Source organism: Micrasema longulum, unplaced genomic scaffold (genome assembly GCF_059751315.1).
Source record: "Micrasema longulum isolate JH-2025_06_02 unplaced genomic scaffold, ASM5975131v1 h1tg000481l, whole genome shotgun sequence".
Classification (NCBI taxonomy): domain Eukaryota; kingdom Metazoa; phylum Arthropoda; class Insecta; order Trichoptera; family Brachycentridae; genus Micrasema; species Micrasema longulum.
Window position 1 is genome coordinate 1 of NW_028277678.1, and position 144,179 is coordinate 144,179.

Here is a 144,179-nt window from a genome sequence, read left to right on the forward strand (position 1 = left end):
TAAATTACAAATTGAATAATATTTTTCATGCTACTAATAATTAGATTTTTTTAAATTAATTTTATTAACCCTATTGGGTAATAATTTATGGTTTATAAAACAACTAATTGAAAAATGTTTGATTCTGTGTTGAGAAATTAAATAAATAACCTACCTATTCAACTTTTATCAGATAATGTTACAACCAAAAAATACATTAAAGTTTAACTTACTAGCGCCACGGGTTTTTTAAAGTCACAAAACATTTTATCAGCGCGCCATCTGTTGAGCACTGAAAGAAACGACGCTTCATAAACTAAAGCTAGGTGGCGCTCCAATCAATAGACATTTTTTTCGTCTTTGCTTTATAATGCACTACACGTAGGTAATTCTTATATGGTTTACAAAAACGAATACCAGTTAGTGATTTTGTAAATTGCCTTTCATTGTATCTATATTACATCGAAATTAGTTTGTATCAAATCAAGAACATAAACATAAAACAATTATTTTATTGCCCTTGTTTGTCTTTGCTACATATTTTTATATTCTTTTGGTTCAGTTTTTTATATTTGTGTTGCTTTACGTAGATGTTGTAATATTTGGCTTAGGCCGTATATATAATAAATAAATTGATAAATTAATGCCTCTTAAAATTATAAACGGTTTTAATAAAGTTATTTTCACGCCTCTCTCAGCCGGCTCGTTGGTCTAGGGGTATGATTTTCGCTTAGGGTGCGAGAGGTCCCGGGTTCAAATCCCGGACGAGCCCAGTGGTATATTTTGGATTTTTTTAAAACAAAAATATCGTTTCTTTATAAATATATTACCTAGTAAAATAAAATATTTAAAAATAAAAAGATTTAGGCGATTATTTCCGTTAATATTTTTTTAAGTCGATGTTCGGAAATTTTAAATGACAAAGAAATTTCACCAAAGGTTTTTAAATTGATGTTCTGCATATTAATTAGACAAAAATGTTCGTTGCTTAAACAAACAAATAATGATTTTTCTACGCTTGTACTGGGTGTAGCAAAAATTAATTTGAACTTGGTGTGGTTTACCCATCTACATATATTTTAACAAAAATTGACGGATAGAAGATTTAAAGAAATATTGATTGATGTTTACAAATAAACAGAACGGTGAATGAATGTGGCCACTTAAATCAGGTACTGACAAGTCATTATTATTATTATTATGGATAGCTTATATAGCGCCATTTTCGTAACAAAATACCTCAAGGGCGCTTTACATAGTGATTCTTTTAAATTTGTAATTTAATTAAAATAATTTATTTTGTTGTCACATGCTACCGATTTATTCAAATGATTTAGAAAACATGTGGGTTTTAAGTTTTTTCCTAAACATCACTTCACTTTCACAGCCTCGCACCTCTGCTGGGAGAGCATTCCATGCCATATGCTCAGTAAATGCCTAGACTTTTATATTCCCTTTCAAAAGCTTTGTCTCTGTTATAATATATGTTAATAAATAATGACATTCTGTTTCTTAGTCATCATAAAACTGTTTATGGTTAGGCACCTCTGCCCCGAATGATCAGACCATCAGGGCCTCGATTATGATGGGAAGATAAAGACGTCATACCTTCACCTTGATGGTATAGTTGAAGATAAACTCTCTCTAGCGATTACAAAGATACACCACCGACCCCCCACCTTCAAGTTTTAGGTAGGTACATCGATATGAAACAAGGGGAAGCATACGTCACGGTACACATATCTACACACTCAAATGACATTGCTTCAGTATGACGTCATAAAGATAAAATTGACCCAACTTGTATTACTAAGATACGCTACCGATCCCCCAACCATCACGTTTTGAAGTAAGTACATTAGTTTGTATCCACAGGTTTAGAACCCCTCGATACGTTTATCTACGCATTAAAAGTGTCAAAAATTTTGTTCCACCTATCAATTTTTCCTTTAATTCCGATTTACCTTAATTTTTTATCGTTTTGAAGTTATCACCTTTTTCTTAAAAACCTTTTAAAAATATGAGAGAGAAATAAGTCAATTTTGAAGTCGAATTAAATTCTGAAATAACTGTCCGTTTCCGAAACTAGTGGCTAGATGCAAAAAATAATGTCACTAGATTCTGCCCTCTTAACATATAGGTATCTAGGCGTAAGAAAGTTACCACTACAAAATAAATATCAGGTATTATATTTTTTCCGTCTGTTTTACTATCTTCCGGAGTGTTCGTATAGAGACATTAAAGTAGCCTGCTTTATAATCGCTCGGTAGATAAAGACAGACGATTGTTAAGCATACCGTCTCGGTAAATATCAAAAGTTATATAAAAATCCTGGCAAGCTAGTATTTTTTGCTTGAATTGGGACTCATTAGAGTTTATGATCGCTTTTTTTGAAGCCTATTTAAAATATAAATGAGAACTATTTTAAATGTCAATGACGTAAGGAACGCCGAATAAATTGTGGCGGTTAATCATTAGTTTGCTTCGATTATATGATGTCGATATGGCAAGTAGGTAGAACATCGATACAAATATTATACAGAAGAAGATAGCGTTCATAATTGAGGCCCAAATCTGAATGATTTTAGTTGTAAATTGAATAACTATACTAATCAATTAAAAAAATATAAATGCAATAAATTTCTTACATCCATAATTAACCAGGATCCCACATTGTTTATTTGTTATATGTATGTGTCTTCGCTTTTCATTTTATTGTTTCGTTTCTTGTTTATGTTACTGTAGATACCTTACCTAACCTAACCTAACCTAATCTACCCCAACAGCGTACATTTTTGCGTATATTCAATTGTTTAATTATAATAAATGTATGAACCTGTGTGTTTTGTGATTTGTACACCTATAATAATATCTTTTCGCAAACTTTTATTAAATTTCTTAACATTATTAAACGAGAAAATGTTCTCGAGTTTCTTGTGTGTAATATTTTACTAGACAACGGAAACCGCGCGGAAATTTTTCAAAGAGAAAAAAAAAACAAAAGAGACGCGTAGAAAAACAAAAGAACAATGCACGGGATATCTATGACGGGCGGCGGGGGCGGAGGGGTGACGGGCAAGGTGCAGTTCGAGGTTTGAATATTTAATTTTTCGCCTTAATGAAATATGGAAGCCATTTTCTAAGGAGTTGTGATGAATTGTATGAGGAGAACGCATAAATCAAAAGTTTTTTGTAAATTTTATCAAACCACACACAAAGCAAAATAGAAAGACTTGAAAAATAATATAAAGGTTTAAAAATATAACAAAACTGCATTTAAGAGAAATTGGAGGTTGGGGCATTTAAAAGGCTCGTGCCTAATTTTTGGCTGATTTAAGTATTTGCTTTACTAATTGTGTATAAATATCAACATTTATTAACTTATTCCACTTTTTGATTTGAAATACCAATTAATCTTGATAAACTTCTTAGGATTTTATGTCCAGTAGTTTACGAATATTTTTAAATACTTTCTTAAAATATAATTGAGAAATATTTTTTTTTGTAAATTTGATTTATTCATTATCTTTAGAATTACGTTACAAATGATTTATTATGAAGTTTTTTTTGCACCGTAACACAGAATACCCAGGCTTAAGAAAACCCGTATTAAGTTTATGAGGTTCTTTGTTGTATATTACTAGCACCCTAGCAAGTATTATTTATGACGAAAACGGCGCTATACAAGTTATCCATGATGATTTAATTGAATTGAGAAAATATGGCAGAAAAAAAATTCAAATGACCATTACCGTAAACACAAAAAAAAGTTGTTACTTTGAAGAAAAAAAAAAAAAATCTAGCAGTCTGTAAACAAAAAATAAACATAAATTAACTTTACTAAATAAAATTTAAAAAGTCTCGCAGTCGGTAGGATTCGAACCTACGCTCCCAGAGGGAATCTGATTTCTAGTCAGACGCCTTAACCGCTCGGCCACGACTGCCGGTGGCGGTGACGGTTCAAATACAGTATCTAAACACGTACGCCGTATACACCAACCATGCACTGGCTTGTGAATTGTAACTTGTGATGTAATTTTGACATAATTTTTAAATTTTGACTGAGGAAAGAAGTGGTTCTGATTTCAACTTAAAATATCGAATTACCTCCAATTAAATTTTAATTTTAAATATCAAATTACATTACGCTTTATAGATAAGGATAACATATTACATAAAAGAGGTAGGTACTTATTAAATATATTCATTTTTTTTACAGCGTTAGGCAACGTAGGTATTATCTCTTGTGTGGTTGTGATTTGTTATGTCACACTAGTCGACATACGATGCAAGAGTTGACATATCTCTCTTATTTTAAAAAAATATATAAAGTTTAATTTTTTGTAATCTTCAAATGGGCATTTTTTCACTGGATTTTGAAAGTAAAATTTGTGTAACTACGCTGGATTTTAATGCAAAAAATATTTCTCATTACTACGCGAAGAATGAATGTTACAGTGTGTAAAGTGGCCACTTAAACCACCCAATGACAGGTCACAAGCCTTGTGGATGCCTAGACTTCTATATTCCTTTCTGTAAAATGTTCTTCATGTCTGTAGTAATATTAACAACTCCCTAGGGGGTTGAATTCAGTCCTTGTCTACAAAAATTTGGACAAACTCAAAAAAATTAAGTTTAAAGTTGATGTATTCAGAAAATTATGTTGAACTTTTTCGAAATTCGTTATGATACAGTTATTTTAATTATGTAATTTAATTAGTAAAGAGTAAATAAACAATTACAATATGAAGCCATGTTTTTATTGTATTGAACTTGTACAAAATAATATTATTGGTTGCTTATTTATTAAATTACTGGTTGTACAAACTGGCTCACTTGAACGTTTAAACTTTTGTTTGATTCGGAATTAATTTTTTTTTTTTCTAATCAGTTAGTGATTTATTTTTTATTTAACGTGAGATTCAAAATGGCACGTACACAACTCATTTTTATAAACCATGACGTATAAACTATGAGATATCACATATATATGTACATATAATTCAATTCAATTTGCCGATACCTTATATAAAATATTACTTATATGCGTTGATAATACGCCTGTTTAATTTTATGAGTGTGTCACTAAAATTATATATTTATCTTTATGTTTTGCATAACTACTACCATCACGCCTTTTCCCCGTGGGGGTAGGCAGAGAAAATGGACCGCCACACACGTCTATCCTAGCATACATTCCTAGCTTTTTCCACATTCATACATCTTGTCATATATGCCCTTCGGTTCTGTCTGCTTTTGACAAGACCAGACATAAGATTTTGGTTTATCTGATCATGCCACGTCTTCCTTGGTCGTCCTCGTCACACGCTACCGTTCATTTTCGCCATATACTCGTGTACTTGTTTTACCATTATTTCGTCGTCCATTCGTTCTACGTGACCTAACCACTTCAGAGACCCTTTCTTAATCTTATCAATTATACGTAACTCAGATTTACACTCTCGCTTGATTTCATCATTCGTAACCCTGTCATACATTGATTTCCCACACATTCGTCTAAGAAATCGCATTTCAACCGCGTTTACTCGTCTTTCATCCTTCCTCTGCCAGTTATTATGTTTTGTACCTTCTTCAATATTAATACATAAGTTTTTTTTTTTTTTTTATTTTTATTTTCTGATTTTTAAACATATTTTTATATTTATTAAATATGTATTTTATTTTTATTTGTTATTTTTTGAAAATTTACTTACTTTATTATTATTATTTATTATATTGACATATTTTATTTGCAGTTTCAGAATAACTAACATTTCATATCTTTAAATTGATTTTATTATATTACTGGATTATTTTACTGTGTACATTGATTAATAACTTACATAGCTGTGGAAAATGTGTGCGACTGTTTTTACAATTAAGGTTCCAATGTATTTTTTTACAAATAATACGTTAAATTACATTCCCAGGAGTTACAACAACTAAATTCGGGACATAAATAATATTAATATTTTTTAAAAAAAACATATTGAGAACAACAAAGCAGGTTTAGCACCTTTATAACTAAATATAGCACAATAATATATACGCCAAAAACCTTTTCTTACACAAGCAAAATAAATATATAAAAAAATGCTTTTCAGAATAAAAAGTAGTGAATCTACTAAGGGAGATAAGGTCATTAACATCATATGCCATGCAGATGATGCAGCCATAGTGATGATGAGAACATATCCATTTCAGTTAGTAAACATCTGGGTGCTTAAGAAATGTCGTATAGTACAATGAACACATGATTATTGGACACATAATTCGGATATACAAAACGTATGTCAGACCGAGCATGGTGTGTACAATAAAGTCGAGGATAGATAGAGAGAAAATACAAAATACGAAAAACCAAGTAGAAAAACTAAATAGAAACACTAAATAGAAAAACCAAATAATTGCCCAGAACGTCAGAGATGAAAGTGCTAAAGGCAACAATATGTATACGCCGATGATACTGCTTTAGTTGTGTCTCACAAGGATCTCAAAACTGAAGAGAAATTATTGTAAGAAGACTTTTTAAACCTGCAATAATGGTTTCATGACGCAGGTTTAATAATTAACCCAAAGAAAACCAAACTTATGCACATAAGATCACCGAACTATAAAATTCACACAACACCGTCAATTTGATCACATAACTATGCAAGTGTCCATAGTGATATTATGCAACCGTGCATGTGTGAAAATATTGAAAATATTGAGCAGTAATTTTAAATGGGATGTACATATTAGAAAGTTGTGTAAGCGATTAAGAGCAATAAGTAATAGAATGTATATATTAAAATATTATGTCCCTGTTAATACTTTACGAATTATTTATTTATCTCTCTCTGAATCAATTATACGATACGCTATAACATCCTGGGAGTTATAAAGTAAAACTAATATTGATTTAATTGAAAATTTGCTAAATTCTATGATCAAATTGCTACTATATAAAGATGTATACCGCCAGAGACAAATATTTCAATATTATTGATGTATAAATCTGTAAATAAACTATCTGTTAGGGCTCTACTTTGGTACAAATTAATTTGTCAGCATGCGTCGCGCTCCGAGTATAAACACAAGTTGGTACATGATTACAATACCAGATTTACTAGTATGGAGGGCTAGATGTTACAGTATACCTCAAATATTTAACATGTTACCGAACAATATTAAAAACACTGAGTTAAATACAGGAGTGAGACGTTTGCTCAAATTATGGTTAATAGAAAAAAGTTTTTTGTATTAGTGATAGTTTTTAATTTTTGATGATGTATTATGTAATGTTTTTCAAATAAAATTATTGTTAATGTGGGTTAAGTGTAAATAATCTATGTAATTTATAAGAACCTACTGACGAGATGTATGTATGCAACTCAGCAGGACTTTAATTTAAGACTATATTGTAAATATTTTTGAAAAAAAAATCGCAGGAAACCCCAAAGAGGCAGAAGTTAGACGGAATTGCGATTCCCGGTGCATAGTAAATATATTATGGAGAGATTACGTCAATAATTCCATTAATGGACAGCTCCAAAATCCCCTACACCCTTATCTTCTATTTGAATTATACGTAAAAACTATTGTTCGTTTTCAAATTTTGTTTTGGTCTATTTATGTCACCTAATCTCGTTACGAGCAATTATTAAAATATCATTTACGACAGGTTGGCGTCTTCAAGACTGGTAAATTGTTATAGTCTTATTAAGAATGTACGCTGTGTCGCAGTCGCTATTTGCCTTCATCGAGTGTCAATAGAAATTTTCTTGGAATATTTCGTTAAGGGTAACGACACCTTCCGGGGTGCTATCGGTACACAAAGCGCCCCTTCCGGTTGAGTGTATGGCCGGATATGGCATTAATCAGCCCCTTTCCTTCTGTTCCACCCCCCCTCCCCTGGCCCCGGGAAGGAGGAAGGGATAACTGGAGAGAGCTCTGATTGAGAGCTTCCAAATACGTGCGACCATGATTCCGAATTTTGTGGGAAGTCAGAATTAAAATACATATACAGAAATTGAAAAACATCTTTAGCCTTTTTTGGTAGGTGAATTTGAAGGAAACAATTCTTGTATTTTAGATTCTTAGATATTTTTCATCAATTATATAAAGGTATTAACACAACATGTACAACTAAGTTTAAAAAAAAATTAAATTATATTTTTAAAAAGACAAGCTTCATTAAATTCTCATTGTTTGGTCAGCCTTCGGGCATTGTACACTAGAGTGGGCAGGTATTTTTTTTCCGAATTTTGAAACGAAAGGGGTCTAAAAAGTTGCCTTTTGTATTACTTGGGGTGCAAAAAGTATAAAATAAATATTTAATACTACTTTTGGCCCTCAACCAGAGCTTGAAGTTTTTGATAAAGTCAATTTTTTGCGCTAAACCGGCTGTCGTTTCGTATTTAAGTAAGAAAATCAGTCCAATTAAATTTTACAATGTGCATTGAACTTTATTAAATACGCATCTAAGGGCGAAAATTGCACTTTGTTTTGTAATCAATAGGTAGCATTGTTATGAGCCATTATTTTCGTACATATTAGCCAGGCGCTCAACGGAATCAGTTCCGCGGAGTGCAAACTTTTTGCATTTTGGTAGTTTTAAAAACGGTTTGAATTTATAATGTGATACAGTTGTATCTTTACTAACAAAAAAAATGTTATATCAATATAGATATTTGTACAACAATGTAGTGTTATAGATGTTTGTCACAAGAGGCAAAATTAGCAGTTCACAACGGAGTCTTGGTCCCGACTCTGATGGATGAAAGCGAAGTATGGACTTTGAAAAACAAGGATAAAAATAGGCTGAATGTTGTCGAAATGAGATCTCTCAGGCGAATGTGTGGCAAGACTATGTACGATAAAAGCACAAATGTCGAGATCCGTCCATTATGTAAGGCTAAGATAGGCATTATCGACAAAATCAAAAAGAAGCTCTGCGCTGGTTTGCACATGTAGAGCGAAAGGACAGCGAAAAAACGACTAAAAATATTTACAATGCGAATGTTGATGGATGCAGAAATAGAGGAAGACCGAAAAATACGTGGCATTACCAAATCCAATAAATACTTGAAGATGGACATGTTAAAAGTCGGGATAATCGGCGCGCGTTCATGAGAAGATGTTTTAATGTAAAGGAAGCGAGATCTTATGCAAAGATAGAGTGATGTGGCGTTCTATCCTCTCTGCCGACCATTACGGGGATTATTGCCCCACTTTATAATAAACTGACAAAAGCAGGAATTATTTTGGACTGCATAAAATAATAGAGGCGCCACGATTCGCATCCATGGAGGAGAAAAGGAATCTTTTCTACCACGTGTTTATTTATTTATTTGACGGACTTATACAGTCCATTCTAATGATGTTAAATAGAATTTCTTATAATAAATACAGCACTAATAAAATAAAATACAACTAAAGAAAATTAAAGCTTGGACAAAAAAATAAATACTACCTCAAGACAAGATCCGGTCTATCTTAGTGATTTTTAAATCTATAAAGACTAAAAAAGTTCAGATCTTGTCTCGAGTTTACAATACGACACAATCGGGACATCGGTGCATGCAAGCCATAGTTTGTGCTGTGTTGATCGAGGAACAGCACATTATTATTTCGCAACCGGCGGATTAGAACATTGAATGCCACTTGTTCCAGTAACGATGGTACATCAATTAACCCTTTGACTCCTAAGCAGTTTTTCGAGAATCTAATCTAATCAGAAATGCTTTTATTTATATTAATTTTCAAAATTGTTAAGAATAAGTTGTCTATCAAACACATTATTGTTTTAAAATTTATAACTTACTTTCAAAAAAAAACTTTCGTTTCATTTATCGCTAGTTCACGTACAATAGAGTAAGAAAGATAGACACAACCTGCCGAAATGTCGATCACCCATCACAATGCCATGCAGTGGTTGAAAACCCTTTTCTACTTGTAAATGAAAACAAAAATTTTCAAAAAAATGTTACTAGCACTGCGAGGCGTATTATTTTGAACGTAATTTTTTAGTCCACTTTAATATCTTCGTGTTTTGTTAATTATTGATTCAAACACTGAATGTTAGTAAAAATCCTAGAACCTTAATTACAAATTCAACTTTACGATAACGAAAGTTTCTTGACTATTAGCATTCTATTTTTCTCTTTTTGTAGTTTGTTTTTGTTACCAACGTAAGTTTTTGAATAAAAATTGATTTGAATAACTTTTTTTTGCAAGTAGAATGATATGGAGTTACCCTTACTAGTGCTTTTTTGACATTGTATTCCAAATTATGAAAAAAAAAAACTATATTTGGCCTTATCGTTATTTAGGTTTATTTGTAAATCTGTTTTTTTTAATAATGGCTGTTGTTTTGGAAGAATGCACGGGATACATTGCTTTTTGAAGTGGATTAAAATTAACATATCCACTTCTTTAAAAAACTAGCGAAATCAAATCAATTGTGTAATGATTTATTTTTATTTTTTGTAAATGTTTTATATCACTGATAGGAAAGTGTAACTGCAAGTTCCTAAATTTATTTACCTTTAACGAGATTATGACGTCAGCAACAATGTGGTTAGACTTTTATTGCCTGGATTAACAACAACGATAAATCGTTGTTCAGCAGTCTAAGGGTTGAGCCATTCAGTAAATTAAACATAAATATGGATTTAATGTTATTTCTACGGTTTTGTAGACTTAGATTTTGAACATTGACTCCATTTCTTTATAAGTGTAGTTTCTCCTTTCGAGGCCAATCATCCATACTACTTTTCTAATTTTTGTCACTCAATTTATTCTAGAATTTTCTAGGCCGTGTGTGCACCCTATTAAATCAAGTAAGGGATGTAGTAGCTACCTTTAGTTAAGGGAGTTACTTCTTGATTTGCATGTTCATTTGCCTGACGGTGTCATTACTCACCTGAAGTTGCACAATTGCCTCTCGCTGGGATTCCTGATGCCAATGATGGAGGCGATTTACATAAATACGGAGACTTGACACACTTCTGTTCCGCGATGATTGAAACTCTGTTGGATAAGAAAGAAAAACGCAAATGAGGACATTAGACTATCAATCGTTCCGATGTGTCAATAAACGTTAATGGTTTGATATCAATAAGTTCGACAAACAATGTATCTACAAGAATAAGATAATACAAGACATTCATCATCGTAATTGACCTATCAGCATCTAATAAAACACTTGACACTTTTTGACATTTTTTATGTTTATTTTATTTAATTTGTTTACGGAAAACGGCAACAAAGTTTATGAAATGAATACAAAATATAAAATTAATAGAAACATCAAAAGTCGGCCCGTGTTGTAATGTTCAGCTCGTTTGCCTACGTGCAAGAGATCTCGGGTTTGATTCCCGACATGGTTGATTAAAAAATACTTATTTAAAAGGGTGTTTTTACACTAGAATATTTCATTGTCCCTGGACTGGAACCTGATGCGTAAGACTGACTATCTTACCTTCACGTAACAAAAATTGATCAAGTTTACCGTTTATTGACTTAAATCTGTATTCTAAATAAGCATTTTTCTCACTTCTTCTAATTTTAAGATTATTTTAATATAGCCTATACGAAAAAATGTACTCCAGTTCTCTACTGCAACATATGTATGTATTATTATGTATCCTTATATATTTTCTACTTATATGTAATGATGATTATTATTTTTCTTACTCTTCTTAATTCATTTTTATTTTTTGCTCTTTATTTGTGTAAAATGCATTTCTGTCTTCATATTTAAAGATGCACTTCTGTTTTTCCCACTTTTATACTAATATGTAAAGATGATATTTTTGATGTTTTTCTTTTTCTTCTAAAAATTATTTATATATTTTTTTGCTACTTCTGTGTAAAATACATGTCTGTCTTTATTTGTATATATTTATGTAAAACATGTAAAAGCCTAAAAGGCGTTTAAATAAATAAATAAGATACGCTGCAATTGCTGAACCAACGCAGTGCCCTATGCACTATTGGGTGCGGAAAGGGAATGATGATGATGATGAAACCATCATTATACGTGAAGCGTGTATTATGGTTATGTTTGAGAGGAATTTTGAAATTATTATTATTAAAAAAATTGAAAAAAAAAAGTGCTTACAAGAGTCCGCAAGCGATCACAAAATGTCAATATTAGACAATCCGGTTTAAAATTATGATACTTGTACTCCTCTACAAATGCTATAAGTTCGAAATTACACGGGTTAGAGATACCATCATGTAAGCAATTAGTGCAATGAGCAATAATATTAGGCCAAACATATTTCTTTGCATGTGGAGATTTTATGTACTGGCATTTAGTTTTTTTTTGGCATTTGTAATGAGACCATAGTCATGAGCCCACTTTTACAATTTATCAAAATCATTTTGCAGAATATCTTGAGATTCTAAAGGGTTTTTATTTCAAATGACTAGTGCGGTGTCATCTGAAAATTTGAATTTTCTTACTTCATTGAAAACATCACAAATCATTGAAAACATCACAAATCATTGACACATAAATTATATACTGTTTAGGATGCAGAATGAATCATTTAATATATATGATATTATTATTTATGTTTGTCTTCGCTGCATAGTTTTATGTTCTTTTGTTCAGTTGCTTGTACATATGTTTTTAATATTGTTGATTTCTCTTGGTGCCGCTGTGGATATCCCAATCAGTCTTCTGAACACATCCTGTGATTTTGTTTCTTTCTCCTTTCTATGATTGCCGAATCGAGCTTTTAGCTACTATACGTGGCTGTGTTATAGGTCCTGTTGGATATGCAGATCTGGTGGCTATTAAAAATAATTTCAAGGCTTATAAAACATTTTGTAATCATTTCGGCGAATTGACCATGTCCAATCAGTTTAATCAAAGTCAGTGAAGAATTTACTTCCCTTTTTTTTCAATCCAATGAAGTGCATATTATGTACTTCTGGATTACCTTCTTGAGCCCAAACTACCATGGAGACTTAGGTCCTCAGATGCGGTATGTGGTGGGAAAGCTATATTGTTTCTTCATGGAACTGTTGTTATTAGCTTAAGTCGTGTACATATATAGCAAAGTTTTGCTTTTGACCTAATAAAGCTGAGCCAAAATCAAGTGAGGGTTATCACTAGAGCCCGCCCAGGGCACTGCAGATTGAACAAACACCCCGCTAGAATAAATGAACCTTTCCGAAACTTCTAGATGTAGGTTCTGCAGTGCAGATGAGGAAACACCTATACACATTATATGTGAATGTGATGCTTTACATCATAAAAGGAGCCTCATCCTCGGGGGTCCACTGGTTAAACCTGAGGATTTCAAAGAGCTCGCGTCCCACCTAATAGCCTGATACTTTACGGTTCTGAGCTTGGGGGGGAGAAAAAAGATTTAGCAAAATATAAACTCTCGCCTTTTACACAGTAGCCAGGCTCTTTATAGAGCTGGGCTTAGACCTTGAATATTGAAACAGTAATGGACACAAAAGGAGAAAAATTTTTTTTTTGCTTTAGTCACTCGTGTCTTTTAGTTTGCTGTTTGAGGAGTTAAGCCTATTTACTTAGCTAGTCGAAAAGTAAATGAAAAGAGTCAGCTATTCTAATTTATCGACATCGCTTTACATTTCAGTTTAATTAACTTTACTCCCAAGAAGAAATATTTCACACCAATCGCAATCCATCGCCGACTACTCGTATTTAGGGTTTGAGGTTAGTCGAGAAGTTTCTGTGCCTGTTCAACTTTTACATTTATTGTTCCAGTTCTATCCCGTCTACATCGACTGATTTACGAAGAGTTGCCGAAGTTGGCAGACGGCTTAATTGTATTCATTACTTCAACACACTTTTGCCGGAAAATCGGCTCTCGATAACTTTCCGAGTGGAACGGAACTTCGTTATTCGAGTACCAGCATGTTATATGTATGGTTCGGGAAACTTCCTAATATAGAATTCAAATATTTGATAACAATGAGCGCCCCAGAAATACGTAATTAATTCTCCCATATTACACAGAATTATGAATTTCATATCTTACGCCTGAGTTGCCTCCACCTACGAAAATAAGACGTTTTCTAATTAAATTTCCTGTAGCTTTAAAATAACCGATTTAAAAAATAAATAAATTAACACTTGAAGCATTAACTTTGTAATTTTCCATAATATAAGAACGTTTCGATGATTTAAAACGTTTAGGGGAGACTGCTCATAAATGATATATTTTTTATTTAATCTCACTAATTTTTCTTCTAAAACGAAATAACAAAAATAAAACGAAAAAAAATTAGGTGGTTTTTCATTATCTTTATATTTATAATTCTTCTATACGTGTGACGTTAGTGAACTCTTCCTAAAAGGCTTAACCAATTTACGTGCGGTTTTCAACGAAATGTAGATCTTTGCGTTGCGCACATTCGTAAATATTAAATCTTCATATTAATTATTAATTAACTAGTATTAAATCTTCAATCAGATATGTAAAAAAACAGTAAGGAGTAAATATGTGTTATTCATAGATCTACCAGGGTTGCATTCGAAGAGAATGCATATACAAAAAAAAATGGAAAGATCTTGTTTTTTTGTGTGTAAAAAAGTTTGGTTTTCAATGATAACAAACAGCATTCGCTTTTAATTGATACTAAACAGATTCTTCATTACACTTTTTAACAATTTATTTATTTTTAATATATTTTCAGCAATCATTAAATAATATTAACTGACATTTAATACATTTAAAAAAATCGCATTCCTACCTAAAGTACACCCCTTATGGTAAAAAAGAAGATTTCGACATTTGCAGAAGGAATTCTATGTTTAAAAAGGGAATTGTTTAATGTTTTGGAATTCATCCATAAACAAGCACCAAGGTACCTACTTAAATTCCTACTTGAATATCAATATTTTTTAGTTTTGGAATTAAATCATAAACAAGTACCTAAGTACCCACTTATCAATAAAAATGCTTTTTCCTTTTATCCGAACTGTTTTTGCTCGCTTTCACGACGCAATCAGTTATTTTCTTTTCATATATTTTGGTTTCGAATTAAATGTCAAACTAACTCAAAACCCGGCTGGCGGTTAAAGAATGACTAAATTCGCCAATGCTCAACAGCATGAGTTAAGTGTCATAATTTCTCAGGGCTCAGGGTAAAACGCGGTATGACATCACTTCATTACCGTATTCCCGTATTTTTTCCTTTAATTATAACACGAAAGCAGTCATTTTTGCACGATTTTGATTTAAACACGACGATGACTCTTAGCCAATAAAAGAGGAGATAAAACAAAAAACTCACCCCTATTACGGATACATAAATAGCTCAAAAAAGTCCAAAATAAATAACGTGTATCCTTATATAGGAAACAACACGTTTGTTCAACCAGCTAATAGCAGGCAAGCCTATGTTCGGGCAGGACAACGTCTGTCAGGTCCGCTAGTTCTATAAATATTTTAAAAATCTGTTTACCATCCTGTGTCCCAAATCCAAGATTTTAATATGTTTTTAAAATTTTAAGATCAGATTTTTTATTTCGAATTATATCTACCGACAAACAAAGATACTTCCTTTCAAGGTAATGCCACTGCATGACATAACCAATACTATTCTAAATATCATAAACTTTTCTGCTCACTCAAATTTAATCATGATATTTACAATTACAAAACGCGTTATTCAGGGAATCTTCATGTGTCTAAGTTTCGCTCGACAAGTTCGGCAGTACGTCCTTGAAAAATATTGGCCATTCCGAATAATAAACTGCCCGATGAGCTAAAGCTAGAGTTTCCTAGGACAGCGGTGCCCGTATCTTAACGGCCGTAGTGAACGGTGATGCGGTGGGAAGCCGTCGTAACGTCGTCTAGAGAGTGGTTTCCTAGGGAAACGGTGTTAAATGGTGTTGATAACACCGTTTTCCTAGGAAACCACACTCTAGTCATCGTTTCGACGGCTGTCCACCGCATCACCGTTCACTACGGCCGTTAAAATACGGGCACCGCTGTCCTAGGAAACCCTAGCTTAAGACACGAAAAATTGAATAAAAAATCCAGAAGTGTCGCAATTAAAAAATATTTCTTAAATCTTTTTGATTGTGAAAATTATTAATGTAATTTACATAGATGGTGTTATATGTTTTTTTTTCTATTTCGGATGTATTAATATGTATGATATTATGTATTGTCAAAAAATGTTATTTTTTATGTACGGTCCCAAATGAGTTTCTTTAATAACTCCTGGGAGTATTATATGTACTTTTTGTTTTATATGTTTTATTAATAATAATAAAAAATAAAATAAACAGTAAATCTTGTTATCATTATAATTTTATTTACTAAAGACTTTATTTAATTAGATTGATAGAAAAAAGTCCTTCTATTTCGCTAGCTTGGCCTTCCTTGCTGTTTGGTTCGCTTCCACAGTTAATTTTCGGATGAACCCAGAAGGTGTAGATTGTTTTAATAAAATTAGGAAGAAATTCAATAACCTGTTCGAGTGACCGGAGGCATAGGATAATTGAACGCACACAGTTACGCAGAAAACACCCAGCCATGGAAAAATGAAACTGAGATAATAGCACTTTTCGCAAAAGAGTGAAATATCGAATTCACACAACAGTCACACAAATAATGCAAACGTTCGTTTTTTTTACAATCCAAAAAACAATTGTGCGGAAAAACGGAGTGAATAATATAGGGACGAGGTCGTCAATCTTTTAAAAGTTCGAGCGAAAATTGACTAATCTGCTTTTTTCCATACTTTAATTTGCTTTATATATATCATGAAATTATTATGTTTTTTCACTATGTATTTTTATATTATTTTATTAAGTACTTACTGTTATTTTGCATATTATTTATTAATCTCATTTCTTGCTGTAGTGTAGATTAAAATTACAGAAACCTCATCTCAAATATAATATCAATTGTGTTTTTTTTTCTATTGATTTTAATGATATCAGTATTTTGTATCTTTTTCTGTATTGTTATTCTATTACATCACATGTTATTATAATTAAATCTAATGAATTTTTCTGTTTATTTTTTATGTTTAATTATTGTGGCTTGACACGGGCACAGCCTAAAAATTCTTAATACGTTCATTAATATTTAAACGAGTGTAATTTTGAATGAATAAATAAATCAAATTCACACAACAGCTGGAATGTTTTTTACTTTGGCGAATGATTAATAATGCATGCAATAATATTTTTTATAATCCAACAACTAATTAAATAATTATGTATTTGACCAGTTTTTATGATTTACGAGGTATGGCTGACCACACAACCTAAGATTTACATTTTGCAGAAAGCAGCCAGCCCTAGGAAAACGCTAATGTATGTTGTTTTATTATGTATTGAACAAATAATTGTATATTTAGATTCATCATCATCATTCCCTTCCGTACCTAATGGTGCATAGGGCTCTGCATTGGTACACCAACCGCAGAATATCATGATAATTTCTGTTAAATGAAGGTAAGACGATCAGTCTTAGGCTTCAAGTGCCATTCTAGGGACTAACTATGAAATATTTTAGTGCAAAAACACCTTTTCAAATAAATATTTAATGTCAATCACGTCAAAAATTGAATTCGAGACCTCTTACATGGTAGACACACGCACTAACCACTACACCACGAGGCCGACAGATATTTATATAAAGCTACTTCATTGTAAAGAATCACTAAATTTTGACGTCATTGAACCCGATGACGTCAATATTTCATTCTTTCAAAATTGTAGACTGGCCTCTTTCTGCAAAATCACGTTGATTTATGTTACCCTCCCTCTCCTCTAATCCCTCCTCGTCTACACGCCTACCCCATCCCTGGCCTGCAGCAGCGTTTATCTTGTTACAGCTAGTCTGGCATTACAACCCTATTACCCCGTGACGTCATCAGCCCCGAGGTGCAATTAGTTACTTTACAGACGGATGGATCATGAGCAACGTTACTGATATTGAGTTCCACCAATTTTTTATTTGAACCATCAGGCCAATTAAAATTTTAATACCCCCTGATTTGTGTGTGCGTAGATTCATTATTCAATAAAATACACATATTGTTAGAATATTAATATATTTTTAAAAGAAAAACATTAAGTATTAACCATTTTATGTAGATCCATCAGAGATTTAGGAGTTGTTTTGGACTTTAAACTCACATACAATGAGCATATAGATAATGCAGAAAATAAATCACTGAAATTACTCGGCTTCATTAACAGAATATCCTCTGATTTTACTAATGTCCGCACAATACAAACTCTATATTGCTCAACTGTTCGCCCTCTTCTAGAATATGCCTCCGTGGTCTGGTCTCCATTCTATGTCCATCGCATAAATCACATTAAATCAGTCCAAGTTGCTTCGAAAAGTAGCGTGGATGCTTGGACTAAAGAGAGGTTATTATTCTTATTCTCATATAGTCAATGTTAAATATTTCTAGTCTACAAAAACGTAGAACTAATATTGATTTCATATATATGCATGTTCGGCATACTAATTGGTATAATTGATGTTCCATCATTACTGGGACATGTAAAATTCAATATTCCGACTCGTAGGTTGAGAAACGTTGAAGTACTGCTCATCGATCAGCATAGAAAAAACTGTGGCCTTAATTCTCCAATGACCCGTCTTTGTCGTATTGTTAACTCAAGTCAAGATCTGGACTGTTTTGGTTTAAGTTTACAAGGATTTAAACGAGCACTAAATAAATAGTCCACATCTTGTCTCGATGTCCCTTATGTTTGTCAATGCTCCTTTTCTTTTTTTTTTATGTTTTAAACTGTTCTTTTATTGTTATATTTAAAACCAATAAATTCTATACATGGACAATGTCCGTTAATAAATAAACAATGAGTTTTCATGCGAATCATTCTAGTGTGTCTAATAACACAAATGAAAATTGTATGTTTTTTTGGTTTGTCAACAGGCACTTACATATTAATATGGGGTTATTAAACGATTAAATGAAGAACTGGAAGTATTTTTTTATAACTATTAACATATGTAACTAAGAATGTAGGTGAAATAATTCAATTAGATGAATCTCACCCGCATAAATAAAGGTTTCAGCTCTTTAACTTCACAAACATCAACAGATGAAAGAATTGAAGGAATAAAGATTTTCAAATATAGGCAGAATGGTGAATGTTACACAGTGTGTAAAGTGGCCACTTAAACCAGCCATTGACAGGTCATAAGCCCTGTAGATGCCTAGACTTCTAAATTACCTTCTCTCAAATGTTCTTCATCTCTGTTGTAATATGTTAATATAAACAGCTCCCCAGGAAGTTGAATCCAGTCCTTGTCTACAAAAATTTGGACAAACTTAAAATATTGTTTAAAGAAATAACATATAATGAAGTTTTTTTCTGGGAGTATAATAAATTACAATGAACTTCCATCAAGAATTTTCACTTACAAACTTAAATGTTTTAAATTAATGAACTTGAAATATTTAAAAAATATATTTTACATAAAACGGATATTTTTATATCATGTTAAATAATATTTGATGTTTTAAAGATAATGTCGGTCAAATGTCTACGATAGAGTTGTTTAATCCGAGATCCAATTTTCATTACTTCTCTCGTTAGATGAGCAATGTAGAGTAAAAAAAATACGACCCTGGCAACACTAACGAAATGTTCAGTTTGTTTCTTCGACAATCTGACCTAGATCCTAGCAGTATTTTAACACTTTAAAAGGACACAACACGGCACAGTTGAATTCAAATCAAGAGTTGCGTACTGAGCGACGTCTACAAAGAAACTAATGAGTCAAAACGTAAACCTACTCATTTATTAGTAGTTTAGCCGCCTTTTGTTTGATGTGCGTATGCGGTTTCTGGACTATTCTTTATTCTATGCGGAAAAGGCATATTGAAATCCTATTTCGAAAAATCTGTGATCGCCCGCCCAGAAAAATCTAATTGCTCAAGAATGGAAGCGTCAATGAAGACGTGAGGACAATTAATTCAAATATATTACACCTAGTTATCGCTTCAAGATGGTTAGAAGTCAAAAATTAATTTTGTATTTTTACAAAACAAGCTTCCTACTCCTTTTTGTTTATTTTTATTGTAAATTTTAAATGGGATTAAAACCATCTTTACAATTAATTGTTGATTACATCTGTTCAAATCTTGATAATCTATATTGACTTGATACTTATTATTATTTATTTGGGAAAAAAAACAACAGTTTTTACACATATAGTAAAAAAAAAAAAGAATACATATGAACGAAAATTGTGAAAACAGTCAATAAAAAATTTCACAGTGGTGTAAGATATCGATTAAGTACATTACATAAGTACATATTGTATAAAAAAAATAAGAATACATATGAACGAAAATTGTGAAAACAGTCAATAAAAATTTTCCACAGTGGTGTAAGATATCGATCACAGTGGTGTAAGAAGTACATTATCGGTATCAAAATGAAAGCAGTTAACAATTGTTAGGCACTTAGAAACTTGCAAATTAAATAAAAATGCATATAATTATTTACAGTTATAAAAATAAAGTTGATAGAAAAAAGATAAATTTAAATTTAAAGAATAAGAAAAGAAAAAAGTTATTTATAAATAATATAAAGGGTACAAAAATGTAATAATGTAATGAACAACTTAATGTGGTGTTAAAAATCCACGATTTATTTGTTAAGACGTGTATTTTGTGCGCTGTTTTAACAGAAAATGGCCGAAATACGAAAATAAAAATTCACTTGAGGTGCTATTCCAAACCGCGGCACGTGAAAACGGTTTTTCTCGTGTATTTTGTATGTACATTCGCGAGATAATACGGCCACGAGAGCGTTTGAAATACCAGCCCTCGACTTGGACGACACAATGTCGCTGTAGTTATTCTGAAGTCTGACGAAAAAATCCTAGGAGCGAAATTGAGTTTAATATTGTCGAATTAATACAAAAAAAAAACTATAAAATCTGGATCCGATGTTTGGTCAAACAGGACTTTATGATAGGATCTCGTAATTATTAATGCGTCAAAGGTTATTGATTGATTTGGTGTTTATTTTGTAGAACTCCATATTTAAACTTATAATTAGAAATCAAACACTGATTTGAGTCTACTGAACCCTTTATTTTATTTTTACAAATATAAACATATAAAAATAAAATTAAAAACTTCGTGACAATTGTTTCGCCTTATTAGGGCATTTTCAAACGAATGTGAAGATTATTTGGATTGAATGTCCTTATATAGTTATATAATTCAAGGTACTTACGTAGAAAATAAAAATAATCTTATGAACTTTAGCATGTACATTAATCATAATTGAGGGAAAAACCAATGGTTAAGGGTGAGGCTAAGTGTTTAATAGGTAATGGGGAATTTAGGTATTAATATTTGAATTTCGGGGAAAATATAACAAAGGAAGTATTTATTGACATACAAGTATGTATTGTGAGATAATTAATGAAGCTTTATAGTTTTGTAAATTTGGGTAATTGTTGTCGAAAAAATATCAATACTATTATAACAGGTTGCTGTTCATTTTAAAATGAATTCATTTTCTACTTAAGTACCTTGAATTATATAACTTTATAAGGACATTAAATCCAAATAATCTTCACATTTGTTTGAAAATGCCCTAATAAGGCGAAACAATTGTCACGAAGTTTTTAATTTTATTTTTATATGTTTATATTTGTAAAAATATAATAAAGTGTTCAGTAGACTCAAATCAGTGTTTGATTTCTAATTATAAGCGTCAAAGGTTTATTAAAAGTCAAAGGTTTGGCGGCCTCCGTGGTGTAGTGGTCAAGACGCTTGACTCACGCACGAAAGGTTCCGGGTTCGATTCCCGGTGAGAACACAAAAATTAAAATGTGATTTTTCTCAAGCCTGGGTGCTCTGTGATGTAATTCACCACTGTAATTAGGCCTCCTGGCCTGTTGTGGTGCAAAAAAAAAATGTAAAAAAAAAAAATTAAAAATATCAATAATTTGTAAAGGACTATTGTTAAATTTTATTTTGTTAATTAGTTTGTGTCAATTGTAATATTTTAATATAGTTTTTATAATTCTAAGTAAAAATAAAGCTAGGTAGATTTATAAAACGTTATCTCAATTATCTGGAAATATTTATTGAAATTCACAGATATGACTTGTTTGTAATAAAATTTGTATTCTGAAACGCTGTTTTTGACATTTCTCATATCTTAATCAGTGATGCACAGTAAATAAAAATGCCGCGAGTTCATTCAAATATTAAAAATATTTTTTTTCAATGACTTATCAAATCATCAGCTCAATATATAAAAATTAACTAGAACACAGCTATCTAACAAGATTTACATCTGATGCTTTGTTGTACCAAAATTTAAAAATATATTTGGACAACGTCCGTTGGATTATATTGATCCAAAAATATTTAATATGTTGCCACTTGACATGAAAACATGTCAATGTAAAAATAAAATTATGTTTTTATTACGGAAGTGGTTAGTAGACAGAACGTTCATATATTGATTTTTTATTTATGTAAAACATTTTTTTTTATCTCTCATTGAATACAATTTTGTTATTTTCTTAGGTTCACATTTTCTTTTATTTCTTTCTTATTTCATTTACATTTTTAAGATCTTAATTTTCAAAGGTACTTTTAATTTTCTTATTATTTTAATTTTTTCTGTAGATATGAATTGAAATATTCGATTGACTTTTTATTTTTTATCTTGTTTTGATTACATTTATGAGCACACACTATTTTTATGCGTGATAATTTTTTTCTTATATTTAAAATATATTCAAGTAAATGGCTATTCTTTAATTTTAAGTGTATTATTTTACTCTATCTTCTTAATTTAAAAAAAAAATCTTCAAACTAGTTTTCATGTTTATTATTTTATACGTATACAGTATTATGTCTGTACTCTTTTTATTTGATTATTAATTAAAACTAATGTCTGAGCACCCGATGACAAACTATTATTGAATAGTTTATCGGGACAAAATATATTTCAATACTTTGTATATGTAGATATAATGTATTAATATTGTAATAATATGTATAATAATGTGTATACAATAAAATTATTGAATAAATACTCAAAAAAAATGTGTGTTTGAATAAATAAAATTAATATTGTCTTCATTTTAGGGAAATTCTTATGCTTGGCTGCTCTGCGAAACTGGTGGTAATGCATATTTTACGACTGTTTTTTTAAAAATATTTTTTTGTTTATCTTTGTTTTTTGCATTATATAAATACAATGCAAGGAGCAAAGATATTTGTATTTTTCTGCGTAAAGTCACCATTTAGTTTTTTTTTCTATGGAGTGATGTCCATCTTTTGTAAATATATGAGCTTTGCAATTTGTTGACACATTCTGTGCAAACTTTGATTTTTTTTACTGGAAGTTGGTCAATTTTCTCACTCCTCACAAAAGTACGTTAGAATGTATGCCCTTCAGCTTTGTCAACAAATCCATCGTTTGTAAAGGTTGTCCGAGTCAAATAAGAGCGAAAGTTTTCACGGTCACTGTAATCAATATGTTTTATTTTTGGGTGATACCGCGTGTGTTGGATTTGTTCCGACGTCTCGGAAAACACACTCCTGCAATGATAGCCGAAACGTCGGAACAAATACAACACACACGGTATCACCCAAAAATAAAACATGTAGTCTGGGTCTTTTGTTTAATTTTGTCTAGTAGTTTATTGTATAATTTCAGTCGCTGGTTTATTTTTCTCGCCCATCCTTGTCCCGTTTTAAAATGTTAAATGTGACTTTGTTTTGATATTCTCGTATTGTGTCTATGTTTACTACTTTTTTTTTTCATGTTTTATTTCTTCTTCTACAATTACATCTGTGGCTAATTTATTAATGAATTTTAAGAATTAAAGTTATAAGAGTTTAGTTACATTTGATTGTTTATTTTGTTAAAATAGTTCTTTAGTTGCTGTTGGATAAAGGAAACAATATTAAAAAAAAAAAAATCTTGAGTCCTTATTATTTACTCAAATATTTAAATTTTCAGACCATTTCCCAAAAGTCGTAAATAACTTATGCTGGAATAATGTAAATCCAATTGTGGTAGAGTGGGATTTAAACCTGAGACCTTTGGTCAGTGTTCAATATACCAACTGTAATATTTTATTTGGCTGTCTTTGTAGTTTGTTTTTGTCATTTTGGTTTCTTGCTCCTCATAGCAGATGCGGTTATCGTTTTCGCTGTGCAAAATTTTGAATTAAAAATGGAGAACTAAAAGGAAAAACAATATCTCTACTGATCGTATAAATTATTTCTAAATATGATGACATGTATGACAGGCGGAAAGACATCGAAACAAGATGGCAGCCGCTCTGTTCTGCTGAGATAAAACGGAGCTTTGACTTCCGGCATCCGTTGCCTGAATTACGTGCGCTTCCGGTCACCTATGTTGCGCTGTTTCCACGTCCGCTTCGCGTTTGTCTTCCAAAATAATAAAAACTTTCACGCAAAAGAACCGCAGTTTATTACTGCAGCATTGCACTAAGCTTGCGTGTTTAATGCACTCTTGTCAACTAAAAATTCGAACTGTAAATTTACAATTTATAATGAAGCCTGCGGTATTATTTATTTAAATTTTCGGCGTTCGAGCTAAAGCAGAATACAGTGCTGTGTGTGAAATAAAGTCAGAATTTTGGACAGCCATTTTTGGCTCGATGAGTACTTTCAATTAAGAATCCCTAAAGGAAAATTCGGGTAGAGACCAGCCCGCCTTGCAGTGTAGTGGTTGTCACGTATAAGGTCCCGGGTTTGATTCCTAGGAAAATCGACATTAAACATTGATCAGTTAATATTTCTAAATATCAGTTTAAATAGGCGCGGGCAAAAAGTCTAGCACAAGGAACTGCTACTCAAAACTGGAAAAAGAAGATGTGAAAAATGGAAAATTAAAAAATGGATAGTTAGGAAATTGTTTTCAGGCGTTGCCAAGGTAAAGTACTTCAGCCGGATAAATCTCACCCCCACGATAAAGGTTTCAGCTCTTTTACTTCTTAAAAGTCAACAGATGGAAAAGTTGAGGAAATGTGGGTGTTTAAACATAGGCAGAATGGTGAATGATCATTCCTACTCTAAAAATGCCAGTCCAGGAACGGTGAAATATTGCTGTTCAAACAAACTTTAAAATTAATATTTTACTCCACCCTGCCAGGATTTTTATTTTTTTATTTTTTTTATTTGTTTTTTTCCATACGTATATTATTTATAAAGAAATATAATAGAAAAATACATCTTAAAATTAAGCTATTACATAAATTAGAAAAAATGCATAAATAAACTTCTGCGTCTGAGCGTGGGCCATTCCTTTTTGAATTATTAAAAAGTTTATAGCATATAAATATGGTCTGACATGACCATGAAAAGAAAAGAAAATAAAATAAAAGAAAAGCCAAATAAACAAACTCGTATACTGATATTACGAAAACATGTTTTTTTTTTTTAAAGAATGTGTCTATCTGTTCCTTCCATGCTAATCCGATTTAACCTAGGCCCTAAATAATGATGGTGAAGATGCCTACCACTTCACTACGAGATGGACTTATCTCTACGTGATGTTTTTTTCTCAGGATTTTTATCTTAGGGCGGCCATCTAGTTCTATTTCACACACACAGCTGTATTCTTCATCCACCTGGAAACAACGTAAATTACCACGTTGTCTCTGAGATGGTTTGGTCATGCAGAACAAATGGGTGACGAAAGAATGGTTAAACAAGCTATCCTATATGGCGAAAATTAACGATAATCTGAGACGAGGACAACCAAATAAAACGTGGCATGATCAGATAAACCAACATTTTGAGTCTGGTCATGTCAATAGCAGGCAGAACCGAAGGGCATGTATGACAAAATATATGAATGTGAAAGAAGTTAGAAATGGATGCCAGGATAGTCGTGTGTGGCGGTTTATTCTCTCTGCCCAACACTCCTCTAGTGGAACGGCAGGCCTGTTGACTGCTGCCAACAGGCCGGCTTCTCCTAAAGAGTTTTAAGTGGTTTCCTCTCCACATGAGCAAATGCTGAGAAGTTTCTGATTGGTCCACATAAGTATACCCCTCCTGATCCCAACAGGTTAGTTAAATTAAAATAAATTTAATTGCAGAAAAATCCACTTTTTAAAATATAAACCTTGTATAATATAAGCAAGGTAAATAATAAAGCAACTCCCATATAAAAAAATTAATAAAACAAATTTCTCACTGCTACCCCTACGGGGAGATGGCGTGATGGTAGCAGTAGTAGTGGGCGAGGGGTTGCCAATGAGGAACTTCAGCTCTACGGGAAATTGGATACAACTAATGTTTTCTTGCGCGCAGTAAACATTGAATCATTAAATTGTACGGTAAAGTTTTCTGAAAATGTACGAAAAGAAATATTAAAAACATCTTAATAAAAACGAACTACTTTGAAAGACGTCACTGGTTCATATGAATCAACCTATGATATGAGAGGTTTGCTTGCCGTGGATGGACCAATGGGAAGGACTGATCGAGAACAACCGGAATAGAATCTCCGACGTCACACGAGTTATTTCCAAATACATATTATTAAAAAACCTTTTTGGCTTAGTTTAATAGTCTATAAATAAAAAAGTTTAAACATCCGCTGAACTTCCTTACTGTACTTAATTCAGTATTAATTAATAATTAATATCTCGGCAACTATTATGAATTTTACTACTATTTTTTTGTAATATTCAAGTAAATTTTAATACATATAAAAATTGCGTCAATGATTTTTGTAGATTAGATCATTTTAAATCAAATGTTTTATCTATCAAGACCTCCAAAAATGACAAAATATCGAGTACCCTGAGACAAACATACAAATTTGAGAGAAAGATATATAATCTCATTAAATCACTAAGCAAGACACAAATACAATTTTAATAAGCTGAAAAGGGACAGTGATAATCGGGGGATCATTTCCTAACCTCGGAAGGATTTTTTTTTACACAGTTTGTTAAAGATTATGCCATCTATTCTGCTCTCTTACAGACATTCTGGATATTAGCACTCTCAGAAGTGTGTATTTGTCTCTGTTTCAATCCACTGCAACCTATGGAATAGCTGGCTGGGGGGGTTGTGCGGCATCCATTTTAAAGCCTCTCATAATTTTACAGAAATTATTATTGAGAATAATATTCCGGCGCCCTCCAACATACCTGTCAGAACAGTTGTTCCAATACATGAAGGTGCTGGATATGAGACAACTGAACCTTAAAGAAGCACTTACACACTTCTGGTCGAACAATAAGAAAGGTCTCAGAAAAATGTCCATACGAGGTTTTCTCAGTGCACGAATTATGTCATACCCAAAACCCGTACGACTTTTGCTCAGAAAAATCTCTCATTTATCGCACCGAGAGTGTTCAATATTTGGAAGAGCGTATTAAGCTCTCAAGGACGAAAACTATATTGAGAAAGTAGTTAAGGACTGGATTTTCCTAAGTGGGAGGGATTTGAATAGGAAAACCACTATGATTTTCCGAATGTTTCAGTTTACTGTTTACCATATTGACATGCCATATATATAATATATGTATTTAAAAAAAAAAATATTTTTTATGTTTCTGATCCTAAACTTGTGGTGATATACTCATTTGTCTGTGTCAACTAATTGCTAGTCCCATCTCAACACGGGACTTTTAGTCCCATGGAGTTGCGACTTATGTCTCAAATAATGCACAATAAACTTACCATCATCACGCTGTTTCTCCGTGAAGGTAGGCAGAGAGGATAGAACGCCACATCACTCTATCTTTGCATACAGATCTCGCTTCTTCTACATTCATACATCTTCTCATGCACGCGCGCCGATTATTCCGACTTTTGACATGTCCATCTTCAAGTATTTGTTGGATTTGGTCATGCCATGTCTTTCTCGGTCTACCTCTATTTCTGCATTCATCAACATTCGCATTGTAAATATTCTTCTTTCGCTTTCCATTCGTTATACATGTCCAAACCAGCGCAGAGCTCCTTTCTTGATTTTGTCGATAGTGTTTAATCAATAAACTTATGTATGTAAATAAATGAATAAATAAATCAACAAACAAAACATTAAAAAAAAAAAATTCCATCGTTACATAGCGTTGAATTCTATAACCATCTTAGTAGAGCTAAATAATCGTAATTTTTTAAAACATACATATTAAATTTAAACACAAAAACGCCGTAAACATCAAATTGTTCGCGAATTTTCTCAACCTAAAAATAAATTCCCAAAGTTTTTACAAAATTAATTTCCCGAGCCAACGTAAAATTAAGAGCTTGTTTTCTTAAATGTAATGTCTCGAAAAGGGAGGTTTTACTACTCGTAGCTCAGCCATAAAGTCTTAGCTGGGTAGTCAAAAATATATCCCATAAAAGTGTATAATCATATTATACATGATACAGCCTAACTTAGAATTTCTCAGTCTACATTATGTTGTTGATGCTTCTAAATAAGGATATTTAAAAGAATGTTTATTTTTTTCACCTTTCAGTTATGATAGGAAATAAGAAAATTAACTGCGGCTTTTTACGACTGGCGTTTAGATATGTCTTGGGAGAGGGAGGGGGGGCTAATGAAGCTTTATGATTGGCTGAAACAGAGAACTGATAAAGAAGAAAACTTAGTGTGTTTTAATACTAAAATACGACAGATTAATGTTCGTGGCCGGGGAGCGGTTTTCCGTTTGCCGCCTTTATTGTTCTTGATACTTTGTACATAAAAAGGTTTTTAACGTTTATTGTTTCATTATTATAAATCACCTGCGTCAGGCATATAATCATTAAATACAAGAAGGCGCGTAGAATCAATATTGCATACATTACACTAAGTCTAAAAATTGCTAAATGCTCCCCTCTGCACGACATCCCACCTGCGCGCATGCGTGAAGTAACCGCGTAATGTCGCTAAACCGCGAACAGTATATTATCAGAATGAAAGAGTGGCTACTCGATCAAAAGTTTATATATAAATCGTAGCTTATGTGTCAAAAATTTAATTTTTCATATATATTTTCTTGTACTCGAAAAAAAATTTAAAAAGTTGTACATAATGTAAATTACTGATCTTTCCAGCCGTTAATTATATGTATAAATAAATTGTTTATATCAATTTAGATAATTATATATAAGTAAGTATAAATATAAGTCTCCACCAACAAGCTTCAGAAAGTAGTTTGGTGGGATTTTAGTTCTATTAAAAATACGAAAATTGAAATTTTAAAAACTGTAAATACGTTTAATTATTTAAATAAAATAATAAAAAAGATAATTTTATGTTATGTCATGTAATGTTTTACCACAAAAAATATTTGACTCACTGGACTAAAAAATAAAACAACTAACATTAAAAAAAACATTGAATAATTATTGTTAATATGTAAATTAATACCGTTTAATATTATACTCGCACTACGGCTTATTAATAAAAAGCCGGGTAAAAAATTCGACTACTCTGGCAATACTTACAAAACTTCCGCCTTGTTTTATTTAACAATCTAACAGACGGTAAACTTATCGAAATCTGAAATAATATTATTTGTGAATTTGCTAATTACACATAAAATGTGATCTCGAATCTAATTTCTTTTTAATCCCAGAAGTATTTTTTTAAATTTTGTTTTATTTATTTATTTAATAAGGAAATCATACAGTCTTTTTAACAAAATCAAGGTACAAGAAAACAATTGAAAAGGTAAGACTTATACCGATTTCACATTCATTTATTATGAATACAGAAGGAGAGGGAAATACACATTTTAAACTAAAAAAAAAGGAATATTACAAAAATTAAATAAAAAGTTTATAAAAGGCAGAAGACACATTTCGACATTTAAAAAACGACACAACACAGCGTAACTGAATTTCAATCGGCAGTTTCGTACAAAGCGACGCACGTCTAGAGAGTAACTAATGGTCAAAACATAAAACCACTAATTTATGAGTAGTTTTATCGGGTGCAGTATGATGTGCGTACGCGGTTTCTGAACTATTGTAATTCTATTGGGTCGGGTATCTTTGAAATTCGTAACGGCTACGAATAAGAGCCAACTGCAAAATCCATACTAATTTCATAAATGCAAAAAGTTGTTGTTGCTTTTTGGGTTTTGGCTCAGCACTCCAAAGATTGTCGACTCATTTCCACGTCATATTTATATACCTACGTCTCTTAACCCAATGATGCACTAAACAGCGGTATCGTCCATAGACAGCATCCTTCAGCAACAGATTTGCATTTATTTTTTTGAAGAAAATTCAAAGAAATTCGCAGAACACGCCAAAGATAGACTTTTTTACCCTGCTGCTATTGATAGCACTACTCGCCAGATAGCTGGTAGGTGCTCAAATTTGCGAATTTCACTGGTTCGTGGATTTTATAGTTGCAAATACGTTATTTTTTTATATTTTTGCCGCTGAATCACAATAATAATGAATGCATTTACCTACCTTGTACTGGGATTCTTCCAAACTTATTGAATGAAATTCTCCTGTCCTGTAGTGTACTGGGCACTTGTAGGTTTCTTGATTCATGACACACGTCATAACATGACATGGCGGATTAAATACCTTATAGATAGCTAAAATAACTTTAGGTAATTCAAATCGGGTTGTGGTCCCGTGGCTTCTAATACTGAATTGTTTTATAACTCGTTGAAAATGGCCCTCAAAAGAAAAATATTTGAGCAAAGCATAAAACACAAATATTTATTTTTTCCTTTGGGAAAAATTTAAAAACTCATTAGCCATTACGTTGTGAACAATGATCACATCCACATTTGTTGACGGTTATTGTATTATTGAGCCGGAGAAAAAAAAACATTGTTACCCACAGTAGCGTAATTGCAACATTCACACTAGGGCCCAGTAGGTAGTTAGTAAATTTAACGTATCAAACCTAGTAAATGTGGAATACTCAATAAACATAGTAAACGTATTTGTACGACAGTCCTACCAACCATTAGAAGAAGAAAAAGCAATATCTTAAGCGCGGTTCTTTTAAATTGTAAATTCCGGGTCATATTTGAATATATGAATATGTTTATATAAATGAATAAATGAAAAATAAAGTCATTTCCATACTTACTAACTTAACGTGTCCGGTAGAATCATATCCTGCTATTTCAATATGCGGCGACGGATATCACTTTGTCGTTGTCCTCAATAAGTTCCTAGGAGTGAAGCCATATCTCATGAGCAGGCATGTCAGTAGGTGTCTGTCGTCCTAGATTGCACCACAATCACACAATATATCATCACCAGAGAGGTACCCCCAAAGGGTTGGTCTTAACCTCCTTGGATACCCTCACGTAGATCCATCCTGTTGCCACAGTTACTCTCTCTGTTGTTGTGAGGATTCAATAGAAGAGGTGGATTAGATAAAACCGTATAAAGATCTCAGACGCGAGGCCGTCGGTTGGTGGTGGTGTAGGGGATATCTAGGATCGTGGGGTTTTTTGTACCTCTCTGCTTCTGCGGCTGCCCTTCTTTAAATGTGTGGTGGAGCGATTCCGATGATTGGGTATATTTTATCAGTCGGTGATGGCTTGAGGCATCCTGCTACTATTCGTGCCAATTCATTGACTCACTTGTAATTTTCATAAAACAATAATACGTACATTCAAACCAGTCAACTATGAACCCAACAATATTAATGCCACTAAACGACGCATAAGCATGTTTCTGTATGTTAGTTGTACAATGTTTTATACATGGTATTGCATTTTGCATACCGAGATTTCTATGCACCATAATCCTCCGCACTAGACACGAGTGGTGTAATAACTTCAAGTACATTTCTCCTACAAAATAATGGTGCAAATGGTAATCCGTGCAGTAAGATCTTCTTAATAGTTTGTATTTTGCATTAATGTTTTGCGCAAATACTTCTCGTAACTTGAACAATAATTCGAAGGTACACAGAAAATTTCGTAGCCATAAAATATACACAGGGACTCAATATTATGCATAAAAAACAACAAGAAAACGAGTAATACAAAAAAAAATATTAAAGGAGTTACCGACTGCTTTTCTTAGGGCCTTACTTGGCTAAAATTACGCCCAACCATCCTTATTTTATAGGTATAATATGAAGGTATTTTCACCTACATTTTACTTAGGCGTAACTTTATACCAAGTTTATAAATAAGACCCATTATGAAATTGGTCGCGGAGAGTCTAAATGTCGATAATGACTTTCAGATGGCCAACACATGTTTTTTTTTTTTAAAGAAATATTAGCGTTCTTATAATCTACCCAAATATTTCAATTTTGTTGGTCATTTTCAACGAGTTGTAAATAACTCACTATTAGAAAATAGAAATCAAGTTGGGGTAGAGTAGGGTTCGAACCTCGGACCTCTGATCCGTGAGTCCGCAACACTAGCCACGGGAACACAACCCGATTAAAATGAATTCTTTAAATGTTCTTTTGGTTCTTATTTAAATTATTTTTTTTAAATTTATTGATTGAGTTTTGGGGATTTTTATTATTATTACTATGTAATTACAGTATGTACTATCTCTTCGTTCTGGCAAAGAGAAAACCCTTTTTTAATTTTTGCAGTCATCACTTTTAAAAAAATCCAAAGAGTTAGAACATAGTTTTTAAATTTGAAAAATAATGCTTCAATTGTAAAATTATGAATAATTAAATTTAAAAAATCTTTTTTTTTTCATTTATTTATTTATTTAGTTCATTAATGCCCAAGGGACATTTACAAAAAATAAAATAAAATACATGCGAACATTCTTATAAATAAAAAACAAAATATATAGAAAAAATATATGACTTTACGGAAGTTAGAAAAATTAGAAATGATATAGTAAAAAAGTCATACAAAGTTAAAAATTATAATATTCAAAAATAAATTAAACAAGAAAAAAAGTAAGCGTAAAAACAAAAAAATGCAAAGGTAAAATTTTATGAAAATAAATTATTGTAGTTATTGCATTAAATAAGCAATATTTTCGTTTAACCATTCGACAAAAATGTCCGATATGACATCTAATAAATGTGACAAACAAGCCACCCATAATTCGACATCAGATCAACCATTATCATTATGTCAAATATTATTTTGGTGTCTATTAAATATTCCATAGAATATTAATCCTTTGTTTGTTGACAGTAATACAACGTCTATAGCCACAGTGTAAAAACATGTCATGGAATTCTAAAAACTTTTATTTTTTCCGTGTTTTTTTTTTCAAATATAAGGTGTTTTTTATTCCTCCATATAAAAGGCTGCACAAAATTCACGTTTCAGAAATTTTTCAAGATTCGATGAGTAAGTTAATACTGATTTATGAATTAAACGGAGTGTACATTTACTGAAGGGTTAAAAGTATTGAAACAAATCTGCTTCAAATTTAATTTAGTTGTCATTTAATTATGTTGTAATTTAGTTATAATGTTTTTTTTATAAAATTTACGTTTTCTTTTTTAGAATGAAAGAAAAATTTTCATTTTCTAAAAACAAAAGGTATGCGATGAAAAATAAATTGAGACGTTCGGAGGAGAAAATAATTCTCAAATGGGGAAATCAAATACCCAATCAGGAGATATTAACAAGGTTGTTATTTAAAGCTAATACTTTTATCATCACTTAAAACCACTTTTGATCCAATTACTGCTTATTTAATCCTAATTTCCTTCATCCGCTGGTTCAGTTAACGTTCCTTAATAGTCATGTTTTGTCAATTTAAATTAGAGATAAACAGTTAAGGTACAAAAATTCTTCCTTGAAGAACTCCAGTAATGACGAAAAAAATACAGTAAATTTCGCTTTCAGCTTTTTAAGGAAAAACTAGACCACTTCTTTACAATGCAATATTAATTCTATTGTTCGACTTTTTCAGATCGAACCTTCACATTGATATTGGATTAGCGGAATCTGATATGTATGCGAAGAAAAGGGGTAAGTATCGAAAATAGCCTTTGAGAATTCATCTAAGAGCATTTCGAAACATGTCATTTTTAAGAATCGTTCAAAAAATTTCAGATATCTTTACTGTCAATAGAAATCTGGCTTTAGATTCAATCGTTTCTAAAAGGCTACCAGAATATACATTCCACAGTGCTATCGGTCCGGCCTTGTTTGTTGGACAGTGTCTTGGAATATTTCCAATCTCAGGAGTTCTTAGCCCGGATCCAAATAATATCAGGTATTAAAGAAAATATATCATTTTTAAAATATCAAACCATCAACCTCTCTAATAGTAGATCCAATGATAAAACTAATCAGTCAAATAAATATGCCAAAGCATACTTATACAATTCTATCAAAAAGTGGTTTAAAATAATGATTGATTATGCATTTTACACAATTATTTTCAAGATTCTCGAGGAAAAGTTGGATTTTCGTTTACTCATTGATACTGTGGATATTTGCATTTTTATTCGCATTTCTCTGGTTACTTCGAATAATAAGAACAGAAGTAAATTTTGTTATTATTGGTATGTACAAAAAACAGTTGTCCATTGGCGAATTACTGATATAGTCATTCATGTATTATAATGTTCATTTTCTTTATAGGGACCTTCATTTTCTATGTCCAAATCCTGTGTTGTAAAAGTTTATTTCTACAAATTGCCAAAGAATGGTCGAGTATCATAAGAACGATTTCGTCGGGAGAATCCGCTTCCTTTATAACACCGATTTCCGAGAAGCCCAAGTCGCTACGAAGGAGGTTTAGCATCATCGTTGCTATTTTTTTGTGTGTTGCTATCGGTAATCATTTAAAATTCCTAATTTCAGTAATACTAAGAGATATAAATTATTTACATTTACTCCTGTTTGATATTTATTGATATTTGTTTATTTTGTTTTAGTGGAACACGGTCTAAGTATTTTGGCGACCTGTGGGACCGCGTACTCTTGTTTATCAGAGAACTCTTTAGAAAAAGCATACTTTATTTTAACGTTTTCACAATTTTATGAACAAAATTTGGAGTTTTCACGGGGTTTAAGTTATATATTACAAGCAAGTATATTGATATCTTAAATCAACTTTTTTTTATTATTTATTTATTCATTCAAAATTAAACTAGTTTAAATATTAACTAACTTGTAAGGGCTTAAAAGCCCTTACAAGTTAGTTATATTTAAACTAGTTTAATTTGAATGAATCACAATAAATAATAAAAAAAAGTTGAATTAAGATATCAATATACTTAAATCACAATCTAGTAATATATAAATTAAACAATAAAAATTCCAAAAATACAATCCGAAAAAGATAAGCAAATAATTTTTAAAATAAAATTATGCAATATTTCTAAAGAGTTCTCTGATAAACAAGAGTACGCGGTCCCACAGGTCGCAAAATATTAGACCGTGTTAAAAAAAAACAAAATAAGAGTATCATTGAAATCAACAGAAAAATAATATATCTCAATAAAAACTTAACTCAAATGATAATTGAGATATGTTTTCTAGAAACTCACTAAATACTATAGTAAGAAATATAAGAAAAAGGAGCAATAAATCATATGCCAAATAATAGTACGTACTAAATTAATAGTATGTCTGGTGTTTGTTGTTTGTTGTTGTATTTAGTGAACATGATAAAAATAAAAAAGGAATCAATTCATTAGTTACGTAAACCTTGACAAAGAAGCTTGTTTGCTTTGAAACCGGTAGTTGGAAAAAATAAAAATAAAAATTAGTGGTTAAAAACAAAGTTGTTTTTATTTGTTTTAAGTAACTTTTTTTTAATTCGCGTTTTTTGTAAACAATTTATCTTCACTTAAAAACTTAAATAATTAATGAATTAATGAATATATAGCTCTGCTGAATCCTATTTAGGTACCGGCAAGAATCCATCAATGTAGAAACGCAATGATCTTTATCTGCTCCAATGATGGATGATTATGAAAATAAGTTCGATCAAGTATGCATGTATTTCTCCATTTATCTCATCAAAAGTAAAAATTATTTATAACAGCTACTATCCTTTTTGAGCCAGAACAATGTGAAAAACTTTTGAACTTTTTCAAAGATGGTGAATGATAATTGTATTTATTTATTCATGCATTTAATAATATATACAGTTTTTTGTTCACGTTGCCCAGCTGTATGAAACAGACCTTATGATTTTCTTGTTATATTACTTTAAAATATTTTATTACTTAATTTTATTTTTTACATTTATTCTTGAATTGTTTAAACTTTCTACTGAATTAAGGTTTTTTTTTAAATACAAATCTTGTATAATTTTTAGGTTTGATTTTTTTTTATAAATCTTGGGTAAAAAGTCATTTTAATTAAAAAAAAATAAAAATACTAAGCCAAATATGTTAGTATTATAATTTTTTGTAAATGGCAGATTTGCCGTTTATGTTAGTAAAATAAAACCGTCCAACGGAGAGCGCTGTCAAAACCTTATAAATGGAAAATATGACAGAGACTGTTTTTTTCCACGCCGACAGCCTTCGGACTAATGAGTGACGTTTAGTTATTAAAACCCTTAGTTACCATTGCAAACTAATAAAAAATAAATTATGTAAGTTATCTTAAAAAAAATGTAAAATATGACAGAGACTGTTTTTTTCCACGCCGACAGCCTTCGGACTAATGAGTGACGTTTAGTTATTAAAACCCTTAGTTACCATTGCAAACTAATAAAAAATAAATTATGTAAGTTATCTTAATCGCGTGTAATTTAATAAAGATAACCCACATAATGCCACAGTAACTCTAATCCAACAACGCATTTTATTCCAACACTTTGAACATAATATATTATTATGTCGCCACTGGAGTCAAACAAGGCTATGGATGGGGATCTCTTTCTATTTTTTGTCATGACTTAAGTATCATACTCGTATATGTCTTTCAACACATAGTTATAAAATTATATTTTTCAGATTTTCAATATTCAGTTAGCTATTTTATGGAATTTCGAAGATGCTTTCATTATTCTGATGAGCATTGGGATGACCGAACGCTTTGAGAAATTAAATTATTACTTAGAATCATCAGTAAATAAGGTAATAAAATGAATATTATTTTTAACCAATTTTCAAATATTTTATTGTAGATTTTAATATTACCGGTGTTTCAGTATTCATCTGAAAAATTTTGGAAGTCCGTTAGAATGGAGTACGTCACACTTTCTCGAGTTGTCAAGAAGGTGGATTCAGCTATCAACAAAATAATAGCTCTTACTTTTTTTGCAAACCTTTACCTCATATGCCAGCAAATGTTCTTTAGTCTCAGGTATATATGTTAAATATGTTGAATATTTATTTTATTTTATTGAAATAAACGGCACTTAGTACCTTTTACACATTAGTTACAAATACAATTTAATATACATACATAAGTAATACATAATTTTAAGTAATACAGAGCATATAAAACAATATAATAATAAAAAAATTAAAAAAGATAAACTTCATAAAAAAAAATATTAACAGTTATAGAATTATGGATAAAAAATGATAATTTGGTATTAGAAATACTTTGAACCAGTTAAAAAAAAAACTAAGAAAACAATTTTAAATTACACCTAACGATAAAAATAAGAAAAAAATATATTTACTATTATTTAAAAGGAATACTATATATTTATGTATAAAAATAATGAAAATATGTTTACTGTTTCTCATTGAGGAAAACGATAAAGAAATAAAAACATGAAAGGAAAGAATTCAGTGCGTTCGAATGTTTTGAAACGCGTCTGTTGGTAAACCTAGTAACATTCAAATGTCGTTATGTTAGTAGGCACACCAGAATATTTTATTTGAAAACCTTTTGTTACTAACACATTGAAATAATTAAACATTTGTTAGTACGTAAGTCAAAAAGCCTACGCCTAGACATACGCCTCTTCTTAACTCTTACAACTTTTTATATCTTGAGCTCTCTTCTGCAACCTACAACCCAAAAGCCAGACAATGTAATTAGTCAACTTTTTTGTGGTCTTCCTACGCCTCTTTCGTTGTTCCAAGGCCTTCACTTCACGACTCTAAGCAACCATCTGACACTGTGCTGTCTTGCCACGTACCTCATCTACTACCACTTTAACTTTGCTGTTATTTCTACGATGGTAATTACTGTTGGTGTCTGTTGTATTGACTGTTGACGTGGGAGGAGGCAAGAGTGCTGGCTAGCCATAGGGCCTCCGAGATGCGTCGTTGACAATATGAAAAATCTTGACCTACAAAAAAGCTTGCCAACAATGTAAAAAAAGTCAACGTTTTAATCATTCGATATATCTGATATTTTAGGCGTGTCAATGATGATCCTAATGATTTTGATTCCTGCAAAGCTTCAAAACATAAGTAAGTTAAATATTACGAAATCATGAAATTATTTGTTTATAAGTGTTTTTGTAAAATTGTTTTTCTTTTCCTTTGAACAGACTGATTTGGCCAAGAGTGGTTGACTCGGTTTACATTGTCTTTTCTTTTGGTTGGCTTGTGATTCGATTCCTATCGGTATCTTTATCAGCAGCACGTCTCCATTCTACCTCCAAACTGCCAAAGAATCTTCTTCACACTGTTTCCTCGAAATATTACTGTACTGAGGTAAGTTTTTCGAGTTTTTCAGCTAATGGTCACATATATGTGAAGATGACATTACAATATGAATGAGAGTTTTTTCTTCCAAAACTTTAGAGCTCTCGAAATTCAAAAACGTGTACCACATTTAAACGGAATGAATTAAAAATGTTATCAAACGATATACGAGTATTTATTAGGTTTGATTTTGATTCACTTGTGCCTTAATTGAACATAGAAAAAGCTATTTGTTTAAATAATAATAATTAAGGTCATTTCAAAATAAAACTAAATAAGAAATTTATAAGGAAAAATATTAAGGTATTTACAATATTGATTATTATTATTCATATTCCCAACTTAAAATATAAATGTTTACAGTCTTTCAGACACTTGTGATGTTTTTCTGAGTTTTGTTATTTGTATTTATTATTTTTTGCCAATGTTTCGGACAGCGTTACAATTCCAATCATCTTCACTGAAATGAACAACCCGGAAATACATCAACCACTGAATCATTCAAACGATTCTCATAACATTTTGTTTATAATTCCAGATGCAAAGATTCTTAGACCAAGTGACCACAGATAAAATAGCATTTACGGGACTTAACCTTTTCACCATTACAAAAGGGCTGATATTAAAGGTATACTTGAAGAGGTATTGTTTGAAGGGTCGATTGTTATATTTTATTGATTTGTCATTCATTCCCGTTTCTCAATCATTTGGTGCATAAGTCACTGCATTAGTAAGTTAAGTGCACCTTAGTTTAATCGTCTGTTACATAAAGGTAAGTTGAACAATGAGGAACTTCAGCCCTACGGGAAATTGGATACAAAAAATGTTTTCTTACGCAGGGTAAAAATTAGAGCATTAAATTGTACTGCAAAGTTTCTTGAAAATGTACAGAAAAAATGATAAAAAATATTTTGATAAAAACGCACTACTTTAAATGACGTCACTGGTTCATGTGAATCAACCTATGATCTGAGAGCTATGGAAGATTTCCGGTCTGCTTGTCGCTTCTGGACCAATAGGAAGAACTGAATGAGAATAAGCGGAAATGAACCTCTGACGTTACACGCGGAGTTATTTCAGAAATACAAAACTTTGAAGAATCGTAGCGCCGATAATACGATATATAAAAATTAAAAAAAAAAAAAAAATTGTTTTGTTTAACAGTCTATTAACAAATATTTTTTTTTTAAAAACCACTGAACTTCCTCATTGCACACTTTAAGTCTCAGTCCAGGAAAAATGAAATATTGCAGATTAAAAGCCTTTGAAATCAATATTTCTCATTCACCCTGCCAGAAACCGAACCCAGGACTTTAAGAACAGTAGGCGAATGCATCAACCACTATACAAAGAGGCGGGCTTATCTATAATCTATTTCCATATTTGTGATTTTTATCTGAGAGCAGCCATCAAATCAAAAACACTCGTTCAGGATTATGATTATCATCATCATCATTCCATGTCCGCTCCCTAGTTGGAACATATGGTATCCACAAAGATCCTCCAAGCATCTTTTTCGGCTGCCAGCTCCGGTAAACCCTCCCAAGTCAGGTTTGCGTCCCGCAGTTCTGACACGAACTGCCGATGGACAGTCAGCAGTGGACATCCAAGACGTCGAGAACCCGATGCCTTGTAAAGGAGGCAAGCGTAGTTAAGGCTCTCAGGAGGCATCCACAGCACATGGCCAAATTAACCGTATCACCTCCGCTTGATGATAGTTGTCACCGGAGTTTGCTGCGTCCCTTCTCTTATTACTTCATTCCTTACAAAGTCAAACCATTCACCAGCCAAACCAAGGTTTTTGGTGAAGTGTATTTTAATGTTTTTTTTTATTTATTTGTAGATTACTGGTACTGTAGTGACTTACGAACTAGTGTTATTGCAATTCAATGCCCATTATATTGAATACAACAAAACGAATTCAAATATGATAAAATTACCCAAATGACCAAAAGATTCATAAAATTGTTCTCAAATCTAGAATCCAATGTCATCACAGGAATTCCACGGGGATTCAATTTATTTCAACTTTTAAAACCAACTTTTATGTGTAATTGACTGTAATGTATAATATGACGTTTTATCTAATAAACGTATTTGCGTTATAAACGATTTTTACAATTACAAATATACAACAAACAAGAAAGTTTTACGATTCATTACTTATCGGATTAAAAACTGGATTTAATATACCTCCATTATATTATATTGAAATTTTTTGGAACAGAAAGGAAAAACTTTTTTCATAAATAAAAATGGAAATCTAAGCATTTACAGGGTTCATGACCTGTTGTGAGCTAGTTTAAGTGGCAACCTTACCCACTTTGTAACATTCACCATTCTGCCTATGTTTAAATATTCACATTTTCTTAACTCTTCCATATGTTGACTTCTGTGAATCAAAAGAGTGTTCCCTCTTACTTGCAATAAATTTCAATCTTTAGAACTCCCAAGGAAGTAAAATCCAGCTTTGTCTGCAAACATTTGGACATACTCAAAAAATATTTCTTTGAAATTCAATAATTGGTAAAAAGATATCATCAGTATTAAAGGTCAGGGACAAGTTGCTGACAGTGGATCATCCGGTTTTTGGAAGGCTGTACTTTTGTAATGGTTTGAAATTGAAAGCTGAAATTTGGTATCACGGTAGTTTAAATGTGTTATTTTTGGTCTGCATTGTTTTTTTTAGATTGACTTGCGATAGAAAAATCTACATCGGTTTTATTACAAAATGGGAAGTGATCCACTATGTACTCTTGGTCGGGTACAGTAGATCACAAATAAATCGATAGTGGATCATGCTAGTACGCTGTGAATCATCCAGAATAATCGCATAGAGTGTTTTTTTTTAAATGACGATTGGAGAATCCGTGTAAATAGAATTCTCCTTTTGCGATTAAAAACATATTTTATGATAGCGGAAAATCAAATTATTTTCTCAAAAACTGCCAATGTGAGCTAGTGGATTATGCAGCCAACAATCTATTAAGATGTACTCGAACCAGAAAAAATCGATATGTAATAACACTGACTAACCTGGAGTTGAGTCTTCTTCCTTGTCGGCGATCTGCTCACGCGCTAACGGGGAAACTGATGGTCAGGAAAACTTCATGCACACAATTGTCTGGAATCTGGGGGCGGCGCGGCGGATGATGATCAATGGCGATGGATGATAAAATGTTGTTTTGCGTTGTGCGAGTAAAAACGTTAAGTTACATTAACTTTCACGGCAAAATAGCGAAAAATACTTTTTAACAATCAGAAAAGCGTGCGAACAAAACTCGTTGAAAAAGCGAAGAGTGGGGCGGAAGACGAGCAGTGTTGTCAACCAACAAAATGTCCCGTCAGGCGTGGTAACCTTACAAATCAAAATTAGCCAGTATCTACTTACATGCGATTCTTCTGGCTGACATTGAAACAAATTATTGGCTCAACCAACGATATTAGCAGAAACATGGAACAAATAACATATGCCAGCAGCACGGAATAAGTTAACGGTCACCTGACAATGCATTAAGTCAGTTTTTTGGACTGCCTTGATACTACAGTGCCTCCGAAATATTTATTGCTGAATGGGTAAATTTCTTCGTTGCTCTACTTTGCCAAAGAGTCTGAAGCCAACGGTTTCTTCCATCTCTGACAAGTCAAATCCACACGGAGAAATATACATATAGACATATTTCCAGTATGTTTATTCAGTGAGACATTTTTTACTAAATGTTATTAAATATTTAGACTTTTCTTTGTCTACCGGTTTCGAGACGTACCCATCTCTTCATCAGGACACCAATTAAACCAACATGCAAAACCCACTGAACCCCACTTAGAGGGATGGAGGGAGGGGTGAGCTTTTGATTTTTTTTTAGATTTTTTTTTTAAATATAATTTTGCACCACAACAGGCCAGGAGGCCCAATTACAGTGGTGAATTACATCACAGAACACCCAGGATTGAGAAAAATCACATTTTAATTTTTTGTGTTCTCACCGGGAATCGAACCCGGAACCTTCCGTGCGTGAGTGAAGCGTCTTGATCACTACACTACAGAAGCTGCCGTGATATTTTAATAGGGTGACCATTACAGTGACGAGGAGACGGGTACGTCTCAAAACCGGTAGACATAGAAAAGTCGGTAAGTGGTTATTTACAAATATTTTATAACATTTAGTCAAATGTTTGACCCCAAAGTTAATGCTTTAAATATTAATTAGACATTTTTTGTTTATATTTTTTTCTGATTCACATATTAGTATCTATACATGTACCTATCTTAATTTTGGGTAATGAATCTGATTTTGCACATTGATATTATATAAGTTTGAGAGACTACGTTGGAACCAAAACCCAATTTAAAACTATTCCAAAAATCAAGCTCCTAAAGAACCCTTGGTTGAATACCTTTTTTGGTTCATTATTTAATCAAGTAACCATAAACACTTGCCAAAATATTCATAAAATGATACATTTATGAGTTGTATTGATGTAGGTAAATAAGCAATAAGTGGTCTATTACATTTTATCGACAATAAACTAAACCAAATTGGATTTTCTCATATTGGGGGATTGTGGTTGAACATAATTTATTTTCAAAATGACATATAAAGCTAGTGTTGCATTTGTCTTCACACAGATAAGTAAGAAATTTAAATAAAAATATGTATCTTCTAAACTCTGAAAATTATTCAGTCGATATTCAAGCTATTTTTAAAAATATTTCTTGTTGAAAAAAATATTGTCAAATGTCTGAAGAAAGCCGTAAAAAAACTACAAATCTACTTGGAAAACTAAATGATATATTTGTATTTAAAAAAAGGAAATTTCACATTTTTATGACTGTTGGGCTAAAATTTTGTTTGGTAATATTTGGATACTTAAAAGTAGAGAAAATATAATCGACTAGAAACATTAACTTTAAAACTTGCACGGTATAATAACAAGATACGTAGAATTTTCGCATTTTAAAAATATCTTGATATATTTACAATATTTCTGAATTTCACCCACGAGGGAGTTATCAATATTAAAAATATTAAAAAAGAGACATTTTAAATAAAGACATATACCACGGACAAGACATATTACACTAGGCACTTACACGGCTTACCTATCATTGGCTGGTTTAAGTGACAACTTTATACACTGCGCAACATTTACCATTCTGCCTATGTTTCAACATTCACATTTCCTCATCTTTTCCGTCAGTCAAAACCGTATTGATGTGGGTGAGATTCATCCAACATTTTTTTTACAACAATTTTTCTACAAGCATTTGAAAAGACTCAAAACATTGTTGATTTACCTACAGCAAACTTTACGACAAAACTTTCAAATTTACCTGCTTACTATGAAACGTTGTTCGCCTCGTGATGTTATGGCCAGCACGTTATCCTACCATGCAAGCGGTCTCGGGTTCGATTCCTGACATGGTTAGCATGAAATATTTATGAACTTACTTAATAATGAATAAATATACATCAATTTTTATATGAATAACTCCCTAGGGAGGAAATCCAGCCAGTCTGCAAGCATTTGGACATACTCAAACATTATTGAATTAACTACCTAGTAAAAAAAGAAGTATCGAAATTGAAAAATTGTTTTTAGGCGTTGCCTAGTAGGTGATTTGGTTCAACCGGATGTATCTCACCCGCATGATAAAGGTTTCAGCTCCTTTACTTCACAAAAGTCAACAGATGGAAGAGTTGAGGAAATTTGGATGTTTAAACATAGGCAGAATTGTGAATGTTACATAGTGTGTAATGTGGCCACTTAAACCAGCCAATGACAGGTCGTAAGGTATGTAAATGCCTAGACTTCCATATTCCCTTATTTAAGGTATTCTCCATCCCTGTTGTAATTTGTTAATCTCAATGACTCCCGAGGGGGTGGAATCCAGTCTTCTGTCTACAAACATTAGGACAAACTCAAATATTGTAACTTATTAAGGCTTTTTAGGCTGTGGCATAATAATTAACAATAAAAAATACATAGTATAATTAATTCAATTAAATTAGTATGACATGTAATGCAATATAATAAAAATCTATAAAAACAGAGTAGACTTCCATATTCCCTTCTCAATAATGTTTTTTCTCTCTGTTGCATTAAATTCAAATAAATGAACATGGTGTAATAATAAAAAAACGTAATTTAAAAAATACAAAAATGCCGTTTTTGTTAGTTGACAATAATTGTTGTAAAATGGAAAATATTTTCTTTTCAAATATCACGGATAATGGAACCCCTTACCGAATTATTTTCGCTCTCAAAAGTTTTTAAATGTAAATATTTATATTTCTCCCAGGAGTGGGGAGGCGGCTCTCCAAATAAAAGTGAAGAAATAATTCCTCAAGATGAAAAAACACTTATCACAGAAGGAAGGCAGAAGATCGGACACAAAGAGGAAATTAAAGAGGCCAGAAGAAAGATTAATTCTTCAATGGGGGCGCCAAATACCACAACACCAAGTCCTGAGGAGGTTTTAATACTATCCGTAAATAATAAAATCTAATAAGAAACTCACGGAAAAAGTGGCGAAGTTTTTTTTTCACACCATAACAGGACCGGAGAGTCAGTGAGAAAATTCAGTGATATAAAAAATCAGATATTAAAAATGTTTCCTAGCACGCGGTAAAAATTAGAGCACTTAATTGTCAGGTGAAATTTCTCGAACATGTACGAAAAAAAAAAGAAACGTTTTTGATGAAAATGAACTGCTTTACAACGTCACAGATTTAAGCGCTTTTGAGATAATTTTCACAAAAATGGCGCTATGTAAATTACTCACAACAATAATAACAAGTTAACGCGTTGTTGTGATAACTGGCAACGGATTTTCGGTTGCTGGGATAGCCATTTTTTCCGACGTTTAGCGTATTTTAGAGGTTTACGAGAGAGCAAAAAATTGCTGTCAGATACTGTAGAATTGCCAAACATCTGTCTTTTTTATTTCAATAGATACATAATAAGCAATTCTACAGTATCTGATAGTGACTTAAAAAATATCAAGACTTGTTTTTGCTCTCCTGTAAAAAATGCAGAATCGATAGTATACGTGGTGACCGCGTTTTAAAAGTCATAGCGATGATAATACGAAACATAAAAATAAAATTGGCTTAGTTCGATAGTTAGTTAATAAATCAATATTATTATGAACCACTGAAATTCCTCACTATGGGGATAAATCACATTGTATCCCTCCCCATCACCAGGGCTGAAACTACTATGAGGTTCATAGTCCATAATGGATGAAACATACGTTCGAAAACATTTCACCTAAAACTGTGCTACGACCAAATAAGCAATGTCATCATTTTCTAAAGAATCCAATACAACATATAATGAAATTCTAAGAATATTGCACATAAAATCAGGAGCATCGTTCCGCAGTACATTCACACCGTCCCTACCATGGAGAAATGAACTACAAAGGAACGTGGCGTATAAAGAGACCACAGGGCGTTCAGCCAGTCAGTCAATTCAGTTCAGTCCAGCTCGACGCAGTCACTCAGTTCCAGCATGTACTTCAAGTGCAGTATCGCCTTAATAATCGTGCGACACGATTCATGATTTTTTCGCCATCTAATAAATACGCATTCAACTGCAACCTCGTCTTCTTTGTCCATCGCCAACTGGGACAGGATCACCACACCCAACCACCAAAACCTACATTGGTGACTCCGACGTGCCCGCCGTGATACCATTATGGTATCCAGCGGGACGCTTAACTCAACGGAGCAGAAGCCTTCTCCAAACTTATATCTTACATTATAACTGCTAATACATCATAGAATAGAGTAGAAAATTTGAATTTTTTTCAAAATGCTTATTTCAACCTTTTTATTACCTTACCATGCGTTTAATAAAATAATTTGAGTTATGCTACTTTGTTACTGAATCCTTTGGATTATGATAAAAGGGGTTGCGTGAAAAGAAGACTTAAGAATGAAGTTATGAATGTTTCTATTTAGATTAATGGCGCTTTTTGTTGAAGAAAAAAATAAACGAAACCAAAAGAAAATAATGTTTATCACAAAAGCCCTTATTTCTTGTTTCAAAGATTGTGATAAGCATTCTGATATAAAGAAATGAAATGCTTTCAAGATCCGATTTAAAGTAATGAAATCCTTTCAAGTTTAGATTTGAAGTAGGACAATGATTTCTTTTTTTTTGTAATTTCATGGGCGATACTTTAAGTTCAAATAAAAAAAAAAGCTTTTTAATTAGAGTCGAAGAAATGCAATGCTTACATGTTCAGATTTAAAGTAATGTAACCCTTTCAAGTTCTGCAATTCTTTCAAGATCAGATTTGAAAAATAAAATGCCTTTAAGTTCAGGCCTAATGTCAGTAATTTATTTATTTTATAGAAAACATACAGTCAACAATGATTTACTTACATTATGAAGATAAATTTGAAAGACAAACCAGCGAAGTTTCTAAATAATAATCTTACTTATTAAACTATGATACAATGTAATGTTATATAATTATAATAATGTAATGTTTTCTTGTTCAGACTTAAAGTGTTGTCATACTTTTAACTTTAGATTTGAAGAAATGCAATGCTCATAAGTTTAAAACATTTAAGTTTGTAAGTGAAAATTCTTGATGGAAGTTCATTGTAGTTTATTATAGAAATAAAAGACGAGTGATACAAAATTTTGTAGATTAAAGTATCATAAACGTATAAGTTTAAACCTAAAGTTAGCAATTTGATGCTTTCAAGTTTATATTTGAAGAAATGGAATGCATATAACATCCGATAAAAATTAATACAAAGCTTTCAAGTTCAGATTTAAAATTATTGCTATACTTTCAAGTTCAGGTTTGAACAATATTATATATTTTATAGATTAATGATTTGTCACAGTACAATTTCAAGGGAAAAATTATTATGTATTCCGACGATATTGGACTATTCTATAAAAATCAAACAGACGTATTAACAAACAATGACATAAACGAAGACCTTACTATGTTGACTAAATGGACAAACAAAAATTTACTTACACTTAATGAAAAAAAATGCTATATTTTCCATTTTGAATCTAGAAAAAAATGACATAAAGTAGATGCTTACATAAACAATGAACGACTTACTGAAATTGAACATGTTAAATACTTACGACCAACAATCGACCGATAATTGACATGGGAAATTCATAACAATAATTTAATTAGCAATGTGGCGACATTATCGAGTCTTTTTTTAAAATCAAAAACATTGTTCCAAAAACGGAAAAAATTCTAATGTATGAAGCTTATGTAAAAACTAAAATATGTTATACGCAACTACTATGGGGAACAGGATATCAAAATGACATAAACAGACTACAAAGACAACAAAATAAAATATTAACGTTAGTATATGACTTTCCCTATCTACTTTTTTAAACAAAGTAAGCAATTAAATATAGCTGAACTCTTTCAAATAGAATCATTAAAACTTATCCATAAACTAGCCACTAATGTAATTGTAGACGAAGAACTAAAACTTGTAAAAAAATGCAGTCGACATGGACATCATACGAAAATATCAGAAAAATATCGTACGCAACTTTATAAAACAAGACAAGGACAATCAAGACTAATGAACCAGAGACTGAAATTATACAATAAACTACCAGACAAAACTAAACAAAATACTCAGACAAACTTTTCAAAAGATGTAAAAAATATTATTTTGAACAGCAGAGCATGGATAAAAATATTTTTTTTTTTTTTGTAAAATGCATGCAAAAAATAATCCGTAAGGGTTTATAAATAAATCTTCAAATAAAAAAAAACTATGGCGAGTATTTAATAAAAAGACGGAAATGCTTTGATGTCCAGATTGTTTTAAAACGCAATGCTTTTAATTTCAGATTTAAATTTTAATTTATATATAAAATATTATTTTTAGCCTGTGACTAGTTTATGATTTTAGCTCTGTGATTGAATTTGACATCGGATTGGCTGAATCGCAGAAAAACAACCAACAATGTACGTAAACCCGTCAAGTATTTGACTTATTTTATCAAACAGAATTTTGACGAAAATATTGGAAAGATTTTTTAGCGTTTTGCAGCGAAGCGTTTTTGTTAATTTTAACCATTCAAGCTAAATTTAAACGATTTTTATTTTCAGATAACTTTAAGGCTGTAGTCTAGTTAAACGAACGCAGGATTACCGAAAACGATTAGGGCTGATCTAAAGGTCATAAAAAAGTCAATGAGATTTTGTTTTAAATTGAACATTACAACCAGAATTATCTTATTTTTTCAAAAAAAGAGAATTTAATTCTATAAAAAAAAAATTTAACCAAAGTATTTCGATACTTTTTTTTTAAAGTATTACTGAAGACATAATTTTAAGAAGAAATAAAGGTCAATGTGACAAAAATATATGTGATTTGAAATGCTTGTATTTCTTTTTAAAAACAAAAAATTAAAATTTGGGCGGGGCTACTTTCATTTTCAATTTATTATCTTCATATTATTAGAAAAAAATTTTGTTCAATACCTAGTCTTTATTGAGATCCTAAACCTAAGTTTAGTCTAAATTTGAAATGGCGTAATCTGCCAGTCTAAAAGTAATTATATTTTAGTTACATAAAACTTTTAAGCATATGTTTTAACAGAAATACCTTAATAAAATATTGTTTTCTGTAGTTTAAGTTTTTTTTATTTTTTTATTGTTGCGCCATTAAAAAAAACATTTGTTTTAAAATGGCAAAATTGTATGATTTCCTAATTTTGCGTTCGTTTTACCAGACTACAGCCTTATTTATACATGTTTGGTCTTGGCATTTGAAGGGTTATCATTAGCTTGTTAAAATGGTAGCTTTACACATTTTGTAACATAAGCAATTCTGATCGCTTTAATTCTGCCATCCGTTAATTTTTGTCAAGTAAAGAAGCTGAAATCATTATTGACGTGGATGAGAATCATTTGAATTATTTCAACTACTGTGAAACACCTCAATAATTTTTAAATATTTCTTCTTGACAATCAATATGGTTTTGTTTTAAGGTTTGTTCCCTTCTGATAGAAGTTTGGCAATGGAAACTATAGTGTCTGAAAGATTGCTAGAAGATTCTTTCCACTATGCCATCGGTCCAACACTTGCTTTTGGAAGATGTATTGGAATTATGCCCATCACGGGAGTTCTCAATCCGGATCCATCAAACCTTAAGTATAATGAATAGCTTCTTCTCAATTATTATAATTACATATCCATGTTATGTATCACATACACACACCCTTACGCATGAAGAGAAATGACAATATCCCATGCAAGCCTTTCATTCAAAACGCAAAACTCATAGTAAATAGGACAGTGAAAGTAGTAGATGTAATTGAGTTGAAATTGCTGATAATAAAATAAATATTATAATTGATTTATTTATTCATTATACATACGGCCTAAGCCAATTACAAGAGTTACATGAAAAAACATAAATGCAAGAAACTGAACAAAAAGAACATAAAACTATTAAGCAAAGACAAACAAGGGCTAAACAATAATTGTATACAATATATTCATAAAAACGAAAGACCTAAGACTTCGAGCTAAACCATGCTAATCCAACTTCATCCCACACTGTTTAGTCGCGTAGAGATCTACGAAAAGCCGGAAGATGTATCCCAAAGAATTCCAAATCGTGTGATGAATTGACTAATCTACACATTCTAGACATTGGGGCATAAAAACCAAATTTGCTCTTAGAATATTTTATAAATAGCAGATTTTGACGGTTGGGAACATGAAATTTTTTTATTGCAACAGAGATGGGACATCACTTAAAGCATTAAGTATTTTGAAAATGCATATAAGGTCCATCTCAGTTCTACGTCTCTCCAATGAAGACAGATTAAGAGATTACTCTATTTCAAAATAGAAATAATTACCCCTTTGTAATCCGAGCAACCATGCCACTTTTCTTAGAAAACGGTGTTGAACAGACTCGATATGGTCAATATGAGTCCTGTAGAATGGAGACCAAATAGGAGAAGCGTATTCTAGATGGGGTCGAACTAGTAAGCAATAAAGAGTTTTGATGGTACTAATATTTTTGAAGTCCGCCGTCACTCTATTGATAAAACTGAGAAGTTTGAGAGATTTGTTTACAATATTATCAATGTGTTCACGATAGGAGAGTTTACTATCTAAAGTAATGCCAAGATCCTTTATTGACAAAACCATTGAAAGGAAAGTATATTTCAGATTGTAGTTGAATTGTATATAAGTTTTTTCGTCGCGAGAAAGATATTATTTTACATTTGTCAATGTTAAGTTGAAGAGAATTGAAGTCGCACCATTCATTAAAACAATTAATATCATATTGAAAAAGTAGACAATCATTGGGAGGATTCAATAAGTTTAAGTACCTTGTTGTCATCAGCAAAAATAGATTAAGAAAATTATGAAGAGAATGGAGAAATATGATTTTTTAAAGTAATAAAGGTCTATGAAATACTCTCCAGAAAAAAATATTTTTTGTTACTTGTTAGTAGCATAAAAAATATTTTGAAATTCTTAGTTTTGGATTCCCGCAAAAACGGTCATTCCATTGGCCACGCCCCTAATACGTCACGATTCATGTTTATTTGTTCCCAATTTATATACCTATATCCCTATTAGACAAAATACATTCTCTGTTAGATACAATACGTCGTGGGTTATTTAATAATATATTTGTTTAACGAACAAATTACACATAATTTGAAATGATATATTCGCGTTATTTTTGTTGAAAAAAACTTATTTAGGGTCAAGAGATCGAAATTGAAATATCGACAACCCCTACGTAAACTCATACTACCGAATTTACATTTTGCGAGGTTTACGGGAGAGCAAAAACAAAGCTTGATATTTTTTAAGACAATATCAGATATTTTTGAATTGCCAAACATGTGTCTATTGTATTTCAATTCTATGTAATATTCACGGAGAGTTTGTTGAAAAAAATCTAATTTAGGGACAAGCATAACATTATAGAATTTGTTTGGAGACGTAAATATTTGTATTTTTTTTTATGGTACAATTTTTATTTTAAAGTTCAAAACATAATAAGGTCAAATTAGTGAAACATAAAAAAAATCTTAATTACACCTCGAACATACAGTATTTAGCTCATATTTAAAAAGGCGTAAAAAAACATTACGTAACTTTTTTTCTAATCAACTGAAATAAATTGTTTTTTTTAAAATTTTTATAAGAAATATCAACAGTAATACATGTAAAATAAATTATGACAAATAAAATATACAGAAAATAAATTCAATGACAGATACCCACAGAAATACATTAAATACTAGTACAATACAATCTTTGTTTCAATATGGTATTGTAGGATGGGGTAGTGCATGTGCCAATATATTAATACCTCTTAAAATAGTACAAATATTAATTATTAAAGTAAATTTGATGAAACCCTCAACATTCAATACAAAAAGTCTATGTACAATATTTAAGGTTCATACATTAGACACTCTTTATAAAATAAATTCCATATCACAAATTTATAAAGAAGAAAAAATAAAAGTATTCTATTCGAGATGTATAAGTCACTCAGATACCAAAATAATATTAAAATTCCTTAAATCCACACAAGTCATGGTCAAAATAGCTTTGTCTTCAAAGGTGTAAAAAATTATAATAATCTCCCCAGTGAACTAAAGACAATTAAAAATAATATATCAATAAACAAATTTAAAGAAAATCTAAAGAAATTTTCTAAACGTGTGTAAAAACTGCATTAAATGTTAATTAGCATGAATGTATTATTATCTTATGTTTTTTTCTTGAAATATTTTGTGTTCTAATTTTTTTTTCTCATATACTCGAATATTCAAAATTATATAAACTCTTATAAATAAACAACTACAACAGTGTAAGTCACTCTCCAAGCAGAGTTAGTCTCTTTTTCTAGAGTGTTTCAATAATTAAATTTACTAGATGTATAAAAGTAGATCTGTAAAGAATTAAAAAAAACATGGACTTTTTACGAAATTTTTTATTAAAAAAATACATGCTAGTTTGTTTGTGTTAGTGTAAGTGTGTGAGAGGGTGGGTGAATGGGTGTTATAGTGGAATGAGGGTGGACATGTGTGTAAATATTATTGCACATGTGTCAAAAATATATTCACTTACCGTTCATTAATTTTCAATAAAAAAGCAGTAATTGTCAAATAACTCAGTATTGCACATACTGAAAGCTTAACATATGTATTTTGCTTGGGTAAAAGTAAAATTGCGCTTATTTGTTTTATTTTTGATTATTACATTAATTTTAAGCGAGCAGCTTAAAGCTGATATGCTTAAATTTATTTGAAAGAATGTTAGCTGTTGGCGCACTTAAACTTTTCAGAAACAAATCTAGTCCATTTTGAAACCCATTGAGACCACACATTGAGATTATCTCTTGTGGCAGCTTATTCCAGCCATCACCCCCTATTGCTCAGGAAATGCTTCTGTGGATTTAGATTGAATCTCGTTTTCACCAGCCTGAGAATGTGGCCTCGAAGAGCTTGTTTCGGCTTGAACATGGAATCCAAATTTGGGCAGCTATAGTGACTGTTAAGTATCTTGTATGTCTCTATCAGGCCACCCTTTTTCGCCGTTTCTGCAGCGTTGTGAGACCGAGAGTGTTCAGTCTCTCCACATATGGAAGCCGTTTTATGCTCGGTGACAACTTTGTCGCTCGATCATTTGGATTTATTTATATTTTGTTTTTTAGATTCATTTGGAAAAGCTGGGTTTTTGGTTACACGTGCTTGATGTTAATAGGAGGCGTGTTATTCTCATTCCTGAGTCTGATCAAAATTATTACTTTTAAACTGAATGTGAAAAATTTTGGTAAGTTCGATTGAAATGAATATTTGAATTAAATCTACATATTATTTAGTGATCGGCTCTATCTTCAAATGTGCAAATCATTTATTTATTTTGTGTTTCAAGTTTTTCAAATGGATCTAGTAGCCTTGTACATCTGGTAGATATAATTTGATTTGGTATATAACAATATCATTGAAAATGATCCACTGGTTATACAGTAACAAAGCACTTCTGTATTAATCGGCGGCCTCCGTGGTGTAGTGGTCAAGACGCTTGACTCACGCACGGAAGGTTCCGGGTTCGATTCTCGGTGAGAACACAAAAAATTAAAATGTGATTTTTCTCAAGCCTGGGTGCTTTGTGATGTAATTCACTACTGTAATTAGGACTCCTGGCCTGTTGTGGTGCAAAAAAAATGTAATGTAATGTAATGTAACATAAATTTTTTCCCTATTTTATCGAGATATCTACTTTTTTCACTGTATTTTTGTATATATTCCTTATGTTCAAAGATGATCTGGAATTTATAAAATAAATAACTATACCTCAACTATTCATCAACATTTATTGCATCCCCTTTAGAATAATCACCATTAAAGGCAATATGCACATATGCCAACGTTTATACCAATCTTCATGGCACTTCTTGTAGGCCAATTTCAGAATGGCTTTCAGTTCCCACTGCAATTTTTTTTATCTCAATTCAGTCTAAATTATTTACGCAAAGCGGTAGTTTGAGTTTCGCGGACAGGAAAACGTCACTCGGAGCCAAATCAGGTGAATACGGTGCATGGAAAATAACGTTGTTTTTGACCAAAAAATCGCGTACTAGGAGAGATGTGTAAACCCCGCGGCGCCTTATTATGCGAAAACTTAGAGTTATCTTACGATAAATCTAATCTTTTTCAACGAATATTCTCCTTGGATCGCTTCAATAAGCCTAAGTAGTATTTCTTTTTGACTTTCTGGTCTGTTGGAAGGAATACCGAGTACACAACATTATAATAATCGAAGAAAACTGTTGGTATCTTTTATTTTTTAGCAACTTTGGGGGTTTTTTTGGGTTTTAGCTCAATTAGCAAGCTTCAATTTAAAGATTGTCAACTCATTCTCATATAACATCACGTCTCATTGCCCATAACGATTCACTTGACGGTGACATCGTCCATAGAAAGCATCCTTCAGCGACAACTTTGTGTTGATCTTCTGAAAAAAATTAACTAAATTCCTCAGAACAGATCAAATATCAATTTTCATACACTGCTACCATAAACTAAGTACGTTTCTGCTCGCGCGAAAAAATGACATTTAAGTTTATGAAGCCAATATCTTTAAATTACAAAACGCGGTTATTTTTTATTACAATTTCCGAGTCATATTTGAACATAACAGTCTAATGGTGTTTTTCGGTAAATTGTGTCGTTCGTAATCTTTACTGACGTTTAAAATCGCATTACGGCGGTCATTGAGTTGATGTTTTTTTTTGGTGTAATTATTTGTATTATGTAATATTGTATTTTTAGTATTTATACCGTGCTGCAATCGTCGCCCTGTGCAGTTGTTTTATTTTGCTTTTTACATTTCACTCGACTTCGTCCATTTTTATGAAAGCTCAACAATTCTTTGACTTTAAAAATAAGTCTTTTTGATGCCTATCTCGCGGTCTAATGCAATAGGTCTAGGGTTTGATTCTCGACATGGTTGTCATGAATTATTCACTTAAAAAATGGTATTACACTCCAACATTTCATAGGCCCTGGACTGGCACCTGAACCGTAAGACTGATCAGCTTTTATATTAAAGAAACTTATGACTTATGAACGACTGTACTAACTAACTAACTGAATATGAAATTTGAATCATTTCACAGACCGCCACACTCAGCATCTAGTCATAAATTCCCTCCGGTTTTGTCTGCTTTTGATATGACCAGACCCAAGATTTTGGTTTTTCTGATCTTGCCACGTCTTTCTTAGTTCTCGTCTCATTTTACCGTTTATGCTCGAATATATATATTTTTACCATTCCTTCGTCATCTATTCGCTCTACATGACCAAACAATCTCAGAGACCCTTAATTAATCTTATCAATTACGCATTTCTCAGATTTGCACTCTTGCTTGATTTTATCATTTGAAACTCAGTAGTTCATTGATTTCCCACACATTCGTCTTAGAAATTGCATTTCGACCGCGTTTACTCTGCTTTCATCTTTTTCTGTCAGTTCTATGTTTCACTTCCATACGTAAGTGTCGGGACTAAAACTTAATTGTGCACTGCCATTTTTGCCTTATTTACTAACATTAAATATCTAATTTAATTTATTTTAGGTATGTGGTTCTTTTACACAGCAGTTTTGCTTAGCCTTACCTTATTTTTGATCCTGGCTAAGCAATGGGGTAATTTGATTGAAAAAATATCTGCGTCAGAAACCACATTTGTTGTCAGAGCAAAGAAGTCGATGTCACTTCGTAAAAAGTTCTGTACCATCACCACTGTTTTTATGTGTATATCCGCCTGTGAGTATACCTTTTTATTTATACCACCAAATGAACGATCGTGCTTGTTACACGTATTAACATTATGTTGGATGATTGATAAAACGCCATTTTTTCTGAAAATCACATCAAAGACGCCGTATGCAGAAATGACAGAATGTCACACATCATTTTATATCTGCCCAATATTATTAAATAGTAACTATTCCTTTCTCGAGTTCGATTCCCAAAATTCGTTTTGAGTATGTCCAAATATTTGCAGACAAGTCAAAAGTCCTGTAAATGCCTAGACTTTCATATTCCCTTCGCAAAAATGTGTTCCCCCTCTGTTGCAACTAAATAACTCCCTTGGAAATAGATCCAGCCAGTCTACAAACGTTTGGACATATTCAAAACATTGTTGAATAAAATAAGAAGATAACAATTGGAAAATTGTTTTCAGGCGTTGCCTAGGTGAATTGGTTCAGCCGGGTGAATTTCACCCACATTATAAAGGTTTCAGCTCTTTTACCTCACAAAAGACAACGGATGGAAGAGTTGAGAAAATGTGGATGTTGGAACATGGGCAGAATGGTGAATGTTGCGCAATGTGTAAAGTAGCCACTGAAACCGACCAACGACAGGTTATAACCGCTGTAAATGGCTAGACTTCCATATTCCCTTCTCAAAAACGTTTCCTCTCTCTGTTGTAATTAATGTTGTATTTATGATGGTATTAGCAGCAAACTTAGAAATCTCCACCAAAAACGGAAAATTAGTTATTAATGCCAAAATAAACTATCCATAAAACCGTTTCAAACTAAATAATAGCGTAATTCAAAACCGTCTCTAAATCTTGCAAAAATAGATTTCAATTATACTACTTGACACCGCAAACTAAGCATTCTCCATTAAGTTCGTGATGCATAATTAGAAACCTCAACTAGGGAAATATCACATACTACGAATACCGATAAAAATATATGAAATGAATTAAGAATAATTGATTGTATTTTTAACATCAGTATCGATATTGTGGAAAAATGTTTTCATACATAAATGTAAAAAAGAAATTCAGTAAAAATACGTTCGTAGAAAAACGCGACGTGTTTGGTTTTGGTTGTTGTCACGTCAAGTTTCGTGACAATGTTCTAAACAAATTTGAATGGTCAAAACAAATAAACATGAATTGTGACGTATTAGGGGCGTGGCCAATGGAATCACCGTTTTTGCGGGAATTCAAAATAACAAATTTAAAAATAATTTCTAATCAAATAAAACATCAACTAATTAAAATACACTCCAAAATTACAGGTGAATTCAAGATTCAAAACGATGTTCTAAACTAATTTAAATGGGCAGGAACAAATAAACATGAATTGTGACGTATTAGGGGTGTGGCTAATGGAGTCACCGTTTTCGCGGGAATTCAAAATTACAAATTACAAATTTAAAAACATTTTTTATGCTACTAATAATAATTACAAATACAAAAAATATCTCAGTATTCAATGTACATTTGTAAGTTTGTTTCTAATATCCTCAAATATTGTTTTTTCCTTGTTTAATAATTAAAACGTTGATGTTTTTATTGATTTATTTTAGTAGTTAAATGTATTAAATTATTTAAATTTATTACAACAGAGAGGGAAAACATTATTTAGAAGGAAATATGGCATTTACTGGGCTTATGACCCGTCATTGGCTGGTTTAAGTGGCCACTTTACACACTGTGTAACATTCTCCATTCTGCCCATGTTTGAACATCCACATTTCCTCAACACTTCCATCTGTTGACTTTTGTGAAGTTAAGGAGCTGAAACCTTTATTATGTGGGTGAGATTCATCCGGCTGAACCAAATCACCTACTAGGCAACGCCTGAAAACAATTTTCCAATTTTTATGCTTCTTCTTTTACCACGTAGTTAATTCAACAATGTTTGAGTATGTCCAAATGCTTGCAGACTGGCTGGATTTCTTCCTTAGGGAGTTATTCATATTTAAATTTATTGCAACAGAGAGGGAAAACATTATGAACAATATGAACAAACAAGTCTGCAAGCATTTGAAGATACTCAAACATTGTTGTATTAAATTATTTTTAGTTGAGCATAGCCTGAGTGTGATTTCGGCCATATCATCGTCCTACGCCTGTTCTACTGTACGTCCGCTTAGCAAAAGTTATTTTCTTCGATGCTTTCCTCATTTCTTTGACCACATTGAATATTCCCTGTGGGTGGCTGCCATATTACAGGTACAATTTTAATATTATTCTATTAATATTTTGTTTCTAAAAGAGTCTTTTATTAGGAGACCTGTCACTGGCTGGTTTGAGTGGCCACTTTACACACTGAGTAACATTTATTAAATTAATGCTTTAAGTAAAGGAGAGTTCGATAGTTAAATATAGTAAAAAAATTAAACTAAACCAAGAAGTTTTATTGATACCTTTATTTATAATTTGATCAAAATCAATTAATACGTAGTGTTTAAAACTGACAAAATAATTTGTTTTTTCCTTCTGCCTAGTAGGAGAAGACATAAGTCTTAAGTCTTCTTTGTACAATATTTTCTCACATATTATTTATTATCGGGTCCAAACTTCGGAGCTTGCCACTCCAGTGTGCAGCAACGGATATCGCCTTGTCAGTGGCCACCCTCAAATCATTCTCATCTCAAGTTACCAGTATTTGTGGACACCGCAGCAGATGAGGATCATCCTGCACCTCTCCACAATTGCAGTTCATGTCATAAGTTTCCAGAAAACTCACCTCTGTTGATTGTTCTTGCACCTAGACATCCCTACCCTTAGTCTGTAAATAACTTTCTACGTAGGAAAGTCCAATCTGTGAGCGGTGTTTGTGCTTTCGGATGGCGTTATCTAGAGTCTATCGCCGAGTTCCTCTCTCCACAGATCCTCTGCGTTTTTCTGCAGAGGTCTCTAAGTCAGTGGTGACTTTAAGGAAACTCCTTCTCGATCCCAGTCTCGGAAGAGCCATTCGATGGTCATAAAGGGGGAGTCTAGGGTCGTGGATCTGTTTATATCTCTCTGCTTGACATTTCCGTTTCTACATTTTTATTATTAATCATTAAAAATAATGAATAAATATTTAAAAAATAATTTTAAATATGACAAAAGTTGTCAATATCTTATTATTATTTCTACAGATCTGGAACGTTCTAGCGACCTTTTTATGGAACTTTGAAGACCTTTTCATCATATTAGTGAGTCTCGGTTTGGCTGATCGGTTTGAGAAGCTTAATGATTTCCTCGTCGCATCCGAAGACAAGGTAAAGAAACTATCACGCTTTTCCTAAAATTGATTCCGGATTTGTAAATTGTATTATTATATGCACATATTTTGAATTTGTTTTAGTATTCGTCTCAAAAGTTTTGGATGTCCGCTAGATGGGAATATGTGACATTAGCCAAGGTTGTCAAAACTGTGGATTTAGCTATTAATAAAATTATATCACTCACATTTACGGCAAATCTTTATTTAATCTGCCAACAGATGTTTAATAGCTTGAGGTAAAATTATGTTTCAAATAAAAAAATACGTTTGATTAGTGTTCTGTATAAAATAATCAAATGACTAATAAGAATATCTACCTTCAGTTTAATCAATTTATAGTACCGTTTTTTTTCTTCTATTCAAAAAATTAAAATTTAATAACATGCTAGGGATAAAATAAGTTTTTCTTATCAAAATATCCGAGACTTTGTTTTTATGAGGTCGTAAATTTCCGCTGTAAACTCGCCAGTTTTACCAAGCAAACTTTTAAAAGATGGATAGTTTTATAAATTATTTATTATTGTTCAGACACCTATACTTTTTACATAACCCTAAAAAAAAAATGTTTAAAAGTTGTGAATAAGTTTGTTATTAATAGGCATCTCAGAACAGTTTACCGTTTTCACAGATGTTTTTAAAAAAATGTTTGAATTTTAAAATAAATCAAATTAAATTTTCTCTGTTAATTTGAATAAATTCATTAAAATTTTAATTAATACACCTTTTTAAAGCACACACCATTTATTTTATAACCGACCGATTGAGTGCTCCATTACCGAGGTATAATTTTAAAATTATGTGTATTAGATTTAAGTAGACGCTGTTAAATTTATAAAGCAGGATTATATTCATGTATAAATTATTATACTTCGATAAAAAGTCACGTAGTAGCTCAAAAACGTCACAGTAATAAAATCAATAAATAAAGGGTGGTGTGTTTATTATAATTTTGATTATTTAATAAATAACCTCATTTTTTTTTTCAAATTAATTTGTAAATAAAATCCGAATCAACCATCTATCAGTATAATTATGATATTCATAATAAAGCCAAATATATTTTTTTTAAATTTTAGCACAGCTCCTGATAATCCTTATGGCGCTGATCCTTGTAAATTAATGAAGGAAAAGTAAGTGTTTCAATTTGACTTTTTCTCTTTTCTTATAATTCGATAGAAAGTATACATATATTTTCTTTTTCTTCATTTTTTTAAACGGTTTTATTTTTTTACTTGGATTAAAGATTTTTATGGAACTGTTGCTGGTGGTTCAAGGGTGGTTTTTTTGCAAGCTCCCCACCAATTAGATAATATACATATTATGTAAACACAGAATTTGCCAGTGCATGGTAAAAGTGTTTTACGGCCGGGACTTTAAGGCTGTAGTCTGGTAAAACGACCGCAAAATTAGGAAATCCTACGATTTTGTCAGTATAAAACGGAAGTTTTTTCTTAATCGCGCAATAATAAAAAAACTTAAATTATATAATATTTTAAGTTTTTTTAGATAATATTTTTTAAAGGTATTTCTGTTAAAAAATATACTTAAAAATTTTACGTAACTAAAATAAAATTACTTTTAGACAGGCAGATTATAAAAAAATGCTTATCTAAAATATTTTTATTTTGCTATTTTTCAATAATGTACATGCTTCCACTTTCCATTCTTTTCTATCTCAACTCAAAACAAGGCTCTTGGCTTCATAGAGTTATAAATAATCGTTTTTTTTATTTTTTATTGTAATATATATGTATTTGTATGAATATTTTTTTTTTAAAAAGGACTGTAAATGAATACCTCGACACGGGTTGTGCCCAAGGCAGGAAATATATTGGCATAAATAAATGAAAAATTATAACTTATGAAATAATATAAGTTATTATCTAATTGAAATGGAATTTCATTAAAAATTATCAATAATTAATAACATAAAGCGAATTAACATATTTATTTATTTCGACGGCTTACGCCTTTGACAGAGTATAAAATAATATTGAAAAACAATTATAATAAAACAAAACATCTGAACACAGTAAAAATATTTAGATACATGAAAAAATGTATTGAAGTAACAGAGGCGATGTACCATAGCACAAACAGTAAAACAAATATAACACTTAGTGCATTTTTTATAATTTAGAAAAGAAGTAATTAAAAAGTAATGATTTTAATTGATATTAAAATAAATTAAATAAGTCTAAGTTTCCACTTTGTTTGCTAATATGTGGAGCCGTGGAATAGGTGAGTATTTGGCATAGTTTGAACTATGCAAATCAACAGCAAAAGAAGTATTTTGTGTCGTCCCACGCTGTCTCACAAAAAAATTAACACAATTCAGAAGTTCGGGACTGTCAAGAACATTATTTAATAACTTGAAAAGCAGCACTAAATCTGAAATTCCCCTTCTATTACTAATACATATTACTTTTAACTGCTTCATTAAACATTTATAGTTAAGTTTATCAATTAGAATGTTTCATTTAAAATTTATTAATCTTAAAAACTTGTGTTGGACCTTCTCTACACTGTTTATATGGGTAACATAATGAGGAGACCAAACTGAGGGCCCATATTCTAGCTGGCTTCTTACTAGGGCCATGTATAATATTTTTAATGCATCAACAGACTTTAACTCTCTTGTTGTTTTGATAACAAAGCCAGGGTTTTTGTGGCTTTATTTACCATCTCATTCATATGGGGAACACAAGTTAATTTATCATCAAAGATGACACCTAGATCTTTTATTTTCTTTACAAGAGTTAATGTCGTATTACTGATGCTATATTGAAAAACCAATGGATTATACAGTATATAATAATAGGTAACAAATTACAACAGAGATGGAGAATACCTTAAATAAGGGAATATGGAAGTCTAGGCATTTACAGGGCTTATGACCTGTCATTGGCTGGTTTAAGTGGCCACTTTACACACTGTGTAACATTCACCGTTTTGCCTATGTTTAAACATCCATATTTCTTCAATTCTTCCATTTGTTGATTTTAGTGAAGTTAAAGAGCTGAAACCTCTATTGTTGTGAAGAGAATCATCTGACTGAATTATTTCACATACTAGGCAACGCCTGAAAACAATTTTTCAATTTTTAAACTTCTTGGACCAGTTGGTTTCAATGACAGGTCATAAGCCCTGTAAATGCCTAGACTTCCATATTCCCTTATTTAAGGTATTCTCCATCTCTGTTGTAATTTGTTAAACTTAATGACTCCCGAGGGGGTGAAATCCAGTCTTTTGTCTACGAACATTTGGACAAACTAAAATATTTTAATGATAGGTAGTTTAAAAAAACTTGAGAAAGTAACGTGTGGTTAATTTGCAGGTTGTTTTGGCCGACAATGATAGACGTGGGTTATTTCGTGTTCTCTTTTGGATTCCTTGTGGTCCGGTTCCTCTGCGTATCCCTTACAGCGGCTAAACTTAACACGGCGTCCAAGCAGCCGAGGGCATTACTCCATGGAGTACCATCTCAATACTATTGTATGGAAGTAAGTAAACCAACTAACAACGCGACCACATTTTTCTTTGCATACAGACCTCGCTTTCTCTTCATTTTTTTGCGCACCACACGAATTATTCCGAGTTTCGATAAATCCACCTGGTCCATGAAGAAGTATAGAAATTGAAATAATAACGTTTTCAGGCGTTGCCTAGTATGTAGGAATAATTCAATTAGATGAATCTCACCCGCATAATAAAGGTTTCAGCTCTTTAACTTCACAAACATCAAGAGATGAAAGAATTGAAGGAATATTTATGTTTTTAAATATGAGCAGAATGGTGAATGTTACACAGTGAGTAAAGTGCTATTTTTTTATATCTTTAGCTTTTCAATATTTTTTTCTATTGAATATGTTCTGTAACTTGAATTACAAAAATAAATCTTTCATTTTATTGGTTGGTTGGAAGAAATTGCCATTTGGCAATAAACCCGCCAATGTACAATTAACATTATGTACAAAAAGTTAAATAAATAAAGTGGTAACTTAAATCAGTCAATGACAGGTCATAAGCCCTGTAGATGCTTAGACTTGTTTATTACCATCTCTTAAATGTTCTTCATCTCTGTTGTAATATGCTAACAGCTCCCCAGGGAGTTGACTCCCGTCCTTGTCTATTAAAATGTGAACAAGCTCAAAATATTGTTTATAGAGTTCAAATGAAAAATACGCATTTTTTTCATTGCTTAAGGGGTTTTTTAATTAATTTTGTCTTAAGTTGAATTCATTATTAATGCCTATTTTGTAAAAAACTTTGAAACTCTATTTCTGCAGGTTTGTGTATTGGTCCGTCGGACTAAAACGAACTGAAGCGACGACTTGTATGACCGCGACCGGTGTAAAATTGGCCATTTGGGGATGTAATATATTTATTATGGTTCTTAGTGACGTTGATATTTTGTGGCTGTTGTAGATACAAAGATTTCTCGACCAGGCGAACACTGACAAGGTTGCCTTTACTGGACTTAATCTGTTCTCCATCACTAGAGGACTCATCCTTAAGGTACAATAAAAAACGTAATTTGGTGAGATTAATAACGCGCCATGTACAAAAAATTCCCAAAAAGTAACGCAGTATAGAAATCAAATTTCTGATAAGGATCTGAAAATTGTTATGAAATAAATCATTTTCAATAATGTCGTACTAACTTATATTTACAAATAAGTTATTAATTTAAAAAATACTTGGTACACTTCCACTTATTTATTTTGACCAATTAGCGCTTTCAATAAGAAGTCGTTTATTCATTGCAGATTGCTGGAACAGTAGTTACCTACGAACTGGTATTATTGCAGTTCAATGCTCCAACAAATAGTCGACCAGCTAACATCACAATATCTGCTAAAGATTTTGGCAAAAACTGGACCCTGAACACTTTTGTATAGACTTTCATCTTATTGCTTATTGCGTGTACATTTTTCCTTGCTTGTTGTTGTTTTTATTATGTATGTAACAATTACCTATCTTTTGTAATTCGGTTTGGTTGTTAACTGCTTCTTAATTAAATTATTTATAGAATTTACACTTGGTTTGCTGAACAAAATATGATAAATTAACTCAATTTTGTGTATAAATTTTAAATATCATGATATGTAGATTATCCTAAGATTCTATCACTTATTAATTTTAGAGTCCCAGTAACGCAGACCAGAAACCAATTTCTATCTAAAATTTCTTAATGTTCCACTAAATTTTTTCAAAGTTCATTTGAAAATAGAGCCTGCAATATATGTAATCATTAAATAAATTTTATTAATATTTATAAAATATTGATTGATTTTGTGTTTATTTTGAAGAACTCAATATTTAAACTTATAATATTAGAAATTAAACAAAATTCAAACATAAATACCTTAATTCCCTATTACCTATTGAACACTTAGCTTCGCCCTAAACCATTGGTTTTTCCCTCAATTATGATTAATGTACATGCTATAGTTCATAAGACTAAGTCTAATGCATATAATGAGAACTTAATTTATAAAATATTTAATTTAAAAACAAAAACGCAAACTTTTAAACAAATATTTATATTCGACTTCCACAGTAAATAAAGCAAACCCATGTAAACAATGGAGGCGGATTATTTTATAAATGACATTTTTTCAAAACAGTTATCAAATTTCCTACCATCAAACATTAAACCGGCTTTCTACTACTACTACTACTACTACCATCACGCCATTTCCCCGTAGGGGTAGGCAGAGAGAATGGACCGCCACACGCGTCTATCCTGGCATACAATCCTAGCCTCTTCCACATTCATACATCTTGTCATACATGCCCTTCGGTTCTGTCTGCTTTTGACATGACCAGACATAAGATTTTGGTTTATCTGATCATGCCACGTCTTCCTTGGTCGTCCTCGTCTAACGTTGCCGTTCATTTTTGCCATATATACTTGTTTTACCATTCTCTCTTCGTCCATTCGTTCTATGTGACCAAACCATCTCAGAGACCCTTTCTTAATCTTATCAATTATACTTGTCTCAGATTTACACTCTCGCCTGATTTCATCATTCGTAACCCTGTCATACGTTGATTTCCCACACATTCGTCTAGGAGATCGCATTTCAACCGCGTTCACTCGGCTTTCATCCTTCCTCTGCCAGTTCCGTGTTTCACTTGCATAATAAGTGTTGGGACTAAAACTCCGTTGTGCACTGCCAGTTTAGCTTCGATTGACATATTTTTATTAGAAATTACTGTGCTCAGTGCTCCGTTCATTTTGTTGCCCGCATTCACTCTTCTTTCAACATCTTTTGCTACTCTTCCATCTCTTGAAAACATGATTCCCAGATACACAAATTCTTCTACTTGCTCGAGACATTCGTTGTTTACATTTATTATGCAGTCAGTAACCTCACTATCCCTTTCAAATACCATCACTTTAGACTTACTTTCGTTCATCGCCAATTCGCTCTCCGGGCATACATCATACATTCTAGAGACTATTTGCTGCAAATCAATTACCTATCTTTTGTAATTCGGTTTGGTTGTTAACTGCTTCTTAATTAAATTATTTATAGAATTTACACTTGGTTTGCTGAACAAAATATGATAAATTAACTCAATTTTGTGTATAAATTTTAAATATCATGATATGTAGATTATCCTAAGATTCTATCACTTATTAATTTTAGAGTCCCAGTAACGCAGACCAGAAACCAATCTCTATCTAAAATTTCTAAATATTCCACTAAATCTTTTCAAAGTTCATTTGAAATTAAAGCCTGCAATATGTGTAATCATTAATTAAATTTTATTAATATTAATAAAATAATGATTGATTTGGTGTTTATTTTGTAGAACTCAATATTTAAACTTATAATATAAAAAAATCAAACAAAATTCAAACATAAATACCTTAATTCCCCATTACCTATTAAACACTTAGCCTCGCCCTAAACCATTGGTTTTTCCCCTTAATTATGATTAATGTACATGCTATAGTTCATAAGACTATTTTTATTTTCTACTTAAGTACCTTGAATTATATAACTATATAAGGACATTCAATCCATCTAATCTTCACATTCGTTTGTAAAATGCCCTTACAAGGCGAAACAATTGTCACGAAATTTTTGTTTTTATATTTGTAAAAATAAAATAAAGTGTTCAGTAGACTCAAATCAGTGTTTGATTTCTAATATTATAAGTTTTAATAAAATATCTTTAACTTCATTTTAAAATTAAATTTTCAAATAAAATCCAGTTGTGATGTTTTATCTTTAATCCACAGCCTATATTGTTAATATTCAAAAGTAGATTTTACATTCAACATTTACATTTTGAGTAATATTATAAGTTGTGTATGATTGCTTATTTGATGTTATGTATAATTTTTATGTGACAACATTTACAATAACAATATTATGTGGAAGCCTCTTATTGTACTTTATGATATGTATTTATCATATAAATGTATAATTTTCTAAGCTTTACAACTTTTTAACTAATAATGAAAACTTAATTTATAAAATATTTAATTTAAAAACAAAAACGCAAACTTTTAAACAAATATTTATATTCGACTCCCACAGTAAATAAAGCAAATCCACGTAAACAATGGAGGCGGATTCTTTTTATAAATGACATTTTTTCAAAACAATTATCAAATTTCCTACCATCAAACTTTAAACCGGCTTTCTACACAACTAATAATATTGGAACATTGTTAAAAAATCACAAAGACAAAGTCCATAAATATAATAAATCTGGAATATACCAATTCAATTGTAATGATTGCGATGCAATCTACATTGGAAAAACTAAAAGAAACTTTAAAATTAGAGTAAAAGAACACTTAAGATGCTTAAATAATAATAATTTTTCCGAATTCGCAAATCATCTGATAGAAAATAATCATAACTTCAATAACACTGGATTAAAAGTACTTCATGTTGAAAATAAAATATTAAAATTAGACAACTTAGAAATCTTAGAAATTAAAAAAGCGATTCATAATAAGAAAACAATAATTAATATCCAAATAAACAATATTTCTTTTAGTCCTCTCCTGTCTTTCTTCGAAAATAAGGATATCAAATTACCACCCGTGTAAGAAAAAAACCACTTGATTTATTGGGTCCACGTGTAGTATTTAGTGAACATGATAGAAATAAAATAAAAAGGAATCAATTCATTAGTTACGTAAACCTTGAAAAAGAAGCTTGTTTGCTTTGAAACCGGTCGGTGAAAAATAAAAATTAGTAGTTAAAAACAAAGTTGTTTTTATTTATTGTATTATAATGAATAACCACAAAGTTAGTGCTTTAAATATAAACTTTATTTTATTTATTTATATTTTTTTCCATTATGAAGTATGATTAATAATAAACAAAAATTGACCTCACTGGGGTTTCCCGTGCCGAGGACGCTTAAGAATATACTTTTTTTTAATGGATTACTTAAAGGACTAGACAGGAAGCTGGAATATGTTTCCCAAATCAAAATATAATTTTGATTTCAAGTCCTTTCTCATTTCATTCATGTAGGTATGTTTTAAAATCTTTATTTATATATTTTTAATTTTTAAACCCAAAATATTTTGATGTGACTCGACAATTGATGTAAAAGTATGTACTATTATGTATGAAATAAATAATACACTGACACTCCGGAACGTGCCTGTGGGCCAGTGGAGTGGCTACATCCATAATTTAAAAGGAAAAGTTATTGAATATACCTATTGTATAAAAATATTTTTTGCAAACTACGTATTCGTATTTTATATCGGATTACATGAATAAGTTTTTAAAAAATTAAAAAATTATCTTTTTATAAATTTAATTTATCTGTACGTGTAATGTCACCGAACTCCTCCTAAACGGCTTAACCGACTTACGTGCGGTTTTCAGAGAAATATAGATCTTTGCGCTGTGCGTGTTCGTAGATATTAAAATCTTCAATCCAATATGTAAAAAAGAACTAAGGATCATAAATGTTTTATTCATCGATATACCAGGATTGCATTCGAGGAGAATGCATTTACAAAAAAATGGAATGATGTTGTTTTTTGTGTATAAAAAAGTTTGTTTTTAATGTTTACAAACAGCATTTGTTTTTTGTGGATCTCAATCAGATCCTTAAATTTCTTATAGTTTCTATCTATTTATTAATTTTGACTGAATTTTTGGTAAAACTAAAATAATTTTAAATTCAATACATTCTTAAAAATCGTATTCCAACATAAGTACACCCTTCTGTTGGTGAGACGACCGGAGTTTGGCGTTTGCAAAAAGAATGCCATCGAGATGCGCTGCGATTGTTGCAAGAACACAGTGTCGTATGCACCCTTAAGTGCTAATAAGGTAATGGTAATGATGAAAACAAATAATAATGATTAATAGTGCTTAAAACGGCCGCGTGGACCGCTTTATGTCCTGCAATATGACGCATAAAAGTAATTATGGTCTTATGTCAAAAGTACCATCTCAAAGAAAAATAGTCCTTAAGAAACAATGTTTGAAATACTGTTTTCCAAATCAAGAATCTTCAAATAATTTGTGTAATCTGCAAGTTTAAACAAGAGAAAAACCCGCGCTGGAGTTAATACATTCAAAATAAAGTATACTTATTTGTATGAAAAAATAAGCTGGAATAGTTGGCTAGTTTCTTAGCTCACCTCAGGCGCTGGGCGCGCTTTAATCAAATTAATATTTACAGTAGGATAAAAATACAAACGGTGGAAATGATTTAAAATAAATGGTAATTATTTAATTGTTTTTCTGTAAATACAGTTACAATAAAACATTATTATGGTTGGTCAAATATAATGGTAAGCTGCGCATAATCGCTTCTATACTCGGTTTGCCCCTGCCAACAGGACCGGATGATTCAGTATTCATAGAAAGGGTAAAAAGGAAAAAGAACACAGGATGTTTTCATAAGATTGATTATGATATCAGCACCACAAAGAGTAATACCTGATTTTCCATTAAATTTATCATGATCTGATAAAAACTGAATAGTTCAATGATCCGGGATCCCATGAAGATTTTGAGCTCTACCGATTAATGGGAAATATTTCCATCGTGATTGCCAAGCATCATTTTTTTATCTGACTGAGACACATTCGTCGATTGTTCTCACAGTTTAAAAATAAATAAAATGCTACATAAAAATATATCATTTTGTGAATACGGAATCACTGAGAGTAATATGTCTCATTTTGAGAATGTTCTCTATGGCAACTTTAAAAACCCAGCAATTTATGAATTTGAACATTAGGGAATGTAACCTTAAAGGCATAATTTGCATCCCATTACACCCTAAGTATCGCAGTACAGAAATGTCCCCAAGAAGTATCATTTGCAAATGGTAATTTGCACCAAAAAGTCGTTTTACCTAATGAGTTAAATCCCAACTAGAGAATTGGATACAATCAAGTGTCAAATATTCACAAGAAAATTTTATAAGTCAAAGATTCGGGATTCGGTAGTTTTCACCAAATATTTCTTTGCGATATTTTTTTAAAATTAAGATACTTTGTTGAAGCTACGCTTAAAGTTTTGAAAATAATAAAATGTAGAAAACCGATAGAGCAACGGACACGAAGGAAATAATATTGATTAATATATGTTACAGCACTGCTGGGCTTATGACCGGTCATTCGCATGTTTAAGTAATATTTTTTTAGGGAGATATTGTGATACCGAATACCGATAAAAATATGGGAAATAGATTTTGAAAAATTAATTGTATTTCAAAATCAATATGTGCATGGTGAAAAAATGTTTTCATTCATAATTTTTTTAATGGAATTGTTTATCGTGTATTGTGGGAATTGAAAACTATAAATATTAATAAGTACAAAAAACAAAAAAAGTTCTCGACAGTATTTCATGGATTTAAATTGTAAAAAAAGATATATATCCCTATTATTGGTTCCTAGTTGTATTAACTTTTCAATGCCCATTTTTTCTAATTCTAACTGAAAACATATTTTAATGTATGTTGTTTGCAAATACTGGGAAAAATAATGAATAAGAAAAAGTTTTACTTGTTCAGTTTTAATTTCATGTTTTAGTTTATGTGGACAATATGCTACACCGGGCATTAAAAGGTTAACGTAAGGAAAACAAGAATTAACGATCCTATGAACATCTTTTTATGTAATAATAAAAGTTGCGGAAACAATTATAACTTATAATCTTTAAAAAAACACAAAAAAATTACCCTTTGTACTTTAGGTAAATTTCACTTTTGACAGAATACTTCCAACTGACTTTTTCTTTCAAATTTTATCGAAAAACTTTACTCTGGTGGCGACTTTTTAAAATAAATTACGAGTATAATGGCTAGTATGTATACAATATAATAAACTAGTCGCTGAGTGATAGACATGTTAGAAATCGCTTTTTTTATCGGTATGTAGCAGATCGTCTACATTGGACATTATCCATCTATCACTTTATTAGAAAATTTTTCATAGGTGACATCTGTTGATTGGTAAAGCACAATATTGCTCAGTGACCTCGGTTGCTAAATCAAACTTAATGACGAGTGAAGAGACAGAATGAGAAACATTCACCGAACATTGACAAAATGGCATAAACTTTACCATCCAACTTCTATTGATTGCTTTATTATGTGAGTGAAGGTTCGAGAGATTCAACAGAGAACGAAGGGAGTTGATTAATTAGTTTTTGATGGCAGATGTAAATATTCTTTAGTTTTGTATGGAACACTAATGGTTGGAAAATAATATCTGCAAAGTAAACTGAACCACTATTTTATTGAGTACCTACCACGACTTAAAAGCTGAGGACCCGTCATATTTAAGAACTAATATCAACCTAATAATTTATTATTAACATAAAAATTTTTATTTATCATTGGCCCTATTTTTTCTGAAGCCGGCTTAGCTTGAAGATTTTTAAGTGGTTTATTCTTCGGCTAAAATAGAAATTTATTAAAAAGCAGAAGAATCCACTTTTAATTAAGTATAAACCTTGCATATAATAAGCAATTGCGTAATATATTGTCCATTGTGGATACTTAAAGTATATACTATCGTTTGTGCAACTCTGTTTTAGCCTACGGTTGTATTTGTTGGGGAGGAGCTGCCAAGACTACTCTTGATCCCTTGGTTAATGTACATAAAATAATATTAAGGATAATATTGCGAAAACCGTACAATCATCCGAGTGAAGGTCTTTTCAAATCCTTAGACGTCCTTGACTTAAGACAAATCTACATAAAAAACTTATATATAAATATAAAACTGTTATACTCGACGTTCACAAAAATAGGAGCACTGAGGTGGTTGTGAGTCGTGCGCACTCAACCAGGAGTACGGTAAGAAACGATTTATTGATTCCAATAGCACGTACAGTGGTTTTACAAAAATCATTCGATAACCATATTTGCCGCAACAAATCGGATTCTTAGAACAGGCATTTGCCAATATAGGAACCGATTGCAATATAAGGCATACTAATACTTATGGCTTGCCGACCCTTCATAAACTGAGCCTACTCCCAGTACAAGCAAATTTGTCAGAGTGTTTTTGGTGCCATTTTGTAAAATATTAATGTTTGTATAATAAATTTAAAAAAAAAAAAAAAATGCAACTTCCATCTTAAAAGAAACGAAAATAGATTTAATAAAATAAGTCAAAGCAACTTTGTTTTTAACCACTTCTTTTTTATTTATTCTACTGACCGGTTTCAAAGCTGTACACTGTACAGGCTTCTTTATCAAGGTATACTTAACGAATGAATTCAATCCTTTTTTATTTTATACTATGCAACGCCTAAAAACAATTCTCCAATTTTTAAACTACTTGATTTAGATGCTATTTTTGCATTCATTTTACCGGGCAGTTTATTATCGAAGTAGGTACCTACTTTACTAATTTAAAACTCAATACAAAATATTATTTTGTTTTTTTCTTCTATGGTATTACATCTCATTAGCTGTCATTTTTTGGAATTTAGATTAGTCATTTTACAATAATTTTTCGCAAAATCAATCTATTCACGGACATGAAGATCAGAAATCCATTAAAGATGTAAACCACCTTCGGAGTTCCTCAAAAGCCTTTGGATTAGCAGAATGACAACCACCGCCACCGGCAATGCTGGAAGTTCTGTAGAAACCAAACCTCCACTCAGAGAACCAGTCATCTTAAACGTTTATGACATGATTCGGCTTAACTCTTGCACCAGCAAAATTGGCTTAGGGGCGTTTCACAGCGGTGTCGAAATATATGGTGTGGAATATGTGTATTGCGGACATCGTTTCCCCTTTACTGGTATATTCCAGATCTTTCCAAGAAGCGCTCAAGATCATGGCCGGCGCTATCGTTTCAGACAACGCCTTCCCATCGGTTCGACAGACTTCACATGCTTTGAAGTTCGACTAATTCTCATTCAGCTTGGCATCCAATTCCAGGGTAGTAAATATCACCTGTTGAAGAGAAACTGCAATCATTTTTCTTCGGAGTTTTGTAGATTTCTCTGTGGAAATGACATACCGGCGTGGGTGAATCGCTTAGCCGTGATTGCGTCTTACGTCCCATTTTTAAAATACTTACTACCAAGACGGTGGATGGGTCCAGGACCTCACTGATCCTATCTGTGGCACCATTTGCTGAATCAAAATTGTTACGATGCTTAGGTGTATCGACATTCGCAGTTTTGTATTGAAAAGACTCACAAACATTATTATTCACATTTTTTGAAAATTATGTTGATCACAGACCACTGACATATTAATACATGGACGCGCTATATAGAGTAAAATATTTTTAAAAGTAGTGTCATGAAAACGTACCCATAGTTTCGGAGTTTGTTTATGTAAACCGTGGTATTCTGGATCTTCTCTACCTCCCAGAGATAAATTAATTTAAAGATTTCAATTTTTCTATACTTTATAGAATAGCTACACTGATGATTAAACGTCAAATGGTGTATAAAAGTGTTTCAAAAACGGAAAAAAAAACTAATATGGTTTGATCAATTCAACCTCATTAAGTGTGTTGAGTAATGTATAAGATCACAATAATGGTCTAAATGAAAATTTTCATATTTAGTTGCACGTATTCGTATTAATTTGTTTGACGTTTAATCATAAGTTTGGCCATTATATGAAGCAAATAAATAAATAAAAACTTCGAATTAATCTCTCTCTAGACAAGATCTAGAACATCACTCCAGGGGTGCATTCAACAATCATGCATATGCTACTAAGAATTGGAGGATACTCATTTTTGGTATATGAAAAATATTGTATTTTTACGTAAACAATCAACATTAGTTTTTGTTGGGTCCCAATCAGATTATTTTCTTATTACTTATAATTTCGACTAGTTTATTTCTTTTCCCTGGATTTTTGTGAATGCAAAAACAGTATTATGAACTCACTTTATTTATTATATTTTAAAAACGTATTCCTATTGGTGCGGCCTTGTACGTAAGCAAAGCTTCGCAATTGCGCCGCAAAGCGTAGTTTGACGTTTACAAAAAATAATATTTCAATTTGAATATCAATTGTTTTAAGCTTTGTTAATCAATCTCGAACAAATATTTACCAATTCAAAGTTACACCATCTTCTTTACAATGTTTATCCCAACGTTTTTTACATGCTTTTATGACACTAACGGACATTTTGATTACGATTCTAAACGTCACGCCTGGCTGGCAGTCGATGAACGACTAAATACTCGTTGGGCATGACTGAGCATTTGAGCACAAGTTAAGTGTCATCATTTTTGAGGGCTCAGGGCATGTGTATGTGTATTAATATGTCAGTGTCACATTTAGAAAATTTCCCTTAAACAAAGTGTTATTTTGTTTTACTACAGAAATTATGCAGTCTTACATAGTTATGAATTGAATAAAGAAAATAAATCAAGAAAAAATATCCATAAAATAAAACAAATACTTAATACTTAAAACAAAGTTTTTATTCGTTGTCATAAATAATGTATGTTACTCTGAATACACAATGTTTCAAATAAAGTATTTTTTATCTTTATATTTAAGTCCATAGATTTTTGTATTCCAGTATGATTATCCATAAAAAATACTACGGAAAATGATTTCCGTTTTTTTTATTTGCATATTTCAATCAGTCCACCTTTTTTTAAATATCTCCACAAAGACCTCAGTAAATTATTATTAAATACTGATGCCTATAGAGATATGACTAACTTTTTTATATTCATAAATAATTATTCATAATAATCATTATTTCCTTTCCGTACCTAGTGGACCATAGGGCACTGCATGGATACATACATTGCAGCGTATCTTGATTATTTTTATCATATGAAGCAATTAGTCTCACGATTCAGGTACCAATCCAGGGACCAAATATTCTAGTGTAAAATATATATATGTTTTATATCAACCATGTCGGAAACCGAACCAAGACCTCTGGTATGGTAGGCGAACGCGCTGACCATTACACCACGAGGCCGACATAAATAATTAAGAAGTCGGTTTTTGGTTGGTTAAAAGGTATTAGTTAGAGCATTAAGGACGCCAAAGTACATTTTGTATAATGCCAGTACTCCTTTATGGGTGCGAGTCTTAGCACCTTACCAAAGCTCAAAACACCTCACTTCTTAGTTTTGAGAGTAAGTGTTTGAAAAGAATATTATGTAAAAGGTGGTTTGATTTTAAAACTAACATTGAAAACCGAGAACGGACGCAACAGCCTCCTACAACGAGCGTCTTGAGGATGCGGCGATGGACCTGCCTTAGATACTTGCTGTGCGCCTCAGATAAACCAAAATCCAAGTTGCCTCTTCTTTAAACCTGCGAGTTCACGCCGTCCTAGAAGGCCGTCGATGACGATCTTTCGATTTTACTCGGCGAAACTAAGGGCTGCTGGATTGACGTTGGAGGAGGCGAGAGTACTGGCTGGCGAAAGAGTCTCCTAGAGGAGTCTGGTGCTGTTGACATGCTCCACTCAGGAGTGGATGTGGAAAAGAAGATAAAAAGAAGTATATAATATTTTTGTACGTAGTATTTTTTATGCCTGCAAAAAGCTTCTGAAGGCCTTCAATGACGATCTTTCGGTTATATTCGGTGGAACTTAGGGACGCAGGATTGACGCGAGACGAGGCGAGAGTGGCGATAGTCTCCTAGAGGCGTCTGGTGATGTCCACATGCTCTATTTAGGAGCATATGCGGAAAATAAGACAAAGCTCTTGAGTGCAGTCAATTTCACAGTCTGAACAAAATACAAACTTTATTACCATGAACAATATAAAAACAATTCGTATCGTACAATTATTTATTCAAACCCAAAAAAAAGAAAAACTAAGTACAAGAATTGTTTATTTATATATACTTATTCATATGAAGATACATGTTATTTAAAAAAATATCGTATTTCTAACGATGAGGCTAAGATACCCGTGTTGAGTTGAAATACAACATAATAGGAAGTGAAAGCATGCATATTATTAAATAATACTACAAATAAAATTTATAACATAAACTTTATTAAATATCTGGACAACACGCTTAAATTACTGTAGATAAATCTATGCAATGTCTCGCAGCAGTCTTCTGCAATGGTCTCTTTCCTTAGGCAAAATCCAAACTTATACGATTATACTAAAAATGGCTTTTGTTTTGATGAATTTAATGTGTTCATCCAGGACATTGAACGCTCTTGAGGCGACGAGCAATATTTTTTCTGAGTGAAAGTCGTACGTGTTCTTGGTATTAAATAATTCAAATTACAGGAAAACCTCGCACGAGCATTCTGCTGGGATCTTCTCTTGTAACCACATTACCAGAAATGTGTAAATGACTTATAAAAAAATCGTCTTTATCCAGTACTTTCATAAATTGAAACAAAATGAAAATAAACTGTCTTTAATATTATTTGAATTAATGATTATAACAGTCGACTTAACACGCAACTTTCTAGATGGTCGGAACACAAAAAAAATTGGTCTTATAATGGATGGATATTTTTATTTAAATAATGTCCCTTTGGCGGTTTCATTTGTATGCAATGCCTAAACAGGGGTGACTGGATCCACCCTGCAGTTGTTCAAGAAGCGTATTATTAGAGATTCTTAGTCATCGTTTCTTATTGCATTTTTTTCATTTGTGCTTGTTCACAGGTTTCCAACAGCTCAAGTCCCACGTTAATTGAGTCAGTGACCCTTAAACATCCCTTAGTTTGGCGTAATGTTTGTTTAATGAAAATTGTGACAAAGGGTGCGGGATTTTGTTACAGACTCCTCTTCCTGCCCCAATTCAACGAGGGATATTTGTTTTTGGTAATTAATCGCTCGGCGATAAATTCCTTCTTAAAGTTCAAATATATTCACACATTTAGACCTAAAATCAGAAATACGTTTACATGAAACCTTTCGTAAAAAATATTTTCGTTTTAATGAATTATCATTAAAACGAAAATTACATTATTAACATACACTATTTTTATGATAACTCACAATTCGAGACTAGTGAAAATTTACTTATCTGCTTTACTTCCATACTTCTATTTGCTCAAAAAATTCCTTTTGTTTGCTTAATAATATATCTTGATATTTTAATTTTTTTTCCAAATTTTTTTTTTCGTTTTATATAATTTAGTACTCCTGTATTTAGAATATTTATTGTTACTTTAATTTCTTACTCGATAAACCATATAAACAACTCTTTGGTGCGAAGTAGACTCGAGAGTGGCTCGATGATTTGGGGGCCACATGAACTGAAGTTCTCCCTTATGATAGAGAAAATCCAAAAGAAGTTTCTGAGATATCTCTACATAAGAGAGAGTGCGGGTATTGTATTTTTACAAATATGAAAACCAAAATTTCCTGACAATTGTTTCGCCTTGTTAGGGTATTTTCAAACAAATGTGAAGATTGGATGGATTCAATGTCCTTATATAGTTATATAATTCAAGGTGATAGAGAAAATCCAAAAGAAGTTTCTGAGATATCTCTACATAAGAGAGTGCGGGTATTATCCTTGGCTCTACCCGACCGAGTTTTTCCAGGGTATGCTCGGCTACAACAGTTTAGAGACTAGAAGGAATGTGTATTTGACTACACATTTTTATCGATTGTTGCGCGGTATGATCGATAATTCTGAGATTATGGTGAGCATTGGTTTGAATGTTCCTGATAATTACCTAAGACAGCGTCAGCAAAGATTGTTTCATAATCTGATATACAGAATCACCCTGTCTGTTGGAAGGGCTACCGCTATGCTGAACAACATCACTCTGGATATTGATATATTCCATGTATCCGAAGGGGTTTTCTGGGGCAGAATTCTCCTACTACTTTGACATGAATCTCTTTCATGTATTTTTTTTCTTTTTTATAAAATGTACGTATTAAATGTATGTTTGTTATGTATATGTTATATTTAAATAAATGAATTTAATTGAATTTAATATGTCTTAATTATCATTTCAAGTATGTTTTTGTATTATTTTCTATTGATTTCAATAATTCTTTTATGTATATTTGATTATGTAACTTAATGAATCTTCTTGGGAACGATATTATTTATTGTTTTATTTATTATTATTTACAATTTAGTTTTCTGGATTGGGATTGGTATCACATGTTATTACAATTTAATTTATTTTTGTTGGGACGCTGTTAATGTACTGCAAGACGTTTTTTTTATTATCATATTATTTATTGCATAAACAAAATTATAATTATACAAAGTTGCTTTTACTCTCTAACTATGGTTATTCACTCCGTTCTAAGACAGTAAAAAAAATATGAAAACAGTAATCAACATAAATAAACAGTTATAAATATAGTGGAAAAAGGGAAACCATGATCAAAGTAAAAATGGAGTAAAAACATGGTAAAAATGTGGCAAAAACACTGTAAAAAATGAAGCAAAAACAAAGTAAAAACATATTAAAAATACTAAAAAACATTTATAAAAATATATAAATATATAAAAATATATTTTAAAACCCAGTAAAATGCGAAGTAAAAACAGAATACATAGTAAAAAGATATTTAAAGTCAGACCAAGAAAAAAATGTATGTGTATTACAAAAAGAATATTTAAAAAAACTTAGTAAAATACTGTGTAGAAACAGAAAAAAATCATAGTAAAAAATAAAGTAAAAAATGTTTATGTGTATAGTAAACAAAAGATAGTTTTTTATATAAAAAAAATATTGTAAAAAAAATTAAAAAGTAATGAGGATCTTAAAAAATTAAATCCGTAAAAAACACGATTGATCGTTGATCTCGTGTTCCTCAGAAGGTAATGCATTTTTTTCAATAGAAAACGCAGACAGACTTCTTGGAGTCATGACTCTATATTTCAGGTGAAATTATTTAGCACGTGTGTGTCATCAATCATGGACTGTGAATCCCACAGAAGTAAAAAATAAATTTTGAATAAGGTAAATATATATTCTCCCCAAATACTCTCTTGTTCATAATAATACAAAAATGTGCATAATTTATTTATATAAATCGAAATCTCGGACTTCGCCTTATTTAAATTCTTCTAGTATGAGATAAAGGGAGGATCTCAAATATTATCTTTGATTTTCAAAAGAATAATGAATTATTTAAATGTAAAAAGGTAAGCCCTTCAGCGACTTTTTGATTTACCTAAATTTCGTTACGCTCAGATGGGTTCATCTTGAGAGGCTCTTTACTCCATTTGATATTTATGTAAAATGGATTTCAACTAATGTTTTGAAACTCGACAAATGGGTATGCTTTTAAACACAAAAATCTTTCTTTTTTAATAAACAAGGAAAATCTCCGAAATACATATTATTTAAAATTAAGAAAATATATATTTCTTCGGTACTCATGGAAAACATTGTATATTTTGTAATTTAAGGAAAGGACATTACACTCCCCATTGTTGTACGCAAGAATTATAAATATACATAGGGCCTGTAAATGCCTATACTTCCATATCATCATCATCATCAGGTTTTAAATTTCTTTGTACTATATATTTGCTTGCTATCTTATTTCAGTTTTATGCACATATTATTTATTTATTTAACTTTTTGTACATAATGTTATTTGTACATTGGCGGGCTTATTGCCAAATGGCAATTTCTTCCAACCAACCAATAAAATAAAAGTTTTATTTTTATTATTCAAGTTACAGAACATATTCTATAGAAAAAAAAAAGATTAAAAAGTTAAAAATAGAAATAAACGTATTTGTTCATAAATTACCTTAAATCAAAACTATTACTCAATGGGGAAAAGGAAAAAAGCGGAAAGAGGAAAAAGGATAGGAGGAGAGATTAAGGAAGAGAAAGGAGATGTTTCTTCAGACGTGATTTAAACAGGGATAATGTAGTAACATCTTTGATGGTGGATGGGAGATGATTCCACAGTCGAGCCGCATGGACACTATATGAGTTAGAGAAGAAAGAGGAATTGTGTATGGGTATTAAGAGAGTGCCTTGAGAATGAGAACGAAGATGTAAACCATGAACTGATAAGCGTTGAAATTTTTCACACAGGTATATAGGAGCGTTAGGACTATGAAGTACATTGAACAGAAGTGAGAGGGAGTGATAGTCTCTCCGCTGTCTAATTTTGAGCCATTTCAGTTGCCTACGATAATCAGAAATGTGGTCATATTTCCTAAGACCAAAAATGTACCTTATGCATGTATTCTGAAGTCGTTCAAGTTTATCGAGTTGTTCACAGCTTTAATCAGACATGGAAACATCAGCGTAATCTAGAATGGGTAGTAGTAATGCTTGTATAAGAGTGCATTTATTACTAATGGGTAAGAATTTTTGCAACCTTCTAAGTGAGTGTAGACTGAAAAATATTTTGCGGCTTAATTCATTAGTATGAGCTCGCCAGCAGAGATGTTCATCCATTAAAACTCCTAGTACATATTATTACTTGATACAACATTATTATTATTATTACCGTACCTTTATATAAATATTACTCTATCCCAAAATGAGTTTGTCGTAACTCCTGGGAGTACAAAATAAAAAAATATATATGATTTAATAAATAAAAAAATAAAAAATCGTTCTCTTTTCGCAACTAATGGTGCATAGGGCACTACATTGGTACACCAATTGCAGCGTATCTTGATCATTTTTGTTCCATATAGGTAAAATGATCAGTCTTACGCTTTAGGAACCAGTCCAGGGACTTATATTATAAATATTCTGGTGCGAATCAAAAAAGTCGTGAATCGAACCCGAGACCTCTTGCTTGGTAGACAAACGCGCTGACCATTACACCACGAGGCCGACTTCCATATTCCCTTCTCTAAATTGGCCGCCACCCCTGTTGTACTTTGTTAGTCTTAATGAATCCCTAGAGGGTGAAATCCAGTCGTCTGTCTACAAACATTTGCACATACTCAAAATATTGAAATAAAACCAACCGGTCCAAGAAGAAGTTTAAAAATTACGTAACCGTTTTCAGGCGTTGCCAAGTATGTGAAATAATTTAATCAGATGAATCTATTCACAACAATAAAGGTTTCAGCTCTTTAACTTCACTTCACAAAGTAGTGAATGTTGCACATAGAGTAAAGTGATCACTTAAACCAGCCAATGATAGGGCGTTAGTCCTGTAAATGCCTGGACTTTAATATTTCCTTCTCAAAAATGTTATCCAGACTCATAAACTGGTTTTAGTGGCCACTTTACACACTGTGTAACATTCACTATTCTGCCTTTGTTTAAAAATTCACATTTCCTCATCTCCTCCATCTGTTGACTTTTTTGAAGTTAACGATCTAAAAAATAAGGATAAAAATTGTTTTCAGGCGTTGTCTAGTAGGTGAATTGGTTCAGCTGGATGAATCTCACCCACAGGATAAAGGTTTCAGCTTTCACTTCACAGATTCACTTCACTTTATTAGAAATCATAAAACTTTTAATTTTCTCTTAAATTTATCTTATTTTTATTTTCTAACATTATATATTCAGCAATTTAAAACTATAATTTAAAATATTTCTTTCAAGTAAGGCGGAATAAAGAGTGTATCTCCCAGATACATTTATTTATTAATTTATTTATTTATTTATTCATTCAAAATTACAAAATTAAATATTTATGAACTTTTAAGGCTTCTTAGGCTATGCCCGTGTCAAGCCACAATAAATAACAATAAAAATACATAGTAAAATTAATTAGATCAAATTATAATGACATAGAATCACAATCTAGAAAAAAAGGTAAATATAATAAATAATCAAATTCCAAAGAATACAATGCAAAAAAGATAATCAGAAATAATTTTTAAAATATAAATTATACAAATTAAGAATCACACATAATCAAATATACAAAATAGTGGTATCATTAAAATCAACAAAATAATAGTAAAATATAGTAGTATTAAAAAAATAAAAAAGTAATACAAAATAAGAGCATGATTTAAATCAACAGAAAAATAATATATATATATAAAAGCATAATTGAAATGATAATTGAGTTATGTTTTCTAGAAATTCACTCAATTATAGTAAGAAATAAAAGGAATTGAGAAAAAACATTGCGATTATTCTTGTCTCATTGGGTAATGCGACCATCGCAGGAAACAATATTACTTCTAAAAATATATAAAGTGCGTAATCAGGAATTTATTGTGGTTTTTTATGTATTTTTTTTTTCTATTTTATTAACATAAACGGTAAATCTGCCTTTTACAAACATTTATAATATTAACATATTTGGCTTAATATATATATATATATGTATATGCAATATATATTTATGTATATATTTTTTAAACAAGATTTATAAAAATAAAATAAAAATATACGGCATATTCAGTAGAAAGTTTAAATAATAAAACATTCTACAGTTAAACCACAAGAAAATCATAAGTTCTGTTTCACACAGCTAGGCAAAGTGAACAAAAAACTGTATTAATAAATATTATGAAATGCATGAATTAATAAAAATAATTACCATTCACTATCTTTGAAAAAGTTTAAAAGGTTTGTTCTATGGGAACAATACCCTACACTAAAAATATCAGATACGTAAGAATAACTATTGCCGAGTTCATGAAGTCTATCTACAAGTATACACTGTCCGTGAATTGTTGCTACAAAACGCTGGCACCTGTCTAGTCATTCTTCCAGGCACCCCGAAGTTGACGACAGATAATAGTTTAGGGCAATCCCGTATTGAAATTACAATTTTTAATAAATTTAAAAGGTCTTTATTTAATAATTTTAATTAAGTAATGACGGACTTATTTGCTAACTGAAATGTCTAATATTTTTTGCGTTCGAGAAAAATTTCAAGGTGGCCTTATGTTGGATCCCTTCGCATATCGGAATTTTTGGAAATGAAAGAGTTGACCACCTAGCAAAGGAAGCATGCCTTCATGGAAGCATCCCTCACTCCTTTAGTCATCCTACTGATGATTGCGTACCAACCATAATTAATAAAATCAGATCTGAGTGGACAATTTTTGGCAGAATTCTTCGACTGGGTTGTTTTATAGGAGTATACAATTCTCCATTCCCATTACACTATGGTTTGAAATCGAAAAGCAATCAAAATTGAACATCTCTTTTAATATCAAGAATGAGAATAGATTGATGTCTTTACTTCGGCAATGTGTCTTTGTGAAAATGACGATGAGACATTAGATCATTTGTTCTTTGACTGTCCCCTCTACGACAGAAGCGAAAGCGAAAAAATATTTGTGAAGAATGTAATACGTTATAATACATACTTTTTAACGTAAAATTTTACTCGCCCAGAATGATTTAGATACTTTTTTACTTCTGTCTAAATTATTAAGGACAAACAATAAAAATATTTGAATTTGTTTAATATTATTTGGCAAATTCGAAAAATAAGTCTAATTGAATGTCCGTCTTTACTGTTGGCCCAAAATTTCATGTTATGTTTACGTTTTATTGTCACATAACTCTTTCATCCTGATTTTAAATACCTCACATTATAATATTATATATTTTAGTGTGTATGTTTTTTTTTGTTGTTCACGGAAGGGTATATTTTTTTAATTTCTAATTCTTGTTTCTAAGATCCAAAATCACTCGCAAACGAGTGGAGGCGTGTAAAAAAAAAGAAGAAAAAAAAGATAAATCAATAATTGTGTCTTTTTTATCTAAAATTTACATATAAAAACATACACACATACATACACATCCATATGCATACACACACATATATATATACATATACACATATATGCATATACATACACATAATACATATATATACACATAACATATACAATGTATAAAATATTTTTGTGAACCAGATATTATATTATTATCTTAAATATACTTACTGTCAACTAATTTTTATTGTTTGTTTTTAACCACAATTTGTTAATACCATTTTTTTATACGTAGAAGTATATGCATAAATATTTTTTTTTTGTTTAAATTCTTTGCAAGTTATTTACAATTTGCTTTTTAATTAGATTACTTTTTTTATACCCATTTTTTTTTCTTTTTTACTGTGTAAAGTGTAACTTTTTTATTTTGCATGACAGTATGCTTTTTATTGTTTCTACATGAATACAAAAAGCGTTGATTATTTTTCAAATTATTACTTACTATGTTTGTACTTAACAGTATATTTTTTGTAAATGCCTCTAGGGCGTATTGTAAAATTAATTAAATAAAAAAATATTATTAAAGAGATACATGAGAAGAAAAAAAAGTAAATAAAGTATAATATTAAGAAATTTTATAACCGTTTGAATACTTAACCTATAATTATATAAAGACAGACGAAATATATCAACATCACCATACTCGTTACCTAGTCGGTATGGTCTAGGTATTGGTGAATTGTAATGATAATTATGACTGCCAGGAGATTAACTCATGTGTGGCTATGCGGTAACGGATGTCTACCTCGGGTAAAAAACATTTAATAACTCTCTTATTTTTTTAAATAACCAACTCATATTTTTTGTAATCTTTATATGGACTTTTTTACACCAAAATAAGGAAACATTTTTATAAAAAATGCACGGGCTTTTTCTATTAAAAAACATTTTCTTCATTTTGTAAAATAAATTAAAACAAACGAAAGAGATGCCAGTATTATAAGTGGTTTATTAAATTTTATAAGAAAGAGCACGAGAATATAGCATATCAGAAGACCGACAAGGACACTATTAGTTAGGGGCGGAGCTTGAGTGACCGAGAAAACAATACCGAAAGAGTACGATACAGAATTATACCACTTGTGGGACAGAGAACACATTAGTCGCGTGAAGTTTTTTGTAGTATATTGAGCTGACGCTGTATTTAACACACCGTGTTCCCGAAATGTTTCTACAATTTATTCACAATTTATCTGATTTAAATTACTTTTTGACAATTCTTGATGGAATTTCATTGTAATGATGTAATATTTACATACATTTACATATAAGTTATTAATCAAAAATAATTGGTACACTTTCACTCATTTCCACACTTAAGATAATATTTTGATTTCTGTAAATCATCCTTACATTGTATAATATTCGCCAGTCTGAAGATGTCCATTAGAGGATGAAAGCGCTAATTGGTCAAACAAATAAGTGGAAGTGTGCAAGGATTTTTGATTAAAACCTTATATGTAAATATAAGTTATTACAACATTACATAATTTATCATGTCGCTCATCCGGTGCAATAACGACATAACTGCAGTGAATATGATTTTATTTTATTAAAGATTGTTATAGTCATAAATTACTTTTTAAAATATATTTTCACAATTTTTTTGAATATTACGTTAGTTTGGACTGTTAATTTGTTAACGGATTGCAAAAAGTTTTCAAAAATTACTTCAAATGATCTTAAAATATACCAATAAAAATATTAATACTTATATTTACGTCGTTGTTGTACTGGGATAATATATTTTTAGACAATTATGGCAAGTTATTACCTGTGGGTGAAAATAAGATCAACTGATAATATATATTTATTATTTAAATTTACTTATCGAAAGACTATTATCTCATTATTTAAAAAAAAAAATCTCAATACTATTTGACATTATTGGTTGATTATTTTAGTTAGGGTTCCTTTAATCATTATTTGGCTCATCGCGTATGATTGATACATCAGTACTCGAGCTACTCGATGATGAGCTTCAGTTTGATGATGACGATGATGAGCTTGATGTTGATATAAGGCTTCTTTTTTCCTTTTCTGCAGGCTTAAATTCATCACCACTATCAGTTAGCGAGAAATCTTCGTCATAATTACAGACATTACTCATCCAATCTCCGTTAATATTTTGTGGTGCTGATGGTCCTCCATCAGTTTTGTGGTCCTGAAAAATCACAGTAGGGTCGTTGTTACACAAAAAAAAATACAAATAGTTTGTCACAATCACCTTTATGTCTACACAGGCACAGACACAAGCGCTTTCGGCAGGTCCCCGCGCGCAACTTACAAATCAGGCGTTGTTGTCACTAGTACTTACAAAATTGTTCAAATTTTTCATTGGCACAAATGCTCCCTGGTAGTTTGTAGTCAAACTATCATTCTGCCGTTTTTGCACCGGATAAAACACGTATTTATAAGACTTGTGACATACTTATCACGGTTTTAAAAAAAAAGTTAGTTGTGTCGTTTTTGCCCCGGATGAGCGATGTCTCGAAATTTTAATAACAAAGAAATTGAGAACATTTAATATGCAAGTGATGAAAGTAACATGGAGATGGAAAATAGAGAAGATGTATTAGACGTGGAAGACAATATTGAGTGTGAAAATACAGAAAGTGAAAATGAGCCTTCCAAAGGAGTTTGAGGGGGGACCAAATTTTAGAATCAGATAATGATAATGAATAAAGAGAAACCGTTTTAGAGGGGAGCGAAAAATCCAGAAATTATACTTCACTACAACCCTACAAAAGTAGTTGTGGATATTGGAGACAAATTAACAAGATAATATTCTTGTATGAGAAAAACTTGAAGGTGCCTGCTTAGAGTTTTGATGGAGCTGATGGATATTGCTTGTTTAAACTCCTTTATTTTTATTTATTTGACACTTTATATATATATATGTATATATATATGTATAAATATATATATATATATATATATATACATGTAAGGGCGGGCATATTACCTTAAGGCAATTTCTTTCTACCTACTTAAACCGTTCAGTTTGAGAAAATTATAAATACATGGACATATTGAATCTTACAATTTTATACAAAAATTAAAAAGAAAGATTAACAAAATAAACATTTAGTTAAAAAATATATACTTTACCATGAAGAGCGGAGAGGGGGTGGGAAGGAAAGAAGAAGGATAAAGGAACAATTTAAATATTTAGATAGTGACATTTTAATCTTGACTTAAATATAAATAAAGTAACTGTATTATGGATAAAAAAAACACTGATTAGAGAATCAACGATAGAAGTTTAAGAATATTCTTTCCGCGGTCGTTAGCTTTACAATTTGTAGTTTCTAACGTAAATACACGTAAACATAGTGTGTGAAATTCCACCGAAAGCAAACGAACGCTACCGAAATGTTTTTAGAAACGCACTATTCATGTTCTTTCTCTTCTTGCACCAAACCATCAATTTCCATGATGTTGAATTGCCAACACACGAAAGTTCAGAAGATGTAACAAGAAAAACAGGATGGTGTAAAAATGCCCAAATAAACATAGTGCACGTGTTTTTTCTGAAACTCGTCGAAACTAAATCTGCAATATTTATCGACGTTAAAGGAAAACAATTGTGTGTTTTGAGGTGCCCAAAAAATTAATTAAGTAATTATAATGCTTCAGAGTTTTGACTCAATTCTTGGACAGGCTTTTATAATTTATATAAGCGTTTATTGAAGAAGCGATTTGTAATGACATTAAAAAGATTTTTCAACTCTACGTATATTTTTTGAAGTTATAACAAACTGTTGTAAAGTATGTTCAAAGCTTTTTTTAACCGTTAAATCTATTTAACGTTAAATCTAAATAACTTTGGTTCTAACCAAAGTTATTTAATTTAAAGTGTTCAAAAAATTTGTTCGTAACTAGTTTTAAAACACGTGTTTACGTTGTCATTTTTGTGTATGTGTAATTATGATTTAATTATATTACGTATTACGTACTATTATTATATTTCTTACAAGTTTTTTTTTGCTATTTTTTTAGGTATTATTTCAATATTATTCTAAGAATATGTTTTAACAGCGTTTTTATTTATTCTAATAAAATCTAGTATTTATTTGCAATAAAAATTTGATATTCTTTTTTGCATTAAATAAGAGTTGTATTAGCAAAGCATACTTTCTAGTCTCCCGGTTGATCTATTTCCGCTAAATTCAGTCGTAAATGTAATTCGGAATTCAGTCGACAACCAGACGCGAGCGGTAGCACTTGCTGGCGGGATTTTAAAAGGAATGAACACAATTTCTAACTTTATTTTGCATAAATATGCTTTAATTTTATATTTTTTATGTAACATCTTTGAATAAATATCATTTTTAACACATACCATTGTAAATAATTTGGTATTTTAGCTTACATTTCAAAATATCTCGACTTATGCTTGTGGTCACATTGTGTTACCACACCGGCTGCAAAGGGATTATTCAGCACAGTCTTTTAAGAGTTAAAAAAATAACGTTAGCTGCCGAGTTTTTCGAACAGGTACTTTTATGCGCATAACAATAAGCTACACACCTCAATGCGCGGTAAGTGGTTAATATCAATATTTCAAGTACACTCCGCCAGGAATCGAACCCGGAACATCAAGGATGGTAGGTGAACTATAGATTTATAAATGTATTTCCTGCAAGCTATGTCACATTATGTTTACCTAAGTTTTATCACGCAATATAATACGTAAGTTGAACGTTCGTAAGTCCGAATGTCCGTATTATGCAGGTACCGACTTGGCAAGCGCTCGGTTTGTGGGCAATTAGTTTTACAGTCCAGCTCGCCGTTATGGGGCAAACTGGCGCGCAATGCGATGCTACTTTGACCACTTATTCCAGGGGTCTTTGATTTTTTATCAATTATTTAAATTTCGCTAGCTTTATACTGCAAATGCATCCCGAGAATCGTAACCATGTTTGCTTCTGTTACAAAACTCTTTTGCTATTTTGCTTTTGTTTGGAGTTTGCATCTGTTGTGTGGAGCCCACAATATATAACAAACAAAGAAAGGATTGAAAATGTTCATCAAAAATATTTTAAATACCTAGATTATAAAAACAATAAAACGCTTTGCACTTACAGCCAATCTGCTAAACAAAATGGATTTTTCACCCCTGAAAATAGACGCACTATATCTTAACTATGCTATTTATATAAATTATTAAATAATAAAGTAGACTCTTTTAATATACTCTCTATAATTAGTTTTGACGTCCCCTTTCGCGTGACAAGAAATAAGTATTTATTCCATCTGCCAGTCTGTAGCACTTACTATGCACAACACTCTTTCCTGTATCGTTCTTGCTCTAACTTTAATGATTTTATTTCATCTATCGATATATTTATTGCCCCTTAATTTATTTAAAAATAAGAACTCATTTATTCTGGCTGCAATACGATCCCACTTGCTATTTAATGATGCTCACACTTACACACACCTGAAGACTTACTTCCTCACAAAGAAACACAAACACACCTCTACACTTACTCTGATACAAATACACATAAACACACCCTTTTGTTGAGCCACAATTTAATACGTATATTTTTTATTTAGAAACTTCGCTGGTCTGTCTTTAAACTGTATCTTTTTATCTTATTATATCATTGTCGACTGTTTGTTTCTGTAAAATAAATAAATAAATAATACATTTATAAAACATCAGGGTCTTGGTCCTGGGGGCGATTTCGATCAGGAAGATACAGAAGCCTTACTTTCACTTTGACGGTTGAGTTGAAAATCAATTTTTCCGAGCGATTACGAAGATACACTACCGACCATGTATTTGAGAGTTTTGAGGTAGTGGCACCAATACTCTATGCCCGGGCATATTCATAACTTCCACGTGGGGGGTGTTTTCGAGAAATATAGAGTGGCTCAATGGGAACCTAATGTTGTATGGACGGGTGCGCGTGAATTGATTTGAAGTTATATGAGAAAGATGGATTACAATTGAAGTTATTTATTGAGTAGATACACACGACTTACATCCTTACAATTTTGTACAGAAAGAATTTACTATAGTGAACGCTGGTGAGGAGCTGGTGGACGGGCGACACGAAATGCCAAGATGAAATGTAAATATTCTTTCGCTGCACGACGTTTAATTACTTGTCCGAGGTGACGTTGCGTCGGGTTACGCTTTGCGAGCCAGAACGGTGTTCGGCCTTGCCAACTTTACGGCTTGATGGTGATGACCTCCACAGTGTAAGAAAAAATGTATTGTTTTCATAATTTATTTATCCTTAGGGTACGCTTAATAGGTTTAATAGGGTGACCATTACAGGGGTTTAATTGATGTCCTGATGAAGAGACGGGTACGTCTTGAAACCGGTAAACATAGAAAAGTCGGTAAGTGGTTATATACAAATATTTAAAAACATCTGTTATAATATATTATAATATTTTCAATTTCTTTAGGTAACTTATTAGGTATACAATTTAAAACCTTCGTACACTGAGTACAAAGTTTCTTCTTATTTAATTATACAAGGTCTGCCAGTTTCGAAAAGTATTTGTCTCTTCGTCAGGACACAAAACAAACTTTTTTTATTTAACCTACATATATCCAGCTTGGCGACCTCTGTAGTACTCGATTGTATGACCCTCGCTAACGCAGTCCATGTAGTCAATTATTTATCAATGCGCATTAGAATGCCACCCCCTGCACACGACGTGGAGTTATTCCTGGTTTGTATGATATGCTTTAACTATATTCAAAGGTACTTTATGTCGGGTTCTCCACCACCCCGTCATTAAAGTACAACCAACCAGTCTGATTTAGCATATCAAAAAACATGCAATCTCCATTTATTAATTCATTTTTATTTTCCCATAAAACCCTTACCTACCTTAGAATTCCTTCATAATCGGCCATTCGAAATATGTTCCCTCAACCTGCGGCCAATTGGCATATCAATTAATTTAATTCATTAAATTTATTTGAAAAAATAATATACAAATAACAAATTAAAATTTAAGGCTGTTGTCTGTTAAAACGAACGCAAAATTAGGGAATCATTTGATCTTGCTATTTTAAAACAAAAGTTTTTTTTTAATCGCGCAATAATAAAAAACATAAGTTAGATAAAAACAAGGTATTTTTGTCAAAAAATATACTTAAAAGTTGTATGTAACTAAAATATAATTACTTTTAGACCGGCAGATTACGCCATTTCAAATTTAGACTAAACTTAGGTATCTAGGATTTAATAAAAACTGGAGAAAGTTTCAAACTAAAATTGGTTGTATATATAATTAAATATACATGTTATTTTACATTTTTGTGATTTCTTTACTTTAATTTTGTTTTCATTTTGCCACTGGCACTGGTTAAAAATACAACTTTTGTTAATTCAGTGGGAACATTGCTTTTAAGAGTTATTGATGCATAAGTTTGATAGTCGCAAAATGATTTAAAATCTGCCCCGAACAGAATAAGGCTGTGGTCTATTTTGAATCTCTTTGAGATTAAATCCGGCAGATGAAATTACCAGATTTCAAAATACACGGGTAAGTTTGGTTTACTGATGTTAATTCACCGCTTACTTTGAATAATATTGAAAACAGACTCTAACAAATGCACAAAAGAACTGAAAAAATAGCATCTAATATAAAGTTTTTATTTGAAGCACTAACTTTGTGGTTATTCATTATAATAAAATAAATAAAACAACTTTGTATTTAACCTTTAATTTTTATTTTCTACCTACCGGTTTCAAAGCAAACAAGCTTCTTCGCAAAATCATCTGATAGAAAATAATCATAACTTCAATAAGGACACTGGATTAAAAGTACTTCATGTTGAAAATAAAATATTAAAATTAGACAACTTAGAAATCATAAAAGTTAAAAAGTGATTCATAATAAGAAAACAATAACTAATAACCAAATAAACAATATTTCTTTTAGTCCTCTCCTGTCTTACTTCAAAAATATGATATCAAATTATTATTAATTATTCCTTATTTTTAAATTGGACGCGCCGTGGCGCAGTTGGTTAGACGGCTAACTGTGAGACTGGCGTCTCGGGTTCCCGATTCCCGCCAGTTGCAAGAAAGAAATCCAAGAAAGATTTTTTTTCAATTGGTCTGGATGTTGCGGTGTATTTTTAATTGCTCCCTTCCATATCCTCTCTTTCCTACCTGCTGACAATCCTTTGAAGTAGAGGCTTAGCTGGTTATTCCTTTAAAAAAAAATATTTTAAAAAGTACAAATAATTGTATTAATTATTATTATAAACTTAATACCTTTATATTCAGTGGTATGAACTACTTTTTATTTATTTATTAATGGCAAATTATTTACATAAAATTATACATTTATACATTGTTGCTTTGATTGTCTAACTATTGTTTTCGGGGAATCAGATTGAATAAAAAATCAATAAAAATGGTTTTCATAAAAATAAACTACTTTCAAACGTCACAGGTTCACGTGTTGATAAAACAATATAGGCCTTGTTATGGATTTCCGGGTTCCGGGAAGCTATGATTTTTGTGTTTTAATGGGGACTGGGTTCTACTTTTATATCTCAGAAAAACTCATAGACTTGAACACGCGTGACGTGACGTCACGGCGGTGTTATTTACAAAATACATACTCTAAAAATGATACTATGATACATAAAATACTTTTTTTTGCTTAGATTGATAGTTTATAAGAAAAAAAAATTGTTAATCGATACAGTAGTAAATTACAGCACAGGACACAATATTGTTGAAATTTAGAAAGGCATCGGCTCAGCTGTATTAAAAAAATATATATATTAAATCCTAACAACTACTACAGATGGTGATGTCCCTGTAGCTCAATCACAAATAACTATCGACGTGCTTAAAAACATGCTAAGCATTTGAGCGATCACAATGAACAATGATGAACATGCTTTAGTTATCGCAGTCGCAAGTCAACGCGAGTGTAATCTCTAAGTCAACGCGTGTGTTAGTTTGTTTTCCTCGAAAATAAATACGGTTCACTGGCGAAAAATTGGCGTTAACTATTAAATAAAAATAAGACAATGTATTGCATTTGCCAAATAGTAAGGAGTATATAATACAAAAAAGTGAAAATTAAATTACAATTACTGTAGCGACTGCTTTTTTTGACATTTGGCTTGTCAACCACCGCCGCCAGCTAAATTTAATAAATAACATGATAAATAATAATAAAAATAGCTGTTTCGGAATATTTTACATATTTACACCGTTGAAATTCAAATATGTGATTGCGCAGTAGGATTATACGTCGCAAAACGTAAATATTTCGACATTTAATATGAGGTGTTCACGGATGTTCCATTGTGATCGCGAATACGATAAACAATCATGGTGAGAAATTGTTACCATGTCACTTATTAGCACGTCGATATTCATTTGTGATTGAGCTACTGATGTTTTGACTGTTAAATTTAACTCCGTGTTCATTGTCATATTAAAGTTTACTATTTTTCTTTCGTATTTTAAATCGGCTTCTGTGGTAAAAAAAATAAGATAGCCTGCTCGCGTATCTCCATGACAATGTCTCAGGATAATGTTAAATTTTACAAATTGATATTTGCACGTTGAAAATAATTGATTCTTAGGACAAAACAATACCGCATTGTCCACATGATTTTTATTTAGTATTTTTTAGCGTTACACAAATGAACACATTTGTCCTGCAACCCTTGCTTACGTTTAATGAATTTATGTATTCACAAAATAGCTTATTTAAATATTCCGTAATATTTTTAGTGGTAATAAAATTAGATTTTATGTTCTTGTATAGTTAAGCGAGTGGGGGTAGACAATTACATATTATACGACTTAATTACATATTGTATAATTTTATGATAGAAGTTTGGAAGCTACGTAGTTTATCGCGAATTGTTTTTAGGAGGGCAGTAGTGAAATATTAATAAATTGGATAATTAGGCTTATTCTATATTTGTTTAAATTGCAAATTTTGATAGTAGATTCAAGTTCCATCAAGCGTATCGTCGAGGATTGCCCAGCAAGACGTTACCCTTGTGATCCAGTGGACTTCCTGACTACGGTTTCTGAATCGATAGAATATCTGGCTGCCCAAGATCATCATCGTCATCATCATTCCCTTTTCGCACCTAATGGTGCATAGGGCACTGCATTGGTACACCGATCGCAGTGTACCTTGATCATTTTTGTAACATGAAGGAAAGGTGATCAGTCTTACGCTTCAGGAACCAGTCCATGGACTATGAAATATTTTAGTGTAAAACACCTTTTTAAGTAAATATTTCATGTCAACCATATCGGGAATCAAACCTGAAACCTCTTGTATGGTAGGCGAATGCGCTGTTCACTGATTAACACACTCGGTACACAGTGTGTACCAATCACCATTCTGCCTATGCACCTTAACTTACTGGTAAAAGAAGAAGTATAAAAATTGGAATATTGTTTTTAGGCGTTGCCTAGTAGGTGAATTGGTTCAGCCGGGTGAATCTCACCCACATGATCGAGGTTTCAGCTTTTTCACTTTACAAAACGCAACAGATGGAAGAGTCGAGGAAAATTGGATGTGTTAACATAGACAGAATGGTGAATGTTACACAGTGTGTAAAGGGGCCAGTGGTACTCGGACCAGAGAAAATCAATATGTAATAACACTGACTAACTTGGTGTTGAGACTTCTTTCTAGTCGGCAATAAGCTCACGCAATCAGGAAAATTTGTGATCCAGAACTCTGCAGGCACACAAATTTCATCTGGAGGCAGCGGATAATGATGAACGGCGATGGATGATAAAATGTTTGCGGCGTTGTGCGAGTTTAGGCGAAATTCTAATAACTTTCACTGCGAAAACAGCGAAATAATGTTGTCATTCAAAAAGGCGTGCGTAACATTCAGTTGAAAAGGCAAAGAGAGGGCGCGCGGGCCAAACAGCGTAGCCAAACCAAACATGTCCCGTCAGGCGGTAGCAACCTCACAAAACCAAAATTAGCCGGTATCTTGTTACATATGATTATTCTGGCTAAAATACATCGAAACAAATTTATTTTATTTATTTATTTACATACATAAGTTTATTGTACATTGTTTGCGACATAAGTTCCAACTCCGTGGGACTAAAAGTCCTGTGTTGAGATGGGACCAACAATCAATTGATACAGACAAATGAGTATATCACCACAAATATAGGATCAGAAACATAAAAAATATAATTTTTTAAATACATATATATATATGACACATCAATGTGGTAAACAGTAAACTTAAACATTCGGAAAATCATCAAGGAGTTTCCTACTCAAATCCTTCCCACTAAGGAAAATCCAGTCCTTAACTACTTTCTTGAAAATAGTTTTTGTCCTTGAGAGCTTAATGCGCTCTTCCAAAATATTGAACACTTTTGGTGCGATAAATGAGACATGTCTCTGGGCAAAAGTCGTACGGGTTTTGGGTATGACGTAATTCGTGCTCTGGGAAAACCTCGTACGGACATTTTGCTGAGACCTATCCTTATTGTTCAACCAGATGTGTGTAAGTGCTTCTTTTATGTACAGTTGTCTCATATCCAGCACCTTCGTGTATTGGAACAACTGTTCTGACGGGTATGTTGGAGGGCGCCGGAATATTATTCTTAATTATAATTTCCGTGAAATTATGAAAGTTTTTAAAATGGATGCCGCACAACCCCCCCAGCCAGCTATTCCATAGGTTGCAGTGGATTGAAACACACACACACTTCTGACAGTGCCGATATTCAGAATGCCTCGAAGAGAGCAGAATAGATGGCACAGCTTTCTCAACCTAGAGTCTAGTGACTGGGTCTGAGCCTCCCATCGCAAATTCCTATCAATGATAACACCAAGGTATTTTATGAAATCTACCCGTTGCAGAAGTTGGTGTGTTTAATCACAGTAAATTCCTAAATTAAGCGTATTGCTTGGTAGTGAACTATTATTAGGTATTTTGTTTTATCGATATTTAGTGTAAGAAGATTATCATCTAGCCATTATTTAAAAATGTTCATTTCACAGTTTGCTTTCTGGAAGACAGAGTTCTAATTATCGGCTCAACCAAACTTTGCTTCTTTTTTTTTAGCGTACATATTTCTAAAATATTTTAATATTTCACTATATGCCAGTATTTGTGCTCACAGTCCGCCTTGTTTGCCCATTTTGCGACCTTAACAATAATTTCATTTAATTGAATGTTTACATAGGTGAAATATAAATTAATACAATATGTAAATATTAATTTTTCCCACTGACATTTCTTTGTGGAACTGCGTAAATTATAAAAAAGTTAAATACAGTCTTTATTTCGTCTGGAGCATTATGGGCGATCGAATAAATTCCTGTCAAAACTTCCATTAACACAACCCCCTTAAGATTTGTATGTATTTTAATGACATCCATCATTAAGATAACCCATAGATGATAATTATTGTTATTGGTGCCAAAACTAAGTTCTACACTTCGGCTGAATTTCCCTGAATTGTCAGGAGACTTGTTAACTCGACGGTTCTACACTTAGATGTGTGGAATTCAGTAGAACTACGTATCGAACAATTGCCACTGGAGTTCTAGTGATTAAATTAATGGGGCATTGTATAACTTATTCCTTAGTTCAACCCATCTTAAACACGACCTATCAATTAATGTTAAATCTTCAAATACAAAATAGTTATTTGTATAAATGTTCAAGTACAAAGAATAAGTCCTTTGCGGACTCGTTGCTAAAAACAATATCTTTCAGCCAACCAAAAAATGAACTGAACCAAAAAAGTGGTGGTCAAAAATGTGTACCAATGCACAAAATAAATTTTAAAATTTTCGAAATATACATCCATACATGATTTTTACAAAATCTAACTAATTGCAAATAAAAATCTTGTTTAGTGGGTAGATAAAACTTGAATATATAACCTTTAATAAAGGTAAATTGTTCATTTATTTTGACGGCTTACACCTTTAAAAAAGTATACAATAATAGCTTACCCACCACATACCGCACACCGCATCTGAGGACATAAGTCTACTTGGCGCTGCCCACACACACAGAAAATTTGCTCGTTGTCGAACGAGAAAGGCTGCCCGAAGGAGCTCTCTGAAATCTAGTAGCCTTAGCATCTTTGTGCTGAAAGAAAGTAATCCAGAAGTACATAATATGTACTTCATTGAATTGAGAAGAGAGGGAAGTGAATTCTTCACTGACTGGGATTTAATTGATTGGACATGATCAATTCGCCGAAATGATTACAAAACTTTTTTAATACCTTGAAATTCTTTTTAGAAGCCACCAGATCTGTATATCTGACAGGACCTATAACAGGGTTACGGATAGTAGCGAGAAGCTCCATTAGGTAATCATAGAGAAGGGAAAAGGGACAAGACCACAGGATGTGTTTAGAAGATTGGTTAGGATATCCGCAGCAGCACGAAGGGGAGTCAACAATATTAAAAGTATACAATAATAATTAAAAATAATTATACTAAAACAAAAAACAACAAAGATCAAAAATAAAACAATACGTAAATGTATTTTTAATTTGACATAATCCCGACCTTTTATCAAGCAAACTTGTTTTTTACTAAGTATCGTTGCGTAGTTAAGTTAATAAAAACTTTTTAAGTAGGTATATCTTTGTATGTAATGTTCTTCATCTCTGTTGTAATATGTAAATATAAACAGCTCCCCAGAGAGTTGAATCCAGTCATTGTCTACAAAAATTTAGACAAACTCAAAATATTGTTTATAAAAAAATAATTGTTTAAAACTTGTAATTATATTAAAAATGGTACAAGAAAGAGCTTGGTAAAAAGTTAAATAAACATTCATTTTCACATCGGATTTGGAAAGTAAAATTCATAAAAAAATGGAAAAAATATTTACTCTGACTATGCAAAGAATAGTTTTACGAATTAAATTTAGAATTGAGGCAGCAAGAACTGCTTTTAACAAAGTGAAATCCCTCTTTTGCAATGGTAATTTTAACTTAAAAATAAGGCAAAGATTAGTGAAGTGTTATGTGTGGTCTATATTGTCGTATGGCTGTGAGACTTGGGCTCTGAAAATGAACACCATGAACAGGCTGAAGGCTTTTGATATGTGGTTGCATCGCAGAATGCTTAAGATATCTTGGGTAGACCTGATAACGAGCTCAGAAGTCTTAAGTCGAGCTAGTAGGTATATATTTGATGCACAAAAAAAAAATTAATTTTAGCACTTGTAAAATTCAAGTTCACTTTTTAACATGATGCCCTAGCACTAGCCAAATGATTTTTCGGGGTTACTTCTCCATTTTTTAAAAAAAAGATTAAATAAAATTTCTAGAACCCTTAAAAACTAGTTGAAAAATTAAGTGTGCGATTTTTTTTTAAAGATTATTTTTTATTTGAAATTCAATCAAATAACGACTCAAAACTGTATTGTAGGATAAAAAACATACTATTGAGCTACATGGAAAAAAAATTACGATCGTAGACTTAATAGTTTGGCTACACTTGGGACATCCAGCTAAAAATCGGATTTTTACTCAAATTTCTTAAAAATCCGAATAACTTTATACGACTGAATATTGCGGAACATACATGGGGATTTAATCGATAGGCGTTGAGGTCCTCCGTCGCTCTGCCACCGACGATCCACCCTCCCAGTTACAGGCTGCATAAAAAACAACGTGTTCGATAATTTGACATGAATCCTAAAAGGTTAGAAGTAACACAAAAATTTATTTAATAATATATCGTGATATACCTTATCAAAAGCCTTTTCAAAGTCGGTATATACATTTTATCTATGGTTAATTTGGTCTGCTTTTCGTTTTGGTTTTGTAGTAGGATTTATTACCAGAAAAGCGATGCGATTTCGCCATAGACTAACGGATCGTCGTATTTTTTTCAAGCGGTAGTTGGAGGACCGGCAATCGATACAAGCTAAGCTAAGCTAAACAACATAAATTCATAACCTAACCTTGAAGTGATTACTCACGAAAACGGCGCTATAAAAATTGCCGAAATTTATTATTTATTAACAATTTTTTCCCTAATACCACGTGAGTGAGGCCGCGGGTGATGGCTAGCATATAAATAAATAAAATAAAAATACACAAAGCATTTGCACTAGTCGAGTTTTACTTTTCAAATGTTATATAACCCCCTACCCTTTGACAGAGCCCAATACTGCTTTGTCAGTTTTCTGCAACCCCTTTTTATATATTTTACAAAATTATATACTCAGTAGAATACCCTAAACTGAAATATATTGCACAGTGAGTATCTCTCGGTGACATGTTGTGTAGTGGACGGGGCATGCAGAGAATGTTAATCTCTCGGCTCACGTCAGAGCGCATAAGGGATGATTCTGGAATACGGATCCAGGGGGTAGTTTTGACGCGGAGTGTGTGTCACCCCCTTGGACCCGTAATACGAAGAGACGGTTGGAAATTTAGCGATTTTGTCAATATTTAACTGAAATTTTCAACGCGACAGATAGGACTACCATACACGTAAAGCGTACCATGCAAAAAATAAAAACCGTTACATCGTTTATTTCCGTATGATTCCATTTTATTTCTATCATGTTCACTAAATACTACACGTGGACCCAATAAATCGAGTGTTTTTTTTCCTTTTGCCTTGCACGGGTGGTAATCTGATATCATTATTTTCGAAGTAAGACAGGAGAGGACTAAAAGAAATATTGTTTATTTGGTTATTAATTATTGTTTTCTTATTATGAATAGCTTTTTTAATTTCTAAGATTTCTAAGTTGTCTAATTTTAATATTTTATTTTCAATATGAAGTACTTTTAATCCAGTGTCTCTATCGAAGTTATGATTATTTTCTATCAGATAATTTGCGAATTCAGAAAAAAATATTATTATTTAAGCATCTTAATCTTAATTGTTCTTTTACTCTAATATTAAAGTTTCTTTTAGTTTTTCCAATGTAGATTGAAGCTTGTTTGCTTTGAAACCGGTCAGTGAAAAATAAAAATTAGTGGTTAAAAACAAAGTTGTTTTATTTATTTTATTATAATAAATAACCGCAAAGTTAGTGCTTCAAATATAAACTTTATATATAAAATATTTAAGTTTGTAAGTGATAATTCTTGATGGAAATTCATTGTAATTTATTCTGAAAATAAAAGACGAGTGATACTTTAATCCACAAATTTTATTAATGATCCTTTACATAAAAATATTTTTATTTAACTTATTTTCATACAATTTTAAATTCTCTATCCTTACCTCTGTTTTATTGAAATATACTGAACTCCTTAATAAAGATACCAGTCTCAAAGATGTCGTGAAAGCAATGAAGCCGGTCACTGGATATTCCATTTTTGTGGATTAAAGTTTCACTTGTCTTTTATTTCTATAATAAACTCCTATTAATCAATGTTGTTTGGCTGTCGACACGAGTCTACATAGTCTCTCTTATTTTTTTTAATGATGAAATTATATTTTTGGTAATCCTCAAAAAAAACATTTTCACATCGGATTTGGAAAGTAAAGTTCAAATAAAAATCGAAAAAATATTTATTCTGCCTATGGAAAGAATAATTTTACGAATTAAATTTAGAATTGAGGCAGCAAGAGCTTCTTTAAACAAAGTGAAATCCCTATTTTGCAATGGTAATCTTAACTTAAAAATAAGGCAAATATTAGTAACGTGTTTGTGGTCTATATTGTCGTATGGCTGAGACTTGGGCTCAGAACGCTCGAACTCAGAAGTCTTAAGTCGAGCTAGAACGAATAGTGAACTCTTATACCCGTATGCAGAGACAAAACGTACATTCTATTGTCTTCACTTTCGGGTAATTCTCTGCATATGAGATTAGAATGTACTTTCCTCACCTTAAGTTTTGTCTCTGCATACGGGTATTAACAACCATGAAAGTTCGTAAAATTTCGTATCTGGGGCATATAATAAGCGAGGAAAAAAATGCGTGAAGAACAAGATTAAGGGTCACCGAGAGGCTTGCAGAAGACAGATTTCCTGGCTGCTTAATATACGAGACTACTAGCTTCAAGGCAGTGAAGCAGATTTTCTGGACAGCATAGGACTGTGAGATTTTTGCCAGAGTGATTGCTAACGTTGAGGATACCTGGCAGGGCTCTAAGAGAAGAAGAAGAAGAATTATACAATTGAAAGTGATACCAAAACCACAGTTAATCTGTTTTACTGTGTAAAAAAGAGCACGGATTTATTTCCGGAATTTCAGAGTCAGAAACGGTGTTTGTGTGACAAGACAAAAACAAAAGAAGAAGTTCGTTCAATCAGTCAGTTATTGGCGGTGAGAAAGAGTGCACGCTGGTCAAATGACCGGAGTATTTATGATTTTCAATTTATTTTTTTATAACAGGCCAAAATTATTTTTTCATTTTTATAAATTGTAAACAAGGAATTTTTAACACTATGTCTCTGTTTTTTTTTCAATGTCTGAACTTCATGTTACATCACCGCGTGTAAAGAAATTTTGTAGCACAAACTTTTAAGAACTGAGTACGAACGTGACACAGTAGACACACGAGAAACACTATCTGTTTTTCTGAACTGAACTCCAGAATATTCCGTATTTTGCTTTAGGTAACATGATGTTACAGCATCGCGTGCAAAGGAATTTTTTGGCACAGCCTTTAGGCGTTAACAGAGAAAACGCTTTGAGAATCAAACTCTGTTTCAACTCTTAAAATAATTCAATCAGATGAGTCTCACTCACATCAAGTTTCAGCTCTTCAACTTCACAAAGATCAACAAATGGAAGAATTAAGGAAATATAGACGGTAATATAGGCAAAACAGTTAATATTACACATTGTGTAAAGCGGTCAATGACAGGGCTTAAGTTCTGTAGATTCTTTATTTCTTTTAAATGTTCGTCATCTCGGTTGTAATACGTCAATGAAAAAAAACGAAATATTTCAAATAATTCCTTTATTACACACAGAATAAATCAAAAATGTCTTCAGAAATTATTTGAGATCAGAAAGAGTTTAAAAAAATAGACAAAAAGCTTATAGAATTAATACTTTGAATACAAAAGGCTTACCATTTTATCAGTCCGTTCACTTAACCTGCGATGGGCTCATATTATGAAAACGGCGCTATGTAAGTTAATCATAATAAAAATAACAATTTCAGCAGATTTTCTAATTTTCTCCATTATATCGTCGGGTTTCTAGTCAAGTCGGTAACTTCAAATTTTCTTTGTCTCCATAAAAGGAAATATCACGTTTTTTTAAAAATACTTTTTGAAAGTAAAAAAAAAAAATTGCTTCTCATTAGTAGCATAAAAAATATTTTTTAATTTGTAATTTTGAATTCCCGCAAAAACGGTCATTGCCTTGGCCACGCCCTTAAAACGTCACGGTTTATGTTAATTTTCAACTTTGTTCCAAACCATTCAAGTTTTTTTAGAACATCGTCACGAATCTTGACGTCACAGCTGTCAATGCCAAACATGTCGCGTTTTTTTGGTGATATATTTTTTTAAATTTTTATTTTAAAGTTATATGTACATGAAAACATTTCTCCACAATATCCATATTGATTTTGAAAATACAATTAATTATTTTTAATCCATTTCTTATTATTATTTTTACCGGTATTCGTAATACGTGATATTTCCTTATTGACATCAAACCTTAGGATAAAAAGTATCAAAAATATTTTGAGTAAGTCAAATTTTTGTATAAGGTTGATTGATCCACCTAGTCCATAAAGAAGTAAAAAAATTGAAAATTAACATAATTCAATCACATAAATCTCACCCGTATAAAGTCTTCAGTTCTTTAACTTCACAAAAATCAACAGATGAAAGAATAGAAGGAATATAGATGTTCAAATATAGGCAGAATAGTGAATGTTACACAATGTGTAAAGTGGCCACTTAAACCAGCCAATGACAGATAGGTCGTATCCCCTGTAGATGCCTAGACTTCTATATTACCTTCTCTCAAATGTTCTTCATCTCTGTTGTAATATGTTAAAAAAATTATTATAAATAAAAATATTTCATTCATTTAACTCGCGGTTTTATTTGAATTGTTGATTTAAGATTAGCTTTTAATTTTAAAAGTGCAATATCTCACAACTAGTAAAATGTAGTTACCTACTTGTGCCAGAAAGCCGACAATATATGTAGAGAGCACGCATTTTGACTTTTGGGGGTTGGTCGGTCTCTTCTTTGGGAGCATATTTTTTATTCAAATTATTATGTTTAATACGCGAAATGTCTTCATTGACGCTGTCCTTTTCCTTTCCTTCCTTTTCCGTTTTTTACAACCTATCTTGTGTATATTTAACTTTGAAAATAAATCTTATTTAAAATTTGTAAAGCTCAGACGTGCATTCACATATTTCTAAACTTTGAGGGGTGCAATCAAAAAATTTACCCGTAAATTGTAGAATGTTAATATTTGAGGATGTCTAGTTATTTAAAGACAAGCTTAGTGTTCTATTAAATTTCGAGTTTCATTTATTTATAAGCCCAATGTGCATTTTTAAGGACATTGAAACTGGATGGCTGAAAACAGACTAACATTAAACCCATCAAAAACTGAACAACATATCATTCAGTCATATCACTCCACTACTTCGGGAACTACACTGGCTACGTTTTCCACAGAGGATCGAATAGAAACTCTGTTGGCTTATGTATAAGTCACTGCACAACTCGGCTCCGGAATATCTAAGGGAACTATGCATTCCAGATGAACTAGCTGACAGGCGTCTCAGGCTTAGATCAGCTACGTCTACGGCGAGAGGAAAAGTTATTATACCTCTACGCAAACAGCGCACTAAATTTGGTGAACGCGCATTTGCGGTCGCGGGCCCTATGGCATGGAATGCTCTCCCAGCAGAGGTGCGAGGCTGTGAAAGTGAAGTAATGTTTCGAAAAAAACTTAAAACCCACTTGTTCTCTAAATCATTTGAATAAATCCGTAGCACGTGACAACAAAATAAATTATTTTAATTAAATTACAAATTTAAAAGCTTCAATTAAATTAACTTAACAATAAAATCACCATGTAAAGCGCCCTCGAGGTATTTTATTACGAAAATGGCGCTATATAAGTTATCCATAATAAATAAATAGAAAAGTATCAGAAAGAAATGTAAAAAGACACAATAGTAGACTTAGTGTAGAAAAAGTAGGAAAAAATAGAAAGACATATAATTGACTTGGTGGGAGTAGAAGCGGGAGAGAGGTGTTTATAATTGAATTTGATTTAGTGATCGTTTGAAAAAAGACAACTTGTTATCAAAGAATTAAAGATTGGTATGTTTATTCGGCAGACCTAAGTAAGAACTCTGGGCATAGGAGAATAAAAACCATAGTTAGTTCTATGGTTATCGGTATGAAAGAGTAAGTTTTAGCCGAGGTTTCTAGTTGGGATATTTAATTTTAACATCATTAAACTAAAATTATAAAAAAGCATTAATTATTACAAAATGAGGTACCTCAACTAAATTAGGCCCACGCGACAGATATTTGCCAACGAACACCATGTAAAAAAAACAATATAAGGATAAAATAAAGACAAATGCATCACATGAGTACGAGATTGGCTGATTTATTAAAAAATAACTTTTATTTAAAAAAAATTAAAACAGTTTTGTAACTTGTTAACTTATTTATTTCGCTAAAATGAATAATTTATTATACAAATAAAAGACAAGTGATAAAAGTATCAAGTATAAAAGGACAAAAGAGTCCACAAATTCCTAATATCCGGTGACCGGTTTCATCGCTTTCGCAACATCTTTGAGACTGGTATCTTTATTGAGGAATGCAATGTATTTATACAAAACAGAGGTAAAGATAGAGGATTCAAAAATAAATTAATTTAAATTAAATTATTTTTGTCTTAAGGATCATTACAAATTGTTTTGGGTTAACTTATTGCTTTTTACAAATCATAATTGACAGAAATAAAACTCACAAAGGGACAATTTAAAAAAATATATTAACAATACTTAAACTCATTAAAATATCATTATGTCTATTCATTATTTTTATTTCATACGCGATATTTTATTGTCCCTGGACTGGTACCTGAAGCGTAAAACCTGCATGTAACAGATGTTTTAGATAGAGTAGCTGTGGATAGGAGATGATGACAATGCTGATCACGATAGACAATTTCAAATAATTTCTTCCAAGAATTTTCACAAACAAATTCGAATAATTTATTATTTATGTTCAAACATTAACTTTGTGGTCAAAAATTTTGTCAAATGTTAGTAAATATTTTGATATAACCACTTCCCGACTTTTTAATGGCTACTTGTTTCGAGATGTACCCGTCTCTTCGTCAGGACACTCACAACACAAACATGCAAATACTTAAATACATACATTCAGCTACATATCGCTTAATGCTATTTACCTAATTTTAGTGCATGTTTGGACATGGTGGTGTTTGTATCCCCTTTAACTTTGCATGTAATTTATGTATTTTTTTCGTAAATACTACATACAGTACGGTAATGGTAAAGGTGACAGTATATTTTAGTAATTGTATGTTGGTGTAGTAAGTGTCCTGACGAAGAGTAGGTTACGTCTTGAAACCGGTAGACATTAAAAGTCGGTAAGTGGCTGTACACTAATATTTACTAAAATTAGTTCGAATAATTTATTATTGGTTATGCAAAAACAGCTGTTTCGTCTCTAAAAATATATTTTTTTAGATTTCGCCCCGTGGATACTATAAATAAAATGCTATTGACTCGACTCGACGAAATGCCGACAGGGGTGGGAGTCAGAGTCCGGGCAAAGGGAGGGGGTGGCATTCCGATACTGGGTTGGAGTGGGGTGAATTGATTTCAGATAGCTGTCAAAGTAATGTATGGCGAAAACAGCCAGATTTTTCATCACTACATTAATTTACGGAGAATGCTTCAGTAATACAAGAGATAAAATTTATCTCGATAAATTTAATGGGAAAATTCGCTATTTTTCAAAAGTAAAAGCTGCTTTTTATCATACCGATATCCGCACCCGATCGTGCATTTAACTATTTTGTACATAAAATGCTGACTATCTTAATCATCTGTTTATATATCAGACGCTTGCCTCACTCGTGGAGAGATCCCGGTTCGATTTCCGATAAAAAAATCTTAAAGCACCTTAAAATATATAGTTGTTTATGTTTTTGTTCTTTTATTGTACATTTTATAGTATAAATAATATAAGTGTACATAAATTAAAAAACAAACTTAAAAACTGTCCGAATATTTTATTAATTATCTTTGTAATCTTTTAAGTTTTTTCTTACATGTAAAAATATTTCTACAAAAAATATAGTTAAGTGTCCTTGGCACGGGTATCCCCAGTGAGGTCACGTTGTTTTTATTAATATTTTTTTCTTTATAATGGAAAAATAAATCAAATATATTTACGTCCCGGATTTCTAACCAACGTTCAAATTCAAATTACGAGGAACCTCTAACTCTTTTTAATTTTAATTGCCTGATAAAACGCCGCATCGTTTTCGATATAAAATGTATCTATTAAATTATAAAGTAGATACTAACCTCCTCAATAAAATACAAATCAGTGTGGGATTCAGAACACTTAGACATCGGGACATATTTAAACGGCCTTTATTTTCAAGCAATGCTACATACCACACACCTTTGGCCCGCATGTGTCGAGAATATTACTTAAACTGAATAAACATCTCCCTTCTCTTTCTTAATCTCTCCTCTTTTCTTGTTTCCTCTTTTTTACTTTTCCCCTTTGGGTAATGGTATTGATTTAAGATAGTTTATACACAAACACATTTATTTCTATTTATATATATCTTAAGCTTTTTTATTTTTATTTTCTGTTGAATATGTTTTGTAACTTCAATTATAAAAATAAAACTTTTATTTACTTGTTTTATTGGAAGAAATTACCATTTAGCAATAAGCCCGCAAATGTACATTTAAAATTATGTACAATAAATTTAAAAAAAATAAATAAATATTCTGCTGAAATAACAAATTCGTAATTTTTAATGATACTCTCCCAACTACAAATAATCTCTTAGGAATAAATCTTAGTCAACGTACAACTTGAAAAACATTTTTTTTTATTGTATCGTATACTTTATAAAAAAATAAAATAGTGTGATTCTATTATTAAATATGCATGTGAAATTTTTATTGACGAATACCTTTAAATTATATGTTTCACAGTATGTATATTTGTTGAATTACCTTATAAAATAAAATTAAAATAATTCACAAAAAAAATCTTCTCAAGACCGGATATCATCATCACCAGTGGCGCTACAGCCCGTTGTGGGCCCTGGCCTCCTCCAGAATTTGTCTCCAGTTCGTCAGGCCAATGCTCAAATGTCACTTTCCACATTATCCAGCCATCTTAATTTTGGTCTGCCTCTGCTTCGTCTGCCTACGGAGTGGTATAAATAATCTTATTTGGGTACGGTTATCATTCATTATGTGCACATGGCCAAACCATTGTAATCTTCTTATTTTGATGAATTGTGCAATGTTGGGTTCACCATACAGAGCCTCTAATTCATGATTAAGCCGTGTCCTCCACACTCCGTTTTGGTTGACAGCATCAAATGGTTTCCTTAATAATTTTCTTTCAAATACTAATACCTCTGAATAAAAATCACTTTGAACATTATAGAAGTTTAGGCAGTCACAGGACTTATGACCTGTCATTGGCTGGTATTTATCACTTAGCACACTGTACTGTAACAAGCCCCATAAATGCCTTGACTTCTACATTGCTTCTATGAAATTGTATGTTTTCTAGTAAGGAAAATTAAAATCTATTTACTTTGCATTAGCCCAATCCACATGTTATTAGGAACACAAAAAGCATTTTATTTCAAATCGGAGATAAATCACCAACACAATATAATTTTTACCTATGTATCGCATGTTGTGTACGTAGTAAAATATTAATTCTAATACACAATTGTCTCACAAACTCTTTACGTCTCACTTTTGATAATACAGATATATTCGGGAGCGAGAGGGACTATTTCACCTGTCACACTCCCGAACGGCAAAGTTTCTAGTTCTTCTCCCAGATGCCCGTTAGTAGCTACCCGACTTTCATCGAAGACGGTTCGTTCGCACGCGTTGAAAGCATGAGCTAATAACTGTTCATGTTTTTAGCAATTAGATTAAAAATATTATCGCTTTTGACTTCAACTATAAATAATTTAAACAATTGCCTGTGAATATAAAATTTTTCCAATTTAAAATCTCTCATTTTTTGCATGTGTAATGAATTCACAGCACCGCAACGCGCGTATGTCTTTGGGATAGTAAGGAAAAGGTTAAAAGCAAGAAACAAAATAAAAAAAATGACGAAATTAATACGAGGCATTCCTTTTAGTTTTATTATTTCATTTAAAATATTTTTTAAATACCGTTAGTTCGTAATTCACATTTAATTTTTCAAAAATCTTCATTAATTTTTCAGAAAAAAATGTAAATCAATCTTTCACACAACAGAAACAGCGTAATCATTCTCCACATATATTTATTTCTCTACATTGTACTTTGAATTGGAAAAATAATACAAAACCAATTTTTGGTTTTACGTCTAAATCACTGTCCAAATATTATGTGCCTCAAACTATTACCAACAAAAAACCTTAATTCATTCTGACAGTAGATAGCATTGATTGGAAATGACAGGGAATAGGCGTGTAGGGTAGGTGCCTTCTAGGGGTAGGTTATTTACTGCAAGGGGTGGCAAAGGAGCTAAATGACCACGAGGGTAGTTCGTTTTATAAATTGTGAGTTCAACACCGCCCCTTCATTTTTTGCACGCTTTCTAAACGGTTTCAAATACTCCATGACAAGTTAGCACTTAATGGCCTTTATTTTTAGAGAAATTTTGACAGGATCGTGTTTGCGGGTTTTTTGGATAACTCGGCGAAATAAATCGATTTTTAACAGTGTCTATCGCAAAGTTTTCTGAAAAGGTTTTTTTATCTGGTCTTATTGATTCGGCATCCTTTTTGATTGAAATGAAATTATTTCCTTTTTTAAAAAAGCTTTCTTTATTTATTTATTCAAAGTATTAATTTGATTTCTCGTCAAGATTCTTACCCATTAATACTAAATGCACTCTCGTACAAGCATTACTTACTACCCATTCTAGATTACGCTGATGTTTCCATGACTGGTTTAAGCTGTGAGCAACTCGACAAACTTTAACGACTTCAAAATACATGCATAAGGTATACTTTTGGCCTTAAGAAATATAACTACATTTCCGAGCATCGTAGGCAACTGAAATGACTCAAAATTAGACAGCAAAGAGACTATCACTCCCTCTCACTTCTGTGCAATGTACTTCATAGTCCTATGTTTATATGTGAATATTCGACAAGTCAATTATATTTTATGAATTACTACTACTACCAACCCGCCATTTTTCTTTAGGGGTAGGCAGATAGGATTGTCCGTCACACATGTCTATACTGACATAATACTTATTCAGAAAGTAGATGGTTTCATTGGTCAACTATATTTATTATCCGTGAAACTTTTTTTTGAACTTTAAATTGGACAACGTTTTACAAAATAATTAATTCGATTACGTTATTTGAATTATTTTTATTACAATTGACATCATTTTTCTGCAAAAATATTCGCAGTCGGTAGGATTCGAACCTACGCTCCCAGAGGGAATCTGATTTCTAGTCAGACGCCTTAACCGCTCGGCCACGACTGCTGTTAAGAAAAGTGACGACATATGTGATCAGGTATATTGATGTATGTAATAATATTGATCAACTTGCTTCAATTTTTATGCACCTGTTACTAACTAAAAAAAAATTGTATGTCGTAATGTCCTCTATTTTTTTTAAGATGTGAGAAAATTTTATAAATCTGGGTTTTAAAAACAAATGTAGCGATCTCAGTTTTAGAACTTACATAATCAAGTATGTTTATTTAAAAATTGACATAATAAGAAGAAATACTTTGATAATCATTTAAGAAAAAATGAAATAGCAATACGCACATTTGCCTACCATGCTAAGGGTCCTGGGTACGATTCATGGCAGAGTCGACGTAAAATATCTGTTTTAATGGTAGTTTACCACTTACCACATATTTCACTCTCCATAGACTGACCTGAAGCGCAAGACTGATCAGTTTACATTAATGCAACAGATGACCAAGGTGCGTTGCATTTGGTGTTTCAATTTAGTTCCATATACATTATCGGGTGCGCAAAGTGGATTAGTGATGAATGATATGTATATTTAAGAATAAAATATAAACTGAAGCTTAATAGTTTAATTTTTCGTAGACAAGAATTAAGTTTTACCTCCTTGGGAGTTGTTGAGGTCATAGTCCATTGATCTATGACACACAAGCGTGCAATGATTTTGTCTGAAATATTGAGCAACAACCGGTGAAGCAAGTCATAATTTAATAATACATTGTATTCGGTTGGACTACCAGTATTGCAGATAAAACACCCGTCTACAAAAAAGCAATATCCTTCAGAATATTTACGCATGGACACATAAAGGCTCCTAAAGAGACCACAAGACTTCGTAACGCCCAGTTAACCTAAGAAAGTCAGCCCTATCAGTCAGCCCAAAGAGTCAGCCCAGTCAGTTCATCTCCTCATCGCCGTAAATATCGCGTTCCGCGACAAACTGTCGTATCTTATTCAACATTTAATAAACATGCGTCAAACATCAACATAGTTTATTCTATCCATCGCCAACTGGAAGTAGGACCAAACCACATCAACCAACAACCCTACATAATTTAAAGACATTACAACAGATATGAAAAACATTTCAGAACAGGGAGTATGGATGTCAAAGCATTTGCTCGGTTTATAGTGTGTAAAGTGGTCACTTGTACCGGCCAATTTCAGATCATTAGCCGTGTAAATGCTTAAAATATCCATGTTCCCTTCTTTTTAATGTTTTTCATTCCTGTTGAAATAAATAGTAATTTCCTTCCCTGGATTTTGTTTCAATCCTTTACGAATTTATTGTTCTATCGCTAAAAAACGTCTTCAACATCCCTGAGAGTTGTTTGAAAACTGTGATTTATTTTTCCATTTAAATTTACTACGTATGTCTCCTATACAGACCCCTAAAGCCTCCAAGAAATCAGTAAAGGTTTACTTCAGTGGGTACCCGATTTTCAAATAGAAAATAACCCCAACCTGAATCCTGAAACAATGCAAAGGAATAAAAATCAAATAAACGCGTCCATACTGTTACTTACAAACTATTTTTTTTTTATAAATTACCAAACAAAAGCAAACCATTACGCTGCTAGGCGTAGGTTGGTTGAAATTGGATACAAAACAACAAAACTGGAACAAAACTGTTATTTTATCAAGGGTTCTAATTAAACTGAACTTAATTGTTTATTTGCATCGATATTTTTATTTATTTATTTTATTTTATTATCAAAAAAGGCAAATCTGCCTTTTACAAAAATTTATAGTACTAACAAATTTATATTTAAAAAAAAAAAAAACATAAATTTCCTTTTCCCCAAGATTTATAAAAAAAAATAGCCCTAAAATCTTACAAAATTTATTTAAAAAAATAACTTAAAAATTATTCAACATATTCAGTAGAAAGTTTAAACAATTCAAGAATAAATGTAAAAAAAACTAATTACATAATAAAAAATTGTAAAGTAATATAACAAGAAAATCATAAGTTCTGTTTCATACAGCTGGGCAAAGAAAACAAAAAATTATATATATTATGAAATGCATATATAAATAAATATAATTACCATTCACCATCTTTGAAAAAGTTCAAAAGGTTTGTTATATAGGAACAATACCCCACACTTAACATATCAGATACGTGGAAATAACTATTGCCAAGTTCATGAAGTCTGTTCAAAACGGCATTATACTCGTATGTAAACACGAGATGCAGGCATAAGCAAACGTCTTGTGTTCCATTCAACCTAAGTTCTAAAACCTACCTTGCAGTCAGTAAACTACTTTTTCTTCTTCTTAAACGGGGATTAAACATAATACAGTGAAACCCATGTTTTACTTTTTTAAAGAGAGAAACAAAAAAGTATAAAACTGAGTAAAACTTTAAAGTGGGGATATGAAAAATGTATGGAAAAATGACATTTCGTTAAAATATAATTATTGTATAAGCCTATACTAAATATTCTGCAAAAAAAATGTAAGAACTGTCATGATTGGGGATTATTCATATTTACCAATAATATTACTAAACATATTTCGTATTTTTTCAAACAATATTACAATGCGTTATTTTTTATTGAATTTAAATAAATACATTTAAAAATAATTTTATACTGGTACTTAATCTTAAAAACACGAAAATAAACATTTCAATTTGCATAAAATGCATACAACGATTTTCCCCTAAATATTGAGATATTTATTCATATGGTACAATTAAAATAAAACTGTCATTTACATCGCGGTTAAACGGTTTTACACTTTTATGATAATTGTTTAAACTATCTCCTTTTTACATTATGTTTATAAACCAAATAATATTTCTATTGTCAATTTTTTAAACTTTCTCCATCGTAATTTATTGATGAAAAGACTTTATTCTTCCTAAAAATGCGTCAACTGCATGTCACTATTTAGTAAAATGTCAAAATTAGACACTTAAATAGAATGGTCAATTACACTGCACTTACTTCAAATTTAGTTTGAGACAATAATTTACACATTTTATTTATTTACCTCAATTTTATCATCTATTCACGCGGCGGCGCGCGGCTCGTCTTTTGACATATCGAATGAGTTATAAAAAAAATTCGACCTAAAACCGGGGTTATGAAAAACGTAAAAAAGGTTAATTGGGGGGAATATTTGAATGAGAATGTATGGAAAAATGGAACCTAAATATTTCGGTGTAAAAGCGGGAAAACGTAAAATCGAGGCACGTAAAAATGAAGATTTACTGTAGATCAAAATAGGAGCCTCCGCTTGATGGCAGATGGCACCGGAGTTTTCTGTGTCCGTTCTCTTATTATTTCATCCCTTAAAAATGTTAACCACCGTAGATTCTTCTGACACACTTAATCTCAAAACTCTGTATTGCGCTGTTTTGGACCCTGGTGAGATGCCACGATTCGCATCCGTAGAAGCGAATGACCAGATTTCTGATTATCGTAGGCAACTGAAATGGCTCAAAATTAGACAGCAGAGAGATTATCACTCCCTCTCACTTCTGTTCAATGTACTTCATAGTCCTAACGCTCCTATATACCTGCGTGAAAAATTTCAACGGTTATCAGTTCATGGTTTATTTCTTCGTTCTAATTCTCAAGGCACTCTCTTAATACCCATCCACAATTTCTGTTTCTTCTCTAACTCATATACAGGCTCGTTAACTATATCGAGCGGAATTCTTTATTTTCGGTAAGGCAATCGGCATACCGACGTTTTCATTCCACGGAGACGGGAGTGATAAGAGTACTGTCTGACATTATAACGTCGGTGGACTCTGGTAATCTGGTGTTGATGGCTCTTCTGGACATGAGTGCTGCATTTGATACTGTAGACCATAATATTTTGCTTGAACGTCTGGAGAAAACTTATGGTATCCGTGATCAGGCACATATGTGGTTCAGTTCATATCTTAATAAAAGAGAATATGCAGTCGTGTTCCAGGGTAAAAGCTCAACCAACTTTCGGGTGTCTACAGGAGTGCCTCAAGGGTCAGTACTCGGACCACTTCTCTATCTCCTTTACACTAAAGATATAGAGAACATTATCAAAGAATGTGGATTGTGGTCGCATTGCTATGCAGATGATACGCAGATTTATTTTTATTGCAAACCAGGCGAGAGAAGTGTGCTTGTCAATTTAATTGATGGATGCATCAAGAAAATAGGAAACTGGATGGCTGAAAACAGACTAACATTAAACCCATCAAAAACTGAACAACTGTGGGTGGCTTCAGCCAGACGACAGAATTTGATCCAGGATACGGCTCTACCCAATGTAGGGAGTGCCGTTTTACCCACCGTTAAACTACTGGGAGTTTTACTCAATTCTGACCTATCTCTTGACGCTCAAATTAGTAGAACGATAAGTTCATGCTTCTACCAGCTGAGACAAATTAAATGCATACGCAAAAATTTGCCGGTTGATGCCGCCCGTCAATTAATAAATGCGTTTGTAGTGTCTAGAGTCGATTATTGTAATGGTATCTATGCAGGTCTACCAATGAACAAAATGACTCGCCTACAATCTGTATTGAATGCCGCAGCGAGACTTATTTTCGGAATCTCTAAGTTCAGTCATATCACTCCACTACTTCGGGAACTACACTGGCTACGTTTTCCACAGAGGGTCGAATACAAACTCTGTTGGCTTATGTATAAGTCACTGCACAACTCGGCTCCGGAATATCTAAGGGAACTATGCATTCCAGATGAACTAGCTGACAGGCGTCTCACGCTTAGATCAGCTACGTCTACGGCGAGAGGAAAAGTTATTATACCTCTACGCAAACAGCGCACTAAATTTGGTGAGCGCGCATTTGCGGTCGCAGGCCCTATGGCATGGAATGCTCTCCCAGCAGAGGTGCGAGGCTGTGAAAGTGAAGTGATGTTTCGGAAAAAACTTAAAACCCACTTGTTCTCTAAATCATTTGAATAAATCCGTAGCACGTGACAACAAAATAAATTATTTTAATCAAATTACAAATTTAAAGCTTCAATTAAATTAACTTAACAGTAGAATCACCATGTAAAGCGCCCTTGAGGTATTTTATTACGAAAATGGCGCTATATAAGTTATCCACAATAAATAAATAGTGTCCATGCGGCTTGACTGTGGAATCATCTCCCATCCACCATCAAAGATGTTACTACATTATCTCTGTTTAAATCACGTCTGAAGAAATATCTCATTTCTCTTCCTTAATCTCTCCTCCTTTCCTTTGTCCTCTTATTTTCCTTTTCCTCTTATTTTCCTTTTTTTTATTTTTTATTTTTTATTTAAATCTTAAATTAGGGCACACATATCATACATATTGTTATGTGTGTTCTAATAATAACATTGCAAATATATTTAATTTATAAATTGTTTATCACATATGTCTTGACCATTATTTTAAATTGTGATATGTTTTTTTCTTCATAAATATTTTTTTCCATTTCGTAATACTTTTTAATTGCTTTAAATAAAATTGAATTTTGTGACTTTGCCTTTTTCCTAAATGGAAGTCTAATTTTATTATTTTCTCTAGTATTGTGATCGTGTTCATGTTTTTTCCCATTGAGTAATAGTTTTGATTTAAGGTAATTTATAAACAAATACGTTAATTTCTATTTTTATATATCTTAACTTTTTAATCTTTTTTTTCTATTGAATATGTTATGTAACTTGAATAATAAAAATTGAACTTTTATTTTATTGGTTGGTTGGAACAAATTGCCATTTGGCAATCAGCCCGCCAATGTACAAAAAACACTATGTACAAAGTTGAAAAAATAAATAAAAAAAGATTAGGTTGTATACTTCTAATTTTTTAAATTCATGCTTTTATGTTTATTTTTTTTATAAATGATAACTTTAGTACGATTTTTTTCGCATACATTTTTTAGAAAAGTTTTGCCGTATAATCAATCAAATGTTTGTCATGAGCCAAAAATTATTATAAAAATTTCAGTTTCTGGTAGCACTCAATATTCTCATTGTGCCGAGATATCCACTAACAATTTTATTGAAAGCATTTTAATTTAATACAGAATATACGTTGTTTGATCAAATCGAATATTTAATGTTGCCACTTTATTTTGTGCCACATTTCAGTAAACACATATTGGGTTCTTCGCATAACTTCGCAGTCAAAATACCGCACGGAGTATGGGAAGTGAGACATTACAGATAATCACATTTCCCTATCATGGAATGATATGAAACGTCGGGAAATTCAATTTCCCCATAAGTTTATCTGTAAAATTCCTCAATAAGAAAAACGACGAAGGTTTATTGGCAAAATCTAGATTCGTTTTACACAGAATTTAAGTTTATTCAATTAAAGTGATTTGAAGAAATGGCTCTCATTTTTAATATAATTGTTCATTGTATTTATTTTTACACTTTATTTATTTACACCTTTTTATCAAAAATATAATTTGACGTTCACTTTGCTCAGCTTACAAGGGTACATACCCCGTTCCAAGCTAGACAATTACATTCCAATATATGATAACAGTTAACAAATTAATAGAGAGCACAGACTAATACAATATAAACTTACTCGTATACACATTTTGATATATATATATATATATATGTGTATACACACATATATACACATGTACATACAAACACACGTACATACACTCATGCGCATACACATACATACATTCATAAAGCATAGAAAATTTATTTATAATGTGAAACTTCATGGTTACCATCTGTATATATATATTTTTAAATTAATCTTCATTTTCATGTTTTATTTTCGACATCCAGTAAGAATTTCTAATCCGTGCCATGCATCAACTTTATATACATATACATATACAATTTATATACATATAAGGGCGGGCATATTGCCTTAAGGAAATTTCTTCTTTGAGAAAATTACAAGTTCATAGACATATTTTAAGAGAATAAAATGTTATATAACAATTTAAAACCAAAATTAGCAAAAAAAAATATGCACATAACTTTATGCAAATATTTAAATAAAATTAAACTAAAAACACCTACACTATAACTATGAAGAGAGGAAAGGCGAGGTGATAGGATGGAATGAAGAAGGAGAAAGGAACAGTTCACACATTAATCTAAATGTGAAATACTATTTAGTGACATTTCAATATTAATTTCAATGTAAATAAAAAAGGGACGTATCTTACATTAGTGGGTGTATTATTCCAGAATCTAGCAGCTACTACTGTGAAAGAGAAGGCTAGAAAATAAGAGCGGCGAGGGGTATTAAAAGGTTTCTCTCGTTACTAGAGCGAAGAGATAGTCCATGTTTAGTTAGTCAGTTCAAATATGGAGTCAATACTATAATTAATTCTTATCATTCCCATTATGCACTCGATGGTGCATAGGGCACTGCAGTGGTTCATCAATCGCAGCGTTAATTGATATTTTTTTGTTAGATGAAATTAGGATGATCCAGTTCAAAACTATGAAATATTCTAATGTTAAAACACCTTTTAAATAAATATTTGTTATTCCTCGTCGGGATCGAACTCAAGACCTCTTGCATGATACGGAAATGCATTGACTTTCACACCACAGGGTAAATTGTTTTAGTGCATACAAAATAGAAAATATCTTTTACGTCTACATTCATTCAGGTTTCAAAATGTTAAGAACACCTACGTTAATGCTTATATCAATTCTATTTCACGGATTCAGTGGCTTCGGTAAGGGAATAAGTTGAAGATGCCTCCCGTTTACTTCAAATGCAAGGGTAGTTAAGAGAAGATTTACTTGATATACGCGAATAGGCGAATAAATTCTCCTAACAGGGCTGATTTCAAAAACACCCCCTGGAGACAAATGCTAGCAGCCGTCTCTCTGAATATATTTCCCTAAAATACAAATAATATTATGTCAATTTATTTTTGGGAGTGTGAATAAAGGAAGACGTGCAAGTAATGGATTTTTAATTCATAAAAATTCCACACTGTCAACTCAGAGAAAAAAATATAAGTGTATGAAATAGAACTGAAACGCTGGGCGAGTTTTTTGATTTGATGGTTACTCTCTGTCGCTCAACCACAGATATTTATTGGCGTGGAAATAACCGACGCGATAAAAAGTTTCTCACCGTGATTGTTTATTGTTTTAGCGATTAAAATAATTATCGATAAGTATTATTATATTGGGCGTAGTGTAGTGGCTAAGACGCTTGACTCACTCAATAGGTTCCGGGTTCAATTCCCGTTGAAAGCACAAAAATCTAATGTGATTTTACTCAACCAAAAACATAAAAAAGATTTAACTTTTCATTGTTAAGTAAATATCTAGGTGCTTGCTAAGGATTGAATTCCAAAACTTTAAATAATTAACAGATTACAACAGAGATGAAGAACTTTTTAAAGAAGGCAATATAGAAGTCCAGGCTTATGACCTGTCATTGGCTGATTTAAGTGGCCACTTTACAAACTGTGTAACATTCACCATTCTGTCCATATTTGAACATCTATATTCCTTAGACTCTTTCATCTATTGATGTTTGTGAAGTTAAAGAATTTCAGGCGTTGCCTAGTATGATGATGAAATAATTCAAAAAAAATATTTATGTTTACATGTATTCTCCGAGTCTCGTAAATTGTATCATCAAATGATAAACATTCTTCAAGGTATTATTATAATTATCCATTATTACGATAGTGGCGCTATATACGTGATCCATGATAATAATTAAATACAAATTATATTATTAAGGATACTTCCTTATTTTCAAAAGTTATAAAAATATAATATAATTACTTTATTTATTATTATTTTAACACTTTATATTCATTTGCAGGTCTATTAACGTATTGTAGGTAAATTATAATATTTTCAACAATGTTTGATTATGTCCAAATGCTTGCAGACTGGCTGGATTTCCTCCCTAGGGAGTTGTTCATATTTAAATTTATTTCAACAGAGAGGGAAAAATTTTTGAGAGGGGAATATGGAAGTCTTGGCATTTACAGGGCTCATGACCTGTCATAGGCTGGTTTAAGTGGCCACTTTACACACTGTGTAACATTCACCATTCTGCCCATGTTTGAACATCCACATTTCCTCAACTCTTCCATCTGTTGACTTTTGTGAAGCATTTTACTTATGACTTATGTTTACATTTTATTTTCATAAATAATTAATGTTTTCATTAATGGCACGTAATTTTTTTTTTTTTCTTAAAGAAAATTTTTTAAATACATTGTTTTTCATTCAATATTCTAAATGACTTTTTACACAAAAGTCCGAGGGGGAAGAAAGGCGCGGGCAGGGCGTTTAGAATAAAAAACATTTAAGTTCTAGAGTTATTTGATAGTCCATATTTTTAATGTTTTTTTCTTTAATATTCTTATCAAAAGCCTACGAGTATAAATCCAAAAAAACAGTAATAAATTGTGTTTTCTCTTCAAGAGATACATTTAAAACTTAAAACCGCTCTCCTGAGCAATTAACCAAATGTGACTTCCAGCATTTAAGCTTTAAGGTACAGATATTATCGCTCATTATAATTAGTCTTAAAAGTGAAGCATGTAGTAAAAAGGGTCGCATATCGTCATTTTTACCGAGCTTCTTTTTTTTCGACTTGATGTTTTGAATTGAAATTTATTCTGAGTGACGACAAAAGACAAAAAAACAGTACGCCCCGAATAAGCAGATAAAAGCTTGTGAAAAAATTACATTTTTGCATTATTGGTTTAAAGCAATAACACCAGATCTCTGATTTAAAATAAAAATAGTAAAACTAATTTACTGCCTTGAGTTAATTCCAAAAAGCTACAAAAAAATGAAGACAATAAAATTGATTCGCAGTCGGTAGGATTCGAACCTACGCTCCCAGAGGGAATCTGATTTCTAGTCAGACGCCTTAACCGCTCGGCCACGACTGCTGATTGGATAATTCAGCAAACAACTCGACAGATGAATAAATAATTGATAGAATCTGAAATTTTACAGTAATGTAATCTATTTTAACACATGTATTAGAACAATGTTTTCAAAGTATTGATAATTGTCCAATTGTACAAACAGCCCAATTCTAACATGTTAAATGTTGACATAAAATTTTAATTTAAATTAAAAAAAAAACAAAAAATCACTGGACGAATGTTAACTTTGCTATCACTGCTTTGTAATGTTTTGTAAAACAAAGCTACCTATATTCGTTACATATTTAATGAGTAAAATTTGGGACCAAAAAAAAAAATAGTTATCATTGTTTTTTACCCAAAATGATTTTACCGTAAATTACGGTATTTTACCAGAAAAATGAAATTCACCGTATAAAATACCAGGCTTTTTTACCACTTTATATTTCTTTACATAGGCAGAATGGTGAATAATTTACAATTTGTCAAGTGGCCATAGGTGCTTTTCAGGAAAAAAATATGTCAATCTAGGATTGCCATTAAATTTAGAAGACCTATTTTTGTGAATTTATTGCAACCCGCCCCTCATATACCCTCGCACCAAGAAAGGAAGGATAAAAGTCACATAATTTAATGGTCAGACAAGAACCTAATGTGGATAAACTAGGAGTCGTCAAACTTTATTTACAAAGGACCAAATCATAAAAAGTAGGCTAAACGAGCCAAGAAGCAAAACCAAGAAAAATGTGAATAAAGGAATTAATTTATCCCAACACTCCCAACAGTGATAAAAAGACTGCGGCGGCCGAGAAATGTGATGAATAGGTACTTAAACATAATTTTTCTGCCACTCTCTCATATATGCCTACCCGATATTATGCAAAAAGACAACTGCACATCGGACTGATTATGCCTAGCTAAAATCGTCAAAATCGCGGTTTAGTTGTTCCGTTTTCCCAACCCCGAAACCGAATGGATTTTGTTTCTTTTTATTTTGAAAGAGTATTAAAATGAAGTTTACTGTGTCGGTACGTATTCCAATTTTCAAAATTATTTATCATATCGGTATACCGTATGTCCGAAGATGGGCGCTTGGATGTTTGGATTACTCTAGCTCCCATAAGGAGCAATTTACCAAAAAAGCAAAACAATAGAGACATGCCAATCATTAATATCTATAGTGTGTAAAAAAATCACTGCTTAAGTGCCATAATCCACGAAGAAAATACCTCAGACCGCGTTTCCTCTTGAGAAATGCATTTGAAGGGGATATGACCCTTAGCTAGTTTTAGTTATCACTAGGCTTTTTTGGTTTTTTTAAAATAAAATTTAATGGGATAATCCGCCAACAGGTGGAAAAAAGAGAATATGTAAGGAATGAATCAAAAATATACAAACTCTTCCAGGAATTTGGCAAACAACCTGTGTTTACCACACGTTCGACACCGCGACAGTGACTACCCAAAATCTACAAAAGCTACCCCTCGGATATTTTCATCTGTTTTGTTAAGCATAGTGTTGAAACGGTGATTTATCTGCTTAGTTTTTTTTATTGTTTAATTTTAGCATGAATGCTTTACAAATTTACTATTATGCTCAATGTTTAATTTTGTAAATTGATTGATAATTTTAATTTGCTAGAATTTCACTCGTCCATGCACTTTGTAGCTGGAAGCCGATGTAAATGCTATTAACTTTCAAATATCTAATTTTAGTAAATGGGGCGTAGAGTTCCAACCGTCCATGCGCTCAATAGCTGCAAGACTTGTTGTAATCTAATTTCTATTTTTATAAATAAGTTTTTTGTCATTTTTAAAAATATCATTAAAACTCTTAACTTCATTGTCAAATAAAACAACAAATAAAATATAAATAAAAGTAATCTAATTATCTAGCTCCTGTATATCATAATTGGAGACGAGGACTTAGAATCCCAACTGTCTATGCGCTCTGTAGCTGCAAGATGTGCTGGGATATTTATTTATGTACAGCATCTTTGAGGTGATTTTCACAAAAATGGGGCTATATTAAATATCCAAATATATAAAATATATATATATAGATAAGACTAGACCAATTGAGAGAAAATATTTCTTGTTTTTTTTTCTTGCTGCTGGCATTTATCGAACCCACGATGCCAGTTGTACAACTGTTCAGCAAAGCAACTGGGCATTTAACTATTTTATACTCACTTTTTTGTTAATTTCGGAACATCTTCATGCTTACAATATTTAAAAATAATTACATTCACTATTTTATTTTATGAATTCTATTGAATACGTTTTGAAAATTAAATTATTTAAGTAAAACCTTTATTTTATTTGTTGGCTGGAAATAATATCAATTTGTCCATAAGCCCGCAAATCTACAATTTTTATTGTGTGTTATACAGAACGTTACACAAATTAAATACGTATTTATTACACGTTGAATAAAATTCTTGAAAATGGACATGTCAAAAGGCGTATCACGCGTGCATGGGAGGATTTAAGAATGTAAAGGAAGCGAGATCTGTGTGCGAAAAACTAAATTGATGTGACATTGTATTCTCTCTGCCAACCCTTACGGGGAATCGGCTTGATGGTTTCTTCGATTATTGGTTTTTTTTGGTTATGAACTTACCGAACTTAACTGATCTACTGAAGGCCCCTAAGGGAGCCTCTGCTTTTATAGTAGTTGTCAATTGGCCCTTGGTTTCCGGGTCGGTCCCACAAGTTTCTTTAATTATATTATTATCCTTCCAGCTTTGTCTTCTTTGCTTCAATTGCTCGAGAACCGGAGCTGGCCCGCGGGCCCTAGCTTGACGTGCCATGAATAGGAACCCCGCGTATGACGTTGGACTGTTTTCATTTTACTCAAAGATTAATGTCACCTATTAACATTGGCTGTATAATTCGTAAATAAATTTAACCCTTTTACGTCTCATTTCGTTTTTATTCCACATACTTTATAACGATGTACAATTTAGTTGGGATAATTTTGAGGTAAATATTGGGTTATATAACCAAGTCGTAAGGGTGAAATTTTTAAACATAGTTTTTAAAACTGTTTTCATGCAATACTATTTTTCAACAATATTTTCAATTCATCTTATATTTATATATAACAACAGAAATTGAGAACGTTCTAGAAAAAGAGATATGAGAGTCTAGGCATTCGTGGGGCCAATGACCTGTCATTGGTTGGTTTAAGTTTACGAATCGGGTTGTGGTCTTTTGGCTAGTGTCTCGGACTCACGGATCGAAGGTCTGTGGTTCGAATCCTACTCTACCCCAACTCGATTTCCATTTCCTAAAAGTGAGTTATTTACAACCCGTTGAAAATGGCCCTTAAAATTGAAAATTTGCATAAATATATGTTAAATAAAAAAATGCGGCTACTTTACACGCAGTGTAACATTCTTCATTTTGCTTATGTTTGAACATCAGGAAAATGAAATGGTGAATGTTCATGATTTTTGAGCCAAACGAACTGAAGATATTTTTTTAAGCCTGGGTGTTTTGTGATGTAATTCACTTCTGTCATTGGGGCCTCCTTGTCTGTTGTGGTGCAAAAATAAAATAAATAACGATTATTTAACTTAATTAATAAATCGTGATTTAATTGTTTTTTTACGTTCAGCTGATAAAAATTCCTGTTTTTTTTCCAGTCAGTAAAATATTTTTCAAATATCAAATATAACAAAGCGTATTTTTTTTCATATATTTGTGTATATGGTTCACGGTCTGGCAATATTACAGGGCCACTTCACGCATGCGCGCAGACGGGACTTTTGGACACAATACGATGTATACAAACTTGGTTCTACGCGCCTTCTAGTATATTATATTAAATATAATATTAGATCAGATATTTTTTTGTTACGCATCTATAAATTCAAACATTTAAACAAGTAAATCTGTACTTAAGAGAATGAAAGTCCACTTTTTGCCATTTTAAAGTTTAAAATGCAGAAATCATCGCAGTTAGAAATTTTATAAGTGAATAAAACGCCTAAGTCCACTTTGATCATATAAATGTTTTTTTGGGATGAAATAAAAATCTTAAGTCCACTTTGTTTTAGTGCAAAAACCATCAGTCGTCTTAGGTACAATATTTTAATGTGTACTTTTATTATTAAAATAATTTATTTTTTTACATTAAGAGTCTTTTATAGATTAAATCACACATTCACAAAACCTTGTTTCCTGAACATTTTTTTCTATGTGACTCCTGTGGTTTATCCTCTATGGTACAGAAATGTTTTCATTATTAAAGAAAATGAACAACAAACCAGAAAATTTCAATAAAAATTAAATCCCACACTTAAATAAATCACTAAATTTCCCTCATTTCCTTTTACTACTGTCGGTAGAATTTATATAAACAAGCTTAAGGATGTAGAACTTGTACCGTGTCGCAGTGATCATTGACAACGAAATTACATCAACAGTGATGATGGACGCTGTAATTTAAAATGTCGACAAACGACTCGAAGCGTTAGTATTAGACTACAAACAGTAACATTTAAGTTTGTGAATGAAAATTTTAGTAAGAAGTTCATGGTTATTTCTGTAATCAATTACAATGAACTTCGACCAATAATCCAAATACAGCAACTCTGAAACGACTAAGATACTAGTCTCCTAGATTTCGAGAATGATATGAAACCGATCACTGGTTATTCCAAATGTTTGGATTTGAGTATCTCTCGTCTTTTATTTCAGTAATAAAAAACAAACATAAAATTTTGATCTTTTATAACAGATGAATATTCGAATATTCTAAAATAAAAATGCAAGTATTTTCCTGCCTTAAGCCGTCTTAAATTCCACAGAGTTCCAGAAAGTTGAGCTGTAGACTGTAACTGACACAGCGCGGGAAATAATAAGCTTTTCCCGCGTTTTTCAACAACTGTAATGGCGACGTATGTCAGAAGGCGCCATTTTGAAACCGCTTCCATAATATTGAATTATTATTTTTTGCTGTGAGAATTTGAAATCAAATATTTCCTGAAAATATGCTACACGCAACGTCTTATTGTGAAAAATATGTTTTCGGTTGAATTAAATTTGGTTCAATTACATTAAGTTTATCCTTGCCCCTAAAAAATACAATATGACGATCTCTGTCAATAAACAAAGTGCTTAACCGTTTCAAAAGAGCCACTCAGATGTAAACTGGTCATCGATAATGTAGCTATTGAGCAAGTCATACGGTTCACTTATCTCGGGGTGGAGATCTCTGACAACAGTGACCTATATAGCGAAGTACTGGCATGGACCAATAAAGCCATTTTTGTAGCTGTAGCTGGTTGATTGTAAGACGCTTTATGGAGAAACAAACACACGCTAACCGAAAGTAAGGTTAGGATATACCAGACATGCGTCTGACCTATAATGTCGGAAAGTGAAAGCACAGACACCAACAGAAAAAAAAGTTGTCCTTCTTAGAGTGGCGAAAATGTGAATGTTTATCGCGGGCAGAACTCAGAGATCGGATCAGAAATGAGACAATAAGGTCTGTTTTTGGCGTTAAAGATATAATGAGGTAGGGAAAAAGCAGAAGGCTCTTTTCAAGGGACCGTTTGGATCGAATAGAAGATACGAGGCTTCGGAAAAAATCTTCTTTTCAACATCCGCTCCTAAATGGAGCATCTGGACATCACCAGTTGCCTCCAGGAGACCCTATCGCCAGCCAGCATTTTTGTCTCTTCCCACGTCAATCCAGCGCCCCTTAATTCCACCGAATAAAGTCCACCTTATACCTAATATTCTTCTCAAGCACTTACTCTCAAAACTAAGAAGTTTGGTGTTTTGAGCTTTGGTAAGGCATAGCCTAGAGTTCCAGATAACACGCATCATGTTAAAAGTTGCTCTAGCAATTCCTAGGCGGGTTGCCAGCTCTTTATGCTTGCTTCCATCCTCAGTTATGTAAACTCTCTCGTATTTAAAGCTGTCAACTTTCTCAATCCTCTGAAAATCACTAAAAACAAGTCTAAAAACTCTAGCAGCAGAAGACTACCCAATAAGCCACCGGAAAAATGAAAAGACAGCTGGGTATCATCATTCCAGGACAATCATCATCACAAATAGGCCATACGACCTAAACCAAAAGGAAGAAGTTATTAAAAACAAGTGGGTTGTGGATTCGATTTCCGGCAGAGTTATCAAATGTGTTTTTAAGCCCTTGTAGATTTTCTGTAATATAAGTCACACGTGTAATTAAATTTCTAGTCCTGATTTAAATAAGAACTAAGATGTCATCAAATATTACACTCTCTCTATGTCAGTTCAAAAGAGCCGATGAGGCACTAAGTAAATGGAAAAAAAGATATAATACGAGCGCTTGTTACAATCAAATCCAGATATGTCCCAGCTCCAAGGGACTAAAGTCCTGTGTTGAGTTAAGATGAATATAGTACAATGATAAACAGGAATAAACACCATTTAAAAATAAATACATGTGATACATATATTACATTGTAAGCGTATCTTTTTTTAAATTCATGAAAGAATAACAAGATACACAAAGCAATTGAAGCATTGTGAGGTCTTGCTGACCATACAACCTGCAGTATGCATTTTGCAGAAAACAGCCAGATCTAATATTGAATAATACCTAATTCCCAATTTGAATGTATAAGGTGACATTCTGTATTCAAATATATTTTTTACTACACGTATTTTAAATTAATGAATTTATAAAATTAAAATACTTATGTATTTATCCATTTTAATTTGTTTAAGAGAACAAGATTTCTGGAGGCATTAATCGCCCCATCGGCATCTATGCCGTAATATTTTCCTAGTGCTGTGGGTATTTTCTGCAAATAACGGAATGCCGTTTTTGTGTTAAACATTGTTTTTAGATAGTGATTATTACAGATTTTTGTATGAAAGGATTACGACACCCAATTACAACAATATCTCATTTTTTCAACTTGCTTTCTACATAACTACGTTCAGTTTACATATGGGAATCAAGGAGGCATTTACAGGGGGGCGCATGACCTGTCATTAGTTAGTTTAAGTGGTCACTCTACGCATTGTGTAACATTCATCATTCTGCTTATGTTTTTGCATATTTATTCATACATCTTTGATTCTCCCATCAGTCCACAAAAATCAACGAATTGTGTACTTTTTGTGCATAATTTTATCACACATTCACCTGAGATACAAGAGTTTTATTTCAATTGTAAATCAAGTCGTTTTTCTAAATAAACCCCATATTTGGGATTTATAACTTAATAATACGTAAGTTGCGTGCTAAAAACGCAATTATCAACCCAAAGAGAGCGTTCAAATTCGTACTGCAAAAATGAGTAAATGATTTGTTTGAATATAGAAATGTAAAGTATGAAGAATTTGCCTTCCGCCTAATAAAGCTTATCCAAAATCAAGTAAAAGTTATCACTAGAGATCTTTCGGGTTACTGCAGATTGAACAAACAACTTGCTAGAATAAACTTTTCCAAAACTTCTAGGTGTAAGTTCTACAGTAAAGATAAAGAAATACCTACATATATACACTATATGAAAATGTAATGCTTTACATGATAAAAGGAGCCTCATCCTCGACGGACCAGTGGTTTAATCTTAGAATGTTAAAGAGCTCATCTCTTACCTTATAGCTCTATATTTCATGGATCTGGGCATGGGGAGAGAGATTAAGCAAAATGAAAACTCTCGCCTTCCACACACTAGCCAGGCTCTTTATAGACCTGGGCTTGGAGGGCGAGAACTATACATGGAGATACGTCACAATAAATCTTCACAGGTTGCAGTGACGTCAAGAGCTTGCATATCACTGACCCCACCCCTAAGAATAAGAATAAAACATGAAGCTGTTTAATGGATTTACCAAGAAAAATAACAGAGATGAAGAACATTTAGGAGAAGGTAATATAGAAGTCTAGACATCTACAGGACTTATGACCTGTCAAAAGCTGGTTTAAGTGGCCACTTTACACACTGTGTAACATTCACCATTCTGCCTATATTTGAACATCTATATTCCTTCAACTCTTTCATCTGTTGATGTTTGTGAAGTTAAAGAGCTGAAACCTTTATTTATGCGGGTAAGATTCATCTACTTGAACTATTCCACCTACATACTAGGCAACGCCTGAAAATATTATTTTTTCAATTTCTATACTTCTTCATGGATCAGGTAATTTATCAACAATATTTCGAGTTTGTCCAAATTTGAGTTTGTAAAATGTTAATATAAACAGCTCCCCAGGGAGTTGAATCCAGTCCTTGTCTACAAAAATTTGGACAAACTCAAAATATGGTCAAGAAAAATAAGTTGACTGTTACATTTTGTCGAACCCGTTTGTTTTCCACACCGTTTTTCATATATTACAAGACTCTGTTTGCGTAATGTGTTAAAAATAGAGGCATTAATCTTCAAATTTCTAACAGGGGAGAATCATCTAGCAAAGAGAATCGATATTTAATAGCGAGCAGTGCTTTAAATATGTTAATACTTGAATAACAAATGAGATTCCTTCCCCGTCATTTGTTTTTGTAGATCTACAATATCCCCCATTAAAAAATGGTGTAACACTGAAACTGGAACAGAAAATATTTTAATATTTCTTTGATTTTTGTGGAAAGACTAAGTACAGTAAAATGTGTATTTTGTGTTCTGCCACAATTTAAAAATCCTAACACGATAGTATATAGGGCCCAGTATGGATATTCCTATAGAAATGTATTATTTATTGGTCTAACTTTTTGAACATGCATATTTGTACCTTATCGAGCGCCAAGTGGTAATTTATTTTAACTCACCAAAAAAATAATAGATGTCATTTATATCATTAACGTATAAACAAAATTATCAGCAATATGTGTATGTAAATTAATTCATATATTCTGTGTCCGGGTAGATTTACTTTCACAAACAAAGCTGCTGTTGTGGCTGGATGCTTAAAAATGCTGTATGGAGAAACAAATATATGCTGAAGGAGAGCTAAATGCGGGTTTAATAAACCTGCATCAGACCAATCGTGACATACGGCATTAAAACAATGGCCGACACCACTAGAACAAAAAACCTCCTAAGAACGAGTGAAATGAAAACTCTCCGACCCATTGCAAGAACGACAATCCGAGACAGGGTAAGAAACTCCGAAATAAGTAGGATCTGCGACGCCGAAGATGTTGCGCGATGGGGAAGATCGAGAAGACGTTTCTGGAGAGAGCAGATTCAGAAAGAGTGGTAAATATAGTGGCGGGTGTAATAAATTGGCAGCAGACCCCTCGAAGGACCACCAAAAAGATGTTGGGACAGTTGTATGTCCGCATCCCAGGAACAGGCTCCGAGCAATAACAGGACGCAGTCCTATAGAAAATAGAAGAAAAAGAGAAAATATGTTAAATGACGTCATGAGTTGTGATAGATTTACGGTCAGGAAGCCAATTCACCAATCAGCAGAACTCACCCGTAGAGAACTTGTTACGTCACAGGCGGAGTAATTTCACAATTACAAAACTATTGAAACTCGTGAAACACCAGGTCAAAAATCCTGCTTATACTTCCATATTTTCTTCTCAAAAATGTTTGTACTCTCTGTTGCAAAAAAAATAGATCCTAATAACTCCCATAAGGAGGAAATCCAGCCTGTTCACAAACATTTGGACATCATCATCAGTCTATGTCCGCTCCCTAGTTGGAGCATATGATATCCATTAAGAACCTCCATGCATCTCTATCGCCTGCCGACTGCTTTGCGTCCTCCCAAGTCAGGTGCTCGTCCCGAAGTTCTGACATAAACTGCCGACAAACAGTTAGCAGTGGACGTCCAGGACGTCGAGAACCTGATGCCTTGTAAAGTATGCAAGCGTGGTTAAGGCTCTGATGAGGCATCCGCAAATGGCCTAGCCAACCGCATCGCCTCCGTTTGACGACAGTTGGATATACTGAAAACATTTTTGATAAAAAAAGCTACAAGGTTTTTTAAAAAAAAACATTGATAAACAAACATGTATTCACCAAATGAAGCACTAAGCGCCCGTCTTGTGTTCTATTCAACTTAAGTTCCTGAACCTAATTTGTATTCGATAAATGTGAAGCAGCGTAAACATTCAGCTTTGAATTCGCCATAAACTGGCATAGTCTTTTTTACTCTATTATGAGTTTTGCACGGCAATTTTCACGTGACAATGCTTATTTTTCGGAACATAGTTTCAAAATATTGTTCTTTAAAAAATCATCTCTTTTTAATTATACCTCTGTGCGTTTTTTTTTGTTGATATTTTCATTTTAATTTTTTTTTTCAATAAATTTTTTTCTACTGAAATCTTACTGAACTGCATAAAATGTAGTTCTTAAGCAGGTGCTTATAGTTAAGTTCTAATATATAAATATAATATTATCTCTTCAATTCTATTACATATAAGGACTCTTATAACTACGGAAAAAAAAAAATTAAATTAAATATTACAACCAGAGTTATCTTTTTTTTTCAAAAAAGGAGAATAAAATTCTATAAAAAAGGTTTCGACTAAAGTATTTCCATAAATTTATTTTTTTATAGTATAACCGAAGGCATAATTTAAAGTAGAAATAAAGGAAAATGTCAAAAAATTTACGTGATTTAAAATGCTCGTATTTCTTTTCAAAATAAAAAAAAATAAAAAAATTGGCTTCGGCCACTTTCGTGTTCAATATTTAGTCTTTATTGAGATCCTAGGGATCCTTTAAATGGCGTAATCTGCCGGTCTAAAAGTAATTATATTTTAGTTACATGAAACTTTTAAGCATATTTTTAACAGAAATACCTTTGAAAAATATTATTCGTATCTAATTTATGTTTTTTTAATTTTTTTTTATTGTGGGATTAAAAAAATCACTCTTTTTAAAATGGCGAAATCGTATGATTTCCCAATTTTGCGTTCGTTTTACCAGACTACAGCTTTAATCTTTAACAAACATACTCAGTAATATTATCTAATATATCACAATTGCATTATGAGCGAAAGTGAAGGAAACCGACGGAAAAAGCCCCGGTCTTCAAAACGGTTTTCGGGTATGTGCAGGGGATGCTTTTACTGAAGTATTTGTCTGCGAAGGTTTGAACATGTTTGAAATTATGTAATAATCATCCATTTTGTTTTCAATTTCCCCTTTTTGATTAATTTATCAAGTTGTATAGCAATATTTCCCTAAATACGGTAGAAATAAATGTTCCCTTTTCCCGATAAGTAAATGGTTTGGAAAAACAACCGTCTCATGTAAGTATGGGGGTGGTTACCTACTCGTACATACATCAATCTCGGTGCTGAAACAATTTTGTGTCGGTAAGAAAATGTTTTAGGAAATTTATGTTTTCTCAGAGTAAACCGGCGGTCAGTGTAAGTCTTACAATAAACAAATATTTTAAAACGGTGCTATGCTAAAATAAAAATTGCTGACTAAATGTTATTAAATATTTGTATATAACGACTAACCGACTTCTATTTGTCTACCGGTTTCGAGACGTGCCCGTCTCTTTGTCAGAACACCGATTGAACCAACCTGCAAAACTCACTATACACCTTCATAATAGTTGTTGCACAAAAATATAAAACCCCAACTGTCGTTGCGTGTTCGATTCCCGCCAGCTGCAAGAACAAAATCCAAGAAATATTTAATATTTTCTCAATTATTCTGGGTGTTGTGGTGCATTTTTTATTACCTCCTTCCATATCCCTTCTATCCCACCTGCTGACAAGTCTCAAATTAGAGGCTTAGAGGGTTATTCCTCTAAAAAAACCCTTGCATTCACTGATTAGGTCATGAAAATGTTTGATGTCGTGGGAAAAATAGTTGGAAAAAGAAGGTAGGGATAAAAAGAGAGGCGTGAGTTCAATAGGTATAGGATGACTATTACAATGAAACATCGTTTAATGAGCTATATTGAACGGTTGTTCGATTATTGATTAAAAGAATATTATTTTTTAAAGCTTTCCTAATATGAATAATTTTAAAAATCAACAATGTTTGATTATGTCCAAATGCTTGCAGACTGGCTGGATTTCCTCCCTAGGGAGTTGTTCATATTTAAATTTATTTCAACAGAGAGGGAAATTTTTTGAGAAGGGGATATGGAAGTTTAGGCATTTATTTACAGGGCTTATGACCTGTCATTGGCTGGTTTAAGTGGCCACTTTACACACTGTGCAACATTCACCATTCTGCCCATGTTTGATCATCCACATTTCCTCAAATCTTCCATCTGTTGACTTTTGTGAAGTAAAAGAGCTGAAACCTTTATCACGTGAGTGAGATTCATCCGGCTGAACCAAATCACCTACTAGGCAACGCCTGAAAACAATTTTTCAATTTTTATACTTCTTCTTTTACCAGGTAGTATTTCAACAATGTTTGATTATGTCCAAATGCTTGCAGACTGGCTGGATTTCCTCCCTAGGGAGTTGTTCATATTTAAATTTATTTCAACAGAGAGGGAATTTTTTTGGTAAGGGGATATGGAAGTCTAGGCATTTACAGGGCTTATGACCTGTCATTGGCTAGTTTAAGTGGCCACTTTACACACTGTGTAACATTCACCATTCTGCCCATGTTTGAACATCCACATTTCCTCAAATCTTATGCCTAGACTTCCATATCCCCTTCGAATTTTAACCAAATTCAAATTCGAATCTTCGAAACCAGTCACTAGATTTTCCAAATTTGTGGATTAACGTATCACTCGTCTTTTATTTCTTCAATAAATGATATATACGTAAACATGAATATATATATAAACTTCTAAATTCTCCAAACACAAGTTGTTTATTAGCGTACGCAACAGTCACCGAGTATTAAATAGCAGAAATTCCGATAAGCCAAAATATATTCACTGTTCATGTTTTGTATTGCGAAATGTCTACTGCTAAGTTTGTTAGAAAATCAGAATTAATTTATTTGATTAAAAATGTATTCCGCTAAAATTATCTTTGTAGGTATATTCACAAAAATGATTTCAAATATTGGTGAAGCTTAAATATTTATAAAAAATAAGGTAGCAAACAATTCAAGCGTAAATCAAAATGTATAATAATAGGTATATTAAAGTACAGTAATTTATTCATTTATTTATTCATACAAATACATACATATTACAAAAAATACAATAATAATCAAGTATCCCGATTTCTATGAGGCCAAGGGCCCTGTGTTGAGTTGGGATACAACATAATGGAAAGTGGAAACATGTACGTACATGCTCGTACATTATTAAATAATGACAAAAATAAACATAAAATATTATCACATAAACATACATATATTTCAATAAACATCTGGGCAACACGCTTAATAGTATATACATCTATGCAATATCCCGCAGCAGTCTCCTGCAATGGTCTCTTCCCTTAGACAAAATTCAGACTTGTAAAATCCTCTTGACAATGGCTTTTGTTTTGAAGAACTTAATGCGTTTATTTAGGACATTGAACACTCTTGGGGCCACAAAAGAGAAATTCCTCTGAGCAAACGCCATACACGTTTTTTGAAATTAATAATTCAAATTACAGGAAAACCTTGTACGAGCATTCTGCTGGGATCCACTCTTGTAGCCGCATGGCCAGAAATGTGTCAATGACTCTTTTTTTTTTAAATGTTTAATGTCCAGTACCTTCATGAATTGGAACAATGTCTCAGATTAGAAAGTGGGGGTACATCGCAGCATCACTCTTGGTATTAACTTTTGGACGTTTATTAGGGGGTTCACGATGGACGCAGTGTAACCTCCCCAGCCCACTATAACATAGATTGTCACTGACTGGAAAAGAGCAAAATACACAGTTCTGAGAGTGCTAATGTTCAAAATGTTCCTAAGTGAGCAGAATACATGACACAGTTTTCTTAATCTAGAAACCAGCGATTGGACCTGAATAATTATAATAATAATCGTATAACTAACTTTAAAAATCCAGCTTTGCAGATTCGCATCGCTTTTCAAACTAAAATTGAACATTTTTTCATTAGAAAATACAACACAATATAAATATTATAGACATATATTGAGTTTTCCTTCTGACATTTCTTGGTGGAACTGCATTTTAATTATAATAATAAAAATACTTTATAGTTTTATTCCACTTTTATTTATAATATATATTATTTTTTTTTACCAGTGACCGGGTTTCGTCACCAGTCTGACGATGTCGGTCACGACAAAACCCGGTCACTGGTAAAAAAAATAAAAAATAATTATAAATAAAAGTGGAATAAAACTATAAAGTATTTTTATTATTATATTATAGACAAGTTTGGAAAATAATACGAACCAACCAAATTATAGTTTTTTCATATTCTTAAGATCAAAAACATTTTTTAGCGCAGTGGAATGACATTTTACATTTTTTTTCAAATAAATTTGTATAAAACATAACTCTCGGATCAGAGGCCCAAAGATCGAACCCCGAACTACACCAACTTGATTTCCATTTTCTAATACTGAGTTATGTATAACTTGTTGAAAATGTTTGCGTAAATTATAAGAACACCGACATTTCTTTTATAAACACAAAAGAACCAAAAATAATGATAAAAAATAATCAATTTAATTTAATTTCGAGTCTAAAAATATTCGTGTTATAATTATATTATTCTATTTCTCATTCCTTTTTTCATTCTTCTGTCTCTCTTACAATATTTTTTAATATAAAAGGCACGCGAGTAATTTGAAGTTAGTTCAAGTCCTGAAGATAAGGAAGTAACCTCAAAATCGGTCGACGTACCCACTTGAGGAATGATTGGCATTTGGTTTCCTGCCATCATTGATAGTTTTTATTGTCTAATTTACCAATCATGCATAGAAATACGGATTCATTGTAATTAAAACATGTTGTAACTTTTGCCTATTTCGTTTACGGATTAAGCCTCTGTCGATTACTTCTTCACCAGTCATAAATTTGATTAGCGACATTTTTCCTCTACTCAAACATCCACCCCCCAGTCATCAATTTATCTCAATGACTTCACACATCCAAAGTGTAGGTAAGTTATACTCAGCTTGGAGGATCTTCCATTCTTTCCGCGTCATTAGTCCATTCCAAGAATCGTGTGTTTGCCAAACTTTACAATTGACTTCTGTTCACGGACCCCTAACAAATCACCCCCCATCCTCCATACCCCACTTCCTACCCTCTCCAAAGGCGTACGGCAACTTAGATAGATAAGGTTTTGAAAAAAAAAAATAACAAAAAATAGAGAAAAAAATTGTGTAGTTTATCTATGTCTCGTATCTTATAGAAAATGAGATTATAAGTCGGTTATACAACTTTCGAAAGTACGTGAAAATTTATGTGAAAGTTATTACGAACTGAGTATTTTTCGATTCGAATATTTTTGTTTTATTGCAAATCGTTTTAAAAACTGATGATCTTCATATCGATTTACTTCACATTAAAAAATATTATTTATTGTGTATGCAGACAATTGGTAGAATTCTATATTTAATTTGGTAATGTATCCAAAATAAAACAAGTTTATTGGATTATAATTCTACTTTATTTTTTATAAAATATACAAAGGGTATATTGTGACGCGTTTCGTCTTGTTAGGACATTTTCAAACAAACTACGCGTCACAATATACCCTTTTTATATTTTATAAAAAATAAAGTAGAATTATAATCCAATAAACTTGTTTTATTTTGGATACATTACCAAATTAAAAAATATTCAGTTTTGACAATAAACAAGTTACTTTTTAAAAACTTCAAAATCAAAAACCTTTTTTTTAAATTAATTTAACTCTACAACACACCACATGATTCAAAAGAAAATAAAAATAAAGTCTTAATGTTATTTTTTCTAGATTGAGTGGTACAAGCACCTTCAATATATTTACATTAATATATACATGGGTATTTCGCACATATTACTTTAGAGTAAACTGTAAAAAAATAGTAACTTAACACTAGATAATATAGAATATAAAATATACTTAAATTTACAAAATACGGTTAAACATCGTTGTCGTCGTCACAAAACATAAAAAATATATATATTTATATATAAACGTAGTTTAAAGAGTTTTGTAAAAGCTTCGGCCGTAAAGTACGCTACTGCAATTCTGGTATGTTCTCCTTTTCCCGTCAAAGCCTTACAAATGGAACTTTCTTTCCGTTTGATTTCAAAATATCTACATTTTCTTCTAAACCGAGAACTTTTTTCAATCTTTGTTAACTTTTGATAAACTTCAGCTTTACCTTTGCTATTGTTCGATGACACAATTTTTTTATGTTTTAACAAGTTTTTTTACTTTTTCTGAAATCTGATTAATTCTACGGAAGCTGGCGGTTGATTTATTCAAAATTTCTGACTAACTTTTTTATTTGTTTTCATACGTTGAAAAAATGTTTAATCCGTTATTGATTTGTTTTGAACTTCTGTGTTCGAATTTTGAACGTCGTGATCATCATTATTCACCTTTTCGTACCTAGTGGTGCATAGGGCACAAACATGGGTAAACCAAACTCTGCGTAGTTCGCACACCTGTTACTTGAAGCTAAGATTAAAAAAACTTTAGGTGCCCGTCCGGAAAAATTAAATACTGCAGTTCAATTTTAATTGGAATAAAGCCCAGGACCTCAAGAATGGTGGGCAGATGGGTCAACCACCACACTAGGAGGCGGACTTAGCTCTGGTTGATTTCCTTGTTCAGTATTTTCACTTGAGAGCAGCTATCAAATCTAAGACAGTTGTCCAGGTTTCTGGTTTCATTTTACAGCCAGAACTGTATAGAAATACATTATGAATAGAAGTTTATGAAATCATTCATAATGGTGTATTTGATATATCATTACACTTAAAAAATTGTTTGTTATACATGTATATACGTATATAATATTATGTTTATTTGTACTAAAAATATTTTTTTTAATTAATTTTTTTTCAAAACGTTCTGACTCAACAATGGATTTTCAAGTTAGTCACAGCAAGCACGTAGACATGGGTAATTTCTGAGTGTCACTTTTCCATGAACTTAAATAATCTTTAGAGAAATCTTTAATAATTTAGAGAAATTATTTAGAGAATTATTTATAAAAATCTTAAATAATCTTTAAATAATCTTTAAATAATCTTTAAATAATCTTTAGAGAAAATTTAATTTAGAAAATTTTAACTTTGAACTTTTGACATCGTTGGTCGGTCCAAATATTGACCGTCGCTCAAACGACGTTGATCAATTGGTTAGGTTGTATAATGAGGTACTATCTAACCTGATAGACAAACATGCACCGCTTACTACGAAGACTATTCAAAAAAGGAAATCTGATGCATGGTTTGACGAAAATTGCCAACGCAGAAAAAAAAGTTAAGACGTTTTGAACGTAAATACAAAAAAACACTGTCAACTTCAGACCGACCAATATGGTTAGAAATGCAAACCTCCTACAGGACATTTATAAAAGGAAAAAAATCAAGTTTCTGGTGCAAAAAAGTCACTGAACAGAGAAAGTCTCCAAAACAACTCTGGCGAAGCCTTCAATCTGTTCGTGGTGACTGTATAACAGAGACACCGAATACAGGCGCTACTGCTACTGATTTTGCCAACTTTTTTTATAAATAAGGTCGAAAAAATCAGACTGGCATCTAGTTCAGGGAAAAAACGTTTTTTTCAGTTGACGCCTCCCAAAAATTAAGTAAATTTGAACCAACATCTATAAATGAGGTAAAAAGGATTGTTGCGGCATTACCCAACAAACAATGAATACTAGATCCGATTCCAACATGGCTTTCGAAAAAATGCATTAACGCATTAGCTCCATTTTTAACAGACTTATTCAATACTTTCATGGAGCACAGCATTGTTCCAAAAGCCATAAAGAAAGCTAATGTAACTCCACTTTTAAAAGGTTCACAATTAGATGTGGAAGATCTTTCCAATTTTCGCCATATTTCAAATCTTCCCATCGTATCAAAAATATTAGAAAAAATTGTTTCTCATAGGCTCGTTAATTATATCGAGCAGAATTCATTATTTTCGGTAAGGCAATCGGCATACCGACGTTTTCATTCTACGGAGACAGGAGTGATAAGAGTGCTGTCTGACATTATAACGGCGGTAGACTCTGACATGAGTGCTGCATTTGATACTGTAGACCATAACATTTTGCTTGAACGTCTGGAAAAAACTTATAGTATCCTTGATCAGGCACATATGTGGTTCAGTTCATATCTTAATGAAAGAGAATATTCAGTTGTGTTCAAGGGTAATAGCTCACCCAACTTTAAGGTGTCTACTGGAGTACCCCAAGAATCAGTACTCGGACCACTCCTCTATTAAAATAAAATAAAAACAACAGGTTGTAGTTCCGTGGTATTATTGTGTACTCACGGACCAAAGGTCTCAGGTTCAAAACCCTCTCTACCACAACTCGGTTTCCATTTTTCAAGCACAAGATATTAACGACTTTTAGGAAATGGTCATAAAATTTAAATATTTGGGTAAATAATAAGAGCTATTAGTAATTTAGTATTTCTCTTTCGTAAAAAAATTAAATAATAAAAATTGTATAAGATTCATAATATTGATTTTTTTTGTTAATATTTCTTGATAAAACTCCATAGTTAATGATTATGATAAAATTATAAATAAACTTATGAATGAAACTTCTTGGTTTAGTTTTACTTTTTATTATTTTGACCAACGAGCGCTTTCGCCTAAGTAGGCATTTTGAAGATGCCTAGATGGCGAAAGCGCTCGTTATTTTATGCAAGCTTCTGACGTCACTGAGACCTGTGAAGATCCATTGTAACGGGTCTCTGTGAATAGTTATCGTCGTTCAAGCCCAGGTCTATAAAGAGGCTGGCAACTTAATTTAATTTTTTTATATAGTAGTTGCATTATTTTTTACTTTGATAATATACTAGGTTTATATTTCTAAAGAGGATTATTCTGCAATTACATTTCTAAGAATTTATTTAAACGGTTGGAATCAGGAAGGACATGCTAGAGTGGGCCAATAAGGAACTTCTCAGCATTTGCTCATATTAGCCCGGCTACTGCTTAATCTCCCAAGCCCAGATCCGCAAAGCATCGGGCTATTAGGTAGAAGGCAAGCTCTTTAACATCCTCAGGTTTAACCAGGTTTAAGGATCACTATCCTATGATATGGCTCCTGTGTTTCTTCATCTGCACTGCAGAACTTACATCTAAAAGTTTTGAGAAGGTTCATTCTAGCAAGGTTTATGTTCAATCTGCAGTACCCTGGGCGGGTAACCCTCACTTGATTTTGGCCAAGCTTCACTAGGTCAAAAGCAAAATTTTGCGAGTACTCTTTTATCAGTTCCTTCACATGGTGCTGACCAGGTACTTCTATCAGATTCATCAGATAAAACCTCAATTTGCTTTGATGAAGAAGCTTGTTTGGCTTAAAAACCGGTTGGTAGAAATCTTTTTTGTTAAAAACAAAGTCGTTTTCTATTTATTTTAATTCATTTCTTTAGATTAAATATGCAGTGCCCTGCGCACCACTGAGTGAGGAAAGCGATATGATGACGATGAAATCATCGGCTTATAGTTTTTTCATGTTTAGCTTTTGGCTCAAATTACTTCCCTCAACACTGAAAATGCTCAGGACATAATCTTATTAGTATTCCGTGCGCATTCGGACCCCAAAGTAATGTAATGTAATGGTTTATGACGTTGGACCCTTGCTCGGGACTCGGGACTCGGGACCACCCTCTTGGGAGTGACTCCATAACAAGAAACCTGATTCCTAGTCAGAGATAAAGTGTTATGTTACTTCAAACTGAAAAACCTGGAAGCATGCAATCATTGATTGTTATTACATAGCTTATTAATTATATATATGATATCATATTACCCCGTAGTCTAATGGTCAGCGCGTTTATCTACCATACAGTCTCGGGGTCGATTATTGGCTTTTTTGGTGTTTTTACACAAAGATATTTCATATATCTGAAGCGTAACATGTAAGACTGATTATTTTACCATTAGAAATAAACAAAACATTAATGTTTATATTTTTTTTCTATTTTTTTTATTGTTCACAAATATTTTACTCATTTACATTTTTTGGGACACTAATTTTCATATCGGCCACTCGACGGCATTAGAATTTTGTTATAATATTTTGAGTTTGTTCAAATGTTTGTAGATAAAGATTGGATTTCACCCCCAACGGAGTTATTAAGATTAAACGAGTTATTATGTCTACAAACATTTGGGCAAATTCAAAATATTGTAATAAAATGCTTTATGAATTACTTTTTATGAAACGATCGTTGGTGGCGAAATTTAACCTAGAATTTTATAAATATTTTTTGTTTTATGTATTTAATTTTCAAATTATATAAACAAATTTTACTTCCATACTTTACCTTTTTATAAGTACCAATGTTCCTTACTAAAGTCTAAATTAAGGGGTAATCTGCCTCGTGTTAGGCAATATACATAGTATATTTTGATAAATAAAAATATGTATGTGTATTGTTGAATACGAAATGCCGTTTATTTTAAATTAAATTCTAGAATCGTAATATTGGTCTAGGTGAGGCTTGTAAAACGAAATTTTCATAAAATGAGGCTACCTTCGCGAACTTTACATATATTTTTGAATAGTTCAGCGAAATATGCTTAATATATTTGTATTTATCCTGAAAATCTCCCCTTCCTGGAAGCTGAAAGGAACAATGGTCAAAATATCCTTCTGGGGTGTTATGCTGCACTCTATCGCCTTTAAAATCTCATGCGACTTTTGTTGATGGGCTAACGATAACATGCATAAATAAGCGCGCGACAGAAATCAATCTTGTTTCTCGACATTGAGAATCGCATGGGACATTATTGCATAATTCCCTTCAACTATCATACATGCATTCAGTCTTTAAATGACAAACGTTTTTTTTTTAATATTTAATTTGAATATGCTGATTTTAAATACAATAATAAATATTAAGACAATTTTTTCAAAATTATTTTAGTTTTTCGTATTTTAAAAATGCAATTTTACTTTTTGTTTTGGTTAATAACATTGTACATACATTTATAAGGGACAAAGTCACAGATTATAGCGACACTAACAGGAATGACCCATGCTTGTGAGTTTGCTCCGTCTCGCGAATTATAACTTTTGTTATGTGCCTTTGGAGGTTTTACATTATGAAAATAGCATTATATACGCTATGTATTTTAATAATGCTTGATGTAACCATGGATATATCCACAGTTTGTTTCTTGTAAAAAAAATTATGGATCATCAATATCAAAATACATGTTTGAAAAATATGTCAAATTGTATAATGTTAAAAAAAAATAAAAAATAATAATAATTTTAAATATTGGAGTGTTCAAATAAAACATTTACTTTGTTGGAAAAGTAAGTAAAAAAGTTGACAAAAAGCGTTTGATCGAAGCATAAAAATTTAGTTGATATTTGACAGCAGAGTCATTTATTCATTTATTAACACGTACGTATTTGTAAATGACGCCAATTTTTTTCTTATTTGTAATCAAATTAATTAGGTATTTTAAGAATATCAATTTGACAAAGCAATTGAGGTGACCATTCGAATATTGGTCAGTATTGTCAAGTGGACGACATTGTCAATTATTTGTTGTTTTTTTTTACATTCAATCAATTATAACTATAACTATTATAACTATACATTTCAAATCAACAGTTTGATACCGATAAACACAAATCCATTACCAAGCTGTTTTGTCTTGCAAATAGTCTATAATTCTATAATAACTCTTCTTCCGCAGTTCATGATAAAACCTTTAAAAAATACATTGACAAAGCCTTAATTACAAAGGGGTAATTTGTTGTAGAAGCAAACGCAGTTTACTATTTACTATTTTTTTGCAGTCAGTTAGTAATGGGCAAAGACATTTTTTCTTTATTTCTCGAGTTAAATCTATGGAAAATTCTATTCCTTTTAAAATTGGATGTTGTCGAGCAGACGACACAATATGATTTCTTTTAGGCATAAGGCCCCTAAGCCACTCACCCAAAGGACCTCAATACTGCTGCCTTTTGCAAGAAATAAAGGAGACTTCGTTTATGAATATAAGGACCTACAGCTTTATATAAAAGTTTGAAAGGTAAGGACTTTCTCCTTTCAAGCTACAGAGATCACAAAAAAGAGATAAATATAATTATTCCTACTGTATTTTGCAGTCGCAGTAAAAAAAACAGTCCAAGATTTCTATCGCTATGAATAAAAAATACCACCTTCTACGAAAACTGACAAAAATATATAAAATGGATTGAGAATAATCAATTAAATTTCCAAAATATTTTAGAGAAATGTTTTTATTCATAATTTTAAAAAAGGAATCATAATAAAATATGTCCCTTGAAAAACAGGACATGTTTGGCATTGATAATTGTGACGCCTTAATTCGTGACGATGTTCTAAAAAAATATGGAGGGTCAGGAATAATGCTGAAAATAAACATGAATGGTGACGTATTAGGGGCATGGCCAATGCAATGACCGTTGCGGGAATTCAAAACTATAAATTAAAAAATTTTTTTTATGCTACTCATAAGTGGATTTTTTTCTATTTTTACTAGACAGTATTCCATAGATTCTTATTACTATAAAAATGTGGTTTTCGGTTGAATCGGTTGAGATACGAGTATCTATCAAAGTCATTAACACTTTGTATCCCGGAGCCGTGTAAACACGTGATTATATAACCACGCGTTGTGTCCCGGTCCCGTGTTTTCACGTGGTTTACCAGCTGTCGGAAAAGTGCATTTTATTGACACCTAGTGACTTTTATTAGTATTTTTTCGCTGCTGTTAAATCACGTGAAAACACGGGACCGAGACACAACGCATGGTTATTATAATAACGTGTTTACACGGCTCGGGGATACACATCACAATAAAAGGAGTGAGACCTGTATATGGGTGAACATTGCAATGTGGCTCTCTCCATAAAGGCCAATGTTGGCAAAACTGTCATACAAAAATGACTTATTAAATTTTTAAAAATAAATATGAGAAGTTTCAATTGACTTAAGCCAGTATTTTCATAATTATGGCACTTTTAAGAAACCCTTCACAAAGACTAGATTTTCACAAAAATGGGCCGGGCACAGAGTAAATTCTATGTGTATTCGGCCGGTGCTCAAAGTATTAACATAGTCTTCATTAAGATATTAGTCTCCTATTTCAAATTTAAAAAAAAAAAAATGGTATATCCAAATATTTATAGACAAGTACCGTATTTTTCGCACCGTAAAACGCACTTTTTTACTCTGAAAATTCAACCGAAAATTTGGGTGCGTCTTATGGTCCGATGCGTCTTATCGTCCGCAAAATACGGTACTGAATTTCACCTGGCAGAAATATTTCAGGGTAAAATCATCTTTTAAGTACCATTTAGCTCTCGGTCAAGTGGTCGGTACGTTTGCCTTCTGCGCAAGAGTTCTCTGGTTCTATTATTTTACTCGGTGATTTCGCAAAACCCTGCAGCCATATATCCCCGAGTAGGTTAAAGGAACGAGTTAGTATGCATACACACCGAGTCCTAATCCGAGAATCAGTCAATGTCTAGTAAGATTAGTGTACCAATATGGGTCGGTTCTTTACCGCTGAGTTAAGTCCTAGTCTCCTTATCTTTGCTTCAACTTACCCCACTTTTTGATTGCGGGTGAATTTATGGGGCTATTTTCAGAAAAGGAATTAAGGGCTGTTCTTAAATTGAGGTTAAATAAAACACAACTATCTAAAAGCCTCTTTTTCATTTTCATCTTGTTGATTTGATTAATTACCATATTTTGCTTTACCCGAAATGCAAACACGTATTTTTTATAAAGCAAAACATGAAATATTCTAAAAAACTGAAATAAAAAAAAAACTTCGAGATATGTATAAGAAACAAACTTAGAAATCTCCATTGAAGGAGTATTTAAGATATTTGCGAAAGATTTTGTGACGTCAAGATCCGTGACGATGTTCTAAAAAAATATGGACGGTCAGGAACAATGCTGAAAATAAACATGAATCGTGACGTATTAGGGGCGTGGCCAATGTAATGACCATTTTTGCGGGAATTCAAAATCACATTTTTTTAAATGAAACTGACAAGTAGCAAAAAAAATTTTTTTGCTAGACAGTATTTCTTAGATGCTAATTATTTTAAAAATGTAAAAAAAAAACATAATATTGCGCTATTTAAGAAAAAATAATGACTTTTTACAGATTTAAAAAAAAATAGAATCGATAATAAGACACATACCAAATAATAATGTACTGTAAATAATAATATAACTGCGTTGATTTTTAAATAAAAATGTTTACAAAAATATTATTACACGAAAGAACTTTGATTTTTTTCCTTTTATCTTTGTCTTGGGATAGGTTGCATGAAATATTTAATGTTGGATTTGAGGCGCAGACTTGCGATTTGTAAATATTTAGCAAGTGAATCGATATGACCACAGTACAGGGAAACTGTTCGGAGGATATGACTATCTCCATATATTGTATTGACTGGTAAACAGCTCCTAGCGGGTTCAAGTCTACCACCCTCTCCCTCTTCCCTATCCCCTCACATAACTTTGTCTTTATGTTGTGTGTATTTTGGGATCAAAGCCACGAGGACCGAGTCTATAACATTATTTATTTATTATTTAGTTTTGTAAGAAAAATATAATATACATCATATTATTGCCCCATTATCGTGTACATTCTGATTCACTCGAGCGCGTCCTGTAGAAACTTCTAAAATATATTAATTTTAAACTTCATATTCCAGCTGCTTTATTTAATTATAATTAATTGTTATCTTTAGCAAATCTTTTGAGACTTTCTGATAAAAGAATCGTAACTGACCTAATATTACTATATAAAGTGATCGATTGATTGATTGACTGTCCTGATTTGCTGGAGTTGGTGTGTTTCCGTGTACCTGGTCGACATACCCGCCACAGATCTCCTTTTTGTTCTACAAGTTCTAAGACCAACTATCACATGCACTCGCCTATCCCTAGGCTCCATAGATATGGCAATCAGTATGAGGACAAGGCTGATATATTTATGCTATGCTATGCACGACACTCTCCGATTCCGCGTTTACATTCCTTAGCCAACAAATTTACTTGTGAAATAGACATTTTTAATACGGCAATTATCAATTTTAAAACGTTCTTAAATTCACTGTTTGAAACAAATTATTAATGTCGTAATAAAACTTTCTTTTTTATACAATTCTTTCTCTGTTTTTGATGTGTATTATTATTATCTTATCTCTTTCTGATATTAATTTATCAAATATTTTTGTGTGATATATATTTTATTATTTTCACATATATACTTACTGTCAACTAATTTTCTTTTTTTTTTTTTAACAATAATTTGTTGATACCATTTTTTTATACTTATAAGTATATGAAACTGTATTTATTTATTTTTTTGAATTCTTTACAAGTTATTTACAATTTGCTTTTTAATTCGATTACTTTTATAATATCCATTTAATTTTTT

At 31.9% G+C, this 144,179-nt stretch overlaps 1 protein-coding gene and 4 non-coding genes across 5 annotated transcripts; 2 read left to right on the top strand and 3 right to left on the bottom strand.

The window, feature by feature from the left end:
- The first annotated feature begins 679 nt into the window (after positions 1 to 679).
- TRNAP-AGG (transfer RNA proline (anticodon AGG)) lies at positions 680 to 751 on the top strand. Its single transcript has one exon. It is a non-coding gene; the product is annotated as a tRNA-Pro (tRNA).
- A 2,257-nt stretch (positions 752 to 3,008) lies between these two features.
- On the top strand, positions 3,009 to 63,980 carry LOC148281261 (gustatory receptor for sugar taste 64e-like). The gene is made up of 9 exons (XM_088226982.1): positions 3,009 to 3,071; positions 44,793 to 44,966; positions 54,015 to 54,084; positions 55,637 to 55,749; positions 58,952 to 59,074; positions 59,161 to 59,315; positions 62,417 to 62,582; positions 63,508 to 63,597; positions 63,849 to 63,980. The coding sequence occupies exons 1-9, from the start codon at positions 3,009 to 3,011 to the stop codon at positions 63,978 to 63,980; spliced, it is 1,086 nt and encodes a 361-aa protein (XP_088083108.1).
- TRNAS-AGA (transfer RNA serine (anticodon AGA)) lies at positions 3,842 to 3,923 on the bottom strand. Its single transcript has one exon. It is a non-coding gene; the product is annotated as a tRNA-Ser (tRNA).
- Positions 63,981 to 108,801: 44,821 nt separating the features above from the next.
- TRNAS-AGA (transfer RNA serine (anticodon AGA)) lies at positions 108,802 to 108,883 on the bottom strand. The gene has a single exon. It is a non-coding gene; the product is annotated as a tRNA-Ser (tRNA).
- Positions 108,884 to 118,661: 9,778 nt separating this feature from the next.
- TRNAS-AGA (transfer RNA serine (anticodon AGA)) lies at positions 118,662 to 118,743 on the bottom strand. The gene has a single exon. It is a non-coding gene; the product is annotated as a tRNA-Ser (tRNA).
- Positions 118,744 to 144,179: the final 25,436 nt, after the last annotated feature.

Excerpts from the sequence above, each read along its gene's own strand:
- LOC148281261 (XM_088226982.1), top strand. The coding sequence starts at position 3,009 with ATGCACGGGATATCTATGACGGGCGGCGGGGGCGGAGGGGTGACGGGC. Across the intron at positions 55,750-58,951 it reads CGTCAGAAACCACATTTGTT|ATCTGGAACGTTCTAGCGAC; the intron begins GTCAGAGCAAAG and ends TTATTTCTACAG. Across the intron at positions 59,075-59,160 it reads TCGTCGCATCCGAAGACAAG|TATTCGTCTCAAAAGTTTTG; the intron begins GTAAAGAAACTA and ends AATTTGTTTTAG.